Source organism: Loxodonta africana, chromosome 12 (assembly GCF_030014295.1).
Source record: "Loxodonta africana isolate mLoxAfr1 chromosome 12, mLoxAfr1.hap2, whole genome shotgun sequence".
In the NCBI taxonomy this organism is placed as follows: Eukaryota; Metazoa; Chordata; class Mammalia; order Proboscidea; family Elephantidae; genus Loxodonta; species Loxodonta africana.
This window is the reverse complement of record NC_087353.1, coordinates 22,325,956-22,447,331: the sequence shown is the minus strand read 5'-3', so window position 1 is coordinate 22,447,331 and position 121,376 is coordinate 22,325,956. Positions and strand designations below refer to the sequence as shown.

The 121,376-nt window shown below is 43.7% G+C and overlaps 1 protein-coding gene across 1 annotated transcript; it reads right to left on the bottom strand.

The window, feature by feature from the left end:
• Positions 1 to 15,293: 15,293 nt before the first annotated feature.
• Positions 15,294 to 113,516, bottom strand: GREB1 (growth regulating estrogen receptor binding 1). Its single transcript, XM_064295037.1, has 32 exons — positions 112,987 to 113,516; positions 106,986 to 107,105; positions 103,743 to 103,919; positions 89,839 to 90,021; positions 88,073 to 88,216; positions 85,846 to 85,974; positions 79,942 to 80,055; positions 79,314 to 79,457; positions 76,241 to 76,426; positions 72,149 to 72,499; positions 66,968 to 67,096; positions 66,089 to 66,217; positions 65,228 to 65,425; positions 64,309 to 64,489; positions 62,693 to 62,888; positions 61,223 to 61,359; positions 52,482 to 52,821; positions 50,736 to 50,851; positions 48,630 to 48,829; positions 46,537 to 46,626; positions 41,994 to 42,625; positions 39,481 to 39,583; positions 36,003 to 36,161; positions 34,859 to 35,001; positions 31,257 to 31,418; positions 29,198 to 29,402; positions 28,596 to 28,770; positions 23,822 to 24,040; positions 20,649 to 20,784; positions 17,794 to 17,994; positions 17,219 to 17,357; positions 15,294 to 15,996 (listed from the first exon to the last, which is right to left on the bottom strand). The coding sequence occupies exons 1-32, from the start codon at positions 113,141 to 113,143 to the stop codon at positions 15,833 to 15,835; spliced, it is 5,859 nt and encodes a 1,952-aa protein (XP_064151107.1). The 5' UTR covers positions 113,144 to 113,516; the 3' UTR covers positions 15,294 to 15,832.
• Positions 113,517 to 121,376: the final 7,860 nt, after the last annotated feature.

The window sequence follows — 121,376 nt, the reverse complement described above, 5'->3', positions numbered from 1 at the left end:
ATCTTTCCTCCGTTTATCATGTTGCTTATTGGTCCAGTTATGAGGATTTTTGTCTTATGTTGAGGTGTAATCCATACTGAAGGCTGTTGTCTTTGATTTTCATCAGTAAGTGCTTCAAGTCCTCTTCGCTTCCAGCAAGTAAGGTTGTGTCATCTGCGTAATGCAAGTTGTTATTGAGTCTTCCTCCAACCTTGATGCCCCGGTCTTCTCCATATAGTCCAGCTTCTCGGATTATTTGCTCAGCATACAGATTGAATAGGTACAGTAAAAGGATACAACTCTGACGCACACTTTTCCTGACTTTAAGCCCCGCAGTATCCCCTTATTCTGTTCGAATGACAGCCTCTTGATCTATGTACAGGTTTAGTTAGCATTATTTTCATTGTTGTCGTTATTGTTAGTGCTGTTTTTCTGCTATCCTGGAAGTCCACCACATTTCCTCTGTAGTTTCTTGCTCACAGGTTATGGCCTCAGATGTCCTACAAATTTCCATAAATGAGAAGTCCAGTGTCCCCAGAGGCTGACTGCATTGTTATATTACATGAGCTGTATAATGAAATTCTCAAATACACCTCAGTGAGTGAATAGCTGTTCAACCCAATAGTTCTGTAGGCTCAGGAGGCCTCCAGGTAACTAGCTTCTTCCTCCCTCCCTCACCTCTGAGTCCTGAGGGCGTGCAACAGGCGAACTACAGATATGTAACCAATTGCAAAGTGGCAGTGAGCTACCTACTACAGACAACACTTTCGGGTGAGCATGGTGTCAGAAAAGGGTTGCATTTTAGCTCTGTTCTTCAGGGCAGGTTCTCACCATGTGATCGCAGGCCTCAGGCCCTCTATTGCTTGTACAGGGCCAAGTCCCATTGTATATTGCCTACTTTGTTCCTCAAGGTCTAGGATGCCTGAGCCAAGAGAGAAATGGTGGTTTTTTCCCTATGAGTGTAAAGGGCTGAGTGTCTAGAAACAGCTTAGACCAAAGGTCTGGGAGGGACTAGGAAGAGAAATGAGGGAAACAGAGTGGAAAGACCAAAAAGAGGTTCTTTCTTAATAGCTATGTTTCTGTTTCTCTGAACTCTGTCCACGTCCTGATCCACCATCACCCAACCCTTCCTCACTCCCATACTGTTGCACATGTACACCCATCATGTTCACACACCCCCATGCACACACACCTGAACTGCTGAGATGAGAAGACAGGATGGGCATAAGAAGATGGGGAACTGCAGCAAAGAGGAAGAGAAGGGGATGCCCCAGAAATGCAGCCTGCATTGTGGCAAGTGGCTTCTGCATAATGGGGGTGTGGTCATTCTCCAGCTTCTAGCCCCAGAGCCCTGAAGGGAAGGCCAGAGGCAGGTGATCACACACCTCTTCACAGAGGGCCTACACTGAGATGTAAGGGGAGTTTCCCTGAGGTATGGCCTGTATCACTTTTTGTAAGTGATAAAAGCAGAGGGAAGCAAGCAGTGATATAGGGACCTCATTACCACCAAGCAAGAAGAGCCAGGAGTGGAGCACGTCCTTTGGACCCAAGGTGCCTGTGCTGAGAAGCTCCTAGACCCAGGGGAAGATTGATGACAAGGTCCTTCCCCCCAGAGCCAATAGAGAGTCAATGCCTTCCCCCTGGAGCTGGCACCTTTAATCCAGATTTCTAGCCTCCTAAACTGTGAGAAAATAAATTTCTATTTGTTAAAGCCACTTACCTGTGGTATTTCTGTTATAGCAGTACTAGATAACTAAGACACCATCATCATCATCCTAGAGCCCAAATAGGGCAAAACCTCCTTACAAGAGGCTGCATTAATAAGACACACACTCTCTGCTACTTGTTGCCGAAGCAGAGTGAGAAACAACAGAACCAAAATTGAAAGGAAAACAGGTGGAGAAAACAATTTAAGAAGGCATGATAGTTACATCATGTATTATTCAAAAATCTCATGCAAATCATTAAGCAAAACACCAAGATCTCAAAGACCAAGAAACACACAAGAGCAAATACGTCCAGCCCCAAGAGTTCCTAAAGAAATGACAATTAAAAAACAATAGTGATGCACCATTTTCTAGCTAACACATTAACAAAAAAATTGAAATGACAAGAACAAGTATTGCTGCCAGAAATTGGCTGAGATAAACTTGCTCAGACACTGAAGGAGAAAGAAATTGAATAGCCCTTTTGGAAAGCAAATTGGCCATAAATTTTGAGAGCTACAAAAATGTTAAAAAACAAAACTTAGACCCCATAATTCAATTCCAGAAGTTTTTTTTTTGTTTGTTTTTAAGTCAGTCTCATCCAGGGAGGAAAGAAGCTCTCCTGTGTGCACAGAGGTTTATTAAAATACTCTTCATGGGGTAGCGCTTGCAAGCACTTCACTAGGTACGACTAGCTCACCACATCTTATCCTCACAACAGCCCTGCATGTAAAATACTATTATTGTCATTGCCCTTTTATATGTAGGGAAATGGAAGCAAAGAAAATTTCAGTAAAGTTCTTCTCCCACTACTTGGTAACTTGAGGACTGGACCCCAGGCATGGGACTTGGGAGCAGGGTACTCTACCTCTGTGTCATGCTGCTTCCCCAGAGGGTAATAGGAAAGATGATAACTAAAGGTCCAACATGAAGGAACCAAGTGAATCTCAAAATGTTAGGCCACCATTAACAAATAATAAGTATGAAACTTCTTTAGCAACATAAGCATATGATGATACGTACTATTAACTGAAAAACAGAGTACAATAAATATGATATTATGTACAAACCATATATATTCAGAGACCAGGTCTTGAACGGAGCACTTAAAAATGAAAATGGTGGCTTTGCTAAGGAGCATGAGCAACTTGAGAATAGGGGTGGGGTCCGTTCTCTTCATCACCACCATCTGAACATAAAGAAGCCTGGCGGGCAGCAGACACTCAAAATATCCAAGGGAAAGGACTTTCAAACCTGGTTTTTAAACACTTTTTGATATAATATTGTCTAATTTCTAAATAATAAAGATAGAAATGAAGTTCTCTCTGCTGTTGTCCCCGGTGGTGGCACTGAACAGCTGGAGTCTGGGGTCAGATGGGTGAATTTGGGGGATTAATCCTGCCTCTGTCATTTATGAGCTGTGGGACTTAAATGAGTTCCTTAAAACCTGCTTGGTCCTCATTTCCACATCTGTAAAATAGGCATCATGACAACTATTCCCTGGGTTTTAAGAATTAAATGACATTATGAATACAAATAATAGCCACAACAATGGACTCAAACATACCAATGATCATGAAGATGGCACAGGGCCGAGCAATGCTTCCTTCTGTTGTACAGAATGTTAACTGTAAGTCACGGCCAACTCAACAATAACAATGAATTAAAAAAAAAAAAAAGGCTTAGTGCAGGATCTAGCACTTGCAGGCATGAATCTAGATTTGTTTTGGATCTTACTGTATAATCTTGGACAAGCCATTCAACCTCTGAGCCAATTTTATCTTCTGTAAAATGGTCACAAAGGTATGTTTCATAGTGTCATTGTGTGGATTAAATGAAATAATGGATATTTAATAAACATTACCCATTACTGTTGAGTCGATTCTGACTCATAGTGACTCTACAGGACAGAGTAGAACTGCCCTATATGGTTCCCAAGTAGCACCTGGTGGATTTGAACTGCCAACCTTTTAGTTAGCAGCTGAACTCTTAACCACTATGCCCTCAGCGTCATTATTATAAAAGGAAGCTCTATGATCCTGAATGTGGATTATCTTTATAATTCTGGGTTTAAAAAATGTAAACTATATCCACTTGTGTGGCTGGTTGGTTTGACTGTTTGCTTGTTTGTGTTGTGAGGCCAAGCCAGGGGCCCCCCAGAGTGTTCATTCCATCAGTCTTAAAACCCTAACTTGATCAAAGCCAGAACGCTGGGAAACTGTCCTCAGACTTAGAACCACAAACCACCCATTGCCCACCCAACCCTACCCTTCTTAGCAGGTGGACTGCCAGCCCTGGAAAAGACCTTTGTAGAACTAGCATGGCCAGGAGTCCCAAGTGAGAAAATAAGTGCTCGCCAGAATTTTAGAAAGAGAATGACAAAAGCAATCATAGAATTTGTTTCTTCTCTAGACATGAAAAAAAAAGAAAAAAAAAATTTTTTTTTTCAGACATGAAGGGCTCTAAAAATCTGCATAAGCCCTTCCAACTGTTTTGTTCATTAAAACACTAAGTCTCTCAGAGCTGGGAAATATGCGTAGGCAAATGGACTAAGAACAAACTGAAAACTGCCTACATTGAATGGGCCCTTGGTTCATGGGTTTCCCTCAAAGAACAGGAGTCCGCTGAATCTGCACCGAACTAGATTTCTTTCTGAAAAGTGGTTTCTAAAGGCTTACTTCTCAGGATGACCCAGACCCTGAATAGCACAAAATATATTCAGTATGTGGTTGCACCCAGTACCACCTCCAACAGGAAAACCAACAATTCTGCCAATGAGAATATTGGATCAGCGCTTTCATTGTTCACAAAGCCTGAGGAGCCAACAGTGCCTTCTAATATGTGTCACTGGTGGAAGTAAGTTTTTCAAGACAGAAGGCAGCTGTGATGTTAATGAGAAGGTCGTTACACCTGCAGGAATGAATCTAGATTTGCTTTGTCACTTACTGGCTGTGTAAGCCCAGACAAGTCATTTAACCTGTAAGCCTGGTTTATCTTATGTAAAATGGTCACAGAGATACGTTTCATAGAGTTGTTGTGTGGATCAAATGAAATAATACTGAATCACCTTAAAATGCCTGCTACATACTAGGTGCTCAAACATGTTTGCTAACTCAAGGGTGCTTGTTTTATAGCTAACGGGGTCTCAGAGGAGCTGAGTGATTTGGCCAAGGAATCAAGGCATAAGCCCAAGTCTCCTAATTTCAAATTCCACACCCTCTCCACTGTAATATCCTGCCATGAGAACCTCTACGTCTATATAAATGCTGCTTCTTGGGGCATGATTTCTTTATTGTAACAGCTCTTAAACTGCTGAAAATATCCAGGGGATTTTTTTTTTTTTTCCCTTTGGGAACCACCCTCTGATTCTAATTACTAGGCACATCAGAAAATCATGCCTGGCAGAGCACACAGCAAAGAGGAGACGCTGTGTGAAGACAGAGACAGAGACCGGAGCAATGCAATCTTCAGAGTCTTCAGAGGGAGCGCGGCCCTGGTGATACCTTGATTTCAGACTTTTAGCCTCTAGAATTGTGAGACAATAAATATCTGTTGTTTCAAACCAGAAAGAAAAAGGAGAAGAAAAGCATCTGTGAAGCCAGATGACGAGGAATAGACAACACTCATGAAGTCATTAAACATATATTCACAGTCTAAGCCACTCTGACCCTTCAGTTGAGTTTTACTGTTTGGTTTGGATCATAACTCTCAGTTTTGAGGGTTTCCTAGTTGGTTAGACTTGACCATGAGATCTGTAAGACCATGAGGTAGAGGCTTAAGGTAAGTGAGGGTCTCAATCTCCTGAGGAGTCTACAAAGAATTTTTGGCAGGCTCCCTAAATGAAGAGAAGGTTTGAAGGTTGATTATGGGCTGTTGAAAATGCATGTGTGGGTCTTCCCATTTAAAATGGCATATCTGTAAAGATACACTAGGAAGAACCCATAACATCATACAAAGCAAGGAATGGATAATAAGAATTTGAGAATTTCCACTGACTACAGCCCTACTGAAAAATTACAATTAATGGTTAACGAATGTTCTATTGCCCAAAATAGAAAACCCGCCAGCCCCAAATAAGTTGAGAGTTACCTCATTTCCTATCATCTGGAAATGAAGGTAGAACCTTTTGAGGTGTTCAGAGACCTGCACCACCATTTTACACCTCCCCATCAGTTTCCTTTTTCTACACTAGCTTAGGAAGAACCTGGTAAGAGCACCAACATCAGTGGTACAGCATTGGAGAATGCCTAGGGATGGGCCCGGGGCACCGCATACCAACCAGTCCTGAACCATGGCACTGAATCCAACAACTCCAAAATAATCAGGAAGGAAGCATAAGGACGAGCTTTGCCAGTTGGATAAACTGAACCTGTCTAGACTTTTCTTCATTTCGGAATGAGTGAAAGAAAATATACACGGGATCTGAGAAGAAAAATTCTTCAAGATAAGGTAATTAAATATACTTGCTGTGCTTTCAGGAGCAAGAGCAAAGTCCTGCAACTGCATTATTATTGTAGAAGGTGGTTCATATCCTCCACAGCTTGTGAGAAAGCATGGCTCCTCTGCATCACAGCCAATGGCCATCAAGAGAACAAGCTGTGATGCAATGAGTGTTAAATGTACTGGAGACAGTGAAGAGGGAATCAGCATAAACATTCAATCTGTGGCTTGGTGACACACTTGAGAAGCTCCTCTAGAAGACAGCAGAAAGCATGAGGACATAAAAGACGTGATGATAGACATGGAAGGAAAAACCACTTAAAATCAATAGGGACAAAAGGAGTCGCAGAGAAAGAACTAAAAATAATTTGGGATATATTTAAAGATTTTAATCAGAGTGACAAGATGAATCTTTGACACAGAAAAGGGGCATCATCAAATCTGTGTCTATATCTGTGATATGTATGTGTGTGACGATTGTTGGAAAGAAAACTGCCTTTTTAAAAAAAAATTACATGGTTAAAACACAAATCCTCTTTCATTATAGAAGAACCACGTTTTCTCTGGACAATTTGCATAGAAATTGTCAAATGGGACTAATTTACTGTGTAAACTTTCATAATATAATAATATTATTTATAAAAATAGAAGAATCAAACCATATGGAAGTGTAGACAGCAGAATGTAGACGTCTGCTTCAGGACACCCCACTCCCTGTCACTTCCCTGAGGTAGACACTGTCAACAGTTTGTGCCAGCCTCTCCTTCTGCATATGCAAAAATTCATATATACATTATACAGATAAATATATTTTAAACATAAAATGAAGCTCTATATTTCTTTCTCTGAAATAATTCTATGTGAGTATATATACAGGTAGTCCCCCATTTATGATGGGGTTCCGTCCCAACTATTGGTTCTGACATAAATAGAATACCTCATTTTTTCCCCCTTAGTTTTCATTATCATTGCCTTTTATTATCAGTTATCTTTATAAATCCAATCCTTATTGTCTTTGGGGCTTGGAAACATTACACATAAACTTGCAGATATATTTTAACACTGTATGTAGCACATATTACTATGGATAAGATGTAAAAATAAAACAGTTTTAAGTACAGTTTGTCATAACTCAAATACATTCTAAGTTGGGGACTACTTGTACATCTATCTACTATTTTTAACTTTTGTGCTTGGAAACTCTGTTTCTGGAAAATCAAGTTTGCCTAGAATGATCTAGACCAGTTCAGAAAGTGTACTTCTGTGTTACCATCAGGAATAGAGAAGAATAGAAGCAAAAGAAAGGAAGATAGCCTGGAGAGGGGGAGATATTAGCGGAAAGGTTGAGAACTTTAGGGAACAGACCAGATCGATATGAAGTGAAAAACGAAATCCTGAAGGCCTGTAGAAACATATGACAGGAAATTGGAGGTAAATTCAGATCCAATTGTCCTTAAAAAGGTGCTAGAAAAGGGGGTGATGTCTTAGCTGTGCTAGATGAGAACTGGTGAGGGAAACCAATACATCTAAGGGAAGAGCAGTCTGGCATGTGTTTGCAAAGGGACCACACCACACCACTTGCTGCTGTTTCTGACTCATGGTAAGAGTAGAATTGTGCTTCATAGGATTTTCAATGGCTGATTTTTCAGAAGTTAGATCGTCATGCCTTTCTTTCAAGGTGCCTCTGGACTTGAACCTCCAACCTTTTGGTTAGCAGTTGAGCGCATTAACCTTTGCACCACCCAGGGACAGGATACAGGAAACTCTTGAGATGCAACCTTTAAAGCCACAGATACATTCCATAGAAAGAACAATTGGGGAACAACCCCTAATGACAGGACAGCTCTTTTTGTGGTTACAGAAAATCTGGACATGTTTGAGAGGCAAAGACCAGAAACATCAATGTGAATACTCAAAATGCTATTAGGGGAGTTTGAAGTTCTTTGTAGGTGTAAATACAGGAATTGCTCGTGTCCTGAGGGAACACCCCTGAGAAACTTGTGGAACATGGACTACAAGGGAAGGCCCAGCAAAGACGAGATACATTAGAGCACAGCCAGACAGAACAGGAATACATCAAGTCCAGGCCTGGGTCAGATATTGGTCTGACAACATACCTCACGGATAGTTATCCTACGCAGGAGGATAAGTAAATATTTGCAAAGCACTTGGAATGGTAATACATTTTATAAATAAGTTAATATTTGCAAAGCACTTGGAATGGTAATACATTTTATAAAGTAGTTAGGGCTAAATATGTGTTTTATTAAAATAAGTTAAATTAAAATGAACACATTTTACTTGCATAGTAGATAAAGTTGGCAAATTCCAAACTCAGTGATTTCATCTGTGTGTGTGTGTGTGTGTGTGTGTGTGTGAGAAACTCAACAACGCCAAATCAAGAGAAATGCGTTAGGAAAAAAGATGTCTGGACAGAAAGCAAATTTAAAAAGGCATTCAGATGAGCGCTATGTATTCATGTTATATCCTACATGTGCTAGGGGAGACAGAGACCAGCTTAAGAAGCAGATTACACTGTTAGAACAGCCCTAGGCCTTTCTGAGACATTAAAGACACGTCCTACTATGCAGGAAAAGAGTAGCAGACAAATGCTACTGAAGGCCACGAACACTGAACACAGGAGAGAGGGTGCATGTAGGGCGTTGTGAAGGGCATGTGGGAGAGGTGCTGATCTTCACCAGGAGGCTGGGGTCAGGGCTTCAGCAGCTGAACTTAGAAACAATCCAGTTGGGATTTTTATTAGTTTTGTGTTGTTAATTTGTGTTAATTTGGGGGAAAATTGATAGCTTTATAATATTGAATATTCCCATTAGAATGTAGTTTTGTCTCTACATTTAATTTGATCTTCTTTTACTTAGTTCCTGAAAATTTTCTCTCTCTTCACAAATTTTGTTAGGTTTAATAATAGATACTTTATGGGTTTTGTTATGGTGACTGGGGATTTTATTTCATTTTCCAGTTGGTTACTACTGGCGCAGGAAGGCATTTCATTTTTTTTTTTTTAAATAATTTTTATTGTGCTTTAAGTGAAAGTTTACAAATCAAGTCAGTCTCTCACATATAAACTTATATACACCTTACTACATACTCCCATTTCCTCTCCCCCTAATGAGTCAGCCCGCTCCCTCCTTCCAGTTTCTCCTTTCATGACTGTTTTGCCAGTTTCTAACTTTCTCTACCCTCCCATCTCCCCTCTAGATAGGAGATGCCAACAGAGTCTCAAGTGTCCACCTGATCCAAGAAGCTCACTCCTCATCAGCATCTCTCTCCAACCCATTGTCCAGTCCAATCCATGTCTGATAAGTTGTCTTCGGGAATGGTTCCTGTCCTGGGCCAACAGAAGGTTTGGGGACCATGACTGCCGGGATTCTTCTAGTCTCAGTCAGACCATTAAGTCTGGTCTTTTTATGAGAATTTGGGGTCTGCATCCCACTGTTCTCCTGCTCCCTCAGGGGTTCTCTGTTGTGCTCCCTGTCAGGGCAGTCATTAGTTGTGGCTGGGCACCATCTAGTTCTTCTGGTCTCAGGATGATGTAAGTTTCCAGTTCATGTAGCCCCTTCTGTCTCTTGGGCTGGTATTTACCTTGTGTCCTTGTTGTTCTTCATTCCCTTTGATCCAGGTGGGTTGAGGCCAATTGATGCATCTTAAATGGCTGCTTGCTAGCGTTTAAGACCCCAGACGCAACACTTCAAAGTGGGATGCAGAATGTTTTCATAATAGAATTTATTTAGGCACTTCATTTTTCAATATTGATCTGGACTTGATTTACTATTATTTATTTAGGTTTTCTGCATTTAACCTTACCACAAAATAAATGTAAGGAAAACAGAAGGAATTAATGAAGATGGAAGCAGAAATTAATGACATTGAAAACAAAAGTGCAAACTAGATTTGAACTTACAACCAAAAGTTTATTCTTTAAATAAAAAGTTCAATAAAAGAAACAAATCTTTGGCAAAATTCATCAAGAAAATGAGAAAACATAAAAAATAAGAAACAATCAAAACTAGTAAAGAGATTTTTTAATAATAGAATGTTTAAATTTATGGCAGAATATTTGAACATATTTTTGAAATAGATAATTACCCTGGAAAATACAAAAACTTTAGATAAACCCTGGATATATGAATAGTTGTGAAATAAATTGTAGCCATAGTTAAAAAAAATTCTTTCCTTTAAAAAAAAAAAAAAGGTAGAAGCCAGACCCAGGTCATTTGAAGGGATTATAGTTTCATTTTTTGTATATTATTTTTATCTGGTTTTGGATTTTCCAGCTTTGCAGAACTAGACTTCCATTATTTTCCAGTGCGCTGGAATAGCTTTTATAACACAAGAATTCTCTCTTCTTTCAAAGTTAATTACTTTAGTTCAAACTTGTTACTGTGTCATTCTACTCTCATTTCTATTGATCTCTTTTCTCTGCTGCTGAGAGATGTATTGATGTCCATTTATGATTATGGAATCTGCCCATTTCTTCTCATATTTCTAACAGTTTTTGCTTTATATATTTCATAGCAGTATTGGAATATCTACACAATTTTATAATCATATTATCTCCTTGGGTGTAACTTTATAATTTTAACTTTTCTTTGTTCATTTAAAAAAAAATTAAATCATATTCTACTTAAAGGTCCTTGAGTGGTACAAACAGTTAAGTGCTCAACTACTAGCCAAAGGTTGGCAATCTGAACCCACCCAGAGGCACCTAGGGAGACAGGCCTGAGAAATCTGCTTTTGAAAAGTCACAGCCTTGAAAACCCCATAGAGCACAGTTCTACTCTGCACACATGGGGTCGTCATGAGTTGGAATCAACTCGAAGGCAACTAACAACAGCATTCAGATGAGCTTTCTTAATCCAATCTGAGAGCCTCAATCTATTATTTGGTGAATTCAATCCATTTATGTTTATTATTGGTATGTTTCAATGTGTTTCTGCCACCTAATTTTGCTTCTATTTACCAAGCTTTCTTGCTGTTTCTCTCCTCCCCAACCTGTTCTTGACTTACATTGGATTGATTTTGCTATTGTTGTTTTTCCTTTTAATGCTTTAGATGTTGGACATCTTGTTTCTTATCCTCTAGTGGTTACTCTAAATGTTTTTCAATATAAATATTAAATTTCTTCTCCACTAACATGTTAATCATTCCTGCCCCAGTAAGAATTTCAGCTCAGTTTCATTCATTTTCTCTGCTCCTGTATCGCCAACCACTCCCATGCTGAGCTCCTGTGTGGAGATCATCTAAGATTTCAGTTTCATTCATTTATTCATTCGGTGGTGTTTAATGAGCATCTACCATGTGCCAGGCAATGATCAAGGCTCTGGGGATACGGCAGTGAATGTGTCTTGCAAAACTTCTACTTTCATGGAGGAGAGAGAAAAAAAAAAAAAAAAAACTAAACAAGTAAAATGTATTATATGTTAGTAGGTACCTGACCAAGGAACCCTGGTAGTGCAATGGTTAAAGCACTCGCTGCTAACCAAAAGGTCAGCAGTTGAAACCCACCAGCCACTCTGTGGGAGAAAGATGTGGCAATCTGCCTCCATAAAGATTACAGCCTTGAAAACTCTACAGGGTAGTTCTACTCTGTCATATAGGGTCACTTTAAGTCAGAATTTACTCCACAGCAGCGGGTTTGGGTTTTTTGGGTTAGGTAGCTGATCAGGGATGGCCTTATTGAGGAGGTGACCTTTGCGTAGTAACGGCCAAAGAAGTGACAAAGGGGTTCGAGTGGATGTGAGGGGGAGCCAAGGAAACAGCAAGACCTGAGGTGGTTTTTAAAAAACTTTTTGGGGAAAGAGGTGTCTGGGGTCTTAAACGCTAGCAAGCAGCCATCTAAGATGCATCAATTGGTCTCAACCCACCTGGATCAAAGGAGAATGAAGAACACCAAGGACACAAGGTAAATACCAGCCCAAGAGACAGAAAGGGCCACATAAACCAGAGACCATATCGGACTGAGACCAGAAGAGCTAGATGGTTGCTTGGCCACAACCAATGACTGCCCTGACAGGAAACACAACAGAGAAACCCTGAGGGAGCAGGAGAGCAGTGAGATGCAGACCCCAAATTCTCATAAAAAGACCGACCAGACTTAATGGTCTGACTGAAACTATAAGGACCCCAGTTGTCATGACCCCCAGACCTTCTGTTGGCCCAGGACAGGAACCATTCCCAATGCCAACTCTTCAGACAGGGATTGGACTGGACAATGGGTTGGAGAGGGATGCTGGTGAGGAGTGAGCTTCTTGGATCAGGTGGACACTTGACACTGTGTTGGCATCTCCTCCCTAGAGGGAAGATGAGAGGGTAGAGGAGATTAGAAGCTGGCGAAATGCACATGAAAAGAGTGTGGAGGACGGGAGCGGATTGTCTCATTAGAGGGAGAGCAATTGGGAGTATGTAGCAAGGTGTATATAAGTTTTTGTGTAAGAGACCGACTTGATTTGTAAACTTTCACCTAAAGCACAATAAAAATTAAAAAAAAAAACAACCCTTTGGTGTATTTAGGGTATTTTACTGGCCCCGAGCACGTGGTGCGACTGAGCAGTTTCTATTAGCCTAGTATGGCCCAACGTCCTTCCTCAAGGACAGTAATGTGTTAATTAAAAGATTAATGAGCTTGACTTATATTTCTGAGCTGATATTACGGTAAAGTTATCTAAAGGAGGGGTGTCAGCTATTTGGTAACAGTCACAATTTCAGTGCTTTCCATAGGTGCAATTTTTGGTAGATATGTCACTGCCATACCAGGTTAATAGAAACTGCTCATGGTGCCACATGTCCAGGACCAGTGCAATACCTACCATACCCTAGTTATGCCCCTGGTGGGCACCTGTCTGGCAACATTCAAGGAGGCCAAGATGGCTGACATGCAAAGTAAAGGTGTTAGCACAGATCATGAAAATCCTTGTTTTTGTTGTTTTCTTGGGAGACTTCCTCAGCTCACTTGTCTTGTCTACCTATCTCACCAGACTATTGAGGTTTTTCAGCTTAACTGCCAAAATCTGTAGTTCATCTTTTTTCCCTAGATATAATCTCACTTCTGATTATTTTAATTATACTTGCTTTTTAGGATTGTTTGCTTTATCAGCTCTTTATAGAGGTTATCACCTATTCTTTCATCATGTAGTGTGTCTTATATTTTTTGAGTCTTAGTTGAGTGTTTATTTTGTACTAGGGAGTTTCCATTTGCCTGCTTGTTCTAGTTGCTATAAATTGCCTCAAGTGATTATGGGGTACAGGACATGATATGGAGGGGGGATGCCTATAGTTTGTCTTCACAATGGTCTGGCTTCCCCATGCCCAATTCCTTCCTGCTTGGGAAAGTTTGGAAAAGCTCTCAGCTTTAGCCTTAGCCAGATGAGCGTAGTGTAGAGAGTATGGTCGGAAGAAAAGCAAGGAATCAAATGGCCTACCTGCTACAAACTGGCTCTCCCATTAACCATCCTGGCAAACGCTCCAGGTCCCCTTCCAGCTTCTTTATCTACCCTGAAGCCCAGAGTCCCCCTAAAATCAGCCTTCCTTTGTGGCAGGCTTCTCTGCACATTTTGAGTTGTGGCTCCTTCTGTTTTTGCTTTTCTGTATAATTCTGTCTACCTTTCTTCTCTTTCAAGAATTCCTCAACATGTTAGTATACCCCTATTGTTATGGATTTATCCTTATTTCCTTTCACAAATATCTTTTCTGTCATGCCATGAGATTTTAAGCAGGTGACTCCTGGAGATCACTGGCCACACTACTTTCTCTTAAAACAATGCAATTAATACCCAGCATAAGAAACAGATGTGTTATACCTTTTATTTTTAAAACTGAAACAGGCAAGAATATTAGTTTGTTTTCTCCAAGTTTAAATTAACTAATAAAATGTGGAAAAGTGAACAACAGCTGTTATTTACAAAAGAAAAATATAACTGAAGAAGGTTAAGTTTTTTATTCCAAAATAGGAATCCTGACATATACAAAGTGATCATTTTATAAACATCAATCTAAATCTTTTACACTCATGGACTTTTTTTTCATAGGAAAAAAAAATTGATATTAACTTTTTGGTATCATCTTTTAAAATATATTTCTTGGATTCTCATCCATTTGAGTGCTTATAAATGTCTAAAATGGATGTAAAAGGATGCATTCTGATGACTAACATATGAATTTGTAACTATAAGCTGAGCAGTCCTGTATCTTTAAAATTTTCCTTCAGTTACAGGCCATTCCAAAGTAGTGCGGTATGTGGGGGACAGGGGAGAGACACGGAGTCTGGAGTCCAGAAAGCAGGAGTTTGGATGGTGTTTCTACTTCTTTCCAGATGTGTGATCTTGGGTGAGATACATTCTCTGCATCTCAATCTTCTCATCTTTCAAATGGGGAGAGTGATTCCAAGCACCCAAGGTTTTTGCAAGGATGAAATAAGACAATATATGTAGAAGCACCTGGCCCAATGCCTGGCCTATAGTTGGCATTCTAAAACGTCAGTTTAGAAACCACTCTGGTAAGCATATGAATGAGAGAGGAATATGGAATATCCCTGCTTTCTTCCCTCTTGTGTTCCCACTTCCTCTCCGGTCAGGTAAGAATTTCTCTGAAGAAACTAAGCATTAATAAGAGAAAAGCTATTTAAGGAGCTGAAATCGAGCTTCAATAAATTACAGTCGTGAGCCTAGTTCTTATCAACTATTTTATATATCACTTTGGTTCTTTGGAAACCCTGGTGGCATAGTGGTTAAGAGCTACAGCCACTAACCAAAAGGTCAGCAGTTGGAATCCACCAGGCACTCCTTGGAAACCCTACGGGGCAGTTCTACTCTGCCCTATAGGGTCGCTATGAGGCAGTATCCACTGGATAGCAACAGGTTTGGTTGTTTATTGTTTCGTTATTTCAAGTAAGCAATTTGGTCCTCTTCCCTTTGTAAGGCAAATTCTATTTTTTAAGTAGGTCAACCTCTGTAACCCTAATTTCCTTTCTAAAGCTCTTCTGGTTTTAAAGGAAGCTTCTTTTCACCTTTGTCCTTTCTAAGAGACAGGGTATTTACCCTAGACTATTTTAATAGAATCATATTTGCTCTAAAGTAAAACAATTTGTTTTTCTTTATAAATTTGACGCCTTTGGGCTAGTTTCTAAAAAAAGCAAACTTGTAGGCAATCAAGTAATCCTCATTAAGTGATCTAATTCTTAGTTTATCTTGTCCCCAGCCTTTACAGTTAAAATGTTCTTTTGGAATATTGCTTTGTAGTAGGTTACAGGAAAACTTCCTTGGCTGAAATCACGTCCATTGTCTGAAATGCAGGTACCTCTACAAGATAATTTAAGAGGGATTCTTCGAGACTAAGAGAAAACGCAGGCTTGTCCATGGAAGTATACAAATGACATAATAACAGACCAACACTTGTTCTTCAAAAATGGTTTTAAAATAGCCCAGAGTAGTGAGGTAAGGTAGGAAAGGCTCTAGCCCAGAATTCAAGAGGCTTGGGTTTACATTCCTGCTCACCATCAACTGGCTCTTTGTCACCTTCAGTTAGTCACCATCCATCTCTGGGCCTCGGTCCCCTGAGAAGTACTATGAGAGACTGAACAACAGTCTCTGGGACCCATCCCAGTTCAAATACCCCATGGTTCTAGGACTTCCTTTAGCTTCAGTGAGGGCTCTGAATGCTCCACTATTCCAGAAAATCTGCCGCTGTCTCCCTCAGATGTGCCTTCCAGTCAGAAAAAAGAGAGGCCTGTCTTCCTTCGCATTGGCAGTCTGGAATTCATCACGCAGTCGGAACTGCCACTCATCTTCCAGCTCAAGGCGGACGACTGTCTGGCGGAGTGAGTTCCGATCCTGGCAGATCACACACAAGGTTGCACCTGCGTGGCCAGATGTGTAGAAGACATGTGAAGAGAAAAGATGAATTATCAAAGAGAACACTACTGTCTGAATGCTCCATGCAGTTAACACACTATGATAATATGATGTTGTTGGGAAGGGAAGAACCAGATGTCTGAGTCAGTCTTGTTTCTTCTGTAACGCTTTATCATCTCAGCAAGATATAAAGTGCCATTGTTATTTGGTGGGTGAGACAACATTGAGGCAGAATAAAAGCTGAAAAAAAACTGAACGGAGGAGAGGAAGTGGAAGGAGACAGACTGGTCTGATCACAAACCAAGCAATCACAGCTGCAGGCCTTGTTGCACACCCCCTTGTCCCATCCCACCCACAGCTTAATCCCACTTTCTTCACCCATCCAGGCCTGGTGCACCTCCCACCTCTCCTCACATGCCCAGCCATTTGGATTCTCCCTCCTCGGAACTTCTTCCTTCCTCCTTTCTTACCTACCTACCTACACTACCCTCCCCTTAAAGGAAATGTTTCCTGAGGGCAGAGACTGCTGTAGAAACCTCTTAATATTTCCCAAAGCCTTATATCCTGTTAGCCAGCCACTGCCGTCGAGTCGATTCCGACTCACAACGACCCCGTAGGACAGAGTACTCACTAAACAGCTTACTAAATAGCTGCTACAGAGAAAGGTCAGAGTCAATACCAAAAAAAAGAAAAGTAAAGGTCAATTAAGAATCTGAGCAGGATTGCAAATACAGATTGGAAGTAATTTTTTAAGCTCACATAGAATAAGTGTTTGTCACTCTCAACCACTTGAGCATGAAAACAGCTACAGAAGATAAAGGTTAGAGCAAGAGCCAAGAAGCACACGGTGACCCAGGGCAAGCAGGGAGAGCTCATCCGCCAGGATGGAGAACCGTCTAAGGAGAGCTGGGCCCTGATTTTAAGGATGTGGACTGAAAAGGAACACAAACATTGAAAAGGCCTGCTATTCAGCTAAAAGAAAGGGCGGGTGTCTAGTCTCTTATCTGAACGGGTATAGGGAAAAGAAAGCCAGCCTGGGAGTAAGGAGACCCAGGACTCAGTCCCAGCTTTATGTGCTTTGCAGGATAATCAGGGCAGTCATATTCCCTCTTGGCCCAAGTTTGTTCCTTGACAAATCAGGACTAAAGCCAAAGGTCATCTCCTTGGAGGCACTGGGAGACTACAGGCATTTAAGTCAAAGTCCAGGGTAAGAATATTCTACGTTACCTTTTAGAAAATGAAACTTTTTCAAAAAGCTAGCTCCCACAAAAGAGTCACAGAGGTATAACAGGAGTCCACTAAACATCAAGTCAGAGCTGCTGATGTTTAAAGAGTGGGGCCTGGAGCTCACGTAACAAACAGAAATCTGAAAAAGAAGGAATCCAACAGAAAGCATTGCTTTCCATGAGTTACTCAACAACATTACACTAGGAGCTGGAATCTAGTAAATATTAACTGCTTGGCCAAATTCGAAGTTTTTTCAGAACTAGAAACGGTATCTTAATGTAATTTCCAAATTTATATCCTTAAAATCAATTCAAAGAGATTTATCCAGATTTATCTACACAATAATTCATTTGGGAATCAGAAGTGTTCTGGCATCCGAATCAGATTTGAGTTCCAACTTATTACACCTGGGCAAACCATTTAAACTCTCGGCCTTAATTCCATCATCTATAAAATGGGGTAAGGACCTGAAGCAAAGCAGTTGAGTAGCTATAACTTAGTGCCCTGGAGTCTAGTTTGTCTGTTTTAAGACTTTCTCAGATTTATGGATTTAACACTGACCCTCGAGAAGTTACCTGAGATCCCAGGTTAAGGTAGCAGTCAACTGACAGCACAGGGTGGTTGTAATTCTTCAGGGAGAGGGGGAAGAAGTGGTGGCTGTGGTACTGGAGGAACTTCTCAAGCAGGAGCTGTGCAGGGGCAGCGAGAAACGTGTGCTTGCTGTCCGGGGCACAGATGTACTGGGCTGGCACAATGGCCACGGGGTTATCAGACACCTGCATGGGAAGGCATGGGCATCAGGTCACTCCCCGCATTGAGGAAGGAATGATAGGCTCACCCCAGGAGAAAGAAGTCCTTCCCACAGGTTTCTGGGCTGTGTGGGAACCCAGAGGACTGGGGTGGCCCAGTTATGGCAGCTAGAAACAAGACTGTGTAGTGGAGGCAGTGTGATGAACTGAGGACACATAGTTCAAAAATAAACTCTCTGTTCAGAAAAGTTAGGTTTTTTACCAAAGTGTAATTTGTGAAAATTAATCAATGTGATCAGTAAGAATAGTAGACATTTATTATTACATGCAGAAAATTGGCGGTCTAGTCGAGGAACAAAAAAGAACCAATCGACCTTGTGGACTTTTCCCCAAATTCAGTGATCCAAACCTCTAGGAATGGCACCGCCAGCCAGAAACCTATAGGTCCGCCTCCTTCTGACTGCCTCCCCGCCATACCCAGTCAGTCACCAAGTCTCATCAGTTCTATCTCTAGCACATCCCGCCCATCCCATCTTTCCTTTCCCTCTCAGCTGCGTTCCAGTCCACTATCTCTTACTCCCATCACCAGTACACTTTCCATACGGCAGATCGTCCAGAAAGACAGTCTACATAAACACAGCTAACGAAATCCTCTGCTGAATTCCCTTCAGTGGCTTCTCATCACTCCAGGGAAACGTCTAGAACTTATTCACATGGTCAGTAAGGCCCTGCCTACTTCTCCAGCTAATCTCCCGCACCTTCCTCCTTCTCTTTACACATCCTCCAGTGCCTCCTTTCAGTTCTTCGACTATACTTTACCCCCACGCCCCTCGGCACCTTCCCCATATCCTTCCCTCTGTCTGGCTCTTTTTGACTAGCTGGCTCTTTCTCATCCATCAGGTGTCTACTTTAATGCCACTTCCTCATGGAAACTTCCAAAGCCACCACCCCCGTCCCCATCCCCAGATGACACCTGGCTAGACTAGGCCTCTCTGTTACACACACTTCACCTTTGTGGCGCTTATTACAATGGTTAACTATTAAGAAGGGTAAATGTTTAACATCAGCCCAGGCTGCTAGGCTATAGACTCCTAAATGAAGGGATTGAGTTTATTTTGTTATAATTCCTGCCCTAGAGTGGGTGCTCAGTAAATATTTAATGGATAGATAAATGAAAACTATTAAGTTATTTTATTCACATGGAAGAGTATAAAAAGTATTGCTGTGTCTATATATAATCAATGTATGATATGTTGGCAAATAAACATAATGGAAAAAAAAGATATACTCAAAATAGGAATAAACATAAAATACCTAAGAGTGAACCTAAAAGGAAATGCATAAAAATGTGCTTCAAAAAATGATACTGAGGGACATACAAGAAAAATGAAATTCGTCTTAAAGGCAGATTGGGCTTTTTGGTAGAAAGACAATATGGTAAAGATCTCAATTCTTCCCAAATTAAACTAAAATCCTAACACAATTTCAATAAAAATTTCCCCATTTTTTTTCCTTTTGGAATTTAATTAAGTGAAGGTCTTCTGGAAGCATAGACTTTTTTTTTTTAAGTCTTCCTACTTTGCAAGAGGAAGAGGATGGACTTTCCCGCTCAGAGGAGACTTTAATCTCTGCCAGTGGGAAGGGCAGGTGGAGGATGCAGCTAGTATCTGAGTTCTGACCTGGCACAGCTCAGGGGAGTTAACTGCATAAGGAGCAAGCGGAGACCAGGAAGGACATAGGTTTGAAAAGGCACCTGGTATCAGAATGGCTGATGTCACCAGGGCAAGATTCAAGATAGGTGGATGGTAAAAAACAGAAAAATGGGTACGAGCCCATGAGATCAAAGAGATCTTCAGGCAGAGACACTCTAGCCTGTATGACTTCCTGGAAGACAATGACCTCTGAGAGTTTGCTGGGATTTTGCATCTTAAATTCCCCAGGCCTGCTCAGCTAGGACAGACATAATCAGATCATCTTACTACTCGGAGGTGGGGTCTTGGACAGGTGACACAGCTATCAAGCTAGGCTGGCAGTGCCAACCAACCAGTTATTTAGCCCAAGGAAGCCCTGGTGGCACAGTGGTTAAAACACCCAGCTGCTAACCAAAAAGGCCAGCAGTTCAAACACACCAGCCACTCCACAGGAAAAAGATGTGGCAGTCTGCTTCTGTAAAGATTTACTGCCTTGGAAACCCTATGGGGCAGTTATACTCTGTTCTATAGGGTCAGTATGAGTCAGAATCAACTCGATGGCAGTGGGTTTGGTTTTTTGGTTTTTACCAAGGATACAGAGAAGACTATGGCATCATACCTGCCCTCAGGGAGCTCTGCCTAGCAAGAGAAGCCAGACAAGTGAGCAAATAATTACCATCCAAAGTCACTGAGTGCGATGATGGAGATATGCAGCGGGATTATGGGAGAATCCCTAACTCAGCCTAGGGCGGAGCGGGAGGCAAGAGTATACAAAGCTGCTTTGTGCTGGACATGAGACCTGAGCAGAATCTTAAAGCAGAATCTTTAACACTGGTTGAAAAAAGAGACCAGAAGAGAAATCTAGTGGGATCTTTAATGGCTCCGTGCCATTAGAATCCCTTACTAACACTACGCAATGGTCAAGCCTCACCCCTGACAGCACCGTCAGTTTTCACACCCAAACAGCCTGGCAGCCAGCCCAGCACTCACCTTGGATGTGATGTGGAAGGACCTGTGCCCGCCCACCGCAATCTGCTTCTTCATCATGCTAAAGCGGTTGAATCTGCAGAGCAGGAGGCCCGCACTGTGCACACGCAAGTTGAAGTCCACATCGTCACACATGAACCTACTCAGAACCAGAGGAGGGACGAGATCTGATTGAATGGAATCATGCCCACCCAGCCAGTCCCTCACCAGACACCTGGAGCATGCACCCTCCTGAACTAGGGGGTTATAAAGACAGAGTCGGCTTCGTTCCTACCTCTAAAGACCTTACTCTAAGGAGGGATATGAGACAAAACAAGTAAAAAGGGAGAAATGTTAACACATCTGTACCAGGAAGGGAAGTATATACCTAAGGCTTAAACTATCCAACAGCTACCAGTCCCATGTGCCAAGAACTGGGTGAAGAACTTTACAGGCACTTGTAAAAAGTATCTAATTGTTAAAACAACCTAATAAATGGACTAAATGACTTAGTATAGTTAAAATGCCAGTCTTATGTAAGGCAATCTACACATTCAACAATCCCTACCAAAATTCTAACAGCCTCTTTGCAAAAGTGGAATAGCCAATCCGCAAATACATATGGGATCGCAAAGGGCCCTGACCAGCCAAAGCAACCTTGGAAAAGAACAAAGTTGGAGTATGCTTCCTCATTTCAAAACATACTATAAAGCTACAGTAATCAAAATAGTGTTGTATTGGTACAAGGGTAGATATAAAGACCAATGGAACAGAATTGAGAATCCAGAAATAAACCCATACATCTATGGTCAATTGATTTTTTACAAGGCTGTCAAGTCCACCTCAAAAGGAAAGAACAGTCCCTTCAACAAATGTTGCTGGGACAAATGGATCTTCACATATAATTTAGACCCTGACACCATATATAAAAATTAACTCAAAATGGATCAATGACCTAAATATAAGACATAAAACCATAAAATACTTAGAGGAACACATAGGGGTAAAGCTTCAAGACCTTGTTTTTGACAGTGGATTCTTAGGTATGATACCAAAAGCATAAGCAACAAAAGAGAAACAGAGAAATAAAAGATAAAATGAACTTCACCAAAATTGAAAACTTTCATGCATCAAAAGGTTTTATCAAGAAAGTGAGAGACAATCTACAGAATAGAAGGTAATCTGATATATTTGATAGAGATTTAATAACCATACTATATAAAGAATGCCTACAATTCAAAAACAAAACGACAACTCAATGAAAAAATGGGCAAAGGTCTTGAATAGACATTTCTCCAAAGAAGACACACAAATAGTCAATATACCCAAAAAACCTACTGCTGTCATCGAGTCGATTCTGACTCATAGCGACCCTACAGGACAGAGTAGAACTGCCCCACAGGGTTTCCAAGGAGTGGCTGGTGGATTCAAACTGCCAACCTTTTGTTTAGCAGCCAAGCTCTTAACCACTACACCACCAGGGCTCCATAAATAGTCAATAAGTACATGAAAATAGGCTCACCATCATTAGTTATTAGGAAAATGGAAATTAAAACCACAACGAGATACCACTTCACCCCCACTAGGATGGCTATTACCCAAAAAACAGGTAATAGTATATGTTGGCAAGGATGTGGCGAAATTGTTAATTCTCTTACACTACGGTGGAAAACAGTTTGACAATACCTGAAAAGGCTAAACACAGAACTACCATACCAAAAAAAAAAAAAAAAATCAAACCTATTGTTGTTGAGTCAGTTCTGACTCATAGCAACCATATGACCCAGCCAATCCAAAAGACTTGAATGCAAACACAGATACTTGTATACCAATGTTCACTGGAGAACTGTTCACAACAATCAAAAGGTGGAAACAACCAAAATGTCCATCAACAGATGAATGCATAAACAAAATGTGGCATCTATCCATACAAAGAAGTATTATGCAGCCATAAAGAGAAATGAAGTCCTGATATGTGCTACAACATGGGTGAACCTTGAAAACATGCTGAGGGAGATAAGACAGACACAAAAGGACAAATGCTGTATGATCGCACTTACATGAAATATCCAGAGCAGGCAAATGCACAGAGAAAAACTTAACAGCGGTTACCAAGGGTGGGAGACGGAAGGGAAAATGAGGATTATTGCTTAAGGAGTACTGAGCTGCTGTTTGGGGTGATGAAAACCTTTGGTGATGGCTGCAAAACATGGTGAATACAACTGATGTCACTGAATTGTACACTTAAAAAATGGTTAAAATGGAAATCCTGTCATATTTTGCCACAAGCAAATTAAAAAAAAAACAACAAAATTCTTCCAGGGTAAAATTATTACCTACTTTTTACAGCCGAGAAAAATAAGGCTCAGAGAAGATAAATAGCCTGCCTAAACTGCAAAGCTGGTAGGTGGTGGAACCCAGACTCACAGCAGGTCAGCCTGACTCCATAATCTACATTTTAAGGTGGGCCATCTTGGGCTGTGTGCCCACTGCTTGGCATATTAAAAAAAAACCAAACGAGTTGCCATGGAGTCAATTCCAACTCACGGTAACCCCATGTGTGTCAGAGCAGAACAGGGCCATAGGGTCTTCAATGGCTGTCATCTCTCGGAAGTAGATCACCAGTTCCATCTCCCAAGGTACCTCTGGGTAGATTCAAACCACCAACCTTTCGGTTAGTAGCTGACTGCTTAACCGTGTGTACCATTCAGGGACACAGAGATAGTCAATAAACACGTAGTGACTGAATTATTCTTGAGATGTGAGCACTACTGTGGCTAGATGTACAGAAAGTAACATACAGATATTACTTTACAGCCATCTTCAGTGCTAAAGTTTCTTAAAAAAAAAAAAAGTATGCAGCAGGAGAAGGAGCCCAAAAACAAGATAAACAAATACTACAGTGTAATTCACTAAATACAGTATCATGTGAATTGATGAATGAAAATGAACACTCTTATGCAAATCTCCACTCCGTAAAATTGGACACCACCAAAAAATGGTGAAAGCTGAAAGCAGGGGCCAGGCCAACATGCATGGGCGGGAGTCCTCTAGTTGGCACCTGCAGAGCAAAGCTGACGAAGCCATCTGCCCGGCCTAAGGCCTGCTCCTCCTGGAGTGCCCTGGGACCATGAGCGGTGCCGACAGCTGCACTGGGGCGGCCCCCCAACCCTCCACTACAAGGGGCAGGAGCTCACCGATTCTGGTTGTACTGCACGTTCTGGGTCAGATCCACGTTCAGAATGATGAAGTCATGGACGTGGCAGCGGGAGAAGGGCTCGCGCACCTCACTGCTCCTGGTCTTGCTCGACCACTTCCGCATCCCGATCAGGGCATAGTGGGTGATGTCGGGGGACGCCTCGATGTGCTGCATGACGTGCTTCAAGGAGACATGCCTTTCCGACCAGGAAAATTCCCTGCTCAGAAGAGGGAGATGGATATTCCTATGTCGACATTCAAACAACAGCAAGGTTCCCGTACTAGGCCAGCCATGGCATTGGTCGTCCAAATGAACCTCGTGTGCCAACAGAGCTGGTACCACTGAATCCATCACAGCCATCAGCTGTGCTGGGCATGGGTTAAGCACTTCATACTCGTTATCATTTAATTCTCCTAACAATCCTATGACAGAAGCATTATTATCCCATTTTATAAATGAGGAAAATGAGTCTCGGGATACCTCGCCCAAGTTCACTCAACAGAGCTTAGATTTGAAGAGTTCTCTCTGACTCCAAATCCTATGTTCTTTCTCTCATGACAAGCCACTCACATCTCCAGTCTGCCCGACATGAACGTAAACTGGTATAAAAGGAGTTTGGCTTTCCACTGTGAAATCCAAATGAGAAAGTGGGGAAGTAGGAAGACCCTATAATACCACCCTTTCCAGATTGACAGTATTTGAGATACACGAAGATGGTAAGGTTGGCCATAGTGAAACTGACACTTGATGGGCAAGAAGAGAACGGATGAAGGGAGTAACTGCATGGCTGTGAGTAAGGGCCTAGATAAGGGTTCTGTCCACGAGGGCCCAGAGAAGTTGCCCGATTTTTCTGGACCTCAGCTTTATTTTCCTCAACTGAGGTGCTTAAAATAAACTCACTGAGGCACCAGCCAGCTCTGACATTTCAGGACCTTTATTTTATTGTTATAATTAAAAAAAATACTTTATTGTGTTTTCAGTGAAGGTTTACACAGCAGTTTAGGTTTCCATTCAACAGTTTCTATGCAAATTGTTCAGTGATATTGGTTACATTCTGTGGGTAGTAATAGCTGGGCACCATCTAGCTCTTCTGGTCTCAGGGTAGATGAGGCCATGCTTCAGGTAGACTATTTGTCCTGTAGACTAGTTTTTTTCTTTGAGACTTTGGTTTCCTTCTTCCTCTTTTGCTCCAGATGAGTAGAAGCCAATAGCTGTATCTTAAATGGCCACTTGCAAGCTTTTAAGACCCCAGACACTGCTCACCAAACGGGGATGGAGAACATAACTTTATGGACTGTATTATGCCAACTGACCAAGATGTCCTAATCCTTCAAACCCAGAAAACCAATCCCTCAAAGTGTTTGGTTATGTCTAAGAAGTATCTGTAGCTGTCCCCCTTACGCTTTATTATGTATATGAATATATGTGCACATAGTCACAAACATGCATGTACACACATATGCATTAACCTACATATAATATATATACACATATATGTTATGTATATACTCACATATGTGTATCTATACACACACTTGCCCACGCACAGACATATATACCGCACATACATTCTTTGGTTGTTTTGCTGCTGTTGTTCACAATTATATATGCCATAGCCATTACCAACAGATCCTTTTTTTTGTGTACTTTTTAGTGACATTGTTTACCTTTGTCAAGCTGTGTACACTTCATCTCAAATAACAAGTGTCTACTATCTAGAGAGTGAATCTCCCTCACCCCCCCATTCCTAGTAACCACTAATGAATATTAGTTTCTGTATATTTAATTGTTTATGTCATTTCAAATTTTTTTATCGTGACTGACTTATTTTGCTCAACAAAATGTCCTCCAGGTTCATCCATGTTCCAAGATGTTTCAAGAACTCATCTTTCCTTATTACTGAGCAGCACTCCACTGCACGTATATACCACATTTTACTTATCCATTCATGTGCCGATGGGAGGAGTAGACACCCTTCATTACTCTTCTTTTTCAAATTTTTCTTTGATATCTTCATTTATTAGTTCTTCCAGAAACACTTTAAAATAATTTTGTCATTCCTTCCCCTCCGGTTATTTGCTGACTCAAGGGGAAAAACTCATACCTTTACAATAGAAGAAGCAGTGATCACTATCTTATCCATCAAACTAATTGCAGGGCAGCCTGAATTATCTGCCTCTGCATGTAATACAATATGGATGACATTCCAGGACTTTAAATGCTGCGTTAAAGGCAGAATACAGAGTTCAGTTCTCTTCTTTGCTCTACTGTCAAAACAGCCCTTAGCCAAAGTCTAGCCCCTGGAATAGTGCCAGGACTGAACATTGACAGCAAGTGTAGCAAGATGGTGAAGTGAGTGGACGCTCCTGTTTACTCCCCCAGCAACTAAGCCACTGAACAACAAATAAAAACAAGCACAGACTTCAGATGGACAGGCGACACAGAGGAAAACAGCTGGCTCCCTGCCCACAGTGGGACACAGTGGGAGAGCCTACGCAGGGGCACGCATGAGGGAAAGACAGAGATCTCCCCACCGTCACCACAGGAAATTCAAGCCCCACCACTTATGTCAGCATCTATGACCAGCTAAACCACTCCCCACCCTGTGCATGTGTACTGAATTCTGGAGATCAAGCATCCAGACCACCTGAATCAGCGCTGAAAAAACCTAAGGATAAGAGTGCCGTTGGGTCAACTCTGACTCATAGCAACCCTGTGGGGCGTGGTGAAGCTGCTCTGTGGGGTTCCTAGGGCTGGAGTCTTTGCAAAGGCAGGCTACTGCACCTTTCTGCCATGGAGCAGCTGGTGGGTGTGAGCCCTGGCCTTTCGGCGGGTAGTTGGGCACTTGGCTGCTGTGCCGCCTGGGTGCCCAATCAGAAAATTTCCCCATAAAAATCAGAGTCCAAAATTTTAAGTAAAAAAAAAAATAACAAAATGGCCCAAGTTCAACAACAAAAAATAGACACAAAGTCACAAGAGAAGAAAGGCCAATCAAAAGCAAAATGAAGAACAGGAAATTTCTGCTACAGAGGCCAGATTAATGGAAAGAACTGAAAATTTTCAGACTGTGGTGCTAAATATGTTTAAAGAAAACAAAAAGCACACAGAAGACAAACTAGTGGAGATCAGGAAACAAATGGAGGAACAAAATGAGAGACTCAACACAGAAATTGAAAACATCAAAAAAAAAAAGAGAATTATTTAAACTGAAGAATAAAGCAACTGAATAAAAAAAAGCAAAAGAAATACTTAACACAGAGTTGAACAGAGAGCAGATAGAATAAATTAACTAGAAGACAAAATAATTGAATTTATCAAGTTTCCAGAGAAACAAGAAAAAAGAACAACAAAAAAAAGTAAACAAACCCAAACAGAAATACGGGATTCAACTAAGAAATCTAACATTAGAATTTTTGGAATCCCAGAACACCATGACAACAATAAAGGCATAAAAACAATTTTCTAAGAGATAAAAAAAAAAAAAATTTTAGCCAGCAAGAATTTCCCAGACCTGAACAGCGAACAAAGCCCGCAAATACAAGAAGCTGTGGAAACCCTGGTGGCATAGTGGTTAAGTGCTACGGCTGCTTACCAAGAGGTCGGCAGTTGGAATCTGCCGGGTGCTCCTTGGAAACTCTATCGGGCAGTTCTACTCTGTCTTATAGGGTCACTTTGAGTCGGAATCGACTCGATGGCAGTGGGTTTGGTTTTTTTTTTGGTTTACACAAACCCCAATTAGAAGAAACACAAAAAGATCAATTCTGTACCATATCCTAATACAATTTTTGAAAACCAAAGACAAGGAGAGAATTCTGAAAGCAGCAAGAAAAAACTTAATATACCAAGAGTCTTTCATAAGAATCAGTGTGGATTTCTCCCCAGAAACTAGTCTAGAGGCCAAAAGACAATGCGGCAACATATGTGAAAAAACAAAACCAAAAAATCCACTGCCGTTGAGTCGATTCTGACTCATAGCGACCCTACAGGACAGGGTAGAATTGTCCCATAGGGTTTCCAAGGAGCAGATGATGGATGTGAAACTTTTAGTTAGCAGTTGAGCTCTTAACCACTGCACCACTGGACTCTCCATAGGGTTTAAGGGGCCAATTTTTCAAAAGTAGATTAGCAGGCCTTCCTTCCAAGGTGCCTACAGGTGGATGAGAACTGCCAACCTTCCAGTTAGCAGCTGAGTGTGCTAACCACCCACGCCATCCAGTGATTGCTGCATAGGGATTAGTAACCGTTCTAAAGATGAGGAATCCAAAAAGATCTAGAACCCGAAACGATTAAGTTATTTGCCTAACATCACACAGAAAATAAAAAGTAACGTGTTAGAAGTCAGGCTGGTGGGATGGTGGGTAGTGGCTAGAAGGCAATGGGAAGGAAATTTCTGGGGAGTTTCCAGTAATGTTTTGTTTCTTGATATGGGAGTTGGTTAAATGGGTATAGTCAGTTTCCATATATGAATTTTTTTCTTTTTGGAATATATATGTACTATATTTTTTTTTATACTGAATATATATTCTGTGATTTTCTGTATATATAATAAAAATTTTTTAAAAATAAAAATAAAGCTGAGCTCGGAATATGAGTCCACTTCTGCCACATTCAGAGCTCTGTCCTCCATATACGATCCTTCTGAGGTATACTCTGTAGTCTTTAAAGGGCTAATGAGAATTCCCCATTAAAAACAGAGTGTACTCATTTTTCCTTATTTGTATCTAAAAGTAAGAGAAACAAGGTGGTGGCAACAGAATTACAGGCTACTTTACCTGCTTCTTTCCCCGGCATAGTCAACATCCACCATGTTCCACATAACACAGGAGTCATCAGAAATCACAATGAAAGGCCAGATGTCCTGCGGCTTGATCCCAAGCTCCTCCTGCCGGTTCCGCTCCAGCTCCAGGTTATGATAGGAGAGCTCTTTGATTAGGAAATGAGCCGCACCTGAAATGGGCAAATGACTCCAGACTCAGGTCTGTCCTACATCAACATCAACACAGGACATACCTGTGGTTAGAACAGTTAATCAAGGCTCCATCCCAAGACAAACCAGCTCCCAACTTTCCTAATATGCATCACTCTTCCACTGACTATTGGCCACTGACTTGGGAGAGAAAATCACAGGAAGGAAAAATCTCCAATCTGCACACACGTTTGTTTTTCTTATCTTTTCTAACAACCGAAAGCATGAATTAAGTTAATCATCAAGCGCTGGAAAAAGACTACTCATTAAAAAATCAAATAAGCCAAATAGCTTTAATAGTCAAAAAGCAAACACCTTGATGTAAAACGTTTAGCTCTTGCCTTCTTAGAATATTCTCTTAAGTTTTCACACACAGAAATTCTACTGATTACTCTGAAAAATACCTACCAACTCCAGCACTGTTGAAGATACTGGGGAGTACCAGCATGATGTGGTTGGGCCAGTATTTCTTGTAAATAGCCATCTCATACTCCTTGACAACCAGGACATGCAAGTGACTGGCACCATCCATTGCATGATACAGATTAAAGAGTCCGTGTTCATGACGGCCAGTTGTTGGAGTAAATGTTGGGCTTTTTATATATTCGTGACTCTGTAAAGTATAGACATAATGAGATAGATGGATTGTTTATAAAAATAGCCACAATTATTCCCTTTCCTTTGAAATTCGACTTTGCAGCTCCTTCCACCAAAAGATGGAGTCTATTTCCACACTCTTTGAATCTGGGTTAGCCTTGTGACTTGCTTTTACCAATAAAATGCAGCAATGATGAGTACCAGTTCTTAGCCTAGCTTCAGGAGGATGGACACATTGCCCTGTCTCTCAGAGCCCTCCTCGGCCACCACATGAACAAGTTGGGGCTAGGCTTCTGGAGGCTGAGAGACCACGTGGCCACATGGGCCAGAGATGAGCCATCCCCGTGGAGGCCACTCTAGACTAGCCAGCCCCCAGCGGACCTGCTAGCTAACCCCAGACACATGAGTGAGCACAGCCGAGCCCAGGAGAACCATCCAGCTGAGCCTACCCAAAAGTGCTGACCCACAGAATCCTAAACTAAACAAATGCTTGTTTAGGGATGGTTGTTATGCAATAAACACTAACTGGCATACATCAATTTACCAAATTCATTACACTTTCATAATAGATTCTGATATTGAGCTCTCAGTACTCACTACCCCTGTATAACTTAAATCCTCCATATACCATCAACATAAGGCATCTCCCAACCACTGAAGCATGTAGCCTAGCCATTTATACATTCAGGCTGTGATAGCCTTTCTGTAAATAACAGGTTTCTTCAATGCTTTTTCCTCAACAAGACATTCTCTGGCAGAGCTAGGTCTTCTGCTGTCTCTGAATTCCTCAAAGCACCTGCTACAGAAGTGTGCACACAGCTGGTGCTCATAACCCATTCTGACTGGATGGCTGGAAGACTGAGTGGAGTAACGGATAAATCCTTACTGCTATGCCTCATGCACAGGAGTTTCACTAAAACATCCCCCGCTTCAGCCCACGGGGTATGAGACCACCTTCTAAGAGAGGCCTCTTTGGTACTTTACAAATGTTCTCATTGCTTGATAATAGCCTGCTGGGTCTGAAAGGCTAGGCTCAACTCTACAGAAGCCTGGCATTCTGAAGAAGGAAAGAATGGTTTGTGCTGACTGGGGCTGATTAAAGATAAAGTTTACTCTGAGGTTATCAGGCTGGGATCGTCCAGCCAAGCAACCCTACGGAGTGTTTCTTTTGAGATGAATGCTGGTCACAGAGACAATGGATTATTAAGAACAATCTCCTCAAAAGGTATAGGAATTTATCTTTTAGGATGTATACTTAAATATTTGTGGATGAAATGTTATTATATTTAGGATTTACTTCAAAATAATACAGAAAGAAGGAAGAGGATTTAAAGAGATGAAACGAGGCTGGCCATGAACTTGTAATTGTTGAAGCTGGGTAGCATGTACTGAGGGTTTCATTACAACATCCTATCTACCTCTGCCTGTTTAAAACTTTCCACAACAGAGATCAATAAAGAAATGATAATGAAAGGGGATGAAGATCTATTTAGCACAGTTACCTTCCAGGGACTGTGCTTGTGCCTCACGGAAGTTATTCCAAACAATGCTTACACAAAGCTTTTGCAAGAGTTATCAGTCCCAAGTTTACAGCTGAGGAAACTCAGGCTCAGAGATACTAAGTGACAAGTTCAAAGCAATATAACTAGTAAATGGTAGAGGAAGACTTAAACTTGAATCTGAGTGACTCCAAAGCCCATGGGCTACACACTAAAAAAACCTCCTCCAAATTCAATTAACATCAATTTCTCCACTCTGCTCCACAGGCCTCTGAACGAGGGAATCTTTTCTCATTAGGCAACTACTGTCTCTAGGTCCCCGACCCATCAAAGCCACCGTGATCGAACCCACTGGAACTCACTGCCGGTACCTTGTCTGTGACGAGGGGCAGCCGCATGCTCTCCAGCTGGCCTCCAGGCTGGCTGAAGACGAAGTGGTGCTCCTTGGACTTGGGGATGATGAAATGGAGCTGGATTTCTTCTCCTAGCATGGAGTAAGAGAAGGCAAAGGCGTGCAGGGCGGACTCATAGAGCTGAGGTGCGAGGGGGAAAGGACAGAGCTTATCATCAGAGTCCGGCTTTATGTCTCAGAAGAACCCAGGCCCATTCGTGGCCATGACTACACAGAGGTCACTGCCAGCTCTGCCCCACAGCACGAGAAACCCACAGACTGATATTGGTACAAAGTGTAGACACCCAGATTGTGGTACTAGGCAACCATACCCCAGGCACACACACACTCAGCTAGAGCCCACTCCAGTCCTTAATTCTCGTAACACTTCACCCAATTATGTCACCTCAGACACGAAACCTTCTAGACTCTGGATTCAACTCGCAGGTGTGCTGGGTTAACAAAAGCCTTCGGGCTACAAATCTCATTTTAATTCTAAGAAATATATTTTCTCCATCATAGGTATCATGCGTAATAGCCGTATTAACAGTAATAATTGCATATACCAGGGTCACTGTGAGTCGGAATCGACTGGAAGGCAACAGGTTTGGGTTTTTTGGGTACATTTCTATAACACCTACTATGTGCCAGGCACCATTCTATCCTGTTTGCATTATAATGAAAACTCACAATCATCCTAGGAAACAGGTACTATTATCATCCTCATTTTATGGCTGTGGAAACTGAAGTACAGGGGCCTTGGGCTCACTCCTGTCCCCACGTCTATTCCCACCTCTAATCACTTCTTCCAAAAATGCTGGTGAACCTCAACTCACCTGACTCCCCCATAAAGCCATATCTGTGCAAGTGCCGCTCTCTGGTGTGACCCCCTGCCCTGCTTTCCAGAGCAAGGCTTATGCCTCCTGCAGGCCTCAGCTCAGGCAGTGACACAGGAAGCCTTCCCCGACCCTCACCCTCCTCTACCGTGAGAACCCTTCCTCCAGACTCACCACTAATATGTGCTGTGCCCTCCTGAGAATCCACTGACGTCTGGAAAGGGAGGAGGCAACCAGTCACATCAGCTTTAAGCTACTACTGTGGCTCCACTGGAAACCCTGAGAGCATAGTGGTTAAGTGCTACAGCTGATAACCAAAGGGTCGGCAGTTCGAATCTACCAGGCACTCCTTGGAAGCCTTATGGGGCAGTTCTACACTGTCCTATAGGCTCACTATGAGTCAGAATTGACTCGACGGCAATGGATTTTTTGGTTTGGTGGCTCCATTAGACCCATGGTGTGCTCAGGGAGCCAAGATGAGGGTGAAATCGATTATGATTCAGAAGGAGGGTGGGCAGAGGCACGACTGAGGAGGTTTCATAAAATACGTGACTTGGGAGCCTTGAGAGATGATGAAGTAAAAGAGAACAGAATGAGCAAAGGCCAGAGGTAAGAAAATGGCCATCAAGGAGATCATGAGTGTCCATCACATGGCCTGGTTTGGGGTCCTCTCCCCATGCCAGACACACTCCTTGTCAGCTGTGGCACCCAGACCTGAGCACACCCTTGCACACAGACCAGGGTGGCCCAGCCAGCCAGGCCCAGGGTCACTCTCCTTCCCTCTCCTGATGCCTGGTTCTTCTATTCACAAAAAGCCTGAGATCACGGCCGACTCGTCTGTTAAGTGTCACCAACACACGGCTACACTTACGGAAATGACAAGTGACTAAAGCTCTTGAGTCCTTTTCATTTGTTTCAATTTCAAAATTAAGAAAATGGTTTCACGTATTTTTTTTTTTTTTTCCTACCTTGACATAAAAACCTCATCTCCAAGAAAAACATGCCAAAATGTTACAAGAGTTTGTCTGGGCAAATGGGACTTGATTGTTTCTATGCTCTAAAAAATGATTCATAATGTATTTTCTAATTTCTTCTACAATAAAATTGCGTACTTAAAAAAAATAGTACAAAAAGAAGACAGGAGCTGCAGGTAGCTAAGCTCAGGCTCAGGGCAGACTTGGGGACATTAAGGCTGCCGTCCCTCTGTGAAAGGAAAGAGAGGGTGAAGCAGCACTCTTGCTGCCAAGTCCTTTCTGGAAGAAGCCAAGGACATGAATTATCCTGCACACCTCTGCTCCCTGTCCAGGTATCTGCCTTCCTCCCGTCATTCCAGCTGTCTACTTCCTCCTCCTTTTCCCCTGCTTGAGTCTGAAATGAAAAGAAATGCTAAATGTAACATACCACCTTCTGCCTGTTTATAAATAATCAGCCTCACAGGCCCTCCCTAAACCTCCATGTAGTTACTAAAGAGACTATTCAAAAATGCTGCTTTGCCCACACCAGGCCCATACTTACAGTTCTCACTGAGAAAGTTCACATTTCTTCCCATGGCACTCAAGGCTTAAGACTACCCACTCCCTAGCACTTCTGAAAGCACGCAGCTGCCAACTGAAAGGTTAGAGGTTAGAGAACATCCAGAGGTGCCTTGGAAGAAGGGTCTGATAATCTCCTTCCAAAAAATCAGCCATTAAGAGCCGCTCTATTCTGACATCCATGGAGTCACCACAAGTTGAGTTAACCTGACAGCAAACGGCACTGTTAGCACTTTATATCCCAGCAATACCCAACTAAGATCACTTCTAACTGCCCCAAGACTCCACATCTCCCCTCTATGGCACGTGCTGCCTTGGCTGATTGGCAACGTTGATTCTTCACAATCCTCTCCTCTGCTGCTCCCCAAGATAGTGTCTTCATTTAGAAACTGGGGATACTACTATTGCTTCATGGTTTTGTGTGTGTGTGTGAGAGAGAGAGAGAAAGAGAGATGAGTAAGAACTAGACAGTTTCCTAACCAGTGCACCTTAAATGGATTACAGGTGTGGCTTGAACACAAACCTCATCAGGAGACCAGCCAGAGCCTTAGACAGCCAGAGCCCTGGGTCAGTAGCCACTGGCTGTAAGCAGCCTTATCCTGTGTCTAGGATAAATAACACTTTCTATCGCACAAAAAGGCTGGGAAGCACTGACATATATAAAGGTGCCTGACACTGCCTGGCACGTAAAAGGTACTCAATAATGCCAAGCTTCTCTCCTTATCTATCATTTTCTAGGCCTCAGCCATGCTCTCTTCTGGCCTGCCTCACATTGTTCTAAAATTCTGCTTATATGTACATCTCCTTCCCTAGACTGTGAGCCCTGAATATGGCACCAAGGTTTACTCATCTCTGTGTACCAGTGCCTGGGACATAATAAACACTCAGTAAGTTTCCAATGAACTGAACGAATTTTTGAAATTGCTAGGACATCAAGAAGAGTCAGGGCATCTACAGTCAGTTAACTCTGCCACTGATAAATGCATACCTCCAGAAGAATCACTGTAGTCATGAGGGCAATAATTTCTTAAATTACTGAAGGGAACCAAGGATGGAAACAGATCAGGAAGCAAGGGCTTCCAGAACTTTCCATCTCCCACTCTGGAATGAAAACATAAGAACTGGGGAAGTAAATGGTATGTGGAAACATGAAACACACACAGAGAGACGCTGGAAGTGCCACTTGATGCTGGGCTCTAGTGCCCGTGGCCTACCTGGTAGCGAGGGTGGAAGCCCATGTACTGGTGGCACTGCTCACAGTGGTGGTACGTGTTATAAGCTGCGTACTTGGATAGTCTCATCCGTGCCGTCTGACGCCGCAAGTAAAGGTCTTCCGGCTTCCGCGCCATCCCCCTGTCTGCACAAAATTCCCCAGCAGTGTTAACGGGCAACAGGATGCAAAACAAATATTTTATCCCCTGCTTGCTCAAACTGAAATTCGTTACAGTGCTAAAAACAGTCCATCAATAAAAGGGTTTTGTGTGATCAACTTGGATTGTCTCACCGATCTGGGACCTGGGGTCACCTAGCTGGTAAAAGCAGACAACTATGTCTCAAGGTAGTAAGCTAAGAAAGGAACTATGTTCATATAGCAAAGCAAATGCTTCTCATTTGTTGATCTAAGAATGTTTCATAGACACATATGAAAGGATCTGCTACATGACAATTTAAATGGATTGCCAACCGTAATGCAGATGAATTGCTCCCACTGTTTTGAAATGACTCAGCAGAATTAAGAATTTAACACTAAACCTTAAAGACTGGTCTATATGAAGGACCCTTCAGTGAGAGTCATCTATCCTTACAGCAGTGAAGTTCAAATTACTGGTCTGAAATGGAGGTTGGCAAGTATTTTTCTCACATTGCATTGATCAAACTTTCCTATTTAATACTTATGATCGCAGTGGCCAGAAATAACTGATGTTTCTTGATGGTGATCCTGAAACACTGCAGGATTATAAATAATACTGTGAAAATCAGTGATTCCTGAAGAAGAGAGAGAATGAGGGACCAAGAGAGGAGAGAGACATGTCATTTTGTTATGATAATTCAAAATTCATAAATAAGCATACATGTCTTTTATCCTCTATTAGCCAGAACCCTCGAAAATTCTGACCATGACAGATTATCAACAGTGTCTTTGTAATTGTTCAGCATCTACTGAGGAGTGAGTCTTCCTCTCATAGGTTTTATGATGGTCCCTTCCTAGTACAGTGAGTTGGCCATCTCAATTCCATACTGGGCCTTGCTGGTTAATTAGCCATCACCAGATAAATTTATCACTAGCAAAATTCAGTTCATTCCTTTAAGAGGGTACTCCCATGTACTTTGGAAGGAGGTGAGGCAAGAAAGTCTCACCTTCATTCTTTATGCTTTGATGGTGTGAACAGATCAGACTGGCATCCTCATACTTTGGGTCGTGAATAATGTAGTCAAAGGGCATCTTCTTAAACAGCTCCAGGTCTGGCCAGGGGTCACTGAGCTGGAGATAATGCCAATCTGATTCTTCTTTGAGGTCTACAAGATTGATAGAAACACAGACATGTGACAAAAAATAAGTGAGAGTGGCTTATTTTAAATGTGCACAAGAATGATGCCTGGAATGGAATTGCTAGTGAGTCTATGGGTTACCCAGACTCCCTCGTGTCTTGAAGACTCCTGGTACATGTCCCATGCTCCAGAAAAGGAGCATTCAGAGCATTCTCCACTCAGAGGAGCAGCCTTAGACTCCATCTCTGTGGGAATGGATCTGCTCCTCTGTCCTTCATACTAACGTCCTCCCAGAGGACTCTCCAGTCTGGCCTAGCCCAACTGTCTTAGTCATCCAGTACTGCTCCAACTGCTCTAACAGAAATACCACAAGTGGATGGCTTTAACAAACAGAAATTTATTTTCTCAGTCTAGTAGGTAAGAAGTCCAAATTTCAGGGTGTCAGCTCCAGGGGAAAGCTTTCTCTGTCAGCTGTGGAGGAAGGTCCTTGTCATCAGTCTTCCCATAGTCTAGAAGCTTCTCTGCACAGGAACCTCAGGTCCAAAGGACTCGCTCTGTTTCCCGTGATGCTTTCTTGGTGGTATGAGGTCCCCTACTCTCTGCTTGCTTCCCTTTTATCTCTTGTAAAATAAAAGGTGGTGCAGGCCACACCCCAGGGAAACTCCCTTTACATTGGATCAGGGTATTACATCCCTAATCTTGCCTCATTAACCACAGACAGAGATTAGGATTTACAATACATAGGAAAATTATATCAATCACAAAATGGAGGACAACCACACAATGCTGGGAATCATGGCCTAACCAAGTCGACACATATTTTTGGGAGACATAATTCAACCCACGACACCAACACACCTAACCTGTGCTCCGTATTTCTCCCTAGTACAGCACTCAAATATAAGACACTTGTTCCCACCACTGGTTCTTATTTGCATCTGAACCAAACACCTTTTCCTTCTTGCCTCTTTATATCTAAATGGTACCCAGCCAATGTAGCCGAACCTGTATCACCCTCCCTCCAAAAAGCCTTTTCTGAGAGTCTAAGCCCATTGATCTCTCCCCTTCCCGGCGGCAACAGCACTCACAGCCCAAAGCACATTTTTACATTTGCCATGTATCATCTTACATTCTGACTAGTACAGTCTATGGTGCTCAGTAAATATTTGTTGACAAAAGGTAAAAAAAATCCAGTTGGTCCAACTCAATAAATTATATATATGTGTGTGTGTATGTATACACACACACACATATAGAACCTACTATACTGTATACAAAGAAAAGCCTGGCAATCTACTCCCCAAAATTGGTCAGTGAAAACCCTAGGGATCACATGGCCTGATCTGCAACTGCTCATGGGGATAGCACAGGACTGGGCAGCGTTTTGTTCCGTTGTGCATGGGGTTGTTATGAGTCAGGATCGACTCGAGGGCGGCTAACAACAATATCGTATTGTATACGTGGGCAGAATCCATGTCTATAAGAAGAGAAGAAAAAAGAGAGAAAGGAATGTTTATTGTGTGTTAATAGGTGCTTGGTACTTCCTGCGTGTAACATCATTTAATCTTCAAAAACAGGCATGATCCCTACTTTACAAAAAATAAAAACAAAGTGATAAGAGAGTATTTAAGAGAATGGGTTTTGAAGTTTAACAAACTGAGTTTAAATCCCATCTTTATCATTGGTATGGTGAAGAAAGAGAGGAGAAAGGAACTCAACGGACCTGCTAGATTTTCATCTCAAAAGCAGTTCCTAACTGTGGGAACGTCAGAACTTAGATGAAGAGCCTATGGTTTTCTTCAAAGGAGAGACCAGGTTCTGGAGGAGGTTTCTTGGTTCCAACTTTTCGCCAAGGGAAAACTCCAGTCCACTCAAGAGCACCTAAAGAAGTATCATTCAGACACCAGTGTCGTTTCCCAGCGCCCTTTCTCTACCACACAGACAGGACCGCTTCAACAAAATTTTATTCCCAAAGTGAAAGCTTCATTTGCCAGACCAAGTCTATGAGCCACCAGGAGAGGGATATGGAGAAGATGGAGGTGTCTTAAAATTAGCACAAAACAGCTGTTCAGAGTCACTTCATTAGGGTAGGTTCTGTTCAGTGAATAAGGAGAAAACGATTTTTCCTATATACCACGTATTTCTGTTTTGTTCCAAGATACTGATGTGTGTGCTCAGCTGCCTGGGTGGGAAATAAATTCCAAAGAGGAAGTAACCTCTCCTGATGGGTAACTCCATTTGCTAGAAGCAACAGTCAGATATAGTTTAATTCTAGCTCCACTGCCTCCCAGCTGGGCTCCTGAGCATATTACTTATCAGGAATATACCTATCTCATGGTGAGGCACAGAAAATTAAATTTGGTAATTTATGTAATGTTTCTAGTACAGTGCTTGACATATGGAAAGTACTGTTATGGATTGAATTGCGTCCCCCCAAAATATGTGTCAACTTGGCTAGGCCATGATTCTTAGTATTATGCAATTATCCTCCATTTTGTGATCTGATGTAATTATTCTCCATTTTGTGATCTGGTGTAATTATCCTAAATGTAAATTTTAACCTCTATGATGTTAATGGAAACGCCGGTGGTATAGTGGTTAAGTGCTACAGCTGCTAACCTAAAGGTCGTCAGTTCAAATCCGCCAGGTGCTCCTTGGAAACTCTATGGGGCAGTTGTACTCTGTCTTATAGGGTCGCTATGAGTCAGAATCAACTCAACGGCAATGGGTTTTATGATGTTAATAAGTCACGATTAGAGACAATTATGTTAATGAGGCAAGACACAACCTACAGGATTAGGCTGTACCTTGAGTCAATTTCTTTTGAGATATACAAGAGATTAAACAAGTGAGCAGAGACCGAGGGACCTCATACCACCAAGAGAGAAGAGTCGGGAACAGAACGTATCCTTTGGACCCGGAGCCCTTGTGCTGAGAACCTCCTAGACCTAGGGGATGATGGATGCCAAGACAAATGGAGATCTCCAAGGAATCCTGGGCCCACAGATACTGAAAGGAGGCAAGGATCTTCCCCTAGAGGTGACAGAGAAAGTGAGTCTTCGCCTAGCGCTGGCACCCTGAATTTGGGCTTCTAGCCTCCTAAACTCTGAGAGAGCAGATTTCTGTTTGTTAAAGCCATCCACTTGTGGTATTTCTTTTATGGTACCATTAGATAACTAAGACAGGTAGTCTAATATTAGTACTATGAGTACTATTCTGATATTGAGCAAAATGACTAAAAGAAAAAGATAAAAGCTCCCCATGAGGCCCTTGGGACGATCACTAATCTAAGAATTCCTTCTGGAAACTGAAAGATACAAAATCACTTTTGTGACAGAGAACTTACTAGTATTGATCTCTTCTTCATCATAAACATCTACTTCAGTAAGCCGAATGAGCATTCTCGACAAAATACTGAGGAACTGCAGGTAGGCACCTGTCTTCCCAATCTGTAAGGACATTAAAAGAAGAACTAACAGTTAGCAAGCCCTTGTTCACATACCAGGCACTATCTGAAACATCTGACTCATGCCATCTATCTCATTTAAAGATCTCATCTAGTTAAAACAAGACCACAGCAGATGCAAAGACATCTGAGGGAACGTGTGGCCCGAAGAAAACATGGCAAGCTCAAGGATGTGTTCCCAAGAGGAGGAAGGCTGCCTGCTCATAAATCATTGCAAATGGCTAAAATCCAGCCACATTTTTTAAGGTGTTAGGAAATAGGGTTTCATCACAAGTTTAAGACAGGCTGCTTTTTAAAAACATGGACTTATAGAACAGAATAATGTCTTAAAAGAGTCTTACAGACTTGCAAAATCATTATTCTTTTATTAATTGATATGTCTATAGTAAGATAACAAAAGTCATCATAAAATAACAAAAGTCATCTCACCTCCTAAGTCCAAGAAAAGAAAGAAAATTATTTTTCTCTTCTTCCTTCTCTTTCTTCCTGTATCAGTAGAGTCCCTAGCTCCCTCAGCCCAGCACCAGGCTAGTACACTGTATTATCTGTCTCAGTTAGTTACATTTGCTTAAAGAGGCATCTGTGGACTAGCCTAGAACCCTCTCCCCCTCCTCTGATAACATTACTCTAGGAATGCGCTTTCCGAGTTTGTGGTCCAATGCCTGGTTCACAGTAAGAATTCGACAAATGTTAATGAATAAAAATAACTAACTTTAAAAAGGAAAATATAAAACCCAGCCACGGGAAGCTTCAGAGAAAACAGGTGCAACATATAAAACAGACAAAAGATTAAAACCTGTAATAGCTAAAGAGCTTCTACAAATCAACAAGAGGTCACCAATGACCAATAAATATATAAAAATATGTTCAACCTTATAAATAGGACTATATTACTTTTCACCTATCCAGCTGGCAAAAATTTTAAAGTGATAACATCCAATAATGTGAAGGCATAGGGAACTTAAGATTCCTTTTTAAAAAGCATTTTTTTTCTAATTTTGAAAAAAATTACAAATCATAGAAGTTCATTTTACAAGTTCAAGCAATTACAGCTGGATAACAAAGAAGAAAGTTATACTCCTTCTCCTTGCCTCCCCAAATCTCACTCCCCTCCCCGGGTAACGATTTAGCAGCTACCCTGTCGGAGACTTTGGAGGCACTGCCACACACATACAAACATGCTGATTTTTGTTTTCCTTCTAATTGATATTACACTCTATATACTATTCGACAACTTGATTTTTTTTTCATTTAAATATCTTAGAGAAATTTCAGTGCCTGAACATAGAAATCTACCTTGAACTTTCTATGACCAAGTTCCCTGATGCAGTCGTGGTTGGAGTTAGGAAATTTATCAATTTACCAATGAATTGTTAATTGTTTCTTATTTTGTTCTTTCTCTCTTATAAGAAATAGTATAACAAACACCCTTACACATACGCATTTTTGTGCAAGTGGATTTTATTTCTTGGGATAAATTCCTCGAAATAAACTTGCTCTGTCAAAGGCTGGCACATTTTAAATTGTGACAGTAATGGTATGGATGCTTATGCCAGCAACGAACATTTATTGCATACTCTCTACGGGTGAGGCGATACTCTAGGTTGGCTACAATTATCCATTCATTCAATTCTCACATTTCTACAATACAGGTGCTATCATTTTCCTCGTTCTAAGATGAAGACACTGAGGCACAGAGATGGTTAGTCACTTTCCCAGGGTGTCAGAGAATGAGTCAAAATTCAAACCCAAGCAGCCCAAGCCCACAGCCTACCTCCTAACCACTGCACTGTTCGGCCAAACCATCTTCCAAAGAGTCAATCCCAGTCTACATTCCTCCTTCTCCTCACACACTCATGACACTTGACATTCGCATCCTTTTAGATTTTTGCCATTTGATAGGTGAAAATGATCTTTCAATGTTAGGGAACCTATGGGTTGGGGGAGGGCTGGGACAGGGAAACAGGCCCCCCACCTCCAAAGCCTTGCAGTGCAGAATTGGGGAGTTTGGTTTCTGAGGGTTAGTGTGAGTCAAACCACAGGATTGCTGTGAAGACCAAATGAGATGGTGTGGGAAGTGCTGATATAGCCTGGAGAAGTAGCACCCACAGAGACGCGTCCTTTCACCCCCCATGTTATACAGACAAGAGAGGAAACTGAGGTCAGACAATGGAGGTCACCCAATCAGTGGGCGGCAGGCCAGGTCCTGGCCTCCAGCCTCTGACCGCCCATCCACTAGAGGGCCATAAGAGATTGTACCATGTGCAAGGCAAAATGCGAGTAAGGGGATATTTTCAGCTCCACCCCTGCCCCTTCAGGGCACGAATACTGAGACACCACTGAGTCGAGTCTGAGCGTGCGTGGAGCAGCTGTAGCACTAGCAGCAGACACACCTGAGGGGGCCCGCTGAGCAGCAGCCTCCGGGGGTGGAAGCTGTCCACACGGCCCTCGGAGCGGTTGCTGTAGTCCATGTGGCTGGGTCGGGGCACTGTCCACTGCCGGTAGTAGAGGGACTGCTCTGTGGACGTCATCATCTTGCTGAGCAGGGGGCGGAAGGAGCTGGCCCACATGACCGAGTGGGAGGGCAGGAGCGAGGCAGCCTTGGGCAGGCCGCTGCTGTCAGTGGACATGACCATGTCATACACCAGCTTGGGCAGGAAGACGATGGGTGGCTGCCTGCAGGCCTTGGTCATAGAGCACTGGGGAGCCTGCAGGACGAACGGGCCAGATGTGGGCACTGTGGAGGAGGAGAAGGAGCCCGAGGAGGAGGAGAGCTGGGAGGACGACGAGGCCACTGACACCTGGATGCTCCTCTGGCTGGTCTTGAGGCAGGAGTCAGGCTGAGGGGCCAGCCCAGGGCTGTACCTGCTGATGACCGACTGTGACCCCTGACTCACCCTGAGTCTCTGCCTGTCACCTGGGGCTGTGACCTCTTCTGAAGGGCCACAGGGCTGTGGCGATCTGGCCTGCTCTCCCAGTGAGGGCCCCACCAGCTGTGCCGAAGACTCACCACACAAAGCCGAGCCTGAGGAGAGATGGACCTGGTCAGTGACGCCCTACGAATAACCGGTCACAAAACTTGCAGGTTACTCCTGTTTCTGCAGCACAAATTACCTTTACTTGCATACTGCTGGAGCCCCGGTGGCACAGTGGTTAAGAGCTTCCCTGCTAACCAAAAGGTTGGCAGTTTGAATCCAACAGCCACTCCTTGGAACTCTATGGGGCAGTTCTTCTCTGTCCTGTAGGGTTGCTGTGAGTTTGAATCAACTCAACGGCAATAGGTTTGGTTTAGCTTATTACTGGGAATTTTTGTTAATGAAATTCTATCTCTGGTTAAATATAAACTCATTTCTCCTCATAACAAAGCCAAGGTCTACAGAGAAGAGCCAGTGCCACACACATGGCATGACTTTGTCCCACACCACCCCACCTCCATCCACGGCATCACAGTCTCTGTCCTCTCCTCTCCAGTCCCACTACCACTGACATGGTCGGGCTCTGAGCTGCTCACCTTCAGTGTTCTACCAACACTCATACCTCTGGGCACACTGTTCCCTGGAACACCCTCCTCCTTCTTCACTTCATGGAGAGCGAAACTCACCTTCTGCACTGGCACAGTAGGGGCTATAGTTCCAACACACAGTGAAACTCACAAGACACAATAGGCTTTAATATAATGGTACGTTTACTTAGGCGTCCCTGGGCAGTGCAAATGCATGCTGCTGACCAAAATGCTAGCTGTTAGAGTCCACTCAGAGGTGTCGCAGAAGAAAGGCCTGGTGATCTACTTCTATTTATAGCCATTAAATACTCTGTGGAGCAGAGTTCTTCTCTCACACACATGGGGTTGCCATGACTCGGGATCCACTCAACAGCAACTGGTTTTTGTTTAAATATTTACTTTTTGAATATCTGTTTGAATATTTATAGAAGAACTCACGGTAGGAAATGCAGCGTGTGCACTGGGAGGTCCAGTGGCTACAGAAGTACAAAGTTTCTCCTGCCCCCTCGCCCACATGGAACGTGTTTGGTGCTGCAGATGAGAACCCAAGTTCGTGTGGGTCACCTTGACACAGAGAAGCAACAGCCCTGGTTTCCATCTTTTATATCACTCTATCATGTAACGCCCTATGCCTGCAGGCCAACTCTGAGCAATTCCACAGATCTATGGTTTCACAGAAAACAGGGCAGGCACAATATCTCACTTTTATCTTAACTATATTTTCCAAGGAGACAGCACTGTGAGAAGACAGACTGCAAGGCCAGCTGGAGCCTGACACCCCCTCTGCCCAGCCCTTCCCTGGGATGCCTTCCGTCCCCCAGCAGTGCTTGGTTCAGCCTTCTGCATCCCACATGTCACACCACGTGGGCAGCTTGTGAATCAGAGTCTCCCCCACGGGATCCTGAGCTCCCCAGCAAGGGCTGCCTCACTCATCTCTTCATCCTGCATCTAGTGCTCAGGTAAGGACTGCTGATGAAGGAAGGCAGGGGCAGAGGGAGAAAATGCACTATTCGTCTTGTCCCCCTCAGCTTAGGGCTGATTCCAGTTGAAAGGCATCTCCCTCGGGCAAGGTGCCTAGAGTGATCAGCTCAGTGTAAACAGAGTTGCTGAAGAACAGGGCTGGGGAGGCTGCGAGGAGCCCAGGCATCTAACCTGCGGGTGGAAGGAGTTGGGGAGGACGTTTACAGATGGGCATGGCATGAAAAAGAGGCATGAGATTCAACGAGCAACCCTTTGGTCCTTTTCAATCACTTGCCCAGGTTGGTGAGGGCCAGCCTAGCAGCACCCTGAGGACACAGATCCACACTGAACATTTCTAACCATCCACCCTCTAGGCCTTAGTTGGTTCGTCCCTGGTTCAATCCACAGAGATTGTAGGTCTATAATAGAGATGGAGCCCAGGTTCCAGCCCCGGTCCTGATCCTGACTCCTGTGTGACTGGACCAAGTCTCACCTGTCCCTGGACCTGTCTCCTCATCCCTGAGATGTGGATATTGGATCCGAGGCTATGAGAGCCATCTCCAGGCAGAGGTCCCTAAGACCTCTCTAAGAAACCCTCACTAAAAAAGTCATCTCACCTGACTGCAGCCTGGATGCTCCATTTCTCCTGAAGCCACAGTACACACTAGAATGCTCCCCAGAAGCCCGCTGAACAGATGTCAGGCAGGGGACAGGGAAAAACAAAGCACCATGACTCTCTGCCCTGAGTGACCCAGATTCACTCACCCATTTGCCAGCTTCCCTCTGCTGCCCTGCTGTTGTTGTGTGGTATTGAGTCACCCTGTTGTTGTTGTGTGCTGCTGAGTCACAATGTTGTTGTTGTGTGTTGTTGAGTCACCTTGGTGTTGTACGCTGTTGAGTCACCCTGTTGTTTTTGTTGTGTGCTGTTGAGTCACCCTGTTGTTGCATGCTGTTGAGGCACCCTGTTGTTGTTGGGTGCTGTTGTCACCCTGTTGTTGTTGGGTGCTGTTGTCACCCTGTTGTTGTTGTTGGGTGCTGCTGAGTCACCCTGTTGTTGTGTGCTGTTGTCACCCTGTTGTTGTGTGCTGTTGAATTGATTCCGACTCACAGCGACCCCAAAGGACAGAGTAGAACTACTCCATAAGGATTCAAAGCTGTAATCTTTATGGGAGCAGATCGCCAGGTCTTAAGACTCCCAATATCGTTTGGGGCAAAAGAATACTGGTCCCCTAGCCTATGAATCAGATCTGCCTTCAGACATGAGCTTGCGGCTTATGCTAAGACTCCAGTCAGCGGGCATCTGTGAGTGAGATGTTAACCCATCTGCTCACTCATTATTCACAAACTACCTGAGGAGAGGTGTAAGGAGAAAGGCAATCAAAGATGCATCCAGCCAAATCTCTGGTGTGTTTTGACCTCTTCCTCCACAGACCACACCACAGAGCCTTGCAGGTCACCGTTCCACCACAGCCAGGCCCATACAAGCACCCTAAGTGTGGCCCACTGGACCACTACTACCCACAAGCACTACATACACTTTCATACCCTTGAGTCTTTTTTCCTCTACCTGGAATGACTTCTCCACCAAGGCCAAGTGAAAAGTCATCTGCTCTCTGAAACCTTTAGTGATCACACCCTACCTCTAAATCTGCCCCTCCACCTGAGAAAAATTAGTTACTTCTCAATACACATAACCAAAACACTTGGCATGTGTGAACATAAGGGTATAAAAAACAAAAGAGCAACTACTGCATAGTTTTATGAGAACAATGGATTCATTGAGGGTAGGGTCCATATTTAATTTATTTTTCAATGCCCCAATTCAGATATAAAGTAGATTCTGCATACATGTTTGCACCTAGAAGCCAGGAGATATTGTTCATTTATGCCGGCAGTGCCTGCTCTAGGAGACCAAGGACTCCTTAGACCAGAGGCTACATGAGGCTTTTTATTCACATCCCCTACTCCTACCACCACAATGCACTCCTGGGTACAGGAGTCTGTGAACACTTGCTGCCTTTCCCCCAGTGAAATCTTCCTGTCTACTTCTCATCATCAGACCTGACAACAATACCTCACCCTCAAAGCCTCTCCTCCCCAGGGGCACAGGGAGGTCCTTCACCAGCCAGCTCCATGGAGTGAAGACTGGGGAATAGCCCTTCTGACACCGCTCATTACACTGTCCGCAGCCCAGGCCACAACAAGAGGCAAAGTCTACAACCTTCTCCTGAAAAAAGGAGTGAATGAACCTTCCAGCCTTGCCCAAAGTCTTCACGTTCTCAGATGCCCATCAAGAAAAGCTTTTACTTTAAGTTCTCAGATGCCAAGCAAGAAAATCCAGTTCTTCAAAGATTTCCTTCTCTTTCCAGTTCTGGCTAAAAAAATAAAGGCTCAGCAAATAGCCCCATACGCATTTCCTTTTATTCTCCAAAAACAGTCCAACAGCACAACCTCCCCCATTTGGGAAGACTTACTGGATGCTTTAGAGGAGAGGGATGAAGAGGCAGAGTCATGGGAGCAGCATCTTTCCCTCTTCACAGGACTTCTCTTCTCTGAGGTGGAGCCTGTTTCAAAACAAACACACTGAAAATGCATCGTAAGCACCATCTCTTGCGTTTGTCCAGAGCTTTCCAGTTTATGAAATGCATTCACAAGTATCACCTCTCCTCATTTTTTCATTCAGCTACCACTTTCCAGGTGCCCACCACTGAGCGCTGAGAAGACGGAAATGAGTGAGACGAGGTGCAAGCCAATGCAGCACTCAGTGCAGTGGGAGTTCCCACGTATAAGTCGCCAGGTATAATGTGGGACCTGTGGGAGCCCAGGGAGGAGCCCTGGCGGCACAGTGGTTAAAGCACTCAGCTGCTAACTAAAAAGGCAGTGGTTTGAACCCACTAGCTCCTCTGTGGAAGAAAGATGTGGTAGCTGCTTCCATAAACACCACACCTTGGAAATCCTACAGAATTGACTCAATGGCAATGGGGTTTTTACAAGTCCAGGAGTCCCTCGGTGGCGCAAATGGTTAAGCACTCAGCTACTAATCAAAAGGTTGGCAGTTTCAATCTACTCAAAGGTGCCTCAGAATAAAAAGACCCAGTAATTTACTTCTAAAAAGTCAGGCATTAAAAACCCTACTGAGCAAAGTTCTACTCTAACCCTACAGCAACACATGGGGTTGCCATGAGTTGGAATCAACTCAACAGCAACTGGTTTTTTTTTTCTTTTTTTTATGGGAACCCAGAGACCAAGCTCCCATCTGACGTGTGAAGTAGAAGCAGGGAAATCTTCCTGGAAGAGGTGACAACTAAACTGAGTCCTGAAGGGCCAGTCGGGGTTCCAAGGTAAAGGAAAGAGGAGTGAGAGCTTCAAGGAGTGAAAGGTGCATCTGCGTGGCCCTGAGGTGAAAAAGAGCAGTGCACGTGAAAGGAACTGCTCCAAGTTCAGTGGGGCCAAGAGCACCAGATGCAGCGTGGGGGCTGGAGAGCTGAGAGCAGCCAACTAAAGAGAAAAGTCATGAAATGCTAAGGTGTGTGGGTTTATCCCACAGACAGTGGGAAACAATACATTTAATCAGGGTCATGTTCCTGGCTTTGAAAGATCTCTACAGCAATAGGGAAGTCTATAAGGCAAGTCATTTAATACCTATTATTTTACGGATAGAAGCCCTGGTGGCACAGTGGTTAAGGGCTTGGCTGCTAACTGAAAGGTCGGTAGTTCAAACCCACCAGCTGCTCCACGGGAGGAAGATGTGGCAATCTTCTTCCTTAAGGATTTACAGCCTCGGAAACCCTAGAGGGTCACTATGAGTCGAAATCGACTCGACGGCAGCGGGTTTAGTTTTCAGTATTTTACAGATGAGCAATCGGAGACCAGGAGAGGTTGAACAACTTGTCCAAAGCCACACAGTTAGTGGCTGGGGAAGGGAGGGACTGCAATACAGGTCTTCGGACTCCATACCGATCACCCCTCCACTATACCATACTTCTTCCCAAATGCTTTGTGTTGTCTGTATTATGGGCTTTTGATGTTTTCTAGCTACACTGCTAACTACAGCCAAATGCCTTGCAATGCTGATTTACGTGTCCTATTAAAAATACGGTGTCAGGTTTTGATAGTCTGCACGTGAAACTGGCCTGTTTTCACAGACCTCAGTAATAAAGAGCATGCTGTTACGTTGATTCACAGAGGAAATAAGCAAGTGGATCTTATACCAACAAGTGTTTTTACCAGCATGAACCTGAACCCCAAGCAATCTAAATTTTCTCTCCATCCTTTACGAATTCTAGAGCTAGGAAGAACTAGAGTGATTTCCATTTTCTCACACCACCAAATAAGAAAGAAAAAAAAAACAAAAACCATCTGAGTTCAGTGAGGGTTTGGCCATTTCCTTCACTGAAGACTTATCTAGAAACTCTCATCCGGAGCTTCTAACCGGCAGACAGTGCCCCAAGGACCACACTCAACTGGAGACAGCCATCTAGGTAAGTGCATTGTTGCCTCAAGAATTAAAAGCCAGTGAAGATCTGCCGGTAGGGGCATGGCAGGTGGAACGCAGGCCAGCCCTCACCTTCTGTCACCAGTTCCTCATCCTCATTATCTGTGCTGCTCAGCTTCTCCGCATCACTCTCCAGGGCCTCGTTCACAGCTCCCTTCTCCAAGGGAACCTCATTACTCACAAAGTAGGCAGCCAGGCCAAGCTCCTGCTCCAAGGCTGTTCTCACCAGGCAGGAGGAGTTTATTAAACGCAGGTCACAATACCTTAAAGACCTAGGAGGAAACAGGAAGACATCCTTTAAACAGGTACTTATCCATGCCTTCTACAAACGAGGCCCTGCTCTCGATGCTGTGGGCAATGGTGCTAAAAGACCAACACCACGCCGTCCTCATCATGACATTAGGGCTTGTGTGAATGAAAGGCAAACAGGAAAAGCTGCGAAATCAATTTAATAGTGTTTGGGGACGGCTGCTATTTATGCCTGTGCTGCATGTAATAGAGTGCTGGTTTTCAGGTTAGCAGAAGCGAGGGCTTGAATCCCGCTCTGCCGCTTCCTGCTGATGGAACCTTCAACAAGCTGTGCAACTTCTCTGAGGCTCAGCTATTTCCATCTGAATAATGGGAATAGATATTAATAATCATCCAAACGGGCGGTTGTGACGGTCCCATGTAATAAGTCGGCATTTAATTACTCGACCAACACTTAAAATGTGCCAGGGATGGTGCTAGGGATATGACAGTGACCAAGTCACACACGGTCACTACCCTACTGGACATAAGAGTCTGCGAAGACAGACACCAAGTAGTGAAGTATGTGGAGCAGTGAGAAGTAGGGAAAGGCCAGCACAGTGCTCAGGGTTGTGTAACAGGAACAGCAGACGGCTTGCAGAGAGGCAGATGGGGTTTAAATCAGGGCGAGGGGCTTACTGCTCATGGGACCTCAGGCCAATGACCTCTGATTTAACCCAACTATAAAATGGGATAGTAATACTGTCATTGCATGGATTTAATGTGATATCAAAAATCTGGCACAGTGCCTGGTATAAAGAAGGTACTCAATAAATGCTTGCTAAAATTTAAAGTAGACAAAAACATCATCCTAGTCCTTAAGGAGCTGAGGAATCAAAGAATGCACGTGAAATGGCAACAACCACGGTCAAACATTTTGCCATCACCCCTTCACCTAACCCATCAACATGCTGAATACACAGTGGGGTGGCCCAGGGGACAGAGGCAGCCCTAGAGCCCACTGTCAGCCAGACTGGCCTAACCTCTCAAAGCCTCAGTCTCTTCATCATAAGATGAAACTATTGAAATAATACCTTCCCCCCAGGGTTATGGTTAAGAGTCTAGGACAGAGTCCCAGCACATAACAGGAATACAATATACATCAGCTCTTGCTGTTTCATTACACAAGGAGAGACATGCAACGGCTCCACAGCACAGATGCCTGCTCTCCTCCCTGGGCACCTGTTAAATCTTTAAAGGCCAGGCTGTCACTACCAATCCAAGCAGCTGCCTTACAGGAGGCCCAGTGCCCTCTGTCCCAAGGGTCTGCCCATCTGTGTGGTGGCCAAGAGGCTGCTGAAGGCGCTGTATGCACATGTGGCTGACCTCTGCACAGCTCCAGGAGAACACAGCCTTCAAGACAGTCACCTCTTGTTCTAGAAAACCCAGACTCTTTCCCAAGCTGCATCAGTCTGTCCAAAACCCCTCTGACCACCAGGTGGGACCAGCTATCGAAGCAGCCTGGATTTCAGCAGGAATTGTAGCCTGAGCCCCAGGGATGATGTGAGACTTTCATAAACAGCACTACCATTCCTATTGTGATCCTGATGGGGGAAACTGATGGAGGCATTAGACCTAGCTCCAGCGGCAGGGCCCACTATCCACAAACAGCTGCACCACAAGCCCAAATGGTACCTTTCTGAGCATTAGAAGAAGCTGCCCCTTCCTCAGACACATTTTACTGCTATCTGCTGGAAAACCGATGTAATAACAATACAAATCTATGAAGACTATGAGTGCGTATGGCGCCACCTAGAGCCAGGCTGCGCCAGCCAGGACTGGCAAACCCCAGTTGTGGGCCAGGTCTACCAATCAGCTCCGGTCCTTCTTTGCAGGTTCCTCAAAGGCCGCCAGGGGCATAAACAGCCAGCCTGCCCCCCACACACTCACCTTGGCAAGGATTCACCGTGCGGGTCCATCCCACTGAGTATTAGGATACAAGGCAGGCCCTCCAACTCCAAGTACGTCTGAGGTCTCCACTCAGCGTCGTCAATTTTCTGCCACATCTGCAGACAATTATAAAGAAATAAAGCAGTGAGAACTCTGACTTCCAAAGGAGCTCAGCCCCAGGTGACCCCTGGTGTCCCCTTTTAAGTACCTTCCATTGATTTACAGAAGCCCTGGTAGTGAGGTAGTTAAGCGTTCAGCTGCTAACCAAAAGGTCGGCAATTCAAATATACCAGCTAGTCCTCGGAAACCCTATGGGACAGTTCTACTCTGTCCTATAGGGTCGCTAAGAGTTGGAATCCACTTGAGAGCAATGGGTTTGGGTTTGGGGCATACTGATTTACAGTCCTTGCAAGATGTCGTTTGATAAAAAGAGAAATTTGTTACTACTACAAGTAGGCATATAATGGAGTTGACCACTGTATTCCCAGCCTCCCAGAACACTGCCAGGAACATATCAGGTGTTCAGTACGTAGCTATTAAATGACTGACTGACCCTTTGGGAGAAAGCACATATCCTCAGTTTTCTCTAATGTTCTTTACTATGTTCTCTCAATCGTGGTGTCGAGCCTTTCATTCATATCTTTCCACTCATTTATTCTTGTTTTGTGACTTGAGTACTAAGTTAAAAGTGTGTCTGCAGGCCATACTCCAGTCTCTGTCAGGCCAGTAAGTCTGGTCTTTTTTTGTGAGTTACAATTTTGTTCTACATTTTTCTCCAGCTCTGTTGGGGACCCTCTATTGTGATTCCTTTGCAGAGGAGTCAGTGGTGGTAGCCAGGCACCGCCTAGCTGTGCAGGACTCAGTTTGGTGGAGGCCATGGTAGTTGTGGTCCATGAGCCCTTTGGACTAATCTTTCCGTCGTGTCTTTGGTTTTCTTCATTCTCCCTTGCTCCAGACGGGGTGGGATCAGTGGAGTATCTAAGATGGCTGCTCACAAGCTTTTAAGATCCCAGATGCTACTCATTAAAGTTAGATATACAACATTTCTTTATAAACTATGTTTTGCCAATTGAGCTAGATGTCCCCTGAGACCATGGTCCCCAGCCTTCAGCCCAGTAATTCAGTCCCCTGGGAAGTCTGGATGTATATCTATGAAGCTTCCATGACCTTGCCTTGACCAAGTTGTGCTAACTTCCCTCATTTATTCCTTTAAAACTCTTTCTGTAGCCCTCTGACATTTTCCCTCACCTGCAGGTTTAGTGAGAACCTACTATGGGCCAGACACTGGGTGTGGCATTTAGGAAGCGGCAGTCTGAGGGCTGTGCTCCTTGCCCTCCACCAGTCGTGGGAGGAGCCAGATGATAGGGAGGCAGCTAATGACAGTGGTCGGCACACAGGCCATGGCAACGAGAGAACATAAAACCAACCTTGGGTGGGGTAGGGGAACTTCCTGCAGGAAGAAAAGGCATTGAGTGGAGTTCTGAAGGCCTAGAAGCAATAGCTAAACAGAGGAGGAGGAGAAGAAGCGCACCCCTGGGAAGAAAGAAAAGCTTAACAAGATAGTGTGTTTTGGGGTAGCAGGAGGGAATGACAGTTCATAGGTAATCTGGCACCACTGGATGGAAAAATACACATAGGGAAGTGGCAAGGGGGAGACTAGAGGGGCTGGCCAAATCTTGCGAGGCCACGGTTTGTTGCCACCCCCTTCCCCTACTCATCCCTCTGTCTCACCACATCGCCACCTACCTTGAGCTGCTTCACAAAGTGCTTCCCGACAGTGATGCCAGAGTTGGGGTTGCTCAGTATGATCTCAAAGTGCTCCTCCAGGGCCAGCCGCTCCCGCACGTGGGAGAGCCGCTCATAGGCCACAGCTGCCAGGGGCGAGCAGGGGACCCGCAGCAGGACCATGAGCCCGTGGCCACAGGGGCACTGCTTGGAGGAGCTGATGAGGTTCTGGGTGATCTCCAGCGTCTCCACGGACGTGTAGTTCTTCATCTGTGAGAGGCCGCTCACGGCCATCATGGCCGCTGCATAGTGCTGCACAAGAACAAAGGTCCTGATGACCGCGCTGTGCAGGTGGGGGAACCTGCAACACAAAGACACCGATGTGTGATGTGGGGCCAGGGCGCACCACCAGAATCCTCTGCGGAGAAGGCCCTCCCCACTGCAAGTAAGTAACCCAAGATGCCTGCCAGTTTGGGTTGACAAGTACAGCAACTCCCAAGGCACAAACAAGTTGTATTTTCAAAATTCCTTTCAGAGTCAAATGTTTCAAACCTGAGCATCTTTTTTCCTTAGAAGCCAAATTATAAACTGCTGTGTTGTTTCCAGCTAAGACACACAAACAGATTCATTATATTTATTTCTTTGCATTTAACTCAGTAGCTACTCAAATGTTCAGCAAATGAATAAAACACATGTCTATTCAGCCAACTATCAGCTTAACTCGTGTTTTCATGAGCAGTTAGGTAATGTGCCCAAGGTTCCAACTGGAAATAGGAGAATCACCCACAATCAGTATAATACATAAGTGCAGCTACCAAGCGGAAAAATAACAAAAAACCAAAACTACTGCCGTTGAGTCAATTCCAATACATAGCAACTCTATAGGACAGAGAACTGCCCTACAGGGTTTCCAAGGCTGTGATCTTTATGAAAGCAGACTGCCATATCTTTCTCCCATGCAGCAGTTAGTGGTTCGAACCACTGGCCTTTCAGTTAGCAGCTGAATGCTTAACCACTGTACCACCAGGGCTCCTTTAATGCAGCTGCCCCATAGCCCAAATTTTGTAGGACAGCCCTAAAGGTACACCTTTGTATTCATTCCAATTACAGCAAATTTTTAGATATGTAACTAAATGTGATTTAACTGGATGGAGAAATTACATACCAGAACACATCCAATCGAACCAAGAATTCCAAGTGTTGTCTCAGAAATTGCGGTTATTAGATAGGAGGCCAGTGTCTCCACATGAAGGTAGTTACTGCTTCCACGATCCCGTGCACGGCTAGAACGTCTCTGAGCCATGTGTCAGAAACAGATCCCAAAGGACCACCAGGAAGTTCAGATCACTATGCATTTCTCAGCAGGAATAAACAGACTGATGTTCTTTACACTAAACGTTGTTGTATGAGCTTATTCAGCTGGAATGAGTCCCCTTGACTCAGTGGCTTTTTGCAGCAAAGATAAAATAGTTTCTTGACCTACAATGATAGGAACCATGCCACCATGGCCATGCTGTTCCCACCACGATCCTGCCACCTGAGTTCCTATTAGGGCAGCCAGCTCGCCTTCCCGTCAGCATCTCTGATAGTCATCTCTGACACCACTATGACATCTTCTCCTGTTCTTCTTTCTGCCCACCATTCTTCTCCCTTTCTTCATACCTCCCTTAGCACCTAAACTCCTCTATGGGTTATATAAAGTGACGTTTTCCTGGGAAGTCTGCCATTACCAATACTATCTCTGGAAGGCACAGGTGGTCCATGGAGTATGGCACAAAGGGGACTCAGTGGCCCAGAGGCTGCTTTGCCCTGTCTTGTGCATTGGCCAAATAATTCCCAGGGAGAAAGAAAGAGGAAAATTCCCTATATTACTGTCCCAGCTGTGGTGGCCTCTTGTCACCTTGAGCAAGGTAATAAGGGCAGCATGTCACTTAGGGAGAAGCATGCGCCTCTTCCCATCACTGCTGGCATGGACATTCAGGTGCATTCTGAGAGGTACCCACTCAAGGTTCTCATAAAGTGGGAAATGCCTGCACTCAACTCAGCTCAAAGGATGAGCAGAGACTTCTGCATCTAAGATGAAGTAGCAGGGACCAGATTTATCCTTTGCTTGAAACAACTAAAAAACCGGACAAATATATGAAACAGCAATGTTTTAAGACACTAGGCATTAGGCAATAAAAGACAATGATTCTGACCAATGGAAAATGAATTAGGTGATCTCCCAGCTTCTGCCTGGAAAGAGTTCCTAGGCTGTCCTCAGTAAGGGGAAACCCAGGCAAAGTCCAGGGGTCTTAGTTAATAGAGATGTTGGAAATCCAGGGGGCCAAAGCAGCTGGTGTTCACAGGGCAAAGTATCAAAGAAAAGAGAGATGCACAGATTGACAACTTCAGAGATCCGCAGAGGTCTCCCCTCAAGTCTTCAGCTGAGTAACGATCACTGCATGTATGTACTAAGGTCAAGAAAAGAACAAACCAAAAATATTAGTGGAAACAATCCCTGAAGCTCACATGGAGCTGGGAATAGCTGCTGTTCCCACTATCCCAGTAGAAAACATGAGAACTCATGGGACACTGTAAAGTTATCAGAGGATTTTGCCTCAGTGGTGGGGTAAAGTTAGGACTAGACTAAATACCGCACTGATCCCGACTAGCAGAGGTTAAAAGCAAGACTTGAAAGGATTAAACTGTTTCCAATTAACTATCTCTCAAAATAAAGCTCTGGAAGATTTATAGGGATTCAAAAATATCCAATACCCAATAAGATAAAAATTCACAATATTTAACATCTGTCAGGGTTAAGGTTGGGTGTCAACTTGGCTGGGTCATGATTCTCAGTGGTTTAGAAGTTATGTAACGAGATATTTTGGCAGTTAATGTAATGATGTAATCATCTTCTATATCGTGATCTGATGTAGTCATTCCCCATTTTGTGATATGTAAACAGCCAATCAGTTGAGAATGGGGTTCCTTGGGGCCGTGGCCTGCATCCTATATTTACAGATGTTCCGGCAAAGCTCACGTGCTCTGAATCCTGCATCTGACTTCCCATCCTCTGACCTCTGCTTCTTGGGAAATGAGCCAGCAGCCTGCTGCCTAGCCTGCAGATCTTGGTATTCGCTAGCTCCCACAACCCCATGAGCCAGCAGCCTTCCACCTGACCTGCCAGTTTTGGGTTCATCAGCCCCTGCAACCATGCAAGTCCGGAGAAGCCTCCAGACCGATGCCAAACCCATGGATTTGGGATCTTCCAGCCTCCACAACTGCATTAGCCATTTCCTTGAGATAAATCTCTCTCTTTCTACATACACACGCTCTTCACTGGTTTTGCTCCTCTAGAGAACCCAGCCTAAGACAACATCCAATCAAAAATTACTAGGTATATAAAGAATAAGCAAAAGACAATGCATAATGAGGAGGAAAACTTCAATCAACAGAAACTGACACAGAAATGACACAATTGACAGAATCAGCATTCAAGAACACTAAACAATTATTATGCCTGTATTCCATATGTCCAAGAAGCTAGGGAAACACTAAGCATGTTCAACAGAGATATAAAAAAGACCCAAATCAAACTTCTAGAAATGAAAACTACAATGTCTGAGATAAGAAGTAAACTGGATAGGATTGACAACAGATTGGACGTTACAGGGAAAAAGACTCGTAAGCATGAAAACATGACAAAAGAACTACCTAAAATGATATACACAGAGAAAAGAAAACTGAAAAAAAAAAAAAAAGAATCAAGCATAAGGAAGCTATGAAACAACTTCTAAAGGTCTAATACATATTTAATCGAAGTCCTCTAATGGTGGAGGAGGGAATGTAAAAAAATTTTTTGAAAAAATAGCTGAAATTTTTTTATAACTGATGAAAACTCAATGAATTCAAGCACAAGAAACATGACGAAAGCTAAACCAAGGCACATCTTCATCAAAATGTTTTAAATCAATGATGAATTAAAAAAAAAAAATTTTAAGCAGCCAGGGGGGTATATGGGAGACAACTTACACAGAGAGAAACAAAGACAAGGATGACAAAAGATTCCTTCTGGGAAACAATGAAGGTCAGGAGAAAATGGAATGACATCTTTAACGTACTCAAAGGAAAAAAAGTCAGCCTATAATCCTACGCCCAAGGAAATTATCTTTCAAAAATGAGGCAAAATATAGACTTTTTCAGACACACAAAAGCTGAAAGAATTCACCAACACACCTAAGCTATATAAGAAATCTTAACAGAAATCTTTCAGACAGAAGAAAAACGATACCAGTTGGAAATCTGGATCTATACAAAGAAATGAAAGCACTGGTAATTGTAACATTATATGGGTAAATATAAAAAGTGCTCTTTCTTATTACTCAAATATCTTTAAAAGCAAAAAGAAGAAAACTGTGGGAGGTTTATAACATAAGTAAAGTGTATTATGGCAACAACACAAAGCCTGGGAGGGAACAAAAGTAAATATACTGTTGTAAGAATCTCATACATTGTGTGAAGTGGTATAATATCACTTGAAACTAGATTGTGATAAGTTGAAAATATATACTATAAATGCCAAAGTAACCTCTAGAATATCACAAAAAGTGTTACAGCTAATAAAAAAGGGAGAATGAAATCATAAAAAGTACTCAACCCAAAGAAGCCAGAAAGAAGGAATACAGACAGAACAAATAGAAAATAAATTACAAGATGACAGATTTAAACTGAACTGTATATTAAATATATACAGTCTAACCAAAACCAAACCAAACCCAGTGCCGTCGAATCGATTCTGACTCATAGCGAACCTACAGGACAGAGTAGAACTGCCCCATAGAGTTTCCAAGGAATGCCTGGCAGATTTGAAATGCCGACCCTTTGGTTAGCAGCCGTAGCACTTAACCACTATGCCACCAGGGTTTCCATACAGTCTAAACATCTCAATTAAAATGCAGAGATTGTCAGATTGAATTTTTCAAAAAGCAAGACTCCATTATACAAACTGACTTTAAATATAAAAACACAAACAGGTTAAAAGTAAAAGGATGGAAAATTACAAACCATGCTAACATTCATTGAAAGAAAGCTGGAGTAGCTGTATTAATACCAGATGAAGTAAATTTGGAGAACATGGAATATTAAATAGGGTTATTTCATAATGATAAACAGTTCATCAAGAGACACTTCACCAAAAAAGATATGAATGGCAGATAAGCACAGGAAAAGAAGCTAAATATCATTAGTCATTGTGGAAATGAAAATAAAACTATAATGAGATGCTACTACATACCTATGAGAATGGCTAAAATTAAAGAGGTTGATCATACCAAGTGCTGGTGAGAATGTGGGGCAACTGGAACTCTCATACAGTGCTGCCGGTACTGTAAAATGATACAACTATTTTGGAAAACAGTTTGACAGTTTCTTAAAAAGTTAAACATTCACCTGCCACATAACCCAACCCTGCCAGTACTAAGGGAAATGAAAGCACATGTCTACACAACGAATGTTCACAGCAGCTTTATCTGTAATAGTAAAACTGCAAAACAACCTAACTGTCCACTAAGCCATAAACAAACTGTGGTTCCAACAAACAATGGAATACTATGCAGCAATTAAAAAGGAACACACTATTGACATGTGCAACCATACAGATGAATCTCAAAACAATTATCTGAGTGAAAGCAGACACACCAAAAAAAAGAGTAAATATTATATAATTCCATTTATGCAAAACTCTAAAAAATACAAACTAATTTATAGTGAGAGAGGAGCAAAAAGGAGGAATTCCAAAGAAGCAGGAGGAAACTTTTGTTCACTATCTTGCAGCGAAGGTTTTACGAGTGTACACCCATGCCAAAACTGATTAAACTGAACACTTTAAATACGTACAGCGTATCAGTTATGCCTCATTAAAGTTATTGTTAATTAAAAAAAGACAAGCATGTGGGAGACAGGATCTAGTGCCCAGCTCCAAACAGCATCGGCAGGCCAAGCACAGAAACGTGCCTAGGATGTGGCCCAGCAGACAACTGTGCCCTCCTCTAAACCTCTGTGCTTGGCTCTAAAGGAAGAAAGCTCCAGAGAAGACATACTAGAATAAAAACGGGAGTTATTAAATGTCTAGCTCTTTTATCTTTAAGCCTGCATAAGGTCTTGTCAGATTTGTGGTCCCATGGGCAGATTTCCCAGCTGTCCCATGGGATCCGTCTGCAACACAAGGCTCACTGACAGTGCGGCTGTGCATGTGGTAGCAAGAGGCAGTAACCTTGCGTGTTCTTACCTTGATTTCTTTCTGTTTCAAATGAATAGTTTTGAGAGTTTTCCTAGGAAGGCAGCGTAGTATGGTGGAAAGAACATCAAATCCAGCTGTAGTCCCAGGTAGTCACAAAGAGGCTGGGTGACCTTGGCTAAGTCACCTCTTCTCTCTGGTTCTCAGTTCCCACAATTGTGAAATGAGAAGGTTGGACTAAATGACTCCCAGGAGGTCCTATGATACTCCATAACCTCAACATTCCACGGTCTAATATTCCCTTCTAGCTCAGTGAAATGTAAAACGTAACCTCTAGCCAACTCATCCAGGTTTGGCAGAGGGGGAGAGACAAGAGATAGGGGGATGCGGATGATGGCAGCAGCTAACACTGAGCACATAATGTGCACCAGGCACTGTTCTTACTGCTTTATGTGTGTTAACCATCTAATCCTCATAACAACCCTATGAAGCAAAACCAAACCCATTGCCATTGAGTCTATTCCAACTCATAGCAACCCTCTAAGACAAAGTAGAAAAGCCCCATTTGGCTTCCAAGGAGCAGCTGGTGGATTCAAACTGCTAACCTGAGGTATTATTATCCCCACAGAGAACTATGAAACTTTCCTAAAATCTCACAGATGGTAACTGATGATTCAAGACTCAAACACCAGGAGGTATACCACCTTGGTCAGTATGGGTTGATGGTCATATGGTTTTAAGTCAAGTGATCAGGGTTTGGGTCCAGCTTCACTCTAAACCCCCTGTGTGACCACAGACAACTAATCTAGCCTCTCTAAGTTGCCGTTTCTTCACCTTCAAAACAGAGACAACGATATTTTCTATCTCACCGTGCTTTGTGAGGATGATAGCCTGTAGTGAATGTAAAGTACGTAGCCCAATGTCTACAACAGCACAGTAAACACTCAAGTAACTCAACACGTTAGCTGCGATGAGAGGCTGGGGAGAGGGGCAGAGAAGCAGAGGAGCTGCAAAGGCTAGTTCTCTTAGCCTCAGTGTAAAATCTTGGAGGACTTCTTCACCAGGGCTTTGAACCAGTTCAGTCTGGTCTGAACCCCCGCTGAGAGTTTGCATTTCTAACACGTTCCTTGCTGAGAATTTGCATTTCCACCCCAGATATACTGAATCAGAATCCACATTTTAACAAGATCCCCAGGTGATTCTTATGCATAATTTCCTGGGAACTTGTTAGAAATGCAACTTCTCAGCAGGGAACTTGTTAGAAATGCAAATTTTCAGCTGGGGTTCAAACTGGAATGAACGGGTTCAGAAGCCCTATTCTTTACTCAGCAAGTCTGTAAGAGCCCAGCTGATGATCAGTGAGGTGGAGAACTGGCCTGATTACTCTCCTATCATAGTCATAGAGCTGGAAGGCATCAAAGAGGTTTATTTTCTCAAAGAGTGTTCTGGGACAGTAACCCCAGGAGATACTCCACACTCACCCTTACTAATAAAAGGGGGCTCCATGATCAAATAAGTGAGGAGATGCCGCATACTAGATCCTCTTGGGAATGTGTAGCAGGCACGGGCTCATTGAAGGCTCTGAGAACTCTTGCAGTAAAGAAATCCTTTTGTCCAATGTAACATTTTCAAACATATTTGACCACAGAACTCTTTTTGGCTTAACGACTATTAGCATTCAGCCAAAGCAGTGTTCCTTGGCACACAGCTTGAGGTACACGTTCTAATTTAATCCTCTGTCTACAAATGCGGTGCAGTGGCAGGTGGCAGAGCCCAGGTCATACCAACAATTAGTGGCAGAGTCACTCATTTTGTTTTGCATTAGACAGCCTTGACCTGGCTTTAAAATACCTAAACTGTGTGGACGTTAGCAATTCCTCAACCTCTCTGAGTCTCAGTTTCTTCATCTACAAAATGGTAGCATTACTATCTAGCTCACAGGTCTGTTTGAAGGGGGTTAAAAGGGTAAGCTCTGGAGTCAGACTGCCCCTGGGTTCATAACCAGTTCTGTCACTTTCCAGATGTGTGGCCTGAGAAGGTCACTAAGTCTCTCTATGCCTCGGTTTCTTCATTTGCAAAACAGGGATAATAGCAACTTAGAGTGGTTGTGAGGACTAAATAAGATAAGGACAGGAGGGTTCTTTGAACGATGTATGGCACAAAATAAGCACTCAACAGATGATACACAGAGGAAATAAAAAATGAAGCCAGCTGGTAATTTTTGCTTCCTTTAGACCTTTTGGTATCTTACCTCCTGTTTTCTTACCCTCCCTTGGTTCTCAAACACATAATTCCTCATTCCAGCGTATTTCTGTATTCTCATCTTTAAAATGTCCTGGAGCAACAGCATGATAAGGATATCGTGGACACAAACTGGTTCAAATGCAGGACAAGAAATACACCAGGGTCCCTTTAATGGAGGGACTGAGTCACCCAGGAAGGATGGGAGGTGAGCTTTCCTGGAGCTCACTGGCTGGCCGCACTCACCTCAGCTTGTACTTTAAGCTAGTGAGCACCTTTAGTAACTTCAGAGAGAGAAGCATACCTTTTTCCTAATGCGGTGACCATAGCCTCAAAAGAACTATCGTATCTGAGCAAGGGGAGGCTGTGTCCTGAAAGGGTGGATTCAATAAATTCTGACAGCCCAAAGTACTTCTGATTTTCATGATACAAGTCCACTCCCTGAAACAGATAAGAACATCAGTCACTCAAACGTTGCATTCACAAGGATAGTAGGAGGTTCGTATGCCAGGCATGCAGGCAACTTGTCTCGACGTCTAGGTCTTAATTGTGCTGACTACGCAGCGCGTTGTACGGCCCATACTTAACGATGGCACATCCGCACTAGTTGAGGGTTTTCCCAATGTCTGAAGACATTTGGTCCCAATGTCCTCACCAAGAAGAAACCCAGCCTCGTTTTTCTAAAAAAAAATACAATTTTCTTTGTTAAAATTACTTCTTTCCACTCTGTCAAGCTGATTTTTGGAATAGCCAAATCAACCACCTTGCATTCAGTTGCTACTGAAATTAACAGGAAAAAATACATTTATCTAACCAGTTTTACTCATGATGACATAAATTCCTCCCAAACTTATGTCAGTGCTTCTCAAACTTTGGAACATAGCAAAGTTGGGAGAGGTTGTTAAAAATACAAAGGCCTGGACTTCACCCCAAAGAGCATGATGGCAGTGGAGCCAGACAACCTTCGTCAAGTCCTGGCTGTACCACTTTCTAGCTCCAGGTAAGTGACTCTTTCCCTCCTCAGCCTCATTTTCCCGTTTGCAAAATAGAAATCACCCTAGTACCTGCCTCTTAGATGAGTTCCTATGCATAAAGCACTTAGAACAGAACCTGGCAGGGAGTAGGAGCTGCGTATATGACTGCTATTATTATCCCTATTGATTCGGAATCCACAGGATGGTGGCCAGCCATCAGTGTTTTTCAAAGCTCCTCAGATGACTCTAGGGCACTCCAAAAGTCCAGCATTTTATGTGTATTTATTCAACTTGCACCTAGGACTCTCAAATATCAAAATTGTTTTGGTCTCCTATTCTGGTAAGAAAATGGAACGATAAACTAAAATAAAACTCACGAGGCTTCGAGGATGTGTGTCTGATTTGAGGAAAAAGATATCGTACCACACTGCTTAAGAGTGTGGGCATAGGAAAAACGGGACCATTTCTAAGGCTTCTAGACAAACTTGGAGACATTCCATATGGAGCACAACCCTCAAGGACTCCGAGGGTCAGAGACCTTCGGTCACCAGAGAAAATACCAAACCAACTTCACTGCAACGTACTTCCTGAGATGGAGAGTCAACTGATACACTGCAGGAAGGTTTTCAGGGACATCTAGAAAGGTTGAAATCTAACGATGGATTGAATCTAAGATCCAAGGAGCTGGAATTCACCTGATCCCCAACTATACTAGTTAATCAAGATTTTTTACTAAACAAAATTTCTCCAAATTCAAGGGTCCTTGCTAAATGACGACCCACCAGCCCCAGGGCACTCACATTGTTGTAGGAGGCGGGCCAGTGGATCTCGTTGTACGGGCTTATGAGGGTGTGTTGTGTCTGCAGAGCGTATGGGAAGGAAGTCACGTGAAGTGTCAGGATGTTGGGGGCCTCCTTCACCTCCCTGCAGTTGAGCAATCTGTCTACCCATCCCACGGATGTGTCACTTTGAGAGTAGAGATTATGAACAGCGCTACTAAGAAGGAAAAAGGGGAGAAGAAACAATAAGGGCAGTTCCTAATACCATTCTATAATTTTACAAGGATAAAGCAGTCGAATAAATTTATAACTAGCCCCACCTCGACTGTGCCAAAAAGTGAAGCTTATGGGTCTGCCCATAAGCAGAAAAAAAAAGACTGAATTTCAGGTCTCTGTCAAAGACCACCCTGATAGCCATCACTTGCTAAAAACTTGGCTGGGGTGTCAGTTATTACAGAAGATTGCTTCAAGATACACAATCCATCAACTCCTTCAGTGCAGTGATTCTGAGCCAGGAGTGTTCAATAAATAGGCTTTTCTCCTTTGGCCCAATCTGATTGTATACTTGGCTCCTTAAATTCTTTTCCCTAAAATCCTACTAATCTTGAAATGATCCAAAAAGGATATGAAGTGGCAAAGTCTATATGCTAAATTAAAAGCGTTGCGGTGAAGGAATGAGTATTCTGGACAAAGGGTCTAGAAGAGAGGCCTCGCTCAGCCTCTCTTTGTGGGATACTGGTCTCCACTTACTCTTCTGTAAATCTAAAGAATAGGACAAATTAGTGTTTAACCTTTTGGGGGCAGGCAACCACTCTGAAACGCCTACCCTCAAGATGAATAGTCACAATATAGCTTTTATGTCATTTTAGAATGTTCGAATTCTTAAGCCCATGGACCCTAGATTATAAACCCCTTTTTTCTCAGTGATCTTTAAGGCCTGGCCAGCCCTAAACTTCTATGAATCTGTGATAAATCAAAGCCTTCCTTCCTGATCTGGCCCAGTGATCCTCCTCATCTGCTTCAGTGGCAGTGTCTAAACGTACACCCCACGGCCAGTCTCACGGAGGTGACCAATCCCAGTAAACTACCGGGAAATCCCACCAGACTTCTGGCTTGACATCACCTGAAATTAATCTAGATTTATATTCATTTTAATTAAGTAAAATCGCCCCTGAAGAAGGGCATGATAACAGAGTTGATGGCAGCCTCAATCAGGGAGGGGTCTGGGCTGAGCTATACACATCAGGATCCCCTTCCTGTACCACCGCGGCTCCTTTGTTGCCAAAAGGGACACAGAAAAAAGCGCATCAGGTTGCGATTTGGGGGCCTTAGTTCTAGGCTGGGCCCTGTCACTAACACCTGCTCACCGCCACCATGCCCCATGACTTTGAGTGAGACCCTTCCTTTCTCTGGCCCCCAGTTTCCATAATGGTGAATTTCAGGGCTTTCATTAGATACTTCTAAGACAGCTTCCAGCTCTAAGATCTCGAAAGCATCCATGGCATCTGCTTACAAATACGAAACCCCCAACATCACTGATCTTTTTAAGACTGGACCCCACAGCCCCAAGCCTCATCCATATATACTATTTCAAAGAAGGAAAATGTCAACCTCATCATATACCAAGTAACTCTAACCTCACAAGATCCCAGTGGGCATGGTCGTGGATTAGGACAAAGAGGGTATGCGGATTCTGAAAGGAGTTTTGCAGAAAGGCCTTAAATTTTGTCTGAGCCTCCACATCTAGCTTCAAAACATACTGTTCTACTCTCTGCTTGGTCATGTGCTCCTTCTCCAAGCCAAGCTCCAGCAAAACCCCTGCAACAGAGTGAAAACACAGCAGTAACTTCAAACATTGTCACTTTCACTCCACAGACACTTGTATATTCACCCAACAGACACCTGATAAGCATCTCCTACATACCAGGTACTGTGCTAGGCCCCCGAGTTACAGAGCTGAATAAGACATGGACAAGTCTGGAGGCATATATAAACAATTATCATGTAACTCTATGCACGGGATACTGGGGCACAGAGCCAGGCCTGCTCCACAGCTCTGTTTTGTACACGATAGCCCACCACATAGGCACCAGCAAACTTGGCTTCGTGAAGCAGCTGATCCCAGGCCTGGTATGACTGAAGGGAAGGGAAAGGTCCCATCACCCAGTAAAATCGCCTCTCAGCCTGAATGCCACATGGTCTTACAGGATACCACTAGAGAGTTCATCTTTACAGTGAAGACACTGGCTCTGTGTATTTCATGTGTTTAAACACCAATCCCCTTGAAAGCATAGGGAAAATATAATAAGTTGAAGCCACGTATTAACACATAGTCAGATTGTTGACCAGAGTGTGACAAAGTAGAAATTCAAGTCAGGGTTCTACCTTTACAGATCATAAAATCTTGGGCATTAGTCTCTGAGCATCAGGTTCATGGTCTATAAAATGTAGATAGTAACGTTTAGCCTATAGACCTTAGAAACATAGAATAACGTGAAATCCAAACCTAAATTTTGATGGATCAAAGCTTCTCCACACACCTGAACGGCCACATACCTGAATGCCAGATGTGGAGCAAGGTCTGCTGGTAGGTCACTTCTGAGGGTGGGATACAAATCAGAAAGTCAACCTTCTCGAAGGATCCTAAATCCAGGTTTTGGGTACTGGAGTCAGCAATCGAGCACACATGGGAGAGGAGCTTCTGGGCCACTGCCAACTGGAAGGGCCGGACTCGGTGTGGGTCCAGATTGTAGCCTGGAACCAGAGTCCATGGTGCGAGGTAAGCCGAGAGTGCAGACGGCCTCTGGCCTGCATCTGCCAGGCTACACGTTCTACACGCACAAAACTGGGCTGGGACTCCAACAGGGGCCCCCAACTAGCGACACATTCCAACGTGACAATGGGAAGGTTAAGACAGATTAACATTTACCAAGCACCTGCTAAGTGCTACGCACTGTGGTCATCATTTTACATGTTTCTTCATTTAATAATGATGGTATGAAGAAAGCACTCTGTGAGCAGGAAGGCTGTGGCCTGCTCTGTCTGGAGGACACAAGGCCAGCCATCCAGAGGAGATGATGTAAGACTGGATACTGGGAGAAAGCTACAAGCACTCAGGTAGACCAGGAGACTACCACAGCTCTTTGGGGACTTAATATAAATAAAAAATTCCAACAATGCCAGAAATCAACATAGAGTAATATACTATTTCAGGAAAAGCGTACAAACATACATCTCAGGGTAGAATGAAATCACCATTAAAGACTAAAATTACCTGTTAGGTCTACTTTGATGCTAAGGAGATGCCCTACCTTTTCAATGAGCCTCTAGCATTGCTTCCTTGCAGCACCTAGAGATCCATGGAAGCTGCCCCACCCAGCCCAGATCTCTAGCACCCAGGCTCTTCTCATTACTCACTTGTGCACGCTGGTACCACGCTGACATCCAGGGATGCTGGTTTAGTGACAGAGGAGGCAGCAAGTGAGGAAGAAATATGGCCTTGATTTTCCTGATAAAATTTGTCCAGCAAAATGTCAATGTCGCCCTCTACCCAAAACAGAGAATAAGCAGAAATGTGTTTTGCATCTCAGTGACATTCGGCAAATGCCTATGGAAGATCTACTATGTGTTGGGCACTGTCCCGAGGCCTGGGTACCAGAGATAAGACAGATATGGTCCGTCCTGTCACAGAGTTCACAGTCTAGTAAGACACATATATTAACAAAGAAATTACACTGTGTCATGGTAACTGCAATGACAGAAGAAAGAGTGAGAAGCTAGGGGACAGAGAAGAAGGGTTCCAAGCCCATCCTGGAGAAGGAAGGGGCAGTGAAGGTTTCTGGGAGGAAATGAGATGAGTCTTGAGGAGTGAGTAGTCAGGCAAAGCAAGAGGAACTCACAGCACAGAACACACGGAATGAGACATTCTCAGTGAGTAGATACAAGCAAATCAGAGGGGGAGGGAGGGAGCGGTGGCACAGGGCTACAGAGGTAAACAGAGTCAGGCACAAGGACCTCATGCACACACCAAGGCAGAAACTACAAGACCCCACTCCAGAAGAATCTGACAGTCAGAGTAGGAAGAGACTGCCAGTTAGAAACTACTCCTGACACACAAGAAAAAAGGTACACAGGGGCAAAGGGATAGAACAGAGGGACTATACTGAACATTCAGGTCAAGGTCAGCCTCAGCAGGTCCATGGGAAGATGGGGTCAGAGATGACCTCTCCCTTTTTGTCTTTGTTTATTTCTGCCTTAGGAATTTAGGAATCTGCACCTGCCGCACTACAAGCCTACCTGGACAGAGGGTGCTAAAAAAGGCCCCCAAGGAGTCCACTTTTCCTGTCACCAGCTCATAATTGACTTCTTTCTGGTACTCCGCTGGGGTGAGAAGGCTCTCAGAAAGAATCCGGGCTTGGTATTTTCCTGGAAAACAAACAAATTTCACTGGGCCCTTTCATTTAGAATTAACAGGTGGGATCCTCTCTAGGCCCAGAGCCTGGCATCACGCCTGGCAAATAACAGGCATTCAGGGAAGATTTGGTCAATGAATCAATGGCAGACACCATGCTGTCCTGACTTACTCATTAGGACAATGATTGAGGGGCCTACCAGAGGCCAAGATCACCTAGGGAAAAGCCAGAGCACTGGCTCCAGAACCTCTCTCCCTCCTAATAGCTATGCAACCCAGGGTAAGTTACTTAACCCTTCTAGACTGTTTCCTCACCTGGAATACATGGCTAACAGTAGTATCTACCTCACGGGACAGGACAGTGTGAGGATTAAACAAGACGACATTTATGAATGCTTAGCACAAAGCCTGACACAAAACAGGGGCTCCAGATGTACTGCTGAATGTACTACTCAAACCGAGGTAAAGAATGAATGAAAACACAGACCACGTTTAGGATCACAGAATACCAAAAGGCACTTGGGACGCTATACCATAACAATGTGCGTTTTTACGGTGCATTTTAAATAGATATAAAAATTCCAGGTTAAAAATATATAAACCCTGCATTGCCTTACTTTTAAACAGGTCAAAAAATGAGCTTTCTGACTGAGCAAAACTTCTCCAAAATTCACCAGCGGACCCATGAAGATCCATGAGTGCCTGGCAAAAGTGTTAAGAAAGGTGATTTAAAATCTTGGCTAACAGTCCTAAGTTGAGAAATTTGTTTTTAGCCATGGCTATTTAATCAAGGAAATGCTAGACCTGACTAAAGAGCTTTCTTGTTTTCTTTTTAACTAATGAGAGAAGCTGGGAATTAGGCATCCACATGGTTCTGTAGGATGAATCCGTGAGGTTGTTGTGTGGGATAAAGACACAATATGCACAAAGGATGGACCTGGCAGCAAACACTGCTCAACACGAACGATCTCTTACAAGGAGCATGTCCTCAACTTCATGTCATCCACCTACAGCCCAGGGTGTTCCCTGGACTTTGTCATTATTGATAACTATACCCCCTTCCATAACCTCCACTTCAAGCACCCCACTCTCCAACCACCTCTGATACCCCAATTCTAAAAATTCTTCTACTCTTCTCAAGGTCATGAAATCCACTGGACATTTCACTGCCTTCATTCTCTTCCTGTCCTCACTTCCCTCCTTCCTTGGCGAAGATTCCATGTCCGTCAATGATCACTCCCTAGTATTCCTCCTCAATAGCTCTCAATGGCCAAACTCTGCTCTGAGCACACCTGGCGAACACAGCCACGCTGACTCATCAAACATAAACTAATCATCACTAACTCTGGTTTTTAGCTGCCATAGAGTTGGCTCCCAACTCATGGCGACCCCATGTGTTTACAGGGTAGAACTGCTCCACGGGGCTTTCTTGGCTGCAATCTTTACAGAAGTAGTTTGTCAGGCCTTTCTTCCACAGAGCTGCTAGCTGGTTTTGAACTACCAACCTTCAAGTTAGCAGCCGACCACAAACTGCTTGTGCCACCCACAATGCTCCAGTAATTCTTAGGGCTGCTTCACGACTGTTAAGACTTTTCTAGTCAATTTACCGTCTCACTTTCCTAGATAATTAGTTTAGACTCTCCTTGCTTTTCAAACTTCCAGCACCTTAATGCCCCTGTTGACTCCTTTGCTACTTATTTAACTCAGAGAAAAAGGAGCAGTCAAAACAGAACTTGTATCTTCTCCCACCAATCTACCAGCCTACGTGCATCTGGGCTCATCTACTTTACTTCTCTCCTGTTTGTGTGGGGGTCTGCCCTGTGTCTAAGGCCCGCACTCCCACCTGCCCACTCCTCCTAACTGCTGCCTCCTCTCTCTCCTGTGTCCTCTATTTCTCCCTTTCTATTGTATCATTCCCAGCATCAAACATGCTCTTCTATTTCTCCACTTAAACAAAAAACCCAATTCCGTTCCCCCTCCAATTACTGTCTCACCTCTCTATTTGCTTTGTAGCAAAATTCCTGGAAACAGTTGTCTCTATTCATTACCTTCACTCATTCTCTCTTGAACTCAATCCAGTTAAGCCTTCATCCCCAGCACCCCACTGAAACCGCTGTGTCAGTGTCACCAGTGACTGTCCTGTTGACAGATCAAGGAGTCAATTCTCAGTCCTCATCTTATTTGATCTAACAGGAGCATCACAGCCATTGATCATTTCTTCATTCTTAAACCACATCCTCCCTTTGGCTTCCTAAACACCATTCTCTCATTCTCCTCCTGCCTCACTGGTCATCTCTCCTCGAGTCTCCTTTACTGCCTTCTCCTCTTCCTGAGGCTAAATGTTAAAATGACCAGGATTAGTCCACGATCTCTTTCTCTAAACTTACTGGACAAGTCGTATCACCCATCTTTTGACTTTAAGAACCTCAGAAATGTTGATCACTCCTAAGTTCCTTAGACCCAACCTCTGCCCTGAACTTCAGATTTTTATAGCCAATTGCCTACTCACCATTGCCACTGGGATATGTCAAACTTGGGCCAAGAGAACTCTTGGTCCCATCATAAACGTGATTGCCACCACTTCCCTCTGCACGCAATTAAAAAATAAAAATAAACAACTGCTTCTCCTGCAGTTCTTCCCATCTCAATAGACGGTAACCACATTATTCCAGTTGCACAGGCCAAAATCCTCCTCTCTTTCTCCTACAATCTACATGCAACCTATCAGCAAATCTTAAAAGCTGTGACTTCAAAATATACCCAGAATCAGGCCAATTCTCTCCACTCTCGCTTACACCACCCTAAGCCAAGACACCACCAGGCCTTGGACTGATATAACAGCCTCCCATACCAGAATTCCCCAGTCAATTCTTCACAAGTCTTCACGCCAGCTGCGTAATCCTTCAAAAACAAAAGTCAGATTCTGTCCCTTCTCTGCTCAAAGCCCTCCAACTGCTTCCTGACTCACTAGGGAAAAATCCATAGCTCTGACATGGCCTCCAAGACCCTACACAGCCCTGTCATCTGCTCTGGCCCTCCTGCTGTTCCTTCAGCATGTCCAGCACAACATGCTCCCACACAGTCTTGGAAAGCCCTGCCATTGTCCCAATACCTGCATGGAGTGCTTACTCATTTCCCTCAGGTTCCTGTTCTAACATCACCTCATTAGAGAGGTGTCTCCTGACTGCCTTATAAGATAGTATCCCCTAACTTGAATTTGCTGAGCAAATAATCCAAGAAGCTGGACTATATGAAGAAGATCGGAGCATCAGGATTGGAGGAAGACTCATTAACAACCTGTGATACACAGATGATACAACCTTGCTTGCTGAAAGTGAAGAGGACTTAAGTACTTACTGATGAAGATCAAAGACCACAGCCTTCAGTATGGAAGAAAATAAAAATCCTCACAACTGGACCAATAAGCAGTATCATGATAAACAGAGAAAAGATGGAAGCTGTAAAGGATTTCATTTTACCTGGATCCACAATCAACGCCCATGGAAGCAACAGTCAAGAAATCAGATGACGTATTGCACTGGGCAAATCTGCTGCGAAAGACCTTGCTTTCAAGTGTTAAAAAACAAAGATGTGGCTTTGAGGACTAAGGTGCATCTGACCCAACCATGGTATTTTCAACTGCCTCATACACATGTGAAAGCTGGACAATGAATACGGAAGACTGAAGAACTGACACCTCTGTATTATGGTGTTGGTGAAGAATACTGAATATACCAAGGACTGCCAGAAGAACGAACAAATCTGTCTTGGAAGAAGTACAACCAGAATGCTCCTTGGAAGTGAGCATGGCGAGACTTCCTTTCACATACTTTGGACACGTTATCAAGAGGGACCAGTCCCTGGAGAGGGACACCATGCTTGGTAAAGTAGAGAGTCACTGAAAAAGAGGAAGACCCACAACGAGACGGACTGACACAGTGGCTGCAATGGGCTTGAGTGTAACAACAACTGTGACGATAGTGGAGGGCTAGGCAGTGTTTCGTTCTGTTGTGCATAGGGTCACTATGAGTAGGAACCGACTGGCTGGCACCTAACAACAACGACTCTTAATTCTCTGTCCCTTTGCCCTGAGCTATGCTTTGTCATAGCACCTGCCACTGACATGTCAAATGCTTCTTTGTTTGTTGTCTGCCTCCCCCACTAGAATAGATGTACCAGGAAAGCAGGGACTTAGTTGTGTTCACTCCTGTATCCCCAGCACCTAGAACATGGGCACTAGGTAGTAGGGCTTCAGTAAGTATTTTTATAATTAATTAGTTATCTCATTAACCCACACAACACAATACCCAAAACCCAGTGCCGTCGGGTCGATTCTAACTCATAGCAACCCTATAGCACAGAGTAGAACTGCCCCATAGAGTTTCCAAGGAGTGCCTGGCAGATTCGAACTGCCGACCTTTTGGTTAGCAGCTGTAGCACTTAACCACTACGCCACCACGGTTTCTACAACACAATAAGGTATTATTTTTATCTTCATTTTATAGTTGAACCAACCGAGGGTCAGAGTCAATATGGCCAGATGCACGGTGAAACCAAGTTTTAAACCAAGTCTGTCAGACTCCGGAGTTCCTGGGTGGCGTAAACGGTTAACAAACTCAGCTCATAATCAAAAGGTTGGAGGTTCGAGTCCATCCAGAGGAGCGTCGGAAGATATCCACTTCCAAAGAATCAGCCACTGACAATCTTATGGAACGCAGTTCTACTCTCGCACAAATGGGGTCACTGTGAGTCAGAATCAACTTGGTAGCAACCAGTTTGATTTTATTTTGGATTTAGACTTTGAATTTGACCCAAGTCTTCCTGAGGGAAGAAATGTGAACTGCTAAACTTGCCATTTTAAAATAGGAACAAATCGTTAATTAAGCATACTATGGAGGACATAAACAGCTTGTGTGAAGGGCCCAAGGCTCCTTTCTGAAGAGGTCTGTCGCTACTGCAAACCTCAGGCCAGCAGAAGTGAAAGGTGAGAGAACTGCAAAGGAGAGAGATTCAGAAACAAATATAGCTGGGTTTCCACAGGCCAAGAGGAACTGGCCAGGACTCACCAGTTACCGCGATGCAGGAGTCGATAGTGGAGTTCCGGCAGGCGCAGATTATCACCACGTAGTTGGTCTTGGAGAGCTTGCCCTCGACAAGCAGTCGGAACATCTCAGAGAGGCCCTCGGCCAGAGAGTAGGTGCACTCGATGATGTGCACGCTGTCGTTGCAGGAGCTGGCAGCCAGACCGGCCAGCCAGGGAAGCTGCGCCGAGGTGACAGGCGCCACAGTACTAGGCGCTGGCGGGAAGGGCTGCGGAGGCGCCTGCTGGTACTGTCGGATCTCCGTCAGGTGGGACTCGCGCCAGGAGCGCGTGAAGATCTGCTCCAGGTCCTCCATCAGGGGCACCTGGTCTGCCGCTGGCAAGGACAATGTGGACAGAAAACGCCTCGGCACCTGCTCTACCTGTCTGGCGCAGGTGGCTCTATACACACATGACGGGGCATTTCTGGGGGAATGCAAGTAAGTTAATTTGAAAATAACACAGTCTAAATGATAAATGTTGAATAGTATCACAGGAGTCCCTGGGTGGTACGCATGGAGCTGCCACAACCCAGAACCGACTCCACAGGCAACTAACAACGGACAGCTGAAAAACACAGGAGCATGTAAAAGCTGCCATAACCTCACCGTCCTGACAGGACCACAACTATTTTTGTGTATGTCTCCGTCTTGGTTTTCACATGCCGGTTTTAAATAGCTGTAGTGACTGTGTCCACACAACTTTGGGTCTTGCCTTTTTCCTTACCATTATACCATTATCACGTTTTCATGCTATTTATTTACAGTCTTCCTAAACATCACTGTTAATAGGTACTCAAACCCACGATGGGTTTGAGTACGTATTAACAGTGATGTTTAGGAAGACTGTAAATAGCATGAAAACGTGAATCCCATTATATGAAGGTACTATAATTTACTTAGTAATTTCTCTATTATTGATCCTTTTGTTGCTTCCAAATAGTCACCTTTATAAACATTCTGCGATACACATCTTTATGTGCAGAACATTACTCCCACTTCGTTACTTCAAAAGCGGGCTTACAGAACCAATTAACACCTATTATCGGATTCCACGTGGCCTAAATGGATGGATTTGCCACAACGTTAATGATGCAAGACACTACTGGTTTTACTGCACCCGCAAAAGCACTGGATACTAGATACTACCATTTGGGTTATTGTCATTAATTTAATTGATAAAAACATTCCTTGATTGATCTGCTTATTTACATTTCTTTGATGACTAAAGTTAGAATGAATATTTTCCAACATTTGTTTCCTACGAGTACTTTCTGTTTTATGAATTGTCTGGCTTATACATACAAATTGTATGTTTGGGTGAGCTAGAGAAAAGAGCACTAGGCTTTGGTTTAGGTGACATGTTCCGATCCGGCTCAGCCCAGCACTATCTGTATAACCCTGAGCTTCCTGATCTGTAAAATAGGGATAATACCGCCTACCCGAGGCCCTGGTGGCGCAGTGGTTTAGAGCTCTGCTGCTAACCAAAAGGTCAGCAGTTTGAATCCACCAGCTGCTCCTTGGAAACCCTATGAAGCCGTTCTTCTCTGTCCTATAGGGAGGCTATCGGTTGGAATCGATTTGATGGCAATGGGTTTGGTTTTGGTTTACCACCTACTCACTGGTTTGTGACAATTTGATTTGACTGTTATATCTCCCGTATTTGAAAATGTTCCCTTTCCAGAATCACTACCACCCAGCAAATCTTCTCAAGAGAGTTGTCTACACTCACCACACTCATTGCCTCACTTCCTAGTCTCTGTAACCCACTCCAACAAGGCATTTGTCCCCATCCTTCCCTTAAATCCTCACCAAGGTCACCAATCACTTCCATATGATCAAGTCCAATGGTCAATGACCACTCTTCACTCCAATCCACCTCTCAGACACACTGACATAGTGACCTATTCCCTCTCCTTGAAACACTTTTTCTGATCTGCTTCTCTGCCAATGTCTATCCATTCATTTAACATATACTAACTGAATGTCTACTTCACGCTGCAGACAAAGAGAAATGAACAAGATAGATATAATGTTCTGTTCTCATGGAGCTTACATGCTAACTGGGGAGACACACTGAGAGTAAACAAACACACATCATTTCAGTGAATAGTAGTGCTCTAAATGACAAGATGACAGGTTAACAGGATAGAATGCTGAAGGAGGCTGATGGGGAGTGCTGTCTTAGTTACAACAATGAAAAGGCCTCCAAAGGAGGTGACATGTGAATTGCAACTCAAACGGCATGAGGGAACAAATCTGCTCCGGGTAGACAGAGTGGCTAGAGCAGAAGGAGCAGAGGCAGGAAGTGGCAGGGTTAAAAGGTCACAGCTGGAGGCAGGGCTGGATCACTTGGGGCCTTGAGTGAGTTTGGACTGTACATGTGATGGGAAACTCCTGGAGGACTCTGAGCGTTTTTAACAGATGTGGAGACTAAGGGGCAAGCGTACTGCCCTGGATGAGGCTGGCAGGGGTGTAGAAGGCAACGGAGATTCAACTAGGGAGACGTTTTGGAAGTAGAGCCAGCAGGACTTACTGATGGATTGGATGTGATGGTGAGAAAGAGAAAAACAGCAGAGCCAGAGAGTGACAGAGGGAGAAAGGGAGAGAGCACGACAAGAGAGCAACAGAGAGAGAGGAATAAAGAATGAACAGTGGGGTGGGCATCAACGATGTTTCCTAGGTTCCTGTCTGTCCTAAGCAGCAACTCTCTGGCCTCCTTCCTGTCTCACTGGCTGCTCTGTCGCAGTTTGCTCCTTAGGTTCCTCCCCCTCTCATGATCTCTAAATATTGCAGTGTTCCCAAGGCTCAGGCCTTGCCATTTTTATCCATCCATAGTCACTCCCCAGATGATTTCACCTGGTCTCACAGCTTTAGTATGTATCATCGCTAAGCTGTTTCCCAAATAGCCTCAACCTCTTCTCTGGCCTTAAGACCTGCCTATCCAAACCCTCAAGACACCCCATGTGGCTGCCTGATGGGCATCTCAAACTTGAAACTGCCAAGACAGAACTCTTGTTCATCCTTCAATTCTATCCTTCACCTCAATCTGTCCCTCGCCTCCCTCAAACAAACATTCTACCATCCTCACCTTCAAAATATACTCCGGGTCTCTCTCCTGCAAACCTAAGTGGCCAAGCCGCCATGGCCTCTCACTGGACAACTTCAACAGCCTTTCTCCCACTACTGCCGTGGAGCCTCATTCCACGCTGCAGCCAATGTGGTCTCTTCAAAGGGGAAGTCAGATCCCATCAGGCCCCTGCTTAAAAATATTCCAGTAGCTTCTCAATGTGTCTAAAATCCAATCAAATTCTTTACCACAGCCTAAGGCCCTGCCCTCTCTCTGACCACACCTCCTCTCACTCTTGCCCTTTCTCATTCTGCTGTAGCCGAAGGGATCCTGGGACACTCCATGCTCCTTCTGCCTCACAGCCTTCCCCTCCTTTCTCGCGTTCCACAGAGCTTCACGAGGCTGGCTCCTTCTCATCACTCAGGCTTCTGGTCAAATGTCACTTCCTCATAGAGGGCTATCTTGGTTACCCTCAATCAACCACGTATACACACACAAACACATACACCCTACCCTCTCCCCGCTTTATTTTCTATTTGTGTATTCTCTCTCACTCTCCTTGAGGGAAAGAGTCCTTGTCTGCTTTATTCCTTGCTATAGTCTTGGTGTCCATAACAGCAGGTAAGCTAATTTTTTAATTACTCTCTATAGATTTTGACCTATTTTAATCCGTTTTCCAGCCTCTCAGGGTGGTGACCACTGCAGTAACTTCATACCAAAAACTAAACCTGTTGTCATCGAGTTGATTCTGACTCATAGCGACCCTATAGGACAGAGGTGAACTGCCCCATAGAGTTTCCAAGGAGCAGCTGGTGGATTCAAACTTCTGACCTTTCGGTTAACAGCCAAGCTCTTGGGTAAGCTGGAGGAAAGCATATCCAGTCATAATTTCTTTGTATTTCACCTGCAACAGTCCAAGTTGGTGTTCAAAAGCACTCTGATGGTCAGTATTTCTCACCTTTAGTGATTATTCTACCAGGGGTTCCTGGTAAACAGAACACAGACTTACCAAGCTGGACAAGATAGTAGACGGTTAGTAAGAGCTGCATCTCTTCAGAGATAGGCTGTATTGTGGAAGCCCCATACTGCTCATACGCTCGAGAGATGGACTGGGAATTCTGGTAGCATGTATACAGGAGAGGGCTTACAACAATGTCATTCAGGTTCCCACAGAGGTAAGGGAAGTTCCCATGGCCTACGGAGGAAGAAGCAGCACCATCTCCTTGGCAACTGGCCTTGTGCACAGCCTTACAGCCCACACACATATGGACTCCCTGCATGCTGGCAGCTAAAGCAGACAGGTGAGTTGCAATGGGGGTGACTCAAGTGCCCTTTTCCCGGAAATCACTGACCCAGCACACCTGCTCTGTCCTCCTGTTCCCTGGACTGACAGAGTCCTAACTGTCTACAACTGAGAGGAGTTTTAGCATTTGCTTGTTCACTTAGTCCAATCCCCTTATTCTGAAGGTGAGGAAGCTTAAGCCCAGAGAGAAGTGACTTGCCAAAGCCAAAGAGCCACTGCCAATTTTACTCCTTTGGTGCTAATGACAGAACACACTGCCTCGTGCGCACAACATCTGATCTGTGCCCTGTATTGTTTGCCAGAGTTTGCCTCCTTGACTCTAAGCAGGTAGGGACTATGTTTTATTCTGCCTTGCAGCCTCCCAAGATTCTGGCAATCTGAGCTAGGAAAATCAATCATGGACTAGAAGACTTAGAATACTGACAGAACCCACCAAACTAATTAGTTAAAAGATGAACTCTGATGACAACTCTTGAAAATGAAAGAGCCCAGGTTCAGGTTGAAATATCTTCTCTATCACTCAAAAGCTTGTAACCTTAAACATGAAGTTTAACTTCTCTAAGCCCCAGTCTCCGCAATGGGCACGAGGATATCAAATCTTCATGGGTTGCTGAGATAATCCAATGTATCACATGTACATGTAGTATCTCACAAACTTCTGAGAAGGTGCTCAACTTATCCATGACCTATATTTTTACTGAAGACCTGCTATGTGCAGGCATCATGGTAGGCTTTGGGGGTAAATCTGGGGCTAAAACACAGTTCATGTCCTCAAGGAAAGTGCTTCTCACACTTGAACATGCTCAGGACCCCCCCGCCCCCCACCCAGGCTTGCTAAAACACAGGTGGCTGGACCCCACCCCAGAGCTTCTGATGCAGATTTGGGGTCCAATTCTGATTCTAAGATGGGACTTGGGAATTCACAACTCTCAGAAGATTCCAAGTGTGCTGGTTTTGCTGGTCCAGAGACCACAATCTGGGTATCACTGCTCACGAACATTACGGTTTATAAGGGATAACATAAGGATATAATGTTTGTCATAAAAGAGACACAGAGAAGCTGCAGTGGGACTTGGGTGAAAGAGAAACAGAGTGATACATGGAGGAGGCATCTGGTTGGGTCCTGAGTCATGGGTGGGGTTTGAGCACATGGAAGTGGGGGGACAGGGGTCAGGGCAGCAAGCGCTTTAGAGAGAGGGGTGTATAGCTTAAACAGACAGTGGCAGGAAGCCCAGGGCACTTGAGGGACAAAGAGGATAATCTGTATTGTGAGGTTGTTCAGTGTCTGACTCAGGTCTGCTGGGCTTCCACCCAATGTCTGAGGCTCCTGGTGCAGAGAAGGTGCAGGTGAAGACCCCGCACACACTCCATGCCCTGTGTCCTGTCCTGTCCTGTTTTCTCAGATCTGTGTTCTCAGGGCTGACCAGAGACACATAATGGCCATGCAATTAATGTGCGCAGCACAAATGAATGCTGACCTTCATTTTAGCCTGTAGGATCCAGCAGGATCCCCTAGTCATTGGCCCTGTCTTGTGCCGAGTTTAAAACCCACACTTGACCCTACTTCCTGAATACTGTCCTTTTTTTTTTTTTTTCAGAAAAAAAAAAAAAAGCCCTTTTCCTCCCACCCTTCCTTCTCTGTTACTACAGGCATAATACCATATGCAAGTATTAACATAAAGAGGGATCTGTATGTATGATGTGGCGGGGAGGAGGTGTGTGGCTGTATGCCAGCACACTGTACTGGTGAGTACCATCATCAAGTAAGTCCTGCCAAATCTTCACACAGTTTTCCATGTCAAGGCATCCAACTTCATTAAAAAGGGTTTCTCTGAGTCAAAATCTACCTCCATGTAAGGTATTTTAGCTCACTGACACAAACAGGTCAAATCTTGTTATGGATTGTACTGTGTCTCCCCAAAATATGTGTTAAATTCCCGGCCCTGTACCGGTGATTGTGGTCCTGTTTGGAAATAGGGGTTTCTTTTGTTATATTAATGACATCATACCAGTGTAGGGTAAATTCTCAACCTAATCCCTTCTGAATTATAAATAGACCTGAATAGTCATGGAGACACACACTGCAGGAAGGCAGAAGACACACGAGGACCCACCTACAAGCAAAATGCCAAAGGTTGCTGGCAGCCACCAAAAACTAGGAGAGAGGCTCACAGAAGGAACTGACACAGCCAAGTCCCTCCTTTGGACTTTTAGTTTCCAGAACTGTGAAAAAAAATAAACTTCCGTTCTTTAAAGCCACCCACTTGTGGTATTTCTGTTAGGGCAGCACTAAGTAACTAAGACAAATCTCATACTATTTTATGAGATTCTACAGTGCTGACCATGGCTATCTTTGCCCAATCTGAGTCAGATTTCATAGTCAGAAAATACCAGTGACGTAGGGTAACAACAGGGCAGCCCAGCAGACCAGAGGCTCCTTGAAGTAAAGGACTGTGATTTATCCATCTCCATGTTCCCGGTGCTTAACACCATGCCTGCTACCATGGTAGGGGCCCAGTGAAACTGAGTGAAAAATGAGAGTAAATGAACAAGCAAATGAAGATATGGGAATGAATAGTTTCACTTCAGGTTGTTGTGGAAAACTGTTTAACAAGCCCTAGAATTCTGGGCATTTGATCAGATGCTAAACTGGAGATTTGTCCTGCTCACTTCTTTCACTGCCCTGCAAAGAGTTTTTCTCAGAACAAGGTCTCATTTTTTACTGTTTCTCGTGGATTCTTTCAGGCTCTCCTTTAATCCACTCAACTGCTGTACTTGCCTTTAAATATCACCGGCTTGGCCTTGCATATTTTCAGCAAGTTGTCAGGAACAGACACTGGCTCTCCGGAGGCCACAATGGGAAAGGTGGCTGAAGCTGGACCCACCAAGCCAGCCTGGGGCATGCAGGACATGCCTGCAGTCTCTAGAAACACGCCAAGATTGTTAGTAAAATATATCAGACAAGGCATCTATCTTTAGTAGACTTAACGTCAGGCCAGCTATCGTACCTGCTAACATCCTGACCCATGTTCTGCTCATGGGAGCACCAAAGTCTTGGAATCAGACCCTGAAGGTCAAAGGAGCCATTAAGCTCACTGAGTTTAACCTTCCCGACCAAATGAGTTAGACTCCTTCTCGTCAATATCCCTGTCAAGTGACAAGCAAACCCCTTTTTAAATTCCTCTACGATCAGGGAACTCACTACTACACATGGGGTCTGAGGCCATGTTAAGCAACTCTAATATGTGATAGAGAGATCCTTTTGTTATACCAAAGTCTGTCCCCCTAGAAACTCCCTCGCCGCGCGCGCGCACACACACACACACACACACACTACCACCACCTTATCAGCACCACCACCACTAGCCCCTAAGTCATGGATTTCTTGCAAGGCTTCAGTCACTTACCATACTTAGCTCTGTTCCCACCACCCTGGGGGTAGCCACCATCTGTAGCTGACGGAGATTCTGGGGACCACCCTTTGTGTCGTTTTTTAGGGGGCCCGGAGTTTGGTAAGATACCTAGACAACATTTAAAGCATGGATTAGGCTGTCAGTAGGAAAGCTTATATAAAACCTTCTCCTGATTTGGAGAACACTTATTTGGTATAAAAGTATCACAGCTTTACAATGGACCTTGAGTGAAGTATCTAAGCATAGAGAAATAACCTGTCAATTTTCAAAAATATTTCATCCCAAACTGTCCATGTGCCCAAGCTGTATCTCTCTGAGCCTTAGCTGCTTCATCTTTAAAGTAGGATAATAAAACTTACTCTGAAAGGTGGTTCAATCAGAACTAAAGAAAATATATATGAAGCGTGCAGCACCCAGCAAAAGACTGGGCCCAATAAACGGTAGCTACCATTACCCACAGCATCATCATCACCGTTGTTATCTATAAATCCCAGTGTATTTTCTAAGAGTTGGAACAGAGAAATCTATCTCCGTAGACAAGCTGCAGCCCCATTCACTGCAAGCACCACCACAGTTCCACCACTTGAGGGCAGTACTGATCCACCTGTGCTCCCCACCCCACTCTATCCTTGAAAGCTAATTTCAGACTTAAAAATCAAGGAGAACAGAAGCTGGTACCCACTGCTGTTAATGAGTCATCCCTGCCCACTCTAGACAACAGTATGCTCACGACTTCAGCTATGTTCGTGGTTTATTCAAAATATCAGGAATTTGGTTAGCATACGTTTTTTTGACCAATTTGACACAAAATTTCCCCTACGTTTAGAGCTGCGGGTCTCAACCCTGGCTGCACATTTAACTGGCTTGGGAAACTTTGAAAAATATATCTGTCTGGACCCCAGTCCATCCCTACTAAATCAGATTTCCAGCAGCTGGTGAGGCCCAGGCATCCCAATGGTCTCAATGCTCCTCTGGTGATTTTAACGTAAACCAAGATTGAGACCCACTGGTTAGAGCTACATTATCCTTAACTTTGGTCTGAGGAGTCCCATCAGAGCCACTAAACCCAAAAACGAAAAATCAAACCAGTGGACGCACAGTCGATTACAACTCATGGTGACCCCACCTGTGTCAGAGTACAACTGTGCTCCACAGGGTTTCCAATGGCTGATTTTTCAGAAGATGGCCAGGCCTTTCTTCTGAGGTGTCGCTGGGTGAATTCAAACCTCCAGCCTTTCAGTTAGCGGCCAAAAGCATGAACTGTTTGCACCGTTCCTTATCAGAACCACCAGGGATATGTTAAAACTGTCCATTCCTGGGTGCTGCCTGAGACCTACAGAATCAGATCTCTGGAAATGAGTGTCAGAAAACTTCACTACTAACAAGCACCCCCAGTGATTCTCAAGCACACTGCAGTTTGAGAATTATAGCTTTGGTCTCAAAAGTAAGCCCATATGGGGACCATGGTCTCAGGGAACATCTAGCTCAACTGGCATAACATAGTTCATAAAGAAAATGTTCCACATTCGACTTTGGTGAGTAGCATCTGGGTTCTTAAAAGTCTGTGAGTGGCCATCTACGGTACTTCACTGGTCTCACCCCTTCGGGAGCAAGGGGGAATGCAGAAAACTGAACATGCAAGGGGAAGATTAGTCCAAAGGACTAATGGACCACAACTACCACGGCCTCCACCAGAGTGAGTCTGGTACAATTAGATGGTGCCTGGCTACCAACATGAACTGCTCTGACAGGGATCACAATACAGGGTCCTGGACAGAGCTGGAGAAAAATGTAGAATAATATTCTAACTCAAAAAGAAAGACCAGACTTGCTGGCCTGACAGAGACTGGCGAAACCAAGAGAATATGGCCCCCAGACACCCTTTCAGCTCAGTAATGAGGTCCACCCTTCAACCAGACTGGACAGGCCCATAAAACAAAACTAAAGAGGCACACTAGCCCAGGGGCAAGGACTAGAAGGCAGGAGGGGACAGGAAAGCTGGTAATAGGGAACCAAGGTTGAGAAGGGAGAGTGTTGAGATGCCATGGGGTTGTTAACCAATGTCATAAAACAATATGCATACTGTTTAATGAGAAACTAGTTTGTTCTGTAACCCTTCACCTAAACTATAATAATTAAAAAAAAAAAAGTAAGCCCAAACTATGTTCACCTCTTCCTTAGACTGAATGAAAATGAATAAAATGGATAAAAAGTTAAATACATAAATTAACTTTATTGTCTACAAAGTGCTTTCAAACAGCAGCTCCTTTGACCCTCATAGCCACCTTTGAGCTGGCTGCTGTCATCATTATTTCATCTTAGACCAGGTCTTTGACTCTCTAAAACTTCTGTCCTCAAGGGCCAAAAGAAGAGCTTCCACAGAGACTAAGATAGCAGCTCCCTGGTAGCTGAACTACCAAAGGGGGTAGGTAGCGAATTGTACCTTTTTTTTTTTTTTTTTACTAAGAATAGAAGAGTTACAGATATTTTCTCACCCTGGGAAGCTAACCCCACATGCCTCCAAGAGGACTCTGAGCCCAGGAGCCCTTCCCAAAACGCTATCAGCTGAAGCTGCTCCTGAGGTACCAACGTGGACCAACTCCTCCTAGCAGTAGCTCTTAGTGGCGAGTACTACATAACGTTTTGGATGAGACAATTTATTATGTGGCCCACTCAATGCAGGACATTTACCATCTGTCTACTCCCTCTTAGCACCAAATGCCAGTCGACTCCCTGTCTGAGACAACAGAAAAAGGACCCTACACATTTCCTCCCCCACAGGGCCCAGCGCTTCTCCATGGAGGACGACTGAGCATCAGCCCTCAAGCCTCAATCAAACGCTCCTTGTGGCTTTAGACAGGGCTTCATTCCGGTTCAAACCCCTGTGAAGAATTTGCATTTCTACCCTAGATGTGCTGACTCAGATCTACATTTTAACAAGACCCCCAGGTGATTTCTATGTGTAATAAATTTTGAGAACCACTGCTCTACTAGTAAGGAGCCCTGGTGGTGCAGTGGTTAAGAGCTCGGCTGCTAACCGAAAGGTCGGCGGTTCTAATCTACCGACTGCTCCTTGGAAACCCTGTGGGGCAGTTCTCAGTTCTACTCTGTACTATAGGTTTGCTATGAGTCGGAATGGACTCGAGGGCAATGATTTTAGTTTTATGGACTCGAGGGCAATGATTTTAGTTTTGTTTGGCTCTACTAGTAGGGAGCCCCGGTGGTGCAGTGGTCAAAGCACTCAGCTGCTAACCAAAAGGTCAGCGGTTCACTCCATTAGAGAAAGATGTGGCAGTCTGCTTCCATAACAACCTTGAAAACCCTATGGAGCCGTTGTACTCTGCCCTACAGGGTCGCTAGGAGTCGGAATTGACTCCACAGCAATGGGTTTGGTTTTCTGGTTTCACTGGCAGTTCTCAGAACTGGTCCCTAACCAGCAGCATTAGCATCGCCTGGGAACTTGTTAGAAATGCAAATTCTCAGCAGGGAGTCTAACAGGAACAAACTGGTTCAAAGCCCTGGTTTTAGAAGCAGTGTTTTAAAAATTGATTTTGAGCTCTCCTGCAGCAGAAGAGAAGGCAAAGGAACTCCAAAGCTTCAGCTGTGCTTTCAAACAATACAATGTGACTCAGTTTAGCCATCATCCACGGAGCCCCTCTGTGCCAGCTCCACGCCAGCCAGGTGCTGGAGGTCAAGCAACAAGCATGGCAGCCCTGCATTCCGGACCCTCATAGCCCAGGGAGTCAGCAGCCCACACAAACACAAGCAACCATGCAACTATAATGCCTAAGTGTCCAGAGACAGGAGCAGACTTGGTGGAGGAGGTGATGCCTGAGCTAAGCTCTGAAAAAAAAGCTCTGAAGGGCGGGTTTAACAGGCGGGTGGGGAGGGCAAGTCAAGCACATGGAAACGTATGGGCAGGGCACAGAGACATGAGGATGAGGGGCATAATGGGAGGAAGGGGGGCACTGAATTGCCGGATGCAGCTGTGGCACAGTGACATGAGCAGAAATAACATGGAATGGGGCTCAACCAGGAGGTGGGGCTAGACTGCAGATGGGCTTGAGGGCCATGCGAGGAAGTTTAGGAGACGGGTGGTTCAGAGGCATAATTCTTGCCTCCCATGCAGGTGGCCAGAGTTCGATTCCTGGCTAGTGCACCTCAAGTGCGGCCCCCACTCATCTGTCAGTGGAGTCTTGCGGGTTGCTATCATGCTGAACAGGTTTTAGCGGAGCTTCCAGACTAAGATGGACTAGGAAGAAAAGCCTGGTGATCTACTTCCAAACAGTAGCCAATGAAAACCGTATGGATCACAGTGGTCTCATGTGCAACCAATCACGAGGATGGTGCAGGACCGGGCATTTCTTTCCACTGTGCATGGGGTTGCTATGAGTCGGCAGCGGACTCAAAGGCAGCTAACAACAACATATTTCCCACACCCTTCCATGCAGCAGAGCAAGAAAAGTTCATGCAGTTAACCACAGAAGGGGGATCCCCAGCCTGCCTTTCCAGAGCCAACTGCTCCAGTGTCCCAGCTGAGAAACGCCCACATTTCCCTGATGTTGGGGTGAAGGATGGACATCCACAGGTCACAGTTCAGAGGAGGCATGTCCACCACAGGCCTCTCACCCCCATCCCCAGAGGTCCAGCTCCTCAGCCACATGGCTCCCCCTAAATTCAGGACCTAGGGGAGAAGAAACCATCACAGGAAGAAAAGTGGGAGCCTGCCTGTGGTTCCTTGTACTTTGGGAGTGACAAAGATTTGATTTCCAATTCCAGAGTAGATACACTGGTTGGGACTGGAAAGCTTTAGATTCAATTCAGAAAACATATTTGGTCCTTCAACTAAGAGTTGGAAAATTCAAGATTTTTACCAGGAAGTCCTCCAACAGCACAAGGAAGCAGGGAAGACTGGATCCTAGGCTTGACCCTGCCTCTCTGGGATTCAGTTTTCTCCTCTGTAAAACCGAGTACTGACTAGATGCTTTTTAAGGGCTCCTCCAGAAGCCCTGGTGGCACAGTAGTTAAGAGCTTGGCTCCTAAGCAGTAGGTCGGCAGTTTGAATTCACCAGTCACTCCTTGGAAACCCTATGCAGCAGTTCTACCCTGTCCCATAGGGTCACAATGAGTTGGAATCAACTTGATGTCAACAGGTTTGATTTGGTTTCCAGTGTGAATAGTCTTTGATCTTAAAATTCAGTTTAGCCATATGGATAAAGGAGGACAGAGAGAAATTCCCCAACTTCAAAGTCACAGCTCAGTTATCAGCTCCTCCAGGATGCCTTCCCCAAGCCGACCAGCCCTCAATGATGATGATGCTGATGACATCAGTGGGTACCGTTTAGTGAGCTACCAATTACATGCCCATTGTATACAGTATCTCTCATTTGATCCTCTTAACAACCCTAGGAGTGGAATTCTTACCTCTTGATAAGAAAACATTTAGCCAAAAGACTTGTCCAAGATCCCAAAGAGACGGAGTTGGGTTTTTAATTCATGAGTATCTGATCCTGAATCCTGTGTCCTTCCTGCAACACCATGCTGCTGCCTATTTCTCCAGAGCTCTATAGCCCTCCTAATGCACGGCCCATGGTGGGACAGTTCACTAGCCCTCCTGGATAAGCGCTCCCACTGCTTCCTGGCACACATGATGCCTCCCAAGTGCAGCTCCACCCCTCAATGCCAGAAGCCCTGGTCTCCCACCCAGCAGCAGCATAGGCCTGGGCACAGACCCACATACTCTGGAGGCACCTGCTGACCTGGCCGGACTCTTCATCCCAAGTAACACCAGGAAGCCAAGCAGCCGCCACCTGCAGGCTCCCAGTGCTTCCTCCAATGCCTTGGCCCAGGGAAGCACAGGACCCACCCTGCATGGCCCACCAGGGCAGACAAGTCTACCTAAAGCTGAGGGCCTTGGCAGAGCCACCAGGTTGTTCTTCACCAACTGTTGATGCTTTGGGGAATCTTTGCCATTGAAAACAGCTGAACCCAGTGCTGCTGTTAGCGAGAAGTGATCAGAGGCTGATCCTGAAGGCAAAGAGAAAGAAGGAAGAAAGCAGGGTCAGTTCACAGGAATGCCCTGTGAGCCAGGCAAGTAGGAAATTATTTTTCTTCCATTTTTACACACTAGCTATTCATTAACAAGTCTCACTGGGAGGTCAGGATTCCTGCAGTGGACATAGGGATGCCGACCAGCTGACTTATCTGCCGCACTGAGAAAACACACACACACACACATGCATACACGCCAGTAAGCATGGTCTGGGTGAAAGACAGGCCAGAGGGCACAAGTGGCCAACAGGTGAAGCTCCCTGAATTCCGGTATTGCACCGGAAACTGCCCTACCTTCTCTTTTACCTTCCAGAGTTCAGGTTTGTATCAAAGTCTGCCCAGAAGGGAGAGGGAAAGAATGACACAAAGCTTAGGCGACAGTGAGCTTCTGATGAGGGTGATGGAAAAATCTGGAATGGTTAAAGGTGATGGTTGAGCAACATGATGAACATAATGTTACTGGGCTGTAGATACGAAGACTGTTGAAATGGCAAATGATCCTTTACAAATACGTTTGCAAAATAAAATAGTTCCTCTTGAAAAAAAAAAAAAAGCCCCCAGGAAAGCTGTCATGTTTGCTATCACCCAGCTCTGGGCTGGTGACAGGCCTGGAGCTTCCCAGGTCTGAGGACAACTCTAGGGCAACCATGGTTGCTGTTATTTCTGTTGTCTGATGCTGACTGCATTGCTTAAGTCCCCCAAGTCAACCAGAATAGTCTGGAAGGCCTCAGAGTCTGTAGGGCACTCCAGAGCTGAGAGAGGCGCAAACCGCTCTGCATGGGCAAGGCAGCATGGTGAGGGGTAAAGAGCCTGGTTCTGAACCCAGACTGCCTATGCGTGAATCTCAGTTTTGCCACTTGCTGGCCATGTGAGTGTGGTTATTTACTTACCCTCCTTGTGCCTCAATTTTCTCATCCATAAAATGGAGATAATAATAGTACCAACTCTGGGCCTTGTCAGAATTACTATACGAATTAACAGAAACACATATAACAGTGCCTGCCTATGAATAGCAAGCACTAAGTAAGTTTTTGCTACCATTATATCTTATTTGATTCTTATAATCATCCTACAATTTAGACAGAAGTTTCTTTCTCAACTTTACAGATGAGAAAACAGAGGTTCAAGGAGTTTAAATGCGTTGCCCCATGTCACTGGGCTAGAAGGTGGCAGTGCTGGAACTCACAATCAATTGTTCTGACTGCAAACCTAGTGGTCTTGCCAGTCACCGAGTTGGCAGACATCCAAGGCTGCCCAAGTGCAGCACCAGTCCCAGGCAGTGAGGACCACAGCAAACGCCACGGGGAAGGGGAGGCATGGTGCCTCTGGAGGGGAGCACATTCCCAACATTGGTGCAACCCCTTTGTTAACGATTTGTGGTATACAAGGGCACTGGCTCCCTTCTCAGGGCCAATGCTCTTCTACAGACCCTTACTGCAGTGAGAATGAAAATGACCCATGACCTTCTAGAGTCCTTGAGACGGCTGGTATATACTGTGAAAACAACTATCGTGCTCATCAGGTCTCTTCAGTATGGCAAAATGCATCATTTTTGGTATCAGAAATACATGATGTCAAAATACCTGATTCCACCATTTACGGTCTATGAGACTCTATGCAAAAATTCAGCTTCTGTGAGCCTCAGTCTCCCAATCACTAAAATGGGGAAACTAAAACCAGGGTTGTTCATAGGATTAAATGGGATATATACATAAGGCTGGGGCATGCTGAGCACTTGATAAGCGGCAGCAATCTACTCTTATCTGCCCCTTCTAGCAATTCCATGCAAACACTGACTGAGTATCCATTGTGCAGGTAGCTGTGTGCTGTGAGGATGCAGAGGGAACTAATATGTGATCCTACCATCAAGGAGATGGCACCGAGTATCAAAGAGGAATGCAGAAAAACTTTTCAAATTAGTAATAAAGCATTCCGTTTTGAAAGCTGTCGCAAATTCAAGTTGAAATCTAAAGACATTGGAGAGAAAGATAACGTGACCATTGCTTATTCGGAAGGATGTTTGATTACATCATCTGCAGGCGTAGCAGCCTCTGGCGGTTCTCCATCGCCTCACCTGCCTGTTGCACTCCCATCACCATGCTTGGGTTTGCTCCAGGGATGGGCTCACTGGGGAAGGTTGCCAGAGGCCCAGAGTTCTCCAGTGGCTGGAAGAGAGAACTGGAACACATGCTGGCAGAGGCCTGCCGGCTCCTGAACTCTAAGGGAGAAAGACACATGCATGAAAACCAACCCGCTCTTCTCCAACAGTTATGAGATGATTTCCTGGGCTGGAATTTGTCCTATAGGAGAGTAAGACACATAGATAACCATACAAGGTGCTAACGCCATCCTAGTCTTTGATTCAGTATAGCCCAGGGAGGAAGGGGTATGACTCTTGGCCTGTGGCTCCAAGCCAAGGAAAGGAGGAATGAATGAGTGTGAGGAACAACCTACCTCACCATGCTCTGACTGTCAGGAGTTGGAGCAATAGTGAGCATTTGGAGGAAAGGAAAACAGATGACACGAGTGAGTCATTCAATCTCTGCCTTTAAACGTCCAGGAAAGAACAGAGTATCACTCAAAGGTGAAGGAATAATCAACGCTTTCCTCTATTTCATAAGTCATCCTCGGTCAGAAAGATTCTCAGGGGCACATCTAACCTATGAAGTTCTTGGCCATAGCAAGCGATCAAAGACACTTAACTGGCTCCTCAAGGGGAAGAACTACTGCAGCCCTGGGCCTAGAAAATGGCTGACACATAGTAGGAGCTCAAGAAATATTTACTGAATAAATCAAGGAGAAAAGAAAAGAAGGAAAAGGGTGACCGGATAGGGGGAGATGAGAACTGCCACCCGCTCACGAAGCCTCTTCTTTCAACTCATGGGGCCTGACTGACAGATTCCAGGTGACCAGACATCAATAAAAAGGGACAAGTGAGGGCAAAGGTCATCTCCCTGAGAACCCTGACAGAGACACATCCCTCAAATGGGTGTATCCCAGTGAGCACCCCAAGGTTAGGCCTCTCTGAAATCCAGCCCCCCTTCCATCTTCCCCACCATAGCTGACTGTAGCCATAAGAGATACAGGGGAAACAAAGAAGATCTGGAGTGGAGAGCCTTCTTTCCTAAAGCTTCATAAAGCTTTAGCCTAGTCACGTCTTCAGAAACCAGAAATGTGAACTTGACTTTCTGTTCAGGGTTCAGGAGCCATCAGTCAAGCCAAGCTTTCTCTAAATCAGGGTTTCTCAGCCTGAGAAATACTGACATTTTGGGCTGGATAAGCCTTTGCTGTGGGAGGCTATCCTGTCTGTGCATTGTAGGATATTTAGCAGCATCCCTGGCCTCTATTCTCTAGATGCCAGTAGCAACACCCTCCCACCCCCCCACAGCTGTGGCAACCAAAATGTCTCCAGATACAGCAAATGTCTCCCGGGGGACAAAATTGAAACTGAGTTGAAAACTGCTGCTCTAAATACTTACCACAAAGGGGCACAGCATAGTGTGGCTCCATTGTCATCAAAGAGATTCTTGTTATTTTTGTTTTTCTTGCTCTTACCTGTACCTTGAAGCTCTTATAATGTGGACCTCTGTCGGTCAACTTTTAAATGTCCCATACAATTAGTCTACCACCATAAGCTAGTTAAACATACTAAATGCAAAATAAAAAAAAAATTTTTTTTTCAAAATAGCATTGTAAATTCCACAGGTCTGGTCTGTTGCCTACAATTCAAGCCCACTAGGGAATGGTCTCTCCCCAAAGTCAGGCCAGTTAGCATCTGTGACCACTTGGAGGACAATCCACCACACACCTACACATCCTCCACCAGAGGGGGAAGCTCACCTGAGCCTTTCCAACAAATTAAAGGTCCTTTAGTTAGAGTTCCATGCGCATTACGGACCAGGTAGTACTTCAAGTGCTTCTGCTTCTTGGGCTGGGTGGTCAATTTAAGATTTATATGATGGGAAAATTCCGTGAAGTAACAGAAGCCTTTCTTTCCGCAGCCAACACAATTCCCAGAGAAACCTGGAGGACACAAACCATGAGTGTTTCCAACGGTGACTCTGGTTAAAACAGGCCAGATAACACCAACTTACCTTCAAAGTCCTTTCCAGATACAGTAAAACCTGTGAAAGCCAGAACCTGTGTACGGCAGAAACCTGTCAGAGGCGGAAAGTGCAAATATTTTTCACCTTGTCAAAGGCAGAGAACCTTCCAGACCTGGAAAAACCAGGCAGTCCTGGCAAGTTCCGGCTCTCACAGGTTTCACTGTGGTACATAATTCACCGAAACGCTTAACATCCATGCCCTATACAACCAACCAGAAACTACCACGAGGCAAAAGGCCCCATTATCTTATATTGGCCCAGAGGTCAAGATGTCCTCAACTCAAATACAAGAACTGGGATTTAGTAATAGAGATGGGCCCAGGCAAACTTGAAAGATTTCACTTTCTTAGGGGCATATTTATAAACCTGTCACCTTCTATGCAGGAGACCTGGGTTCAAGGCCCAGCCAAAGCACCTCATGTGCAGCTACCACCTGTCAGCAGAGGCTTGCGTGTTACTATGATACTGAACACGTTTCAGCGGAGCTTCCAAACTAAGACAGACTAGGAAGAAAGGCCTGGTGATCTATTTCCAAAAGCAACCACTGAAACCCCTATGGATCAAAACAGCTGGATGTGCTACCAATCAAGGGGATGGCACAGGACCCAGCAGCATTTTGTTCCATTGCACATGGGGCTGCCGTGAGTCTGAGGCCAACGCAGCAGGAACTAACTATAACAACAACAATATACAGGGAAAACCTTGTAGAATAAGAACTATCTCGTTCAGTTATTTACACGGATCAGGTGTCTGAAATAATCTTTGTCCCTATTTCCTTCCATGCTGGCCAGTTACAGAACCTCAAAGCAATGAGGCCACTGGGACTGGATGTATTAGGAAACCTCCTGAGCGTCCAAAATTCCCTCCTGGAGTCCTTTAAGCTGATCCATAAGCTGCTGACAGGAAGCCAAGAGAGCTCCACGGTGAACGGGCAGAGAACACGGCTGAGACACTGGTAAACGGTCCTGCGTGCTTACAGCCAGTGGAGTGAAGGCATCAGCTCAGAATGTGGCTGTCTCTCGGTGTCAGTGTCCTGCTGCCTAAGGCCAGGTGGCCTTTCTGGCAGCTGCTGGAGCTTCCCAACAGCTCTGAGACGCTGGTGGGGCTGCCAATATGGCGGCAATGACAAAACCCACCTCATTTGAACTATTAAAATTCAGAGAATATGCCTGAAAAGACCTTTATAAACTGCAAAGCCTATTCAAAATATGCTGATTAGAATTATTAGTTACAATAACACCCAAGAGGAACGTGCCCCTTAGAACAATCAGTTATATGAGATCAAAGGGCAACATCTGCCCAAGAGCAAAGAAAAGAAGACAGTAAGGGGCAGAAAACCAGGACAGAAGGAAATGGGGAGCCTAGGATGGAAATGGGGAGAGTGCTGACACATTGTGGGGAATGACACCAATGCCATCGAACGCTTTATGTACAAGCTATCGAATGGGAAACAATTTTGCTCTGTAAACTTTCACCTAATGCACAATAAAAAATTTTCTTAAAAAAAGGAATTATTAGTTAGTACAGGTGAAATACGATGACCTGGCTTTTCTAACAGATGACTGTTCTTGTCTAAACTCACTAAAAAAGGCCTTCATTAAGGCCTTGTTTGGCCCACTACTATGTCTGGTTTCTATGGGTACGGAGTCCTTTGATAGGGAAGACCCTGAAGCTACAGATGTTGAGACTAGTCTATTTTATCATATTTCTTGGCTGACAAGTTTTCAGAGGCCATTTCAACCTGAGCCATGAGGGCTACATGGCTCTGTGCATAATAACATAAATCCCTGAGGTCTCTGGCTAGTGTTCAAAATAACATCAGTTAGTGAAGGCTATAAACATCTCCATAGAGAAATAAAGTATCTACCTTACGGAAACCTACTGGATTCTCCCATATATTTTATTTTAAGCAAATTTAGTATTTCTCCAAAGACCTTAAAAATAAGGACAAACTTCTTGGTCTAGACACAGGACAGGTATAGGATAACTTAACCGTCTAAAATACTACTACCTCTGTACCAGAGCAAACAGATAAGGGACCAAAGAAGCCTAAAACTCAGTACTCGACATTTCCTTACTTTTGAAGGGACAGGAAGTAAACTAACATGAACAGTGAACCAGGGACGATCTTGCCATTCACTGTAGTCTACAAGGGTTACACAGGTAATCAACAGAACAACCACTCAGTCAGGAGAGCAAAGCCTTCTTTTGGGAACTCTGAGAACCAGAGATGCTACCCAATCTGTCCAATGTCACAGATACAGAAAATGTGGCATTTAATTCCAACATGAGAATTAAGTCCAGACCCGAAAGCACGGCATCCAATGCTTCCCAAATCCTCCCCAACCCTCATCTCCAGCTTTATTTCCTGTTCTTCATTCTGGTATGCTTAATTTTCAACTGGACTTCCTGGCTCTCAAACCCACCTCACTCCCACCACCCTCCTGCTTCCAGCCTCATAGTCTTCCTTCCTTAAGCCCAATCTGTTTGAGTCCTGCCCATCACTCAATGTCCAACTCAAATACTTGCTCCTTCAGAGAGCCTTCCTTTGCCCAAAGGGCTGGGTCTCTCTTTTCTCCAAACTCCAAGAGCTCTTTATATCACTCAGATGGTCCTTCCTTTTACTGAAATTCATATTTTTTCCCAAAATTATCCCTATCCTTCCAAAGGACCAGGATCCCAGTATGACTGCAGGTATGTGTGAGTTGTGTTTGTGCATATAAGTGTGTGTGTGTTGGCTAACGCCCAGCATGTAGTAGACAGTCAGTAAACATCAGAAAGAAAGAAACAAGATAACTACAAAAGTGGACATTTTAAGATTTCCATATATACTCTGAAGTATTATTCACTTGTCTCCAATCTGGGAACCTTGAGTTTATCACAGCTCAGCTGCAATCTAAGAATAAAGCCCTAAGAAATCTTCAGAGCTCCCTAGAAGGATCCTGACCTTGAGTGTTGAAAGGATGGATAAGCAAGTAACAGAACTGCAAGACCAAGGATGCTAAGAGTAATGTGCAAAGGGCAGTGCTAAGCAGGCTACACGCCTTTGTCCCAAGAGAAACATGGGCTAAGGGACCATTACTCCATTTCAGAAGCTATTCTCAGCAGTGATGGGAACCACAGACAATAAAAATCTCCTTTTTTGCAGTTCAGAAATAAAAGTGGACACCATAGGTCTCCCTGGTAGAGTAAATATTTAGGAAGTCAGCTGTTTTGCTTTGGCAAAAACTTTCTGGTCAGTAAAACTGGCTGCTTTTTGAGAGATGATCCTGGAGAGGTTGGCCCCAGGGGGTCCACCAAGAAAACCACATGACTGTTAACAAACTGGCCCTGGGGGTCAGGGAAAAATGGTTTAAGCTACCTCAGCCGAACATACGAGTAATTCTAATTTTTCAAGAAATTATTTGAAAGGTAAAAAATTTTTTCATGAGAAAGGATAAAACGATTCTTCAGAAATCCACCTTACAGCTTAACTGGTGGCCATTAAGTCAATTCTGACGCATGGCGACCCCATGTGTGTTAGAGTAGAACTGTGCTCCATAAGGTGTTCAATGGTCAATTTTTCAGAAGCAGATTGCTAGGCTTTTCTTCCATGGTACCTCTGAGTGAACTTGAACCGCTAACCTTTCAGTTAGCAGCCAAGCGTGTTAACTGTTTGCATCGCCCTTAGGGCATTAAAAAAAAATGAAATCCATTGCCTTCAAGTCAATTCCAACTCATAGCAACCCTATAGGACAGAGTAAAACTCTCCCATAGGGTGTTGACTAGTGAATTCGAACTGCTGACATTTTGGTTAGCAGCTAAGTTCTTAACCACTGAGCCACCAGGGCTCACCTGAGGGCTTAGGAGTCTATAAAGTATCTTTAGAAGACAGGCCTAGGAAGCATGGAATCTTGCCTGAATCCTAAAATTCCTGCCAGGCATGAATATCTAGAGTTGAGATCAATTATTCCTTCAATGTACTATACCATAGGAAATATTCCATAAAAATTAATCTCTTTCCAGATTCCTGGCTTTCATGGAGGTTGGGGTAACCCACACAGGCCACAGCCCGTGGGTGTCCTTTAGAACCTTGAGCTTTGAGGAAAAAAAATTGGTTCCTGAAGGTATTTTTGAGTCAAACAATGGTTCAGATAAACTAATAAGACCATTTGGATGTGGGCATTGTGCGTTTTTGAAGAATTCAGTCTGTTTTGGGAAACTGACTCCAAAGATCAGACTGGGAGCTATGTTTAGGACAAATCTGTAATTATTTTAATTAGTCTGCAAGACAGCATTGTTTGAAATACCCGTCATGTTTATAATCATACTGTCACCTGCTTGTTACACAGAAATTTCTTATCTTGAAAAAAACAGGTTCTCAGAGGAGATCGACTTCATACCTTGAGTCAGCCTTTTGCGAAAATAAGTATTTCCTCCAATGTGACTCTGCCCTGAAACTGAGGCACTTGGTCTGACTAAAATGGCTAACACAAGAGCTGGCTCAGATTTCATTTTGTCTTAGCCTCCACTTCTGCTTCTGAGAAAATGATCCATGGCTGTTAATAGGTAAACCAGGAGGAGCAGCTTGCCCTTGGGAAGAACACCTCATAGGTTTTAAACAGATTAATCGAAGCCCTCCAACAGTAAGAGGTCCATCCTGTATTATCTTGCTAATCATGAATTCTCTAATGGAAACTTGGCTGTCACATGTAAATTTTTCTATACTTTGTTTCCTCTAGACAAGCTGTGTGTGCTCCTTGTGGATATACGTTTTTGTGTGGTGGTTCCAACTATACTAGTTTAGATGATCCCTTTCCAACTGACAGTGAATTTACGTGGGCAATCTCTTGGTTAGATTCCCGGCACATGTGTGGGCAATGCGTTTCGGGAACTTTAGGATTATCTTTAGATATTCATAGTAATGATGTTAATAAATATTGGAAAGGTAATGTTAAGTTGTTACACATTGTAAAACCAGAGTTGGAAGAAAACCCAACACTCAGGGTCCAACACTCAGGGTGGAGTTGGTCATTCTGAAGAGCTTTAATTCCTACTTATGGTACATTTGAATTGGAAAAATCTTTAAGAAATTTATCACTAGGGGACAAATAGCAGAGGAAGTCGCTAATGGGATGGAAAAACAACAGCGATCTCTGACCTCATTAGCTAAGGAGGCATGAGATAACAGAACAGCCTTAGATTTTTTATTAGCCCAAGAACGTGTCGTCTGTGCTGTAGCAAATACCTCTTGTTGCATTTGGATAAATAACACAGGAGAAGAAGAACAGGATATACATAGATTTAGACAGTAAGCTACTTGGTTACACGCTTTAACACTCTTATAAACACCAGATTTACTTGGTTGGTTACCATCAAGAATAAGCACATGGGCTAGATCACTACTGCAAGGAAGAGTAATATTCCTAGTCTGCATCCTGATACTATTAGGCATAATAAAACTTACCTTCTATTGTCTTACACACTTAAAAGGCAAAAGAAGGCCTCAGGCTAAAATGTTTTCAGCAATATGATTGATGAAAACGTCACTCTTACTTAAGATGCTGGTGAAGAACCAGATGGTATCCAGTAAAAAAACAGCACTGTGAGTTTAAAGAGCCTGCCACAGCCACCATCTAGAAGCCTAAGTCCAGGTGCTAATAGTTGATGCGTTATCTCCAATTTTTGATCAAAAGGAGGGAGTGATTTAGGGGAGAACATTGGAACCATTATCCCACCCTTGGATGTGGCCCAGCTGGACCTAGACTCACAAGAACTTACTTACAAGGGCTCACAATGACACATCAACTAGGCCCTGAGGTATAAAATTAATAGCTAGGACAATCTTGGAAAACATCTTTTAGGGAACCTTTCACATAAACTGGAAACCCTGGCGGCGTAGTTGTTAAGTGCTAAGACTGCTAACCTAAAGGTCAGCAGATCAAATCTGCCAGGCACTCCTTGGAAACTATGGGGCAGTTCTACTCTGCTCTTTAGGGTCACTAGGAGTCAGAATCGACTCGACAACAATGAGTTTGGGTTTTTTTTTTGTTTTTCACACAAACTAATCAAATAGGACATATATTTTCCACTCTTATCTTTTTCTAATAGCGTTTAGTAAATAGTAAGACTTGCTGGACCAGTGAAGACCCTTCTGACTGTAGTTACTGAAACCTGTACCAATGATTATTAAGAAAGACAATTCAAAATGTAGAATTACAATGATTTGGCAGTTCTCAGCCAATCTGTGAAAAGGTGAAGCTTACAATGATTTCATTCATTTGTGGTTAAGAGCTTGGCTGCTAACCAAAAGGTCGGCAGTTCAAATCCACCAGCTGCTCTTTGGAAACCCTATGTGGCAGTTCTACTCTGTGCTATAGGGTCACTATGAGTCAGAATCAACTTGACGTCAATGAGTTTGGTTTTTTTTGTTTGTTTTTAATGTTAATATACACTGATGAGTCTATAATATTCCTTGGACTTAGGCAGACATAGCTCTGGCAGCATGCTTGTCTGTTTTCCCACTTTTGCCTATTCTGTAACATCCTTGGACTTGGACAGACATGGCTCTGGTAGCATGCTTGTCCGTTTCCCATTTCTGCCTCTTGGAACATATGCCGAAAAAAACCTTTCTTTTTGCTTTACTATTAAAAAAAACTAATCTCTCATGACCATACATAGTTACACTATGTGACATTTCTGTAGGTCTGTTTGGCAATGTTTAGAGAGCATACGCAGCCTTTGTTTAACAAACATGTACTGAATGAGTACCTGTAGTACAAGTGTGGCAGCTGCAGAACTAGGCTCTCCACTTCTTTTAGAAAGAAGGTTCCTATCCATTCCCTCCCCTTACCCTTCACTGCAATGGAGAGGGCATGAACTTGGAAATCAGACAGACCTGAGTTCAAATCCTGACTCACTAGTTGTGTGACTTTGGGCAGGTTACTTAAATTTCAGAGTTTTCCTTTCCTCATCAATAAGCAAGATGGTGATAGCTAACATTTATGGCACATTTACCATGTGCCAGACACTAGACCAAGCACTTTTTATAAGCATTCTCATTTAAACCTCATGAAACCCTATAAAACACTTAGTAGTACTGCTTACAGATAAAGGAATCGACGCACAGAGAGAGTGCTGGATTTGGGATTTGAACCATTCTGTTATACCATCTCCTCACAAAATCCTATCTTGTAGGAGCACTGTGAGGGTCAATGTGCCTGCTATGTATCTAACACCTAATAGGTGCTCAGTTAAGTGTCTTTTCTCTTTCCTCTCTCGAGGAGGCATAATCTGTATTAGAAAGATGAGCACAATACAGTTCAGGAGACTCAAGACTGACCCTAGTGAAGCAACTACATGGCCCCTCATGGTGCTGTGTGGTATGAGGGAAGTGGCTCAAGCCCTCTGGGCTTCAGTTTCTAAACCCTAAAACAAATCCTGTGTTTTCTTCCAAAATCAAAATTGTATGGTTCTACTTTGACACATCCACAGGTGGCTTCCTGCTGACTTGGTAGGTGGCCTTTGAGTAGGTGGCTTGTGGCAGGCTGGAGGAGGCCAAAGTTTATTGTTTGTACTCCTCCCTTTCGGAAAGTGGGGGCCTAACTATCCCTACCCCTGATCCTCATGGGTGGCTCTGGAAGCCCACCAGTGCCTGACCTTTCCTTCTTAAACCAGAGTCCAAGGAGGCCTCAGTGGACAGCCACCATACCAGACATGAGTTTTCACAAACCAGTCCCCCAGGCCTATCTGCTTCATCTCATGGTCTTCCCGTGAGCATGAGCACCTCCAGCCATTCACCCTATGCTCCAGAAGGCCTTGCTCTAGAGGCTGCTCCAGCACAGATGGTCATTTGGCCCAAGCCATCAACATTCTATCCAAAAACGCAAATTTTACAAGTATGTTCTCAGCACAAATAATGTTTTGAACACTCATTCAAAGCATACTTGCTAGGAAGTAAGCCAGGTGCTCTAAGGAGAACACAGATACAAATACATAGTCTCTGACTCAGGAGGAATAGATAGAACCTAAATAACCGAGTTCTTTAGGCAGTGATCTACACTAACTAGAAGTACCAGTAGCAGTTACAAGTCCACAAATTTGTGCAGCATGTTTGAGCTTATAAAGAACATCATAAACAGGCTCACTTAATCCTCAGGACCACAGGTAGGACATACCATTGCCCCCTATTCTAGGTGGAGGGCTGGGAGTTCCAAGAAAGGAAACACCCAAAGTACCTATCTCCTAAGCTGGGACTTGCTCTTCAGGAACAATGTGCTATGCAAAGAATGGAGAAAGGGGCAGAAGTAACTGAGGACAGGGATTCCAGGAAGATTTCTCGGGATGGTGGGATCTGAACTGGGCCATGAAGAAAAGGTAGGGTCTTACCTTGCTAGGATGTGCTCCTTGCTAGGATGAACTGTCACGGGCAGGCACCTGCTACACCTAGACAGCCACCCTCCCCTGCCCCTGAAAATGTATGGTGATTCCGGTAAAGAGCAGGGTCATATTTGGCTCACTGTAGCATATGATGTTTAAAACCAGAATCTAGCTTTATATCTATGTTGTGATTACAAGCTTACAAAAACCATTTCAATCCCCACATGGAAAATGGTGAATGAAAAATGTGCAAAACAAAGTAGAATATTCATTTCAGGGTGGTGGGATTTGCATGATATTTTTTCCCCTTTTTCACTTTTTAGATTTTTACCATTCTTGTCACAATACTGTTTGTGGGGGGTAAACATAGCTAAACAACCAATGAAGAAAAAACATGTCCCAAGTCACCCCCATCCCTTGATATTTTGGCCAAATTCCAACTAAAGTATAGAAATTACGTACTTGTTTCACTGAAAGTAGAGTTTCAGAAGAAACTGACATTCTCTTGTTTGCTATTCGCTACATGTCCACGAAAAGAGTGAATATGCCTGTACAAGACTATGCTCCAGGCAGCAAGTTAGAGACCCACAGCTGGAGAGGTTCATTCTCAGGAAGCAGGGAAGCCAGTGAGGAGTCACATCAGTCAGGAGAGGACCTAGGGGAGGGGTGATTACGGGCGGAACGCAGGACACATTAAGGGACAGCCAGCAGTGCAATGCTGGGAGGTTTGCAACTTTTAACTATCAGGCCACCTGGATAACCTCATAACTAGTTTCCCTGCCTCCGTTTCTCCCTTTCAGTGAAAACCAGTTATTCATCTGACTTCCAAGAGATCTTTCTAAAACCATGTGGAGACATGGCAATGATGTTATTTTAAAGCTTCCACTGTTTCTTGAAAATATAAACTGTAGGAGAAAAAAATATTTGGGAGGAAGGGCCTACAGATTAAAAGATACCTAAGAGACCTTTTTTTTTTTTTTTTTTAAGAGACATAGCAACCAAACGGATTGGGAAAATCTTATTTAAATCTTGATTCAAACAAACCAATTGTAAAAATATATATATATAAAACAAAATGTGAACATGCTAGATGTTTGATAATATTAAATAAGTATTAAATTTTTAGATATGATAAGAGTATTGGGTTTCCAACAAAAAGCCATTATCTTTCAGTAATATACACTGAAATATTTACAGATGAAATGACATGATGTCTGGTATTCGCTTCAGAATAATCCAGGAAGGGAAAAAGAAGGGGAATTTATAAATGAAACAAGATTGACTGTGCTGATAACTGTTTTGAAAACAAGGGAGAGAGAAACGGATAGACACATTATAAACAAACAAAAAAAACCCACTGCCACTGAGTAGATTCCAACTCATAACAACTCTACAGGATAGAGTAGAACTGCCCCACATAGAGTTTCCAAGAAGTATCTAGTAGATTCGAACTGCCAACATTTTGGTTAGCAGCCGAGCTCTTGACCACTGTGCTACCAGGGCTCCATATACTGTGTGATAGTAATCTACTTGCACAGTTAGAAAATTTCCATAATAAAGAGTTAAATGGCAGACACTCCCATGGCTTCCTGTGTACTGCAGCCTTTTCCAAGCTGGCCGAGGACTCACCCAGCCTCCACTCCAGCCTCTCTGCCCATGAGTCTCAAGCTCCAGCCACAGGAAGTCCTCACCATTCCTCCAATATGCCAGGCTCTTTCGTACATGTGATCCCCTCTGCCTGGAACACCCTTCCTCCTTTAGGATATGGGCACCAGGGCCAGATTATCTGGGTTCAAATTCAGATCATGCCCTTTAATAGCTGGGTGACCTTGAGTAAGTCAATTAACCTCTCTGTGCCTCCTTTTCTTCCTATATAACCGCTAGATGGTAATGACACCAGATAAAAACAATTCGCTAAGTTATTCTAAGTTACTTATAACAGTTCTGGCACATGATAAGTGCTCAATAAACATTAGATGATATCAGTCATTTTATTGCCGTTACTGTTGCTGCTATTGTTCTCCAACTGGCGAAATTCCACTCATTTTTCAGGGCCCATCTCAAACACCACATCCTCTGAAACACCTTTCCCTTCACTGACTGGTGCCTCCTTCAGTATCCCCATCATTTTCAAACCCTCTGTTCTAGCATGTTGCCAAAGATTTCTGATTACACAGTTCGTTGTGAATCTCAGGGTCGATTCTTTGTTGGCCTGAGTTTTCCCCACCACACAGTGAGCTCCCGGAGGGAAGCACTATATCCTATTTAGCTTTGGGGCCCCAAGTCATAGCTTACGGCCCAGGCTTCAGTTTGGCTTATACGTTCAATAAATGCTTGCTTAATTATTTGCTGGCTGAAGGGACAAAGGCCTCATTTACTCCCTTCTACAAAAGGAAGCTTCTAGTTAGATGTTTCTCTTTTCTCTTACACATTAGCTATCAGCCAATTTAGATGAATTACCATCAAAAAACTGAAACACACACCTAGAATTTAATCTTTTGGCTTCCTCAGACAAAATCTCTCAGTTGATTCAAAGTCATAGAACAAAAGGTGAGCCTGACTCAAGCCATGGTATTTTCAATCACCTCATATGTACGGGAAAGCTAGACAATGAATAAAGAAGACTGAAGAAGAACTGATGCCTTTGAATTACGGTGTTGATGAAGAATATTTGAATATACCATGGACTGCCAGAAGAACGAACAAATCTGTCTTGGAACAAGTACAGCCGTAAGGCTCCTTAAAAGCAAGGATCGCGAGACTTCGTCTCACATACTTTGGACATGTTATTAGGAAGGACCGTCCCTGGAGAAGGACATCATGTTTGGTAAAGCAGACGGTCAGCCAAAAAGAGGAAGACCCTCAGTGAGGTGCTTTGACACAGTGGATACAACAATAGGCTCAAACACTGCAACAATTGTGAGGATGGCGCAGGACCAGGCAGTGTTTCATTCTGGTGTACAGAGGGTCACCACGAGTCGGAACCAGCTCAACAGCACCTAACAACAACAAAAGAGTGCTGAACTCCGGCCTGTGGAGAGCTGCAGGAGGGGACCACCTTGCCCTGTATAGCCATCAGGGTTAATTACAGGAAACCCTAGCAGTGTTAAAGTGTGCAAGCTGAGAGCACAGTTATTCTAAAAGAAGAAAGCATTGGTTATTGCCAACCAGCCCTCGTTATCCATTTCAGGTGGCTTTTTGGCAAGCAATTAACAAAGATACTACTTCCTCCTTACCCGCTGCCTGAGGAGCTGACGCTGTTACAGGGCCAGCAGTGAATGAACTGAAAGATTCCTGTCTCTACATTTCAAGACACAGAATCTCCTTGATTTACTACCTCACGGTTCCTTTACAGTCACTAAGTAATGGAATTCAGACAAATCCCCAGACACACCCAGATCAAACACTGACCAAGTCATTAGGCGCTGTCTTCCCCAGCACATTTTTATTGTGAGTGGCCTTGATAAGTAAATTAAATCTGAGACCGAATGGCTCCGTGAGCTTCTGTGATGGAATGGATTTTTCTGGGATTATTCTTGTTTTATAGAATTAATTACAGTAAGTCCATGGACCTGCCTAAGCAGACAGTTGAGTAAAACTTTTTTCTCTGTCATTATCCCAGAGATGTGTTTGTACATCTAGTCAGCATTCCTCTGCTTCTCTTTGGAGTTTACACAAGGGTTTGCCTCTGCACTTCCCTCTTGGCAGGAACTACTTCTTTTTCTTCTCTGGTCAATCCCCACCGGCTCCCCTCCCGACCCTTCAGTGCTTCTCACATGCCTCACACATAAAATGTGCTCAGTAAATGTCCACTGAAGTCAATTTACCTGCCCAGGTTTTGAAGCTGTATCATGCATCAATCTGGAAGCTTAAAACACTGGCACACATGAATTTTTTTTTTTTTTGCCTAGAAGTTTTTCCCATAAACTCTCATAATCAAACTCACTTCTGCAATGAAGACTGTTCTGGGTGCTACATCTAAAATAGATTATTATCAACCCTTCTGTCTGCCCAGTCCTCCTCCAAAGGAGACACTGGGCCAAGTAAAGAGACCAGACCTAGAGTCACCAAACAAGGACAGGTTGCCAGAGAGCTGGGAGCATGGACATCATCTCTTTACTTTAAGAATGAGGACACCGAGGCCCGGGAGCGGGGGGGGGGGGGGGGGGGCGGGGAGGGTCACAGAGAAACCTGCAACCCAGAGCTCTAGTGTTTTAGTCCAAATCTTGGACCTCCCCTTTTTTTGCTCCGCTAACTCAACGGCAGTGGGTTTTTTAACAAGGGAGTGTGCAGAGCATAGAGCCTAGCACACAGTAAGAGCTCAATAAATGTCACCTGAGCAAATGTGAGCCAGGCTGGGGTACAACGTAGCTAAGTTCTGCACTGAGGTCACAGCCTTAGCAAGCCATCGGCTGTTCAAAAGATCAAAGGCTAGTGATGCCGGTAGCTGGCAAGGGAAAACAGAGGTGCCATCATGACGTTAGCCATGATATGAGCCCATGGGATGGTAGTTAGCATGCAGAATTTCAAGCCAGGAAGACCTGAGTTTGAATCCTGGATCTGTCTCTTTTACTCATGAACCTTTGGGGAAGGGCCTTAATTAGTCCAAGCCCACCTAAAACAACTGGAATAGTAGTAACTACCTCTGAGGTTGTTGTATAAACCAAAGGAGCAAATGGGTAGAGGGTACCCAGCAGACATCCAGGAGTCAGGAACAAACACTCAGCCTTAGTCTCTGATTGCTGTATGTCTTATGGTTTTCTAGAACAAGGTTTGTATCCCATTCCTAACATGGGGAGGCACTTAGTAAAGGTTTGATGAATAAAGGTATGAAAAAATTAATGCTAAATAAGGAGCAGTCTACAGAAAGGCAGTCACATTTTAAATTAAATCTCATTTGCATTCCATTCTACACAGGAATAATCTTAAAAACAAAATAGGGTTGTGTGACACACTGACAAACAGGCCTCAAATGCAGCCCACCTGGGACCTCCTCACCAACACCAACACACCAGTTGCCATCAAGTCGACTCTGACTTATGGCGACCCCTTGTGCATCAGAGTAGAACTGCTCCACAAGGGTCTTCAATGGCTATTTTTGGAAAGTAGATCGCCAAGTCTTTGTTCTGAGGAGCCTCTGGTTGGACTCGAACTGCCAACATTTTGTTTAGCAGCCAAGCATGTTAACCATTTGTACCACCCCGGGACTCCCCTTCCTACCTCTAAAAAAAAACCCCAAATGCTGTCTGAGCCATGAAGAAGAGTAGAGGAGACACTTACCAAGAAGAGCATTGTGGCCGTTGTCATCTGGTAAGAACCTCTTGTCAACAGCACACACCAAGAGGTGGTCTGGCAGGCTGGGGGACTTGGCCCCCACAAGGAGAAAGCCTGCAGGGACGTCAATGTGCTCACTGGAAATGGAGACAAGGCGCAGGTCCTTCCCGGCCTGGCAGAACCCTAGGAGGAATGGACACATGTCTGAGTAATTTCCACAGAACAGGAATTTATACAGGCAAAGGGGGGGAAACTCACACTGTCAGGAACAATTCTTACCTCTGGGTGTGTTTTACCTTAAAGTTAATTCTGATGGATAAATTTATAATCATACTTATTCATGATATTGATCACATGCATGCTAATTATTTTTATGACCATCAGCATCATCATATAATATACATTAATCTACAAGTAAAGCACAATCGGAAAAGAATTTATAAACATATTATGGTAAACTAAAATGCATACAAGATACACATGTAAGAAATTACATGTAATTTGATTTTTTTTAATATCCTGCATTTTACCTATTTGAGAAATAGGCAAATGTCAAGAATAAAGGGATGAGAAACTAGTAATTTTGGTTGTCTCTTAGGACGGGAACCAAGTGACAGACAAGAACACAGACAAGGCCTATGCATACAACAAGATATTTCATGCTATTCTCTTTTGAATCTTAGACTTTTTAAATACATTTTAATTTAATATAGTTTAGATCTTTTAAATATAGTTCCTCCTGAAAAAATCTGAGGCAATTTCAAAAAGTAGCTCCAAAAAGAAAAAAGGAATCAGAGGAAAATGATTAAAATTTATAGGGGCTTGTTCTTTTTTTTTTTTCCTAGGTTGTTCTTGGGCACATTTAGTCTGATCTCCTATACCTTTTTCATCTTTAGCTACCAACTGAGACAATGAGAATTAACACACACCCTGACTACCCCAGGCCCTCCCTGTAAAACCCTACAGAATTTTTTAAAGTTTTCCTCCTGTGTGTACAGTGCTTTCAGATTTGCGATATATCTCCTCCAAGTTCTCTCCTATGCCCCTGGGAGGAAGGCAGGAGAAGGGAAAGCTGGTGGGGCAAGGAGCTGGCAGGCATGAACCCAGCACCTATTGTGTGCCTGGTACTGGGCTGAGATAAGCTCTGCAAAGCTCTCATTCAATCACCTATGAGAAAGTACTACTGCCCTCAATTTAAGGATATGGAAGCTGAGGCTCAAAAAGGTGCCCAAAGCTGCTAAGAGGTGGATCAGGATGGGAAGCAAGTCTGACTTGCAGGCTTGGGGTCATTCCCCTTCATCATCTTGGGAAGTTAAGCAAAGTCCCTGGGGTTAAGGTGATGCAACCAGCAGGTCTGCTAAGCCCACGTCCTGAGCCCTTCCCAGGCACATGCTGCCCCTGCCTTCTGCTGAGCAGAGGAAGTAGGCAGGCACAGTGTCTGCTGCATTTATTTAGAGGTTATCTGAAAATTGCTATAATGACCATTAGAGAGTTTACCATTCCCTTATCATTTAATTAGATGGTCTTTCTGAACACTAGAAGTTCTACCTTGGGAAGAGTCATCGTACTGATCCGCCTTTCACTGGAATAATGGCCCCAGTGAGGGCTGAGCGCCTTCCCTGCCAGCCATCGCTTGCAGGCCCAGGGCCAGGCTCAGGCAGGGCTCACAGGGCCTCCACAACCAATCTGGTCACTTCTCCAAGACATGCCACAGTAAGGTAGGCCTGTACCTTAGTAAACTGTAGTTCCGCAAACGGGCTATATTCTCACCCCTCTAAACAAGCTGTTTCCTGTCTGGAATTTCTCATCTTCCCTCAACTCCTCAGAATCTCATGGCTAACTCCTAATAATCCTACAAAACCCAGATAAGGGACCAACTCCTCCAGGAAGCCTTCCCCAAACTCTCTACCTGCATTAGGAGCCTTTCCTCTGCTCCCACCACCTCTGCTTACCCACCCTACCCTAGTACCTACCACCTGTGTGCAAAGTGTCTGTTTACCTATAGCCCTCCCCCATTAAACTTGGATCTCTTTATTTCCAAAGCAGAGGTGCAATAATTGTTTTAACTAACTGACTAAATAACTAACTAACAACACCTCTTGACTAGTATGTCAACAGGACAGATGAACTACTAGCCCTCAGAGAGACTGCCCAGCTTATGAATGGCGAAGCCAGAAATTTATACCAACTCTCCCCAAGCCCAGAGCGCAAGCGCTTACAACTAGACTAAACTACCACCCTACTTAGCATCTCCCAAGCCTCAGTTCTTCAACGTTAGAGGAATAACATTACCGGTTTTACAGACTTCCTGAGAGAATATGCTTTTAAAACAGTTAAATACTAATAATTATGGAAGATATGAGTCAGAATTGACTCGATGGCACTGGGTTTGGTTTTTTTGGTTTTATCATTCCGACTAATCGGTTCTGAGTTAAACACGCTGTGTAAGCAGGCCCGAGCTGGGAAAATGTATTCTAGTTTTCAAACCAAGGTATAAAAGCGAATTTGTGGATCCAAACCATTTGTAAAGTTGTTGTTAGGTGCCGTCAAGTTGGTTCCAATTCATAGTGATCCTCTGTACGACAGAACAAAACACCACCTGGTCCCATGCCACCCTCAGAATCATTCTGTTTGAGCCCACTGTTGCAGCCACTGTGTCAATCCATCTCACTGAGGGTCTTGCTCGTTTTTGCTGACCTCCTACTTTACCAAGCATGATGTCTGTCTCTAGGGACCGATCCCTCCTGATAATACGTCCAAAGTACATGAGATGAAGTCTCGCCATCCTCGTTTCTAAGGAGCACTCTGGCTGTACTTCTTTGCTATTCGTAAGGTTTTCACTGGCCAATTTTTTTGAGAAGTAGGTCGCCTGGTCCTTCTTTCTAGTCTGTCCTTGTCTGGAAGCTCCACTGAAACCTGTCCACCATGGGTGACCCTGCTGGTATTTGAGATACCAGTGACATAGCTTCTAGCATCATAGCAATACAACAAACTGACAGATGAGCAGTAGATTTGTGAAATTAAGGCTGTCCAAACACGGCTGAGGGGCTATGACCCTCAGAGCCCCACAGTGTGGTGTACTCAATGCTGCTGGCACTGGAGCACCGGCCAGGCTCACATATCAGGGCGTGGGATGGCAACAAGGCCCCTTCACACCAGCACCAGACTCAGGCCTGGCAGTTGGCCCTGCCGTGGACACAGGGCAGCAGGGAGGGGGCCCACCCAACCTGGGGGCTGGCAGTGTCTTACCATCGGTGCTGCAGCATCCTTCAAGCGGAGGGTGCATCTGGTAAGGATTTGGGGGGCTGTTTGATTCCAACCCTCCTTCTCCCTCTTCTTCCTCTTCCTCATTGTCCGCTCGGCTTCCAGCTAGAAGTGGGAAAGAAAAGTGATGGGTCAGGCAGGCAAGTGCCATCCCAAGTCCTCAGTGCTTCCTTTAGGACCTGTTCCCACCTGGAACCACATGTTCAACAAAGGCACAGGACGTGTGGGACTACTCCCAAATTAGTTCCACTCATCACTTAGCAAGTAATTATTTAACAATTAATTAATCCTTACAAAAACACTACAGCTCAGACATTATCTCCCTGCTTTAGCAGAGGGAAAAACTGGGGCTAATGAAGTAACATGATTTGCCCACAGTCACATGGCAAATAGACTCGGCTCCCTGCCTGGCCTCTGGACTTCAAATTCAGGTTCATTTCTCTTCCCATCACACCACAGCTCTGCACGTGCGCTGCAGGTTCAATACATATATAATTGGCTGACAAGGACTGAGCACAAAGTTTGGACATACTAAAAAAAAAAGCAGTTGCTGTCAACTCCAACTCATGGTGACCCCATGTGTGTCAGAATAGAACTGTGCTCCAAAGGGATTTCAATGGCTAATTTTGGGGGGAAGTTATTCATCAGGCCTTTCTTGTGGGGCACTTCTGGGTGGACTTGAACCTCCAACCTTTCAGGTAGGAGCTAAGCATATTAACCGTTTGCACCACCCAGGTCACAGGGATTCCCTGTACACATTAGGCACTCTAAAAATATTTGTGTGGAAGGTACCATGGTATAACACACAGACCATTTTATAGATAAGGAGAGGAGCCCTGGTGTCACTCTGTTTAAAGTGCTCATGAGGAAAGGAGGAAGACCCTTAACGAGGTAGACTGACACAGTGGCTGCAACAATGAGCTCAAGCATAACAACGATTGTAAGGATGGATCAGGACCGGACAGTGTTTCATTCTGTTGTGCACCGAGTCGCTATTAGTCGGAACCGACTCGAGGGCACCTAACAACAACAAGTGAAATAGTATTTCAGGAGTTAGGACAAACGTGGAACTGGCCCAGAGAGCCAGGAATTGGCCATGGAAGTCCCACCACTCCCTGTGTGGGTTCCTATCACTGCAGTAAAATCAGCTTCTTGCTGCCTCCCCCTGTACTCTCCGCTCCTGAATGCAGGCTCTACCCTCGTTCACTTCTGTATTCCTGGCATCCTGCAAAATGCTCATGCTCAGGATATGTTTGCCCAATTGATCTGAACGTAGGCAGCCATGCCTTATTTAACCCAGCACCGTCAGGGAGCGGGGGAATTTCATATAAATGAATTTTCCAGGCTGTTGAAGTTTAGTCCTTCTAACTCCTTTTAACTTAGACATTGTGGGTAGAAATCTTTCTTAACTTGCCTGTCTTTAAATGGCATTTAATAAACAGCATACCATTTTCTTGATGGAACAGGGTCATTACGAACAGCCTTAGGTACACTAGGCTAGGATATGGTTAATGCTCCTTTTTGTTTCTCTGACTCCTCTTTCAGTGCTGGTTTCTTAGTTATCACTTCTGTTCTCACCTTACTTGGCTCTATTGGTTTTAGGTTAACAGAGAAACTGTTAGCAATGGAAAGAAACTGGACCATGATTCAGGGGTTCACATTTTAGTCCTTGGATCTGCTACTGTCTGCGTGGCCACAAAAAAGTTACTGACCTTCTCTGTGCCCCAGATCCCACATCTTTAAAACGAGGCAGTTAATCCAGATGAGCTCTAGGGCCACTTGGAGCTGTGGCAGTATATATGGGGAAATACGGCCCTCAGAGTTGCAGAGAATGTTCCAGAAGTGATTTAACCAGGTACAGGATAACAGGAACCTACTCGATCGCTTTTTTGGCTAACAAATATCACAAGTGCATGGCTTAAACAAAAAGAAATTTATCTTCTCACAGTTTAGAAGGCTAGAGGCTGGAAACAGGACGCTGGCTCTAGGGGAAGGCTTTCTCTCTGTTGGCTCTGGGGGGAAATCCTTGTCTCTTTCAGTTTCTCTCCCTCAGTGTTTCCGTGATCTCCACGTGGCATTGATCTTTCCCATTTGTGCTTACCTGCTCCTGTGCCTAATCTGTTCCTTTTATATCCCAAAAGTGACTGGTTTAAGACACACCCTACACTGATACGGCCTCATAAACATAACAAAAAAAACCTACTCCCAAATGGGATTACATCCACAGGTATAGGGGTTAGGATCTATAACACATATTCTGAGTGGGGGCACAATTCCTAACACCTGGGCACATGACCTTGAAAAGATCACAGCCAGAACTGAAGAATTCCTATTGTCACAGCCCTCCTGAGTCCTGATGACACAAAGGTGAAAGACTGTAAAACGATTACCCAGGAAAAAAACAGAAAGAGGAAGAGAATAAACTCCTGAGCCTGGTTCAGATGCTTCCTTCCTGCCATTAAATGGGGGCGTGGAGTGGTTTTAGTAGAAGGTATAGTCATTCCCAGACCCTAGGCGCCTATGGCGCCTGCAATGCAGGACAGGTCTCTGTGGGGGCTGAAACTGCCCTGGAAAGTGGGTGATATAGGAAGCTCTGTCTGCAAAATAGATGAGTCCCACAGCAGTGCTCCAGAGGCTCAGAAGGGGATGACGAAGACACCAACTATTATAGAGAAAAAGGGTGAGGAAATCCCTGGAGAACTAAAGCCGGCAGCCCCCAGAGCAGGAACCTTCGGAGCACAGAGGGCACGCAAAGGAATGTCTGCATGCTATTCTGCTAAGCCAAAAAGAACAGGAATTCAGACTCTCAGAAAATAAGAAAGAAGAGGACTTTAAGCCTCAGAAGTCAAAGAAAGAGCTCAAAATCCTTTAGTCAGTAAGAAAGCAGGATTAAAGGTCAAAGGTCTACAACAGACATTCCAGGGCCTTTGATGGAATCGGTCAGCCTGCAACAAGTGTGGGGAGACACTCTTAACCAGGAACAGACCAAGCCAGACATGTTTACCAAGGTCTCCTGGCAGGATGAGGGCTTTAAGATGGCATTAGGCAAAACGAACTGGATTTGGGAGCTTAGGGTCTTAGTAATAAAACACACAAACCCAAAACTTCCATAGCACCACGTTAATCCATGGGGCATAGGACTATTCATTTCAACATTCACACTGGATCTTGTTTTCCATTCAGAAGAAGAAACTCTTTGACATTCTAAATGGCTGGAAGTATAGGAATTTACCTACCTCTTATTAAAAAAAAAAATTAATAAATACCTACCCTAAAATGTAGGGGTGGTATCTGTTTTGCTCCGCTGGTCTTTAAAAAATAAATAAATAAATAAAATGTAAAAAGTTTTTCTCCTGGATGGGGTAGTAAGACCCCTAATTCAAAGAACAAAGTAGTAAATGCCTCGGCTAAAGCACCCTCACAAATACATAAAATGTTAACAGATCCAAGGGGTGTTTAGTATACCAGCACCCTGGTCATAAAAATCATCTTTAATGTTATTGTCCGAGGAAGGACAGCAATAAGATAACAGACCCTGACACACAGACAGACAGACAGACAAAACAAGATGTGGCTTATACAAACCAGTCTGCACCAAGTTTTATGATGCAGAAAACCAAGGCTCGAGCTGAGTGCTTGGTTTATGGGGACAATCAGCCAAGAGGAAAGAGACTGCCCCTTCCCACTCCATTCCCCACCACCCACCCCTTGTTCCCACCCCCGCAACCTACTGCACCAGAAAAACGTGATCTCAGAGGATTTCTATATTCTGTTTACAGCCAAATGGGAAAATCAGAGAGAGGACCCGCTCTGGCTTTCATGCCGATGCGAAGGCTGAGCAAAATCACTCAAGGCTGGCAGGCAACCTTCAGCATTCGACAGCAGAGGACTGAACACTGTACGTGAAAAGCTGTTCTGGAATGTTCCACCTCACCCTGAGGAGTCAGTGCGTGAAAGATGCAGCCTCCAAACTGGAGGTGGGGGAAGAGGTACCCTACTCAAGGTCTTAAACCTAAGGAACCACCAATTAGAGATCCTCAAGGAGCTTTGTCCTCCTCTCTGTGAATATCCCCAGGGCTACTTAACCCTTTTACCTGGGAGCTGCCAAAGCTAAGGATGCAACTCTGCTACTCAGTCCCTCCTTCTCAGCTCCAAGCAAGCCAATCTTCCATCTTTCCGAATTAAGGGATCCCACTACTTTTTTAACTTGTGGAGGTAAAACACACACCATAGAGCTTTAGGTACCATTCAAATGTACTATATTATTATTAATTTATCATGACCAATAAAGATTTTTAATACTATGAGAAGTTAGGGATGGCCATTTAATAACTATTTCACAAAAGTATTCCAGCTGACCAAAAACAGTCTATGAAATATTGTCCAGTTATTTCTTAACTCCCCACAGTATCACAGTCAGCATTTCACACGCCAGAAAACACTGGCGCTTTCAGCGTGAACACCAGAGACTTCTTGGTTCTTCTAATTCAAGGTTCTGCCCACAGTCTAGTTTCTCGCAGACACAGATGCAGTTCCATTAGAGTCTTAGCTGTGCTATATGCAAAGTTAATTTCATAAGGACTTTAAAACCCTGACAGAAGGAATGCCTCCTTGCTACAATAAGGAACAGTCAGGTATCACAGAGACTCAAGGCAGGGCTCCTTAAAAACAAGTAACTCCGTGCCTCCTTTTTCTTTATGTACAACCCTCCCGAACCCATTACCCCCACAACCACCAAACACACACACACACACACACACTCACATACATATACACACGTACTCACACACACCATGACTGCCCCAGCACAGGATCTGGCACCATGCATGCCTTCTAATTAACTAATTTATGCTTTAAAATGGTTCCTCTTTCACTTCAATAGGTAAGTGAAAGGAGCCCTGGTGGCACAGTGGTTAAGCACCCGGCCACTAACTGAAAAGTCAGTGGTTTGAATCCAGCAGCCAGCCAACAGCCGCTCCTTGGGGAAAGATGTGGCAGTCTGCTTTTCATATACATTAAGGCCTTGGAAACCCTATGGGGCAGTTCTACTCTGTCCTATAGGATCACCATGAGTTGGAATCGACTCAACGGCAATGGGAGGCAAGTGATGTCTACAGATAACTTCAAATGAAAGATATAAATTTACAAAAAAAACTTCAATAAGAGGAACTCTCTTGTACTATGAATTATAGGATTACTTTTAATAACTATAAAAAATACAAACTAAAGATAAAAATATACAACTATTTTATTCCTTGGATAATTAAGTCAACCCTAAAGTTGTCCCCCATGCTTGAAGATAATCTACTTATTTATTCTTGTCATACATTAAAGGAAACCCTGGTGGCGTAGTGGTTAAGTGCTACAGCTGCCAAAAATAAGGGTCGGCAGTTCGAATCCACCAGGCGCTCCTTGGGAACTCTATGGGGCAGTTCTACTCTGTCCTATAGGGTCGCTATGAGTTGGAATAGACTCAATGGCACTAGGTAGGTATACATTAAATTCATAAGGGTTTGTTTTTGGTTTTTTTCAAAGTCTGTAGAAGGCTCTGATACCTATCACAAAGAGAAGCTACCTAGACTACTTTGCAAGGATTTGCCCACGAATCATAGGACAAAGAGAAAAACATACAGCTGAGGTGCAAAAGCATGTTAAAATGTCTTATTTAATCAAGTGAAAATGCCAAATCTTTTATTAAGAGTATAAATAACAACCAGTTCAAAACAGTCTAACACGGTCTTCTCCCCTCTCCTATTAGTCCGATGAATAATTCTAGTCCTTCCAACATTATGACTAGTTGCATTCCCGAAACTTATTTTAATTTCAGCCAAACAAGGACTTGTGTGCAATTTTCTTTTCCTGGTAATTCTTTTCTGTTAGACTCAACATGGTTTTCTACACACAGCAGAAAAGCAAACAGTTTTGTTCTGTTGCTACACCAACCGTGCATCATTAAAAAAAAAAAATACACAAACGCAACTCCTACCTTCCAGAGAGGATAACTGCTGCTCAGCTTCCAGGTACAACTGGGAGAAGATTGGCCTGGGCACCAGGTTATTGGAACGCAGGGAGGCTTCGATGGAATTATGCAAGACTTCTTCAAAACGGGTCGTCTTCAGCTGTCCAGCGTAAGAATTTCCCATCTTCAAAAAACAGGATGGATTCTTCTGGTTAAAACAGCATTTCAGTTTCAGTTTTAAAAAAAAAATCGATCCCACACATGAAGCCAGAAGTAGAAGGTAAATCAGCAGCAAGGAAGGAAGGGCCAGGCTGCCTTCATTCAGCAAAGACAAGGAGAGCGGGCAGCTCTCCACGGCAGCAGATACTGCTGGGTGATTACAGGAAGTTATATAAGTCACAGCTTTCTCCAATTCAGCCCGCAGAGAGCAAAGCCTGACACCTCTCAGAAAATTTTACTAGAATGGGCTTTTAGTCAACCCCAGGGCTCACAAGATCCTCAGCTCTTGCCAGAGATGTGATGTTGCCCGTGACAGCCGCCCACCAAATAATATTTTATTTTCCATGACCTGAAGAACAGGCCTTAAACACCTGATGTATGTTACAGCAACTGACAATTCAGCAATCCATGACAACGGGCCCCAAAGTTTATGATTACAGGAATCTGCCTTTATCCTCACCTCCTCAGAAGGGAGGCTAACCGAATTATTTCATCAATGCCTTTTCTGCTAAAAGGCTGATGGTTAACATTCTTCCATTAAAATGTCTTTTAGTTTATTACATTTAAAAGTAATGCATAATTACATATGGAAACCTAGGGATTACAGAAGAGGGAGGAAAATCACTGATATTCCTGTCCCCCAAAATAACCACTGTGATTTTTTTTTGTAGCAGCTCGACTGAAATATAGTTCACATACTATACAATTCAATAGCTTTTACTGTACTCACAGAGTTGTGCAACTATCTCCTCAATCTATTTTGGAACATTTTCATCAATCACCCCAAAAACCTTGTACTCTTTAGCCATTCTCCTCCAGCTCCCCTAAAGCCCCCTTCTAGCCCTAGGCAACCACTAATCTTTCTGTAGATTAGTCTACAGATTTGTCTATTTCTATAGATTTATCTATTTTGGGCAGTATATATAAATGAAATCATACAACACATGGTCCTTTATGACTGGCTTCTTTAACTCAGCATAATGTTTTCAAGGTTTATCAGAGGTGTGGCGTGTCTCATTACTCCATTAGCACTGTGATAATTTGATGTATTTTTTCCAGACTTAATTCTCTTCGGAACTTGGGGAAGGAGGGAATGCGAGATTGTATTCACATGGTTATAATCATACTATGATAGCATTTTGGATTCTGCTTTTTCACTTGACATACGCATTTCACTCAACCTTTTTATGAAGGTTTTTAAAACAATTTTAACGGCTGCATAATCTCCCACTGAATGATGGAATTGAGATTTTCGCAAACATTTCTCTTTGGTCACGTGATTAAATCTCTATTTTCAGTCCTTCTCAAGAATTATAATTTAAATTTATACACTTTCCTAGTGTTTTCTAGTTCGTTAAATTTAGTCTTTAATTTATAGTTCCTTCTGTTTCCTTTTGGTTTAATTTCTTGTACTTTTTTCAAACTTCTTAAGAACGACTATTACCCTATTCATTTTGCATCTTCTTTAAGGCTATACATTTTCTTCTGAGTATTTCTTTTGCTGTGACACACAGGTTAAGTAAAAAGATTTGGCATAAAGTATTCTCCTTTTCATTTCCTAGGCAGCTTATAATCTCCCTTTTGATTTTCTCTTTGATCCAATACTATCTAGGAGTATATGCTTAGTTTCTAAATAGTCAAGACTTGGGGCGGGGGGGAGGACAGTGAGCTTTATATTATTTATTTCCAATTTTTACTGGATTACAATCAAGGTTGTAGCCCATAAAACTCTAATTTTTAAATATCTGCAGGGTTTCTTTGTGATGAAGGCCTGAGGCATTTTTACAAATACAGATTTAAGAAAAGAGATGCATAAACTGTGTTCACGGGATGAAAGGAGATAGACAAATGATAAAGTTACTCAATTCTTCTATATTCTTGTATCTTTCTTGTCTATTAGTCTGTCAATTTTTAAAGTAGCATTTGATTTAAAAAAAAAAAAAATAGCACCAAGAGCCTGCACTGAAATAACCACAGGATGATAGTTTCCTGCCTTCACTTACAATGATGGGCACACACTAGATACGAGGCAGCCTTCAAAAGCCAGGCAAGACCTCGCACCGCACTCTTGACTCAAGATTTATGTAATAAACTCCCCCGTCCTTGTTCTGTTGGTGGCAAAGCAACTTCAAGATGTTACCACTGGTGCCCTTAAGGATCTCTGATTCCCTCTGGAAGGTAAAATGAGCTGGGGTAGTCGTGTTGATTTTCTGCCTCTATTGTAAGGAAGGTTCAGTCTTTCCTCTTTCCAACTAAAAGTAAATGGAAACCATTAAACACTTCCTGCTTGTGGTAATAACTCCTGACCACAGGGCCCCTTGGTCGGCCTCTGCTTACAGCCTGGGGAAATGAGCTGTTGGAGGATTGCTTCAGGAATTAGCCTCAACAAAAAGAAAGGGCTTCTGAAAGACAGAGGTCAGCTGCTGGAGTAACCTAATAGCCTGAGCCAGAAGAGGCTCTGGGGTCCTTCTGTCTGCCTTTTTTCTGACTTGTTGCATACTTCAATACATGAATATGGGGATACCGGCCATTTTGGGGACACTTACATTATTCTCAATTCAGGGTGGTCCATTTTAAAGAAAAAAGAAACCTGCCGCCAATTAATAACATCACAAATGCCTCCTATTTCTATCGCACCTTTGTCTCAGGAGCTTAAAGAAGTCTTAAGACAGGCTCATTTTACATGATAGCCCTGCAGATCATACATTAGGACTGAAGGAAATGCATCAGGGCAGCCAGATCCTACCTTCCCAACATCCTGTTCAATTCACCTAATGGCTGGTTGGAGCCCAGAGGACTCCACCAGCCAAGGCCAACCAAGACCCAATAAAAAATAAATAAAGAAAAAATAAAGATAGGGGTAATAAAGGGAAGAAAGAAAACTAAGATTCATTGTCCAGCTGCTGTGTGCAAGGCACCAGGCATGTGCCCTTTCTTAATAACCTCAGTAGCCTTGTGAGGGACATATTATGATGCCCACTTTTTATGATGACAAATTCAGTTCTTGGAGATAGTAATCTAAAGGAGCCCTTGTTAAAAGAAACGAAGTAGAAGCTGGGAGGAGGAAGGAACAGAGAAAGAGACAGAGGGGAAAGAAGAGAAAGAGAAGTTTTCACACTTAAAAAAAAAAAAAAAAAAGGAAATTTTAGCTTACTTAGTAAAGAATTGAAACCCTGGTGGCATAGTGGTTAAGAATTCGGCTGCTAACCAAAAGGTCAGCAGCTCAAATCCACCAGGTGCTCCTTGGAAACCCTATGGGGCAGTTCTAGTCTCTCCTGGAAAGTGGCTATAAGTCAGACTTGACTAGACAGCAACAGTTTGGGTTTGGTTTTTGGTTTTAGTAAAGAATGTCTGCCTTGAGCATTGGGCTCCTTTAAAGAACTGTCTATAGGGGATCAAACTGACAACAGGTTTGATAGGAAGCTTAGGGGACAGTGAAGTTTATGTTAATGGTGCAGGAGGAACAATGCTGACAAGGAGGGTGAAAAATGGTTACACAACCTGAAGAATGTAATCAATGTCTTGGAATTGTATGTGAAAAAAATTGCTGAATTGGTATATTTCCGCTGTGCATATTTTCAACAACAAATATAAACAAGTTATTATTTTTTAAAAATGGAAATTTTATTTTACAACCCTAAGCAAACATGGACATTTTAATATCTATCAGCAGACAGTAGCAGAATCCTTAGAATAGATGCACTTGAAATCACAATGATCAATACCAAACCAAAAAAACCCAAACCCACTGCTGTCAGTCGATTCCGACTCACAGCAACCCTATGGGACAGAGTAGAACAGCCCCACAGGGTTTCCAAGGAGCACCTGGTGGATTCGAACTGCCATCCTTTTGGTTAGTAGCCATAGCACTTTAACCACTACACCACCAGGGTTTCCACAATGACCAATGAGTACTGGTAAGTAAGAACAGGGAAGTAGCACTGAGAATCGTTATTAAAATGTTGTGTCCCTTTTTATTACTCCCTACTGGACTCCATTTAAACAACGTAGGACTTTTTCTGCATTTGTATGGCAGACCTGGTCGCCAAGGCACCACATCCCTAGGTGAGGTCTGATTCAGAACACAGGCACGACTGAAGCTCTTTGGTGAGTTTGATAGATGGGGAACTAAAGACCTAGACAGAGGTGAGCCTAGTGCAGGGTCAAACACTAACACTTGAATCATCAAAAACACCTCATGCAATGAAGGCACCACCCATCAAAGGCTTCCTTGGGCTGGTCTTTCTCTCCCTGCCTCAGCACTGACCACTTGCCTCTTGTCCACTGTCCATTCTGCTTTGCTCCCACTGAACCCTGACCAGTTTCTCCCAGTGATGGTGTGTGGTGCTCTTCAGCTACAGAATCTGAAGTGGTGTCCATCGCAGCAGAAACAGTGGTCAGCCTGTGGCCTTCACCTTAATGAACAAATAACCTGGCTGCAGCAAACTGGAAAGGGCATGTGAAACCTGCAGCAAAATGCTTTATTCACTGGTCCTCAGTATTCTCATCTGTAAAATGAGCAAAATAATTTTACCTTCAAGGATTAATTGGTCATTGTGGAGAATAAAAAAGGCAGTGTGTGTTAAAGTGCTTAGTATAGTACCTGGGTTTAGTAATGATGGTTAATTTTTTGCTAAATCTGAATATCCACATGAAAAGATAACAGACTGAGATATTAAATGACAAGTGATAAGAAATGCTATAGTCCTCGCATAAAATAAACAATGACACCCAACGGGAGCATGCCCCTTCAGAACAATCTCCATACAAGATCAAAAGGGCAACATTTGCCCAAAAACAAAGATGAGAACGCAGGAAGAGCCAGAAAATCAGGACAAAAGGAAATGGGGAAACCAGGGCGGAAATGAGGAGAGTGCTGACACATTGTGGGGAATGAAACCAAGGCCATGAAACACTTTATGTACAAACTACTGAATGGGAATCTATAAGCTTTCACCTAATGCACAATTGAAAATAAAAAAAGAAGAAGAAGAACTGTTATAGTCCATAAATGCTACAATTTCAAGTGAGAAAATCAATGAAAACATGGGTGGTCAAAAGGGGCTGGTAACCCACCTGGAGCAAGAATGAATGGGAAGAACACCAAAGACACAAGGTAATTATGAGCCTAAGGAACAGGAAAGACCACTTAAACCAGAGACTACACCAGCCTGGGACCAGAAGAACTAGATGGTACCCAGCCACAACTGATGGCTCCCTTGACAGGGAACACAACAGATAACCCCTGAGGGAGCAGGAGAGCAGTGGGATACAGACCCCAAATTCTCATAAAAAGACCAGACTTAATGGTCAGAATGGGACTAGAAGGACCCCGGAGGCCACGGTCCCCAAACCTTCTGTTAGCTCAAGACAGGAACCATTCCTAAAGCCAACTCTTCGGACAGGGATTGGACTGGAGTATGGGATGGAGAATGATACTGGTGAGGAATGAGCTTCTTGGATCAAGTAGACACATGAGACTATGCTGGCATCTCCTGTCTGGAAGGGAGATGAAAGGGTAGAGGCAGCCAGAAGCTGCCCGAATGGACATAAGGAAAGAAAGTAAAGGGAGGGGTGTGCTCTCATGAGGGGGAGAGCAATTAGGAGTGTATAGCCAGGTATATATAAATTTTTGTATGAGAGACTGACTTGATTTGTAGACTTTCACTTTAAGCACAATAAAAATTAATTTAAAAAAGGGGGGCTGGTACTTGACGTGGGTCAGAAAGGACGAGTAGGATTTTTTGGCAAATAGATTGGGAATAGCATTTGGGAAAAAAGACAGGAGAGTGCAAAGGCACAAAATCCTGAAGAGTACAGACATATTCTAGAAAAAGAACATTTCATTTGACTAATAGGAAATAAGTCACAAGATGGCAACGTGATAGGATAATAAAAACTAAGGGTAGGAATTAGAATTGTTTTAAATAGGCAGCAAGCAATCTCAGAGGCTTTGGAAATGGAATTTCCAATGATAAAAGCAATGTTTTAGGTAGGTTAATCTAAGAGAGGTATTTGCAATAAAACTGGAGGGAAGACCAGGAAGCAGGGAGACCTGTTACATGGCTGTTTCTACTAAGCCTTCACATGTCTGCTTATTTTTAAGAGTGAGGCACAGAGAGTGCTTCAAAGCTCTGTACTGGTAGCTGGTTGGCTGGTGGGCCTCACAGGAGGTAATTAGATGTGGATGTACTTCACCAAATCAACCCCAAACAGCTCTATGTCAGCTCAAATTCCAAAATCCGTACTTAACTTCAACTGCCCGTTTGCCCCCAGAAGCACCTAAGGACTTGACCAGATGAAGCAGACTGACCCCAGCTGAGTCTGGAGTCACCAAAGTGAATTATCTCGACAAGTGTGTGATGGCGAGACATCTGATCCAAGCCATTCTCTTCCCACAGCACCAGTAAATCAAACTGTGGCACTCAGAGGACAGGGTGAGAATGAGAAGCAATCTTTAGGCTGAGTTGAAGTTCAATTAGTGTAAGTGCACAGCAGAAGCTTCAAGGAAGATAAAGAATTATTAGGGATAGGGACAAAGAAAGGAGAGAATGCTTCTGGTGAGATGGGATAGATCAAATCCATGCATTATATTTGCTTTCTTCAAAACCCCACTAAAATTACAACAAAGGAATAAATACGTATGAACACACAAAGACAAAATGATAGGAGAGAAAATAACGGTAGGTAAGAAATGCCAAGAAAATTTAGAAGATGCAAAGCAGAAGAAGAAGTGATAACAGACTTAAAAAGAGCAAGAACTAAACCCCAGTCCCATAGTAGGGTGAGGCATCTTCTGACAAGGAGACCAATTCAAATCCACAATGGTCAGAACTCACAAACAGCTTAGGAATTGGAGGCAACAGGAACTTCAGAAGACCAGAGTGAAAACTGGGGCAGGAGAACATGAGGACTCCAACTCCCTCTCCAGGCAGCACTCTCCCTACCTTTGCCAAAGCCTGGAGGATTACTCTGGACAAATTAAACTGGCAAGGATCTGGGCTCTGGGACACAAGGGACAGCAGGTATGAGATCCAGGAGAATGACCTCAAAGTACATACACAGAATGATGAAACAGCCCCCCGACCCTGTTCACCATTTGGTTCCCCAAAACGCTGACAGTCAGGCTTAACGATGGGCAAATATTGAAAACTGAGAGTGCTCCCCAATTTGAGAGATCCACATCTAGTCACCTCCTCAGAAGCCCACCAGGCAACCTAGCTCGATTTATAGCTAACTCTTAAACACAAGCAGACATCTAAAGATGACGAGCATCACAAAGGCTTTTGAGAAAAGCCTTCGACATAAAAGGTAGAGACCAAAGAAACCAACAGATAAAACAGAGCAAACAAAAACTGGAAAAGGAAAACATCCACACAAGAATACTGTGCCTACAAAACAAGAACGGGACGCTATAAAAAGTGAATACTCAGGAAACAGGAACGAATTTTTATAAATGGCTTAAATGGTAACAAAAATTTAAATTTTAGAAGAAAAGCCAGAAGACAGAGCTGAAGATAAAGACACAAAGAATAGAAAAGCTAGGAAAATCAGTGGATCCATGAGGTCCAATAGGAGTTCCAAGAAGAGAGAAAAAAGAAAAAGGAGGGAATAATATTCCTAAAGAAATAATTTACAATTTTTTCCAGAATCGAAGGACATGAATCTCCAGATTTCAAGGTCCCATCAGGTGCCCAGCGCAATAAATAAAAACGGATACACATCACAGCACATCACCGTGAAATTTTAAAACACCAGAGCTAGAGAATAACAAGAACTTACAGAAAGAAAAAAACAGATCACATTCTAGGTTTTAAAATAATCCGAATGACTTTGAATTTCTCAACAGCAATACTGGAAACCTGAAGACAATGAAATAATGCCGTCAAAATTCTGAGGGAAACTTATTTCCCACCTAGAATTCAAAAGCCAACCAAATCAGCATAAGTGGATTAAACTAAAAGCAAAGAAGATTCCTGAAAAAACTGAAAGCTTCGAAGGTCAGTGTAGCAGGGGTGGGGATTTGGGGACCATGGTTTCAGAGGACATCTAAGTCAACTGGCATAATAAAATCTATTAGGAAAACATTCTACATCCCACTTTGGAGAGTGGCTTCTGGGGTCTTAAACGCTGGCAAGCAACCATCTAAGATGCATCAATGGGTCTCAACCCACCTGGAGCAAAAGAGAAGGAAGAAC

Excerpts from the sequence above, each read along its gene's own strand:
- GREB1 (XM_064295037.1), bottom strand. The coding sequence starts at position 113,143 with ATGGGAAATTCTTACGCTGGACAGCTGAAGACGACCCGTTTTGAAGAA. Across the intron at positions 67,097-72,148 it reads CTCCTGCATCGCGGTAACTG|GAAAATACCAAGCCCGGATT; the intron begins GTGAGTCCTGGC and ends TTTGTTTTCCAG. Across the intron at positions 61,360-62,692 it reads GGCCCGCCTCCTACAACAAT|GGAGTGGACTTGTATCATGA; the intron begins GTGAGTGCCCTG and ends TATCTGTTTCAG.